The 144,179-nt window shown below is 45.1% G+C and overlaps 2 protein-coding genes across 7 annotated transcripts in view; both read left to right on the forward strand.

The window, feature by feature from the left end:
- The first annotated feature begins 3,559 nt into the window (after positions 1-3,559).
- Positions 3,560-70,425, forward strand: pcloa (piccolo presynaptic cytomatrix protein a). Of its 3 annotated transcripts, none has more exons than XM_031831410.1 (25): positions 3,560-4,735; positions 6,900-7,928; positions 27,858-31,238; positions 31,496-35,651; positions 36,050-37,614; positions 40,479-42,603; positions 44,044-44,112; positions 44,685-44,773; positions 45,035-45,110; positions 45,717-45,842; positions 50,335-50,443; positions 51,448-51,515; positions 51,792-52,030; positions 52,290-52,340; positions 52,542-52,672; positions 54,330-54,356; positions 55,172-55,265; positions 55,473-55,544; positions 55,723-56,023; positions 56,678-56,890; positions 60,218-60,356; positions 60,455-60,516; positions 62,326-62,460; positions 62,677-62,822; positions 66,234-70,425. In XM_031831410.1, the coding sequence occupies exons 1-25, from the start codon at positions 3,896-3,898 to the stop codon at positions 66,375-66,377; spliced, it is 15,387 nt and encodes a 5,128-aa protein (XP_031687270.1). In that variant the 5' UTR covers positions 3,560-3,895; the 3' UTR covers positions 66,378-70,425. The 3 variants fall into 3 exon arrangements, with proteins under 3 accessions (XP_031687270.1, XP_031687271.1, XP_031687272.1); XM_031831412.1 differs by having other exon boundaries at positions 3,574-4,735; positions 27,858-28,103; XM_031831411.1 differs by lacking the exon at positions 56,678-56,890.
- Positions 70,426-105,075: 34,650 nt separating this feature from the next.
- LOC109879081 (voltage-dependent calcium channel subunit alpha-2/delta-1) overlaps positions 105,076-144,179 on the forward strand; it is a 177,486-nt gene continuing 138,382 nt past the window's right edge. For 3 of the 4 annotated variants that reach the window (XM_031831413.1, XM_031831415.1, XM_031831416.1), the window contains exons 1-3: positions 105,077-105,512; positions 139,944-140,025; positions 141,973-142,089. In XM_031831413.1, coding sequence (XP_031687273.1) covers positions 105,424-105,512; positions 139,944-140,025; positions 141,973-142,089 — 288 coding nt within the window. In that variant the 5' untranslated portion in view covers positions 105,077-105,423. Of the gene's footprint in view, positions 105,513-139,943; positions 140,026-141,972; positions 142,090-144,179 lie in introns of all 4 variants that reach the window. The other variant, XM_031831414.1, reaches the window with a different exon arrangement.

Here is a 144,179-nt window from a genome sequence, read left to right on the forward strand (position 1 = left end):
CAATTATTTGCATGCGAATTACTGCGTAAATCGTTTAATTGTGCCATTATCAAAGGATAGCCGCTGTAAAATCGGTGGTAAGACACCAGGGTTTGTAAAGAATCGAAATGCCTCCTGGGTAAAAATGACTCTGTCAAGCCACTGTATTTTTCCCCACGAAGGACGCTATCATCCCAAACAAATAGCCTCTCCACTCACGGTGCCAACATTGTATATCACCATTCCAATGTTGTCAATTATATATCATAACCTACTCGTATTTGCATAGCTTCTATTGCAAATATATGTCAAGAGTCGATATTCAGGCCGACGCTGGCTGTGTGTCCCCTATTGACCAACAATTCCCACCAGTATATCATTAACATATACATTGGCACACGATACACGTTATCACAAATTCCTTATCACTAATTCGCTCTGTTGGTGAGAACAGTTATTATTACCCAAGCCAGAATAGGGGGAGGGGATACATACATATTAATGTGGCTATATATAGAACAGCGATCGCAAATGTCATCACAGTCATTGATTTCCCCTTATTGTATCTTGAAAGTGGGTTTTGAATTTCATTTTGGAAATGTAAAGATATCGAACATCTTGTGAAAGGAAGCGCTTTAGCCAAGTGGATGAGCGGTCTGTCTGTGAGCTAGTTGCTTTCCATGGTGCTGAAACCAACAGTTGCCAATAGCAGAACTGGCGGGCTGTTTTTGACACATAAAGGAAAACTCCACCCAAAAACGATCTTTTGTTATTTGTTTCATTAGTCCATTGTTGACATATTGCCAACATTTTTTGCTTGTCAGCAATCAAGTTTTTTCAAGATATGTAACTTTCAAAGTACAGAAATCATCCACATATGATGTATTTTGCATCATATGATGCTGCGTTTTGCATAATTTCTGTATTTTGAAAGTTACATAACTTGAAAACTCTGACAAGCAAAATATGTTGGGTCTATGTCAACAATGGACTAATGAAACAATACCAAAAGATAGTTTTTGGGTGGAGTTTTCCTTTTAAACACCAATTAGCTTATGGTCTGTTGGCCTCAAATAGCGAGCTATTTTTCTCTGCAATTCATGCTTTACCTTCAGATTCACAATGACGCTTCACTGTTCCAAACCTGAACCGCTTGATCTTATTTCATGCTTGGCATTGATCTATCTATCATCTACGTGATAGGTTCAATCTCAGTTGATGAGTAGCAGGGTTGCACCTGACAGCAGTGTAGGCTAGGCTGTCTATCCTGCCTCTCAGCTCGATCTAATAAGGCCATCTCATCTTACCCCATTGAGCTGTCTCTCACTCTCTCTCCTATATCTCCATGATCTCTCAACTGTAGATGTCATTCAGAGCTATTCACTTTCCCATCAGCACTAGCCTAGGGCTGGTAGTATGCTTGCTTTGTGCTCGCTGTGCCGATGATAGGCCTATGTCCAATGGCTTTGGGGTGAAAGGTTAGCTTGTTGTGTCGGGCAGAGGCTTAAGTGCATTTCATCATTAAGCATTTAGCCTACAGTATTGCTCAATACCCCAAAGAGCCACATCTCATGTAGGCCTTGTAGTTAAGTAGGATGTTATTACAACACATCATACCAGATTGTTGAGATGTCTGTAGAATTTGAGTGATGAGTTGTCAAATAACAATTATCATTCTTAATGATTTGGTTGTTTGGAAGATCTGTTTATCTGGGATACATATGTGTCTGTATGTGTGTTGAATGATGTATTTAGGAGCTCTTCTGCGGCGATGGTGATCATGATGGTGATCATGAGTGTTTAATTAGTCTCATCTCTAAGTTTGGCAACCGGCAAATACAGTGCCTTGCGAAAGTATTCGGCCCCCTTGAACTTTGCGACCTTTTGCCACATTTCAGGCTTCAAACATAAAGATATAAAACTGTATTTTTTGGTGAAGAATCAACAACAAGTGGGACACAATCATGAAGTGGAACGACATTTATTGGATATTTCAAACTTTTTTAACAAATCAAAAACTGAAAAATTGGGCGTGCAAAATTATTCAGCCCCTTTACTTTCAGTGCAGCAAACTCTCACCTGAAGTTCAGTGAGGATCTCTGAATGATCCAATGTTGACCTAAATGACTAATGATGATAAATACAATCCACCTGTGTGTAATCAAGTCTCCGTATAAATGCACCTGCACTGTGATAGTCTCAGAGGTCCGTTAAAAGCGCAGAGAGCATCGTGAAGAACAAGGAACACACCAGGCAGGTCCGAGATACTGTTGTGAAGAAGTTTAAAGCCGGATTTGGATACAAAAAGATTTCCCAAGCTTTAAACATCCCAAGGAGCACTGTGCAAGCGATAATATTGAAATGGAAGGAGTATCAGACCACTGCAAATCTACCAAGACCTGGCCGTCCCTCTAAACTTTCAGCTCATACAAGGAGAAGATTGATCAGAGATGCAGCCAAGAGGCCCATGATCACTCTGGATGAACTGCAGAGATCTACAGCTGAGGTGGGAGACTCTGTCCATAGGACAACAATCAGTCGTATATTGCACAAATCTGGCCTTTATGGAAGAGTGGCAAGAAGAAAGCCATTTCTTAAAGATATCCATAAAAAGTGTTGTTTAAAGTTTGCCACAATCCACCTGGGAGACACACCAAACATGTGGAAGAATGTGCTCTGGTCAGATGAAACCAAAATGGAACTTTTTGGCAACAATGCAAAACGTTATGTTTGGCGTAAAAGCAACACAGCTCATCACCCTGAACACAGCATCCCCACTGTCAAACATGGTGGTGGCAGCATCATGGTTTGGGCCTGCTTTTCTTCAGTAGGGACAGGGAAGATGGTTAAAATTGATGGGAAGATGGATGGAGCCAAATACAGGACCATTCTGGAAGAAAACCTGATGGAGTCTGCAAAAGACCTGAGACTGGGACGGAGATGTGTCTTCCAACAAGACAATGATCCAAAACATAAAGCAAAATCTACAATGGAATGGTTCAAAAATAAACATATCCAGGTGTTAGAATGGCCAAGTCAAAGTCCAGACCTGAATCCAATCGAGAATCTGTGGAAAGAACTGAAAATTGCTGTTCACAAATGCTCTCCATCCAACCTCACTGAGCTCGAGCTGTTTTGCTCGATGTTTTGCTCGATGTGCAAAACTGATAGAGACATACCCCAAGCGACTTACAGCTGTAATCGCAGCAAAAGGTGGCGCTACAAAGTATTAACTTAAGGGGGCTGAATAATTTTGCACGCCCAATTTTTCAGTTTTTGATTTGTAAAAAAAGTTTGAAATATCCAATAAATGTCGTTCCACTTCATGATTGTGTTCCACTTGATGTTGATTCTTCACAAAAGAATACAGTTTTATATCTTTATGTTTGAAGCCTGAAATGTGGCAAAAGGTCGCAAAGTTCAAGGGGGCCGAATACTTTCGCAAGGCACTGTATCAGCCATTTGATAGTGTAAAGTAGCTTCCCCTCCTTGTCTCCTCTCCTTCCTCTTCGCTGATCTGAAAATGCAACAACATGGTGGAAGCCTATGGCAATTTGCTTTAACCTATCCAGCTCTGTCACATCAGTACAGATTAAGGAAAGGAGGGAATGAAAGGAAGTCAGAGTATTGAAATGTATACACAACATCTATTTCCATTTGTACTGCCAAATGACTCTTCTTTGTTTGTTTGTTTCTTTCTCACACTCTCTCTCTCAGGCCCTCGGAGGCAGATGTTCAGCAGCGGCCCCAGCAGCCAGGAGTTGGACCCTCTGTTCGGCTTAGCAAGAGTCGCACCGTAGACGCGTTTGGAGAGGGCCCCACTGGCAGGCCGGCCCCTGGCCGCAGTCCCTCGTCCCTCAGCCTCTTAGAGTCCCGATTCAGGCAGGAGCCTAAGGACCCAGAGAAGAAAACAGGCATGTTTGGCTCCAGCTTCCTGAGTGGGGCCAACCCGCTTAACGCTGTCTCATCCATGACCTCCCAGGTGTCCTCTGGAATGTCCTCAATGTCCTCCGAGGTCACCTCCATGGGCTCCGGGGTCAACATGCCCTCATTTGGCCTGTTTGACAAGGAAGAAAAGCCTGGAGAGAAGCCCCTAGGTGGGCCCCCAGGACCAGGCAGCAAGGGCCCCCAGCAGGGGGGGCCAAGACCCCCTGGCCTCGGACAAGGGCCCAGACCCCCTGGGCAGCAAGGGCCCAGACCCACTGGTCAAGGACCCCTTGGGCAGCAAGGGCCCAGAACCCCTGGCCCCGGACAAGGGTCCAGACCCCCTGGGCAGCAAGGGCCCAGACCCGCTGGTCAAGGACCCCCTGGGCAGCAAGGGCCCAGAACCCCTGGCCCCGGACAAGGGCCCAGACCCCCCGGGCAGGAAGGGCCCAGACCACCTGGTCAAGGACCCCCTGGCCAGCAAGGACCCAGACCTCCTGTCTCCGGACAAGGGCCCCCTGGGCAGCAAGGGCCCAGACCACCTGGTCAAGTCCCCCCTGGGCAGCAAGGACCAAGACCCCCTGGTCCCGGTCAAGGGCCCCCTGGGCAGCAAGGACCCCCTGGCCCCGGTGCACAGCCAGGCGGGCCAGCTAAAGCTGGGGGTCCCCCTGGTCCACAAGGCCCTGGTAAACCACCTGGAGGTGGGCTGTGTCCGCTGTGCAAGAGTACCCAGCTCAACGTGGGCTCCAAGGAGCCGCCCAACTTCAGCAACTGTACCATGTGTAAGAACCAGGTGTGCAGCCTATGTGGATTCAGCCCCCCAGACTCGGAGGTAAGAGAATGCCCTCTCTCTCTAGCTTGCTTTCTTCCTCTCTCTCTTTCTCCTGTTCTCTGGTATATATTTATACTACCCTTTCTCTCTCTCTCCACCGTATTTCCATTTTTCCATACTTCCTTTGTCGCTGTTCCTCTCTCTCTCTCGCTCTCTCGCTTACCCTTAAAATGTATTGGTACTGTAGTTTGTGCTGACTGAGGGTCTATTATATGGTGTTTTTTCACATCACATTCTGTCTCAGATGTATCAGACACTTCATTCAATTAAATGTCTACTGCCAGTGTCGTTGCATAGATACAACAACCAACGTATGCCTTGAATTAGTTTCAGTTTTCGGTTTCTGTTTCTGTTTATTAGTACAAAATTCACCCAGCATGTCTAAATGTCTAAATGACATTTCAACTTCACAAGAGAAGCACAGTACACCATTACAGTACAAAATATACATTAAAAAGGTGAATCAATCAAAACCAACAGTTAATTCTCATATCTAAAGAAGCCGAGCGATAGTTTTTAAGCATTGACATTTTTAGCATTAGCATTTTTAGCATGAGCCTTTTTAGCATGAGCCTTTTCAGCATTAGCCTTTTTAGCATTAGCCTTTAAGCATTTAGCGTTCCAGAGATGCCCATGCAGTCAGGCCTAGCTCTGGAAATGCCCCTCATATTAACGCCACACAGCTTGAGGAACAGAGGGGCCATATGGACAGTGGGGAAGCTATCAAGGTGACTCATGTCATGGGCACAGGAAGCCTCCAACCGCCGGCCAATGTCAGGTTTCAGTAACCAACCACACGAGCCATGCACCCCCGAGGCATGATGCCTGTTGAAACTGAGGGGGGCAGGTGATCTGATACTTATCCATATAAGGTATTTATTATAGATATACAGAAAATACAATACAAATAATGAATTCAAAGATTTGGTCATCAGTGCCCCTCTCAAAAAATAATATCTTTGCACATGCTATCAGATAAAACAGCAGAATCACAAAGTGGTCATATTTTGCATCTCTTTTTCTGGGGGTAGAATTATTGAGCATGGTAATCACAAAGAGGGAATGGAAATGTGAGTGTTGTTCTATGCAAGAAGACACTGATAATAACCATGTCGATATTGTCCTCTTTTGTAGGGTTTCTTGTTGTAGACAATGGTAACCAAGGCCATGTCCTGTGTAGTGAACAAAAACATTACACTGTAGCTAAGCTAGTTGTCAGGATATGTGACGAAACTCCATCTTTAGAACAAACATACAGTATATATCATGTAGGAAATCAGTATGAATATCTAATGATATATTTATAAAGTGTTACAGATGTATCAATACAGTTGTTTCCCATTTCTAACTAACCATGAAATGCATCTACTTTCATCAGAGTACTTTTCTTATATTTCAAGAATGAATCAACCAATAAACATCTCAAATTAAACAAATAAAATGGATTGTAATGATGATTTTTTGCCTCAAATTAGAGAAATATTCCATTTGTAATGCAGCCTTGTCAAATAGTACATTTAATGGTGGTTCTGCAAATTGCCACGATCTGCAAATACAGCTCCCATTACTGCAACACATAATTAGTATAAATCATTCAATTTGCTTTTAAATCCCTCAAGAACTGAGCGAAAAACAATTTACAGTGTGAAAAGAGAATCATGTTATTGAAATGTACTAATTCAGTTGTTTTCTTTCTTTGAATTACTGTGATGTTTCACTTAAAGGAAAGGATTGTGTGTGTGTGTGTGTGTGTGTGTGTGTGTGTGTGTGTGTGTGTGTGTGTGTGTGTGTGTGTGTGTGTGTGTGTGTGCGTGCGCGGCGTGTGGGCGTGCTCATGCGCGTGTGTGCATGTGCGTGTCATTGTGTGTGTGCGTGTGTGTGTGTGTGTGTGTGTGTGTACCTGTTTTCATGGCAAATATAAAAATATGTAAAATATTGTGTGCTATAACTTGGAAATTAAATAAATGTCACTCTGGGTGACAACAATGGTATTGGTTTCCAACATTTGGGCTGTTTTCCTAAAGAAGTTAAATCCGCTTTGTGTTTTGTTTCCTTGCCACGTTACTAATGAGTATCGTGATACTGGTACTGTCCCGGCCGTACAGTACATGTGTGTATATGTGTGTGTCGTATGTGTGTCTGACCATGTTTTGTATCTTTTCAGGGTAAAGAGTGGCTGTGTCTCAACTGCCAGATGCAGAGGGCTATGGGGGGTATGGATGACCCTCCTATGATGGGCAAGGGCTCTGCCCCTCCTTCACCCTCAAGGAAAGACCCTGGAAAAGATGGTAAGAAGCCCAATCTACTGATTAAGCAGCAGAGCATCTCCGACAGAGGCTTAACCCCTCCAACCACGCCCAAACAGAAATCCCCCGGCCCATCTTCCCCGAAAGGCAGCCCCCAGCCCTCACCGGCCAAAGGTAAACAGGAGTCCAGCTTCTTCGGGGGCCTGGGGGGCATCAGCCTAGGGGGGCTCACCGATGTGGCCAAGCCTCCAGCCGCTGCCTCCCAGGCGGCCGAGTCCATCACGGGAACAATGTTCAGTGGCTTTGGTGGGTTCACTGGATCAGCCAAACCTGATCGGGCCAAAGCCGCTGCTGGTACCCAAAAAACAGCAGAGTCGGTGACGGGAAAGATGTTCAGTGGGTTCGGTGGTTTTACTGAGACAGCCAAGCCCCCGGCGGCTGCCTCCCAGATGTTTGGCTTTGGCTCGTCTATCTTGAGCTCGGCCACCAACCTCATGACCACCGACTCCGTGGACTCTGTGGATGAGAAAGCTGGTTCTCCTGCCGATTCTCCTGCCGGTTCTCCTGCCGGCTCTCCCCCAGACTCCCCCTTCTCTGCCCCCGGTTCTCCCCTTGGTTCTCCCCCGGACTCTCCCTTCTCCGCTCCCGGGTCCCCCCCTGACTCAGACAGCCCTGACACCCCACCTGCCTCCAAGAAGGCCCCCAAACGTGCCGTCTCCCTGCTGAAGGACCAAAAGTCCATAGAAGCAGATCCCTCCGTGGAGCCTCTGAAAGCGGGGGAGCCGCTTACTACGGCCACAGGATCGGGGGCCCAGGAAAACTGTCCTCTGTGTAAGGTGGAGCTGAACGTTGGATCAACAGACCCCCCTAACTACAGCACCTGCACTGAGTGCAAGAAGAGTGTGTGCAACCTGTGTGGCTTCAACCCCACACCTCATCTTGGTGAGGTAAGACCAGTACAGCTTTCACTACTGCTAAAATATAAACAGTTCTGCTGAAAGGTACACAAACCATACAAGGATTTCAGACGTTTCCATTGTTACAGTAGGTGGGTTAGGGCTACAGTCTTCTGTACACTCCATGTTGTTCAGTCACTCACTGGCTATATAAAAACCACGTCTGCAGTCAATTTGGTTTCTATATCTTCCAATTGTAATCAGGACACAAATATTGACACCCTGTTTAAAGGTACCCCTCTTACCATAAGTGAACCTGAACGTTGGTCACGGTCTTGGTGGTCATGACTGCTGCACGTGTTTGACCTTTGAGGGAGTGGTTTGTGGTTGATGCGTTTAGCTTTCCCTAGCCTCCTAGCTGCCCTGTAGTCTAACTCTAAGCCATTGTGGGGCTAGGTTAATAAGGCTAAATGAATGCCATTTAAATGGCCATCTCATTATTGAGCGACATTTACACTTCAAAAGGCTGGCACTTGACTCTGTAATCTAAGAGAGGGGCGTGTGTGTGTGTGTGTGTGCGTCCGTGCGTGTGTGTGTGTGTGTGTGGTCATAGGGACCAAATACTCTTTAATTTCTCATCTTCCTAGGAGGTTATAGAGTGTTATTACTGGCGTGTCCCATTGACGCTGTATTAACATACATCACTTACATTCAGTTCCCAAGAACAGATGGTTTATGGGGTCATCAAATTATATTAATGGAAGAACTGCACAGAATTTCATTCAGTTCAGCGAATCAAAGCTCACTGTCAAACAGTATTCTGATGGGAAAATACAGCAGTAGCCGACTTAATGCTTGTCTACTGTGTAACTGCTGTATATTTTGGTTGACAGGTCAATAGGGTGTAATACGGGTAGCGATGGTTTCTCAATTATAATAGCAAGTTTGGTTGAACTGTGACTAGATTGTCTTTGTTATCGACCATGTCTGGCTCGGCTTAGGAGCTACTCACAGTGTAAGTTGTTCAACCTTGAGTGAAAGCAGTGAACTTGTTGAAAGCAGGTATAGTTGAGCTCACGCGATGGCAGGTTTGGCGTAGCTTCACATGCTAGCTTTCCTATGCTAGTAGGTAGTTTAGTGTTTAGCGGTGTAGCGCGTGGCCAGTTCCCTTAGTAATCACGCTACTGGTCTATTTAAGGTGTTCCGGGGAGATTAGGCAGTCTAACTCCTTGTCACACGGTGAGAACCATGACTCCACCACCACGCCCAACAAGATGTGACAAGGCGTGGTGGTAGAGTCATGGTTCTCACCGTGTGACAAGGAGTTAGACTGCCTAATCTCCCCGGAACACCTTAAATAGACCAGTAGCGTGATTACTAAGGGAACTGGCCACGCGCTACACCGCCACTCCATTATGAAACAACGTCACTGAAAAGGCTCTCCATTTTCCCGTGGAGTTCATCATTTACGTTTAGGTTTATTTAACATTATTGTATGTAGAAACACATACACTGTGATGTCATACAGTACTTCAAAGGACAGTTAAAATAGAGGTAGATCCTCATGTATCTTTGTGTTGGCTTAGACAGCTAGTTACAACATACTACTATGTACCCTAAGGTTGTCACTAGTGTAACTACCTCATTACTACACAGGTGGCACTTACTTTACCTACTAATTTGAGCTCCTAGGGGAGCAAAGGCCCTCAGGTTACGGCCTCTGGACTACACAGGTCAACTCAATATAAAATGCTACCAATATCATAGACTGGTATGTATCGCTGTGTTGTCGTACTGGCCCATCTTTGGCAGTAATGAGGAGCAGCGTATTCCTCAAATAAAGTCCAAGCTACGGGGAAATGTGTAATTACGTTGGAGAGATCAGCATCCTAGGTGATTATGTTCTTAGAGGACCTAATGAGCCAAAGATTAGGTGTCTCTGGACCAGTGTGTCTTAACACTGCAACCAATATACTTGTTTTGCTCAAAATCACACTTGTGCTCATTAGGCACCAAACTGAAGAAAACTGACTGAAATAGTGAGGGACTAGCTGGACTTGTCCAATAAGAAATGCTGATTTTCATTTCCAATGCAAAACGCTTTGTGACAGTGTGCAATTATGAACACAACCCAGGTGCGGAGTATAACCGACAGAGATGAAATACCATCATGTTTCAGGGACTATGTAAATTCATCTTTACTCAGTCGAGAATGAATAGGACATTCTGATCATGGATTGAAAAGGTTCACTGAAAAACATACTAATTGAAAAGTCCTAATTTCCTGATTTATACATGTTGAATTTCGATCCCAAACCTGATTTTAACTGAGCTGAAATTCAATTCAACCCAACCAGACATGCATCTAATCTGATCCAATCCATTCAAGGATGCTTCATGAAACTGAACTTGTTGATTGATGGAGAGCTACATAGAGCCCTGAGTCCTTTGTGATGAAGAGGAATAGATAGATGATGTGAGTCATTGGTCTAGGACAGAGCATGGTGCTGGATGGCCATGTGAACGAGGCTGCTCCTGCCCCAGTCTACCTACCTCAGTACACTGACTCATCCACCCCTTTCTCTGCTTCGTCAGCAGACATGCCTTGCCTCTGTCACTCTCCCAACACTTGCTCCGAGCTGAGAATTTGTTTGTGTGTATTTGTTTGTGTGTATTTGTGTGTGTTTGTGTGTGTGTGTGTGTGTTTAGGGGGTTGTGTGTATGTGTGGGGGTTGGTGCATGCATTGCATTGAGTCTGAAGGAGCATTTATCTGTGTGTTGGTGTTTGTTTGGTGTGTGTTGTGTGTTGCTTGCTGTGTAGGCGAGCTGTAGAAAAAGTAATCTCTGCTTCCTAAAACGATTTAAAGGGCATCAGGAAGCCTGTCCCAGTCAGAAGAGGTGTCCCTTAACCTTCCTCAGTATGAGCCTCTCTCTCTCTCTCTCTCTCTTCTGTTATTATCTCTGTTCTTTTCTCTGTTTCCATGTTTATTTGAGTAAAGAACTGTACATATCAGATAATAAACTGAAAACAGGCCTGATGGAACCATTGACAGGAACCTTTCCTAAATGTTGATCAAACAAATGACATTAGACCAGTGGATTATAATTCCTTTTTGTCCGAATATTATAATATTTTCTTGGAAATCTTTTGACAAATGGATGGGAACCTAGCTTCTGTCTCTCTGTCCCTCTCTCTCTCTTACTGTCTCTCTGTCCCTCTCTCTCTCTTACTGTCTCTCTGTCCCTCTCTCTCTCTTACTGTCTCTTTCATTTTGTTTTCTGTCCCTCTCTCTCTCTTACTGTCTCTTTCATTTAGTTTTCTGTCCCTCTCTCTCCCCCTCTTTTTATTTCTCTTCTACCCATCAGCTGATCAAATCAAATCAAAGTTGTTATTTAGTAGTTTAGATGTTGTTCTCAAGGATCTCTGGCTGTTCTGGCTCTACTGTTCTGCATCTACTGTTCTGGCTCTTCTGTTCTGTCTCTACTGTTCTAGCTCTACTGTTCTGCCTCTACTGTTCTCTCTCTACTGTTCTGCCTCTCCTGTTCTGTCTCTACTGTTCTGCCTCTCCTGTTCTGCCTCTACTGTTCTAGCTCTACTGTTCTGCCTCTACTGTTCTGCCTCTCCTGTTCTGCCTCTACTGTTCTGCCTCTACTGTTCTAGCTCTACTGTTCTGTCTCTACTGTTCTGCCTCTCCTGTTCTGCCTCTACTGTTCTGCCTCTACTGTTCTGCCTCTCCTGTTCTGCCTCTACTGTTCTGCCTCTACTGTTCTGTCTCTACTGTTCTAGCTCTACTGTTCTGCCTCTACTGTTCTCTCTCTACTGTTCTGCCTCTCCTGTTCTGTCTCTACTGTTCTGCCTCTCCTGTTCTGCCTCTACTGTTCTAGCTCTACTGTTCTGCCTCTACTGTTCTGCCTCTCCTGTTCTGCCTCTACTGTTCTGCCTCTACTGTTCTAGCTCTACTGTTCTGTCTCTACTGTTCTGCCTCTCCTGTTCTGCCTCTACTGTTCTGCCTCTACTGTTCTGCCTCTCCTGTTCTGCCTCTACTGTTCTGCCTCTACTGTTCTGCCTCTACTGTTCTGCCTCTACTGTTCTGCCTCTACTGTTCTAGCTCTACTGTTCTGCCTCTCCTGTTCTGCCTCTACTGTTCTAGCTCTACTGTTCTGCCTCTACTGTTCTGTCTCTACTGTTCTGCCTCTCCTGTTCTGCCTCTACTGTTCTAGCTCTACTGTTCTGCCTCTACTGTTCTGTCTCTACTGTTCTGCCTCTCCTGTTCCACCTCTACTGTTCTAGCTCTACTGTTCTGCCTCTACTGTTCTGTCTCTACTGTTCTGCCTCTCCTGTTCTGCCTCTACTGTTCTGCATCTACTGTTCTGTCTCTACTGTTCTGCCTCTACTGTTCAGCCTCTACTGTTCTGTCTCTACTGTTCTGCCTCTCCTGTTCTGCCTCTACTGTTCTGCCTCTACTGTTCTGTCTCTACTGTTCTGCCTCTACTGTTCTGCCTCTACTGTTCTAGCTCTACTGTTCTAGCTCTACTGTTCTGCCTCTACTGTTCTGCCTCTACTGTTCTGCCTCTACTGTTCTGTCTCTACTGTTCTGCCTCTCCTGTTCTAGCTCTACTGTTCTAGCTCTACTGTTCTGCCTCTACTGTTCTGTCTCTACTGTTCTGCCTCTACTGTTCTGTCTCTACTGTTCTGCCTCTACTGTTCTGTCTCTACTGTTCTGTCTCTACTGTTCTGCCTCTACTGTTCTGTCTCTACTGTTCTGCCTCTACTGTTCTGTCTCTACTGTTCTGTCTCTACTGTTCTGCCTCTCCTGTTCTGCCTCTACTGTTCTGGCTCTACTGTTCTGTCTCTACTGTTCTGCCTCTACTGTTCTAGCTCTACTGTTCTGCCTCTACTGTTCTGTCTCTACTGTTCTGCCTCTACTGTTCTAGCTCTACTGTTCTGCCTCTACTGTTCTGTCTCTACTGTTCTGCCTCTCCTGTTCTAGCTCTACTGTTCTAGCTCTACTGTTCTGCCTCTACTGTTCTGTCTCTACTGTTCTGCCTCTACTGTTCTGTCTCTACTGTTCTGCCTCTACTGTTCTGTCTCTACTGTTCTGCCTCTACTGTTCTGTCTCTACTGTTCTGTCTCTACTGTTCTGCCTCTACTGTTCTGTCTCTACTGTTCTGCCTCTACTGTTCTGTCTCTACTGTTCTGCCTCTACTGTTCTGCCTCTACTGTTCTGCCTCTACTGTTCTGGCTCTACTGTTCTGTCTCTACTGTTCTGCCTCTACTGTTCTAGCTCTACTGTTCTGCCTCTACTGTTCTAGCTCTACTGTTCTGCCTCTACTGTTCTGTCTCTACTGTTCTGCCTCTCCTGTTCTAGCTCTACTGTTCTAGCTCTACTGTTCTGCCTCTACTGTTCTGTCTCTACTGTTCTGCCTCTACTGTTCTGTCTCTACTGTTCTGCCTCTACTGTTCTGTCTCTACTGTTCTGCCTCTACTGTTCTGTCTCTACTGTTCTGCCTCTCCTGTTCTGCCTCTACTGTTCTAGCTCTACTGTTCTGCCTCTACTGTTCTGTCTCTACTGTTCTGCCTCTACTGTTCTAGCTCTACTGTTCTAGCTCTACTGTTCTGCCTCTACTGTTCTAGCTCTACTGTTCTGCCTCTACTGTTCTGCCTCTCCTGTTCTAGCTCTACTGTTCTAGCTCTACTGTTCTGCCTCTACTGTTCTGTCTCTACTGTTCTGCCTCTACTGTTCTGTCTCTACTGTTCTGCCTCTACTGTTCTGTCTCTACTGTTCTGCCTCTACTGTTCTGTCTCTACTGTTCTGCCTCTCCTGTTCTGCCTCTACTGTTCTAGCTCTACTGTTCTGCCTCTACTGTTCTGTCTCTACTGTTCTGCCTCTACTGTTCTAGCTCTACTGTTCTAGCTCTACTGTTCTGCCTCTACTGTTCTGTCTCTACTGTTCTGCCTCTCCTGTTCTGCCTCTACTGTTCTAGCTCTACTGTTCTGCCTCTACTGTTCTGTCTCTACTGTTCTGCCTCTCCTGTTCTGCCTCTACTGTTCTAGCTCTACTGTTCTGCCTCTACTGTTCTGTCTCTACTGTTCTGCCTCTACTGTTCTGTCTCTACTGTTCTGCCTCTCCTGTTCTGCTTCTACTGTTTGACAATATTTACTCTTGCTCTCCCCAAGCATAAAATACATTGATTCTGTCTCTGAAATGGCTTCTGCCCAGCACAACACTTTAAAACCTCTTCCCTGTCATTTTTGTTCCAGCCCAGCATTAACACACCTCAATGGCTTGGTGATTAGTGGACTAGTTGAATCAGGTGTGTTAGAATAACAATATGCAGTTTATTCATTTCAAATAATTTTTGTTATATTATATTTATAGTCCACTCAGTAACGTATGAGACTGCTGCGATGCAGACACTACTGTAGGAGGCTGCCTTGTTGCTCACATCAGACAGCATCCAAGGCCCTTGTCAGAATTATATTATATAACCTAGGGAGAGGAACCATGACACCTGAGCTACAACATTCACTGGACTAAGCCATTTCCAAAGGCTGCTCTGTGGACAACCTCACAGATATGTCTTTGTGTCAACATACAGAGACAATGAACATGCTATAGTCATATAATATAATTTATTATACTTTATAGTAGAGACCATCACCATCATGGGGAAGCTGAATCCAACATTTAGGTTCATGATCCAACATTTGACTTTTCTATCTGGCCATCATATCAAAGATAAATATGTATTTATCTGAGGCAGATTGTGTTTGTTTACAAATAGGTCTACAGGACCAATACGATGTGACATTAATCATCCTGGATAAATGAATGGCTGTACACCTGTGGTCAGCTGGGTACACCTGTGGTCAGCTGGGTACACCTGTGGTTAGCTGGGTACACCTGTGGTCAGCTGGGTACACCTGTGGTGGGTAAACAAGGGTGTTATTTTGGTTGTCCATCTGCTCCAGGTTAGGTTGAGTCAGAGCCAACTCATATACTAGTAGGGTTGTGATGATATTGTTTCCATGGCAAAAATGGAAACACAAAGCAGAACATACTCGTTGGTCCTTTAAAAACCTGCTGTATGGAAAATATTGTGTTCTATACCTTGGAAAACAAATAAAATGGGACTATGGATGACAACAGAAAGGTGCTTGTTAACATAAAGAAGTTAAATCCGCTTTGTTTTGTTTCCTTGCCATGATAATAACAGGTATCGCAATACTGGTATCGTCCCGGGCCTATATACTCTCTCTGTCTCTCTCTCTCTCTCTCTCCCTGTCTCTGTCTCTGTCTCTGTCTCTGTCTCTGTCTCTGTCTCTGTCTCTGTCTCTCTCTCTCTCTCTCTCTCTCTCTCTCTCTCTGTCTCTCTCTCTCTCTCTCTCTCTCTCTCTCTCTCTCTCTCTCTCTCTCTCTCTCTCTCTCTCTCTCTCTCTCTCTCACTCACTCACTCACTCACTCACACACACACACACACACACACACAGCCCCACCTGTTTCCTCTGCCCTGAATGATCTGCTCACTGTCTGTGTTATTTTGGCTGGACAAACACACACACACACCTCTATTTCTTGGCTTTGTGTGGTGTTTCCTGTAGTCTCCTTATTAATTTCAGGTTGGTGCCCACACTTCCTCCCACACTGTGAGCCTGCTTCAGCCCACACTGCCTCCCACACCTGCTTCAGCCCACACTGCCTCCCACACTGTGAGCCTGCTTCAGCCCACACTTCCTCCCACACTGTGAGCCTGCTTCAGCCCACACTGCCTCCCACACTGTGAGCCTGCTTCAGCCCACACTGCCTCCCACACTGTGAGCCTGCTTCAGCCCACACTGCCTCCCACACTATGAGCCTGCTTCAGCCCACACTGCCTCCTACACTGTGAGCCTGCTTCAGCCCACACTGCCTCCCACACTGTGAGCCTGCTTCAGCCCACACTGCCTCCCACACTGTGAGCCTGCTTCAGCCCACACTGCCTCCCACACTATGAGCCTGCTTCAGCCCACACTGCCTCCCACACTGTGAGCCTGCTTCAGCCCACACTGCTAGCATATGAACAGGAATGTCTTCTATTGGCTCACACAAATACACATACATACATACATACATACATACATACATACATACATACATACATTAAGTTGACTGTGCCTTTAAACAGCTTGGAAAATTCTGATCGGCTAATTGACATCATTTGAGTCAATTGGAGGTGTACCTGTGGATGTATTTCAAGGCCTACCTTCAAAGTCAGTGCCTCTTTGTTTGACATCATGGGAAAATCAAAAGAAATCAGCCAAGACCTCAGAAAAAAAATTGTAGACCTCCACAAGTCTGGTTCATCCTTGGGAGCAATTTCTAAACACCTGAAGGTACCACGTTCATCTGTACAAACAATAGTACGCAAGTATAACCGCCATGGGACCACGCAGCCATCATACCGCTCAGGAAGGAGACGTGTTCTGTCTCCTAGAGATGAACGTACTTTGGTGCGAAAAGTGCCAATCAATCCCACAACAACAGCAAAGGACCTTGTGAGGATGCTGGAGGAAACAGGTACAAAAGTATCTATATCCACAGTAAAACGAGTCCTATATCGATACAACCTGAAAGGCCGCTCAGCAGGGAAGAAGCCACTGCTCCAAAACTGCCTTTAAAAAGCCAGACTACGGTTTGCAACTGCACATGGGGACGAAGATCATACTTTTTTTCCGTACTTTTTGTTCAAATGTCTTCTGGTTTGATGAAATAAAAATAGAACTGTTTAGCCATAATGACCATCGTTATATTTGGAGGGAAAAGGGGGAGACTTGCAAGCCGAAGAACACCATCCCAAACGTGATGCACGGGGGTGGCAGCATTATTTTGTGGGGGTGCTTTGCTGCTGGAGGGACTGGTGCACTTCACAAAATAGATGGCCTCATGAGGAAGGAAAATTATGTGGATATATTGAAGCATCATCTCAAGACATCAGTCAGGAAGCTAAAGCTTGGTCGCAAATGGGTCTTTCAAATGGACAATGACCCCAAGCATACTTCCAAACTTGTGGCAAAATGGCTTAAGGACAACAAAGTCACGGAATTTGAGTGGCCATCACAAACCCGCAAACCCTAAAATTATGACCCAAGTTAAACAATTTAAAGGCAATGCTACCAAATACTAATTGAGTGTATGTAAATTTCTGACCCACTGGGAATGTGATGAAAGAAATAAAAGATGAAATAAATAATTCTCTCAACTATTATTCTGACATTTCACATTCTAAAAGTAAGGTGGTGATCCTAACTGATCAAAGACAGGGACTTTTTGATAGGATTAAATGTCAGGAATTGTGAAAAATGTAGTTTAAATGTAGTTGGCTAAAGTGTATGTAAACTTCCAACTGCAACTGTACATACATACAGAGATGCACACAGATTGACGCACACAGAGACAAAGAAATGCACACATTCAGAGATACACACACAGAAACACACACAGACAAATGGAACGCATCAATACTGTACACAGACACACACATAGAGATACACACACACACAGCCTTGTGCAGTGTTAACAGAAGCATCTCTCTCTCTCTCTCTCTCTCTCTCTCTCTCTCTCTCTCTCTCTCTCTCTCTCTCTCAGCCTCATTAATCCACCATTCCAGCCAAGTCTGCTGTATACAGTAGAACTGAGTTCCATGTATGTGTGTGTGTGTCTTTGAGCGTCCCTTTGTGTGTCTTTGAGCATCCCTCTGTGTGTGTGTGTCTTTGAGCGTCCCTCTGTGTGTGTGTGTGTGTGTGTCTTTGCGCGTCCCTCTGTGTGTGTGTCTCTGTCTGTCTCTGTATACACTACCGTCACTCTCACTCCCATCACTTGCCCCGAGGACAGAAATGGGCAAAAATAGCCTGAGCTACAAAAGAGCTACTGAGGATACAAGCAACTACAGGGCGCCATGGGAAATCATCTCTCTCTCTCTCTCTCTCTCTCTCTCTCTCTCTCTCTCTTGACCATGGAGGTGTGTGAGTCTTAGGAAGAGAGAAACGTTTAGCATATACACCCAATAAAGTATGTGTGACTATGGGAGGCCTGGTGAATGTAGTTGTGTTTGTGTACATTTATGTGTTTAATATTGCCTTTCCCACAGACCAATACTATGTAGTGTAAAATGTCCAGCTTCAAATGGAAGCTGCCTGAACATCACAGGTAGTAAAGTGTTTGTGCTATCTGTTTGGTGTTTTACTCTGTGTGACATATGGGGTTAGCAAACCTCCAGGGCCCTAGTCGGTACAGCTCCCCCTGTTATACAGACCTATTACTGGGTCATGATTCTTCATTATCTACAGCACATTTACGAGGGATTGGAGGTTTAGGAGACATATTTTAGCCAAGCCAAGTGAGCGACTGCGGCCAAAAGATACTGGCGCCAGGAAATCGATGAGGTGCCAGTGTTAAGTCCTATAGAGAGGGGGAGATGCACAGAGACACACACTGAGACCCTGGTTCCGATAGTGCAAGCTGTTGTATTTGCGTCAGGTCAGCTTTGGCTTATGTCAGATGCATCGATACACAGACACACTGCCAGATATATGTCATACACACGCACGTAGGCACATATGCACGTAGAATTTTTACTTCAATGCCAGGTTTAGTATCACAATACTCAATACCATCATGATACTTCATACCAAAGTGAGACCAAAACGATACCAATGCAAAAAACAAAACAAAAAACGTATTAGCTAAATGAATGGCCCTTGATCCAGACAGATCTTGTGTGTTCAATATCATTTGAAATGTTTGATTTTCAAATGTATGCATTAATGACTCACCACGTTTTTTTTAACCAATCTACATAACAGCATAATGGTAATAATTTATTTAAATGGTAAATCTCTATTGATCATCTGGGTAAATCAAGATGTAGCCTAGGCCTGTTCACAATACAGGTGAATGTATATTCAATAGAAGTGTGTTCATGCATTGAGTTATTGAGCTTGTTTTAGTTGATTTCATGGGGCTATAAATGAAAAACAATATGTTTACCTTCCAATTGTGACTTATTTTACTGTACTGATCAACAACATTTGCATAGAAGAAGCAATATCTTATTTTATAAAAGTGCGCGCTGTCTCTTTAAGACCCATGATGTCATTCACACACAGTCAGTTTTCTTGCCTGAAGCAAAGATGATCTTGACTGGGGCAGATGTTAGCCGGGGTAAACGAGTGAATGAATTACGTTTTTGGTGACAATTAGCTTTGTAATCAGCAATATTTTGAAATACTAGGGCTGTGATTGGTGTTGGCTTCAGCTGTAAGTTAGCAAGGAAAGTTAGCCTACAACGCTGGAAACGACCGGTATCTTCTTGCACTGTAGTGTTCTAGCCTGTAATGGACATTGTTTTGGGAACAGTAATTAGAAGTTTCAACATTTCTACTGTGTTGCATTATTAAAGTGTGTTAACTTTTATACAGCATAAGCATATGCAGCCCAGTTAGTTCAGCGGTTACTTAGAACAGGCTAGAGCTAGCAATGAGGAAGTGGAGCGGGCACCGTGCTCTAGAGCTAGCAATGAGGAAGTGGAGCGGGCACCGTGCTCTAGAGCTAGCAATGAGGAAGTGGAGCGGGCACCGTGCTCTAGAGCTAGCAATGAGGAAGTGGAGCGGGCACCGTGCTCTAGAGCTATAAGGAGACATCTGCTGATAGACAGACTTGACAGGCACGGTGCTCTAGAACTATAAGGAGGCATCAGCTGATAGACAGACTTGACAGGCACCGTGCTCTAGAGCTAGCAATGAGGAAGTGGAGCGGGCACCGTGCTCTAGAGCTAGCAATGAGGAAGTGGAGCAGGCACCGTGCTCTAGAGCTAGCAATGAGGAAGTGGAGCAGGCACCGTGCTCTAGAGCTAGCAAGGAGGAAGTGGAGTGGGCACCGTGCTCTAGAGCTAGCAATGAGGAAGTGGAGCGGGTACCGTGCTCTAGAGCTAGCAATGAGGAAGTGGAGCGGGCACCGTGCTCTAGAGCTAGCAATGAGGAAGTGGAGCGGGCACCGTGCTCTAGAGCTAGCAATGAGGAAGTGGAGCGGGCACCGTGCTCTAGAGCTATAAGGAGACATCTGCTGATAGACAGACTTGACAGGCACGGTGCTCTAGAACTATAAGGAGGCATCAGCTGATAGACAGACTTGACAGGCACCGTGCTCTAGAGCTATAAGGAGACATCTGCTGATAGACAGACTTGACAGGCACGATGCTCTAGAACTATAAGGAGGCATCAGCTGATAGACAGACTTGACAGGCACCGTGCTCTAGAGCTATAAGGAGGCATCAGCTGGGCTGATAGACAGACTTGACAAAAGTAACAAAAGTTCTATTACAGAATCGTTTTTCATGTTCTACTATCGGTATACCGTGCAACACTAAGGGACACACACACACACACACACACACACACACACACACACACACACACACACACACACACACACACACACACACACACACACACACACACACGCTTGTGAAAGACGCAGACCTTTATTTCCCATGCTCAGGTTAAACCTCCTGGACTCAAAAACACTTCCAAAGGAGAGTCACTTTTGAAAATGCTTTTAAGTCTAGGAGTAGGTTTAACCTGGACCTGTGACGCATTTGGGTATCAGCGATTCTACATCTTCTGACTGGTCTAGTCTTTCACAGGTGTTTAGGAACTTGACATGCTGATCAATATCTTGAATTGTAGCATTAGTTGTAGCCTTTAGTTGAAAGGGAATGGGAGAAAGGGTAGAGGAGGCAGGGGGAGGGGAAAGAAGAAAATGATTGTGATGGAAACTGAGGGAGATGTTTAAGAGAAGAAAGACGTGATTAGCAGAGGTAGAGAAGGGTGAGTGTGATGGAAACTGAGGGAGATGTTTAAGAGAAGAGAGACGTGATTAGCGGAGGTAGAGAAGGGTGAGTGTGATGGAAACTGAGGGAGATGTTTAAGAGAAGAGAGACGTGATTAGCGGAGGTAGAGAAGGATGAGTGTGAAAAAAGGAGAGGAGGTGGTTGGGAGAGGAGGAACAGGATGACTGAGGAAAGCAGTAGGAGGGGTTGGATGTCATGTCACAGAGGATGTACGTGTGCCAGCTACATGCTGCTTTAATATAATGCTAACAAGCTATTGAGTATAAAACTACTTTTGTTAGCATCAGGGTTAGGGGAGAGGAGACTAGTATTGTTAACATTAGCGCTAGTGGAGAGGGGGCTAGTTTTGTCAGCATTGACTCCTGGGACTTTTCTATTGGTTCCAGACCAACAGGCAAAATCAATCAAGCCCAGCTAAACTACGTTGAACACAAATATGAACACAACATGCAACAATTTCAAAGATCTAACTGAGTTACAGTTCATATAAGGAAATCAGTCAATTGAAATAAATTCATTAGGCCCTAATCTATGGATTCCACATGACTGGGAATACATTCATTAGGCCCTAATCTATGGATTTCACATGACTGGGAATACAGATATGCATCTGTTGGTCACAGATACCTTAAAAGAAAGTAGGGGTGTCTGGTCTGACCACAATTAGCCTTATGCAGAAAGAGACATCTCTTTCACATAGAGTTGATCAGGTTGTTGATTGTGGCCTATGGAATGTTTTCCCACTCTTCAAGTTGCTGTGTGAAGTTGCTGGATATTGGCGGGAACTGGAACACACTGTCGGACACGTCGATCCAGAGCATCCTAAACATGCTCAATGGGAGACATGTATGGTGAGTTTGAAGGCCATGGAAGAACTGTACAGATCCTTGCGATATGGGGCTGTGCATCATCATGCTGAAACATGAGGTGATGGCGGCGGATGAATGGCACGACAATGGGCCTCAGGATCTCATCACGGTATATCTGTACATTCAAATTGCCATCGATAAAATGCAATTGGTCGTTGTCCATAGCTTTTGCCTGCCTATACCATAACACCACCACCACTATGGGGCACTCTGTTCACAACGTTGACATCAGCAAACCGCTCACCCACACAATGCCATATACGCTGTCTGCCATCTGCCCAATATAGTTAAAACCGGGATTCATCTGTGAAGAGCACACTTCTGCAGCGTGACAGTGTCCATCGAAGGTGAGCATTTCCCCACTGAAGTCGGTTACGACGCTGAACTGCAGTCAGGTCAAGACCCTGGTTATGACGAAGAGGACGCAGAGGAACTTCCCTGACACGGTTTCTGACTGTTTGTGCAGAGATTGTTTTGCTGTACAAACCCACAGTTTCATCAGCTGTACAGGTGCCTGGTCTCTTTGATCCCAGGTCTGTCAGTTACAAAGTGATACAGTCTCTTTCTCTCTCACCCCAAACAGAGAAGCAAAAACAGCAGCTGAACTCCTAATGCCGCTCATTACCGCAGGCTGTTGTGGGTCTTAATTATCCCTCCTTTAAAACTGAAAGGGGGAGAGTAGATCCCCCATCTCCATCCCTCTCTCATTGCCTCCAGTATCACAGGCAAGCTGGCATCTCACACCTGTCCATCTGTATAGACATACCCACTAGGGGAAACCCGATAGCACACAGACACACACACACACACCAGCTGATAAGCCCATTTTAACTGCAGCTGGTGAACCAACCTAATGTACTACGTAAGATAAGATGAAGCAAAAAGCCGATACACACAAAATAACACTGGGTTCAAAGTTCAGTAGACAGATGGCAAAACGGAAGAACACTTCAGACAGACAGACGGACACACCCACCTACCTAGTTTTGCTGGGTCTTCCTTTCTCCTCCTTTACTAAGTTCTCTCTCACCTAGCTCAGAGTAAATATAGTGCTGTCTCTCACCTCCCCTGTCAGTATCCCTTAACAGACACCCCAACCTCCTGGGAAACAAACCCAAACCACCCTGGACACCACAGCACCTCTTTACTGCTGTCAAACACGAGGAAAAGACAATACTGAGGTACACATTTGTTGGTGTCAGAGAGTATTTGTTGTGTAATTGTATTTGGGAAGTGTCTGTATGGTTAGTAGAAAGGTTTGGAATGTAATGCTGGATAGTTGAATCCATGTTGTGAATATTTCATTGGACATTGTGTGTTGGATGACATGAAAATGTTGCCTGCTGTCAATAGCAGATAAGAGAACATTCTAATGAACAGCTCAACTCCTTACTTGACCTTCACACTAACTAAGACTTTCTAGCCCACACAGCTTTGACACCTGCTACAGAACTGTAGCGATGCGGGTCTACTGTACAGTACACCAAGCAACGTATTCTCAACACTGGGGAGGTTGCTAAGGATTCAACCTTCTATGAAAACAACCTAACCAGAGAAATGGCAAAGTATTGTTTCTATGACAACATGGTGCACAGTTGAACCAAATGATTTTGATGGCCTAGTTGGTTAAAGTGTGATACTCCCATCACCAGAGACCAGATTTGGCCCATTTAAAAGCAGGTTAAATCACTACATTTATATCCATATTTCTGGGGGAAATGATTTCATATCAGAAGCCTACCCTATTAAAATGATAGAAGAAACACTAATACTGACGAGCTTATTTCCTGTCTGCACCAGGTGAAGTCACCTCAAATATCCCCTCCCTTCTCCACCCATTGTAATTCTCATGTCAGACTTGACCATTTAGGAGGTAAAACCCTGGCAGGATTCTCCTCTGTAATAAAAGGATATCACTCCGACCTTCACGTTGCTTCCCTCCCCTGAGAGGAGGAACCAATGACCCAACATGGAGGATAGACTCATGTATTATTATGTGTGTGTGTGTGTGTGTGTGTGTGTGTGTGTGTGTGTGTGTGTGTGTGTGTGTGTGTGTGTGTGTGTGTGTGTGTGTGTGTGTGTATATGTAATAATGTGTGTGTGTGTATGTATATGTATATGTGTGCTTAGCAAACAGCAGCATGGCTGATTCACAACCCACAGGGATGAGAGGGTGGATCCCACATAATGCCATAAAGTCATAAAGCCATACAGCAATACAGCCATATAGTTACACAGTCACACAGCCACACAGCCACATAGCCACATAGCCACACAGCCACGTAGCCATATAACCACATAGCCACACAGCCACATAGCCATATAACCACATAGCCACACAGCCACGTAGCCATATAACCACATAGCCACACAGCCACATAGCCATATAACCACATAGCCACACAGCCACGTAGCCATATAACCACATAGCCACACAGCCACATAGCCATATAACCACATAGCCACATAGCCACATAGCCATATAACCACATAGCCACATAGCCACACAGCCATATAGCCACACAGCCATATAGCCATACAGCCACATGGCCATACAGCCACATAGCCATACAGCCACTAAGCCACACGGCTATACAGCCATATGGCCATGCAGCCATACAGCCACACAGCCATACAGCCACACAGCCATACAGCCACACGGCCATACAAATGTGAGGATGCTGATGATTATACATCCCCCATTACTACTATGATGACCAACTGATGGCACACACACACACACTCTGTGAAATGACTCATCATTTCTCTTATCTTAATGAGGCGCTGGACAAGACTGGACAAGACTGGGCACTTAATGACACTTCAAGGAATTGAAGCTGCTGAGCTCTTTTACCAGGAATGCTTTGTAATTGGCTAGTTAGGAAAACACAAACATCCATTAGCATCCTATCTTTAATCAAGAGGTCAATGTAATGGCTTAAAGGGGTTAAATAATTTCAATATGACAAGGTTGTAGTGTTACACTCATGTGCGTATACATGTTTGTGTGTGGCTAACTGTCTGTGTGTGGAAGTCTGTGATTGTGTGTGGATCACTGTGTCTGTATCACTGTGTTTGTGTGTGTGTGTGTGTGTGTGTGTGTGTGTGTGTGTGTGTGAGAGAGAGAGAGAGACAGAGAGACAGAGAGTGTGTGCACGTGTGTATTTGACAAATACAGAGATGGAGAGACAGGATGCTTTTTATGGTGGTGATCTGGTGGAAGGGTGATGTCCAGGGACCGTAGGCTGCAGATCTCTGATAGCGTCAGTGATGACAAGGATAAAAGTGGTTTGAAGCCGAAGCGACAGATCTTGTGGCTGACTGGCTGGCTCTGTCCGGGCTCTCATTACTCCCTATCAGTAGCAATCTGGAACCATCTCTCTGCCTCTCGAGCTGCTCTCTGGGGTGTAAATGGATGGACCAGTCAAGCTGCAAAAGCCAATGACCTGTGGTGGTGGCACGGCATCCTGGACTGTAGGGAGAGGGACCTCTACATGGGGCTGGATTATGATATTATTCATGAAATCATATATAATAAAGGTGAAATCCTACGGCTCTCTGTTTCTTTCCTCTCTTGCTCCACTCTATTTCCTTCCTTCCTTCCTTCCTTCCTTCCTTCCTTCCTTCCTTCCTTCCTTCCTTCCTTCCTTCCTTCCTTCCTTCCTTCCTTCCTTCCTTCCTTCCTTCCTTCCTTCCTTCCAGCCTTCCAGCCTTCCTTCCTTCTCTCTCTCTCTCTCTCTCTCTCTCTCTCTCTCTCTCTCTCTCTCTCTCTCTCTCTCTCTCTCTCTCCTCTTCTCCCTTGCTCCTTTTTACACACACTCTCCATTTCAATCGTATGATAACAAAATGTCATTCTAAACTTCATGCCAACCATTTAACATGGAGAACGTGATGAGGTAATCATTAAGGTATCTTTACTTTTACTCAAGTATGACAATTGGGTACTTTTTCCACCACTGCTTAGCAGGCCTCACACCATCTGGTATGGATTTAGCATAAGTCCTGCATTTAAGCCAGGCACAGGAGGGCACACACCCACGTTACTGGCCTGTGGAGGCACACAAAACGGGTGTGCAGGAAAAAGGGTGTTTACTTGAAATGGAGACTGGAGGCGTGGCCAGACCCATGCTGACTACACCCCGAGAGAGAAAGAGAGAATATGTATGTGTATGTGTGAATGTGTGTGTTATTTTACCAATACTCTTACAGTACATCTACACATACAGTACAACATCTCTCCATCATTAGTCCTACTTACATTAGCTCTGGTGTGCTACAGTGTAAGACCCAAAGTCCCTAGGAATCAAATGTTTACCATCGTTTCTTTCTCTCCTTTCTTGTCGAGATATTGAATATTAAACCGTCTTAACGGGTACAACACTTAAACCACAGTTCTCAGTGGAGCTCTTCTGTAATGACTTCTTCTTTAGTGCTGTGATTGTCAACTTGAGTCAGATAACCATGACAGGACAGAATTAGAGGCCCTCCGAGACGAAGGATTTGAACAGCTGTGTTCGTGGCGGTTTGTTGTCTTTCTTGCTGATGCACTATGGTTATTTTCAGAGATAGAGAGCCGGTTCGGTCCCAAGCGGGGGATGGGAAGAAAAAAACAATGCCGAAGTCATCGCACAACACAGGATAAACCGTTTACTGAATGCACACTTTTAATTGCCTGCCTTTGAGCTGGGTTTACTGAAAGATTGAATTGGTCTGAATTAAGACGTTTCAGTTCATCCCACTGTAGGGTCCTTGTCCGAAGCATTAGTGTTCCACTGACCTGTGGTGTGAGCTATAGCCTCGCATGTGGTTGGAATGTAAAACATAGATCAGGGATGGGCAACTTTGATGGGCTGGGGGCTACAAAAAAATCTGAACGCAGCAGAGAGACATTTTTTACATTTTAGAGTAAATGTGCAATTCTACACATTTTGCCATGGGGTGTAGAGAAAATGTTGCAGTTTTAAAGCAAGTTTGCTGCAATTCTACACATTTTGCCATGTGGCGGGGAGAACATTTAGCAATTTTATAACTAATTTCCTGCAATTATACAAATTTTGCAATGGGGCAGAAAGGAAAATGTGCTGTTTTAATATGATATCTGAGTGAGACTGACAAACAAAATCAATGGGGGCCCCCCAGCCGATCATTCGACCACAATAACAAGTTTAAATAGCTGGCTGCTAAAATAACTTAGCAATCTTCAAATGTTTTGATTACGTGGGCTAATGAATTAACTATCAGTGACTGACACAACAGAAAAACTGCTGATGCACAACCACATTTCGAAACGGCATATTGTGTATTCTACTATTAGTTCCAAAAGTTTGTTGTACTATGGGGCGGCAGGTAGCCTAGTGATTAAAGCGTTGGGAAGTAACCAAAAGGTTGCTGGATCGAATCCCGAGGAGACAAGGTAAAAATCTGTCGTTCTGCCCCTGAACAAGGCAGTTAAAACCACTGTTCCCCGGTAGGCCGTCATTGTAAATAAGAATTTGTTCTTAACTAACTTGCCTAGTTAAATTAAAGTAAAATGTAAAAAATAATACTAATATTTTTGTGGAAAATGATGTGAGGGCCTTCAAAAGTGGGGTCGCGGGCCAACAGTTGCTCATCCTTAATATACTGTACATCATGCTGAATTTAGGACATGGGACTAAGGGGCGCAGTGGTCTGGGGTTATGGTCTTGTGTCATTAAGTCATAGGGCCTAATATGTGTTCATCCTGATGGATGCACTGTATAAAATTGTTTTGTGTAGATGGGTCAGCTAGACACACACAAACACACACAGCCTCCACCCTGGCTCTGCTGTGGAATGTCTGCACCCGCTGCCCCAGTCATTCTGACATGCCTTGGTAAACCTCTGTGCCATTACCATGTCATTCTGACATGCCTTGGTAAACCTCTGTGCCATTACCATGTCATTCTGACATGCCTTGGTAAACCTCTGTGCCATTACCATGCATTATGAAACAACTATCTGTTAAGTTATATAAAAGTAAAAAGCTTGCCTGAAATAGAATAGGCTACAATGGCCCTGTGTCTGCGCATAGCCCAAGTTTTACGAAACCGTGGGTCCGGTTTTCTAATAATGATCATAAAACATCATTACTGATTAAAGTCAACATTTTATTCATCCACTACAACAACTATGTATTAGAGTGAGTGAGCATTTTTACAAGGTCCACACTAACTATCATTTTCTTTGTTTTTCTGTCTTACAGAAAGAATGGTTATGTCTCAACTGCCAGACCCAAAGAGCTCTCTCTGGCCAGCTGGGCGATATGCCCCCTCCACCATCTCCTGTGAAGAAGCAACTACCCACACCTACCCCTACCCCTCCTGCCTCCCCTGCCAAATTCCCTGACTCCCCAGTTGCTGCTGCCTCTCCATTAACGGGAAGCCCCTCAGTCTCTCAGGTAGAGGCAGCAGCAGCAAAGGAAGACACCCAGCCGCTTCCCATGTCCAAGGTAGTAGCAGAACGCACCCCGCCCCAAACACCAGACGCTGCGTCTGCAAACACAGACACCACACCCATCCCACCTGAGCATGCCACCCCCCCTTCTGATAGTGTCCTAGAGGAGAAAGAACCAGAGCAGGCTGACACGATGGAAGCTATATCTGAGACTATACTGGATGAGCCTGTGACAGAGAGTGTAGTGGAGAGTGCTGTCGAAGCCTCAGCGGTGGAGAAAGACCCAGAGCAGGCTGAAGCAATAGAAGCTATATCTGAGACTATGTTGGATGAGCCTGTGCCAGAGAGTGTAGCGGAGAGTGCTGTTGAGGCCCCGGCAGTGGATCATCCAGAGAGTATGCCAGAGAAAGTTACAGAAGAACAGTCACCACCCGACACTACTCAGGCAGAATCAGATTTCCAGCCTGCAGTTGTAGAGGAGCCTGTCATTGCTCCCCCTGTAGAGAATGAGTCAGAAAAGCCTGTTGAGGCAGCACCCGAGCCAACTCCAAGCCCAGATAATGTGCAGAGTGAATCTACACCAGAGGAGATCTCACCGGCTCCCTCTGCAGGTAGTGAGAAAGAGGAGGCCATCCTAGAGAAGGTTATTGAAGAGGAAGCTAAGCCGGTAGAGCCAGAGGTGATTCCAACACCTGCAACGGTCACACAGGAAACTACTGTCCAACCTGACCAATCACCAGAGCCTGTACCGCCAGCTCCTGTAGTCACTGAGGAAGAAGGGACAGCAGTGGTGATTGAGGAAAAACCTAGCCAACCACCTAAAGCTGAGGATACAGCTCCTACACCTCCTGCAGTCACCGAGCAGGAGGAGAAACCTAAAGAGCCAGAGCCTCAAGCAACTACTGTTGAACAGCCTCCAACTGAGGTGTCTTCAGTACATGCAGGTCCAATAGCAGAGACTTCAGATGTGGAGACTAAGATGCCAGAGGTGGCTCCGGCTCCACCAGTTAAGGTTGTAGAGAATTCGGCCTCAGCTCCCGAAGCCCCTAATGAGCCGGTAGAGGATTGTGCATCTCCCAAACCAGCAGAGCTAGAGGCTGTGCCTTCACAAAAAGAGGAGGTACCCCCTGCAGTAGAAGAAACTCCCCCTGTAGTTGCTGAGAATGAACAACCTAAAGAGGTAGAGACCATTCCACAAACTGAGGCAGTTGAGTCTGTAGCCCCATCTCCTCCTCTAGTTACTGCTAAAGTTGAGAAGAAGCCTGTAGAGAAGGAGGAAGAGCCAATACCGCCAGCCCACGTAGAGGATAAACCTGTAGAGAAGGAGGAAGAGTCAATTCAGCCAGCCCAAGTTGAGGAGAAGCCTGTAGAGAAGCAGGCAGAGCCAATACCGCCAGCCCAAGTTGAGGAGAAGCCTGTAGAAGAGGCAGAGCCAATTCCACCAGCCCAAGTTGAGGAGAAGCCTGTAGAGGAGGAGGCAGAGCCAATACCCCCAGCCCAAGTTGAGGAGAAGCCTGTAGAGAAGGAGGCAGAGCCAATTCAGCCAGCCCAAGTTGAGGAGAAGCCTGTAGAGAAGGAGGCAGAGCCAATTCAGCCAGCCCAAGTTGAGGAGAAGCCTGTAGAGACGGAGGCAGAGCCAATTCAGCCAGCCCAAGTTGAGGAGAAGCCTGTAGAGAAGGAGGCAGAGCCAATTCAGCCAGTCCAAGTTGAGGAGAAGCCTGTAGAGAAGGAGGCAGAGCCAATTCCTCCAGCCCAAGTTGAGGAGAAGCCTGTAGAGAAGGAGGCAGAGCCAATTCAGCCAGTCCAAGTTGAGGAGAAGCCTGTAGAGAAGGAGGCAGAGCCAATTCCGCCAGCCCAAGTTGAGGAGAAGCCTGTAGAGAAGGAGGCAGAGCCAATTCAGCCAGTCCAAGTTGAGGAGAAGCCTGTAGAGAAGGAGGCAGAGCCAATTCCGCCAGCCCAAGTTGTGGAGAAGCCTGTAGAGAAGGAGGCAGAGCCAATTCAGCCAGTCCAAGTTGAGGAGAAGCCTGTAGAGAAGGAGGCAGAGCCAATTCCGCCAGGCCAAGTTGAGGAGAAGCCTGTAGAGAAGGAGGCAGAGCCAATTCCGCCAGCCCAAGTTGAGGAGAAGCCTGTAGAGAAGGAGGCAGAGCCAATTCCGCCAGCCCAAGTTGAGGAGAAGCCTGTAGAGAAGGAGGCAGTAGTAAAGAAAGTACCAGAGGCTTCTCCTGCACCTCCTGCTGCTGAACCAGAAAACGTTAGCCCTGAGAGTGATTACGAAAGGACAGAGTCAGAAACAGTGGTTGAACCCAGCCCAGAAGTCAAAGCCGAGGAGTCAGTTTCACCCACCGCTTTTGAGAAAAAAGTCCCTGAACAGCTCCCAGAACCTGAACCACAATCAGCTAAAGTTGATCAGATCCCACCTCAGGGGGCTGTAGAAGCTCCAGCACCAGTAGTAGAAAAAAACACAAATGAAACTGAAACGGAGGCTGGAGCAGAACGTGTAGGTCATAAAGACGAAAATCTGACATCTGTGTATACAAAGGTTGAACCAGAGCCAACAGCAGATAATAAGGCTGAAAAAACCCAGGATGAGTCTATTCCTCCAGCTTCTGAAGCTAAAGAGGAAGAAAAGGTCAGAGCAGAGCACTTAGAACAAGCTACAGAGGCAGCGTCACTATCATCTGCTGCTAGTGAGCCACAAGCCCCTGAGAACGTTTCTGAGGAGAAACCCACACAGGAAGGAAAAGAAGCTGCAAGCATAGCTGAAAATAAACAAGATGTGTCTATAGCTGAGAGTAGGGTGCCAACTCCTACTGTGTGTCATGAGAAAGCAGTGCAAGAGAAAGAATTATCCAAAGATGAATCCAAGCAAACTCCAAAGACAGACTCTGTGTCTGAGAGCATTCAGCCAGAGAAAGAGAAAGTGGTTGTGTCACCACCTGTAGTTAGTGAAAAGCAAGACATTTTTTCAGTATCAGAGGTGAAAGCTGTGAGTGACAGACAGGGCAGGGTAGAAGACAAAACAATACCAGAGCAGACTAAAATATCTGAAACTGTGTCTGAAAATGAGTCTATTGCCCCAGCCCCTGTAGTAGAACCTGACACCCTAGTCTCTGTAGTTGGTGAACAGGACGAAGACAAACCCCTGAATGAAGAGAAGATAATAGAGGCTGAACTGGATGCAGTTGGAGAGGTGACTGTAGTATGTAGCAACAGTAGTGGCTGAGAATTAGATGATTCAAGTCAGAAGGGATATTTTCACAAATGTTTGTACGGACCTTTTAGTTATGCAAAATAATCTACAGACAAAAAAAGCTCTCTTCCCTTTATACATCTTCATATATCAATTTTAAATGTTCCAAATAATATGTTATGTTTATGATCAATTATGGATGATTATCATCTACATATTTATTATACATTAATTGTGTTTTATTATTTAATTTACAGGCAACGCTGAAAGACCCTGGAGAAAAAAACACCATCGCCAAGGATAGCAGTCCCACCAGCCCCTCAGACCTTGCCAAGCTGGAGAGCACTGTCCTTCCCATACTAGAGGCCCAGGCTACACAACCAAAGGATAATTCAGACAAACTGACCGACTCACTCAAGACCAGACGCAAACTTGAGGTGCTACCCCTCTCACCTGAATCTCCCAGCACAGAGGATGACCCAGAACTCTCAGAGAAGAAGGACGCCTCAGCAAAGAAAAAGCTGCTGGTGCCGACAGACATCAGGGGTGACTCGTTGGAGGACAGCAGTGAGAGCTTAGGGAAAGATAGTCCCGTGTCAGGGGATGACGAAGACTTCATTCGTAAACAGATCATGGAGATGAGTGAGAACGAGGATGCTTCGCCGTCAGACGAAGAAAACCTAATCCGGCGAAAGATCCGAGATCATGAGAGGAAACGAATGGAGCAGGAGAAAGGGGAGGGGAAGGAGAGAAGCGCAATGGCAAAAGGCAGGCGGCTCCTCAAGAAGAACACCATCAGCCCTGAGGACGAAGATGAGCGGCAAATCTCACTGGATAAACCTGGCAAGGCATGGAAAGAGGGATCGGAACCCAAAGTCTCAGACTCTCAGGAAGGGGAACAGCCTTCGGCCGATAGAGTTGTGACAGTACGCCAATTCAGAACCATCGAGCTCAACACGACTACCACCCCTGTGTGCATACCGGGTACGTCAGATGATGGAGAGCTTGAGATGGAAAGCCTCACCAACTCCCCTGATGATCGCTCCAGGGGCGATGGGTCCTCCAGCCTGCACGCATCCAGCTTCACCCCTGGGACATCGCCTACATCCCTATCCTCTTTGGATGAGGACAGTGACAGCAGTAGTCCCAGCCGCATGCACAGTGGCGAGGGGAAACAGCACAGGAAAGCGAAGCATAGACAACAAGGCCAAGGTCTACCCACCATCGAAGACTCTTCTGAGGAAGAGGAGTTACGAGAGGAGGAGGAGCTGTTAAGAGAACAGGAGAAGCAGAAAGGCTCTGGGAAGAAGTCAAAGAAGGACAAAGAGGAGATCCGAGCTCAGAGGAGGCGGGAGCGTCCCAAAACGCCGCCCAGCAACCTCTCTCCCATTGAAGATGCCTCCCCAACAGAAGAGCTGAGGCAAGAGGCAGAGATGGAGGAGTTCAGGCGATCATCCTTATCCGATTTCTCTCCCAGCATCGAGTCAGAACCAGAGGGAGTTGGGATCAATGCTGCAAAGATTGCAGCAGTACAGAAAGTATATCAACTTCCTACATCTGTTTCTCTCTACTCTCCAACAGCTGATCAAGGTGCTAATAAAAGCCCTGAAAAACGAGCCCTGAAAACTGCAGACGAAGCCTACGAAGATATCATGCTAAAGGCTAAAACACCCACAAAGGAAAAGGTGGACATCCCTCCGGGGAAAGAGTCCCTCTATGGTGGGATGCTGATAGAAGATTATGCCTATGAGTCTCTTGTTGATGGAAATGGAAAGAAAGTCCAGCAGCAGGAGCCTGAGAAAATCTCAGTGCCAGCTCAGCCCAAAATACTGAGATCTCCAGATGAGGTTTACGAAGACATGATGGAGAAGAAGAAAGAATTCATGCAGCTGGAGCAGGAACTGAAAAAAGCACAGTCCGTGTCAGATAGACCCACACCAGAGATTGTATTGCAACCCACTGAGCCAACCAGATCCACAAGTGTTACAGTTACTATAGGCAAGGATGGGAAACCACTGCTCGATGCTGAGGCTACGTATGAGGAACTCATGAAGAAAGTTCTGACTCCTGGGACTAGCCCGACACAGCAGGGTCCTGATATATCTGGGGCGGCCCCTGGTGGTGAGATCGAAGGTACTGAATCCAGAAGGGCTCTGCGTCCCATACCAGACCTGAGGGTTACACAGTGCTCCTCAGGGGAGGAGGACGCTGATGAAGAGGCCACTGAGACCAAAAGTCAAGATAAGCCAAAGACTTCATCAGACATTCCTAAAGCTGATCAGGCACCCTTAACAGCTGCTGCAGAAACTGAGTCCAAATCAGTTGCTTGCAAGGTCCCCCCATCAACAACTTCAGACCAACCACAGACCCAATTTGAATCTTCCCAGGCTGACAAGCCTCTGGACATAACCCAACAGGATGTCATGGACTTGTCTAGTATAAAGTCCTCAGCCCCTGCTGTTGCCAGTGTATCGCCCTTACCCACCGTCCCTCAGTACACCCCCACTGTCCCCAGTGTAGTGTCGACCACCCCACCAGTGCCCCCCAAACCAGCCATCCTGCACAGGGCTCTGTCTCAGGAAAAAGCAGACATTCCTGAACCCCCTCCACTGCCCCCTCCCACGATGCCAAAGCCATCGGTTTACCCCAGGAAACCCCCTGTTCCGCTTCCATCTCAGGCTATAATCAGGTCAGAACATGTTGCCATGACAACAGCCCAAGGGTCTCCGGTAAGACAGCCTCATATCCCCCCACCGGTTCCTCCAAAGCCAGCAATCCCTGCTGGAATGGGGTACAGCCACAGGCCAGGGGAAAACGTCAAACCACCCCTTGCTCCAAAACCTGTCTCTCAGCCTGGCTCTCCTGCCCACATCCAATATCCAAGACCCACTGCCCTCCACACAGGCCATGCTGATATAGCCCTGAATCTGAGCCCCTCAGCTGAAAGCAGGCCAGGTCACTTCTCAGGTCATTCCTCGGGTCACTCCTCGGGTCACCCATCCCCCACTTCTCCGCGATACGGCAATCGACACGAAACTTATGTGGTTATAACTCTGCCATCCCAGCCCAACTCTCCAGTGGAAGGGATCACCACCCAGGCCCCATCCAGTCCTGGTCCAGCATCTCCTTCAAGACATGCCCAACCTCCACCTCAACCTCAACCCCAGAAACAACCACAGCCACTTCCACCACACACAAATAGGATGCCCCTGGCATTCACTCGCATCACTGAGTCCATGGAAAGTCAAGAGATATGTGGGCCAGAGAAAGTTGTGTCAAGCTCCTGTCATGTCATTGAGGCTATTTCAGCATCCGCTCCACCCCCAGAGGTCAGGTTAGGGCAGGTCACTCAGTTTGTGACGACAGAAGTTCAAAGAACCATGGTGTCTGTCCGACACGAAAGGTCACCGCCCCCACCTCCGGCCCCAAGAGCGAACGGTGTTCCAATCTCACTGGAGAAACCTAAACCACAACAGACACAGAGTGCACAGGGCTACCAGCCAGGGGAGGTAGTAGACCTTCGTACCATGAAGGTGAATTCAGAATCGGCCATGAAAGTGGTGGATCTGTCTTCTTCAGATGTTAGACGCCAGTCCCTGGCCACAGACATCAGCGGTCGTCAGACAAGCGCAGTGCAGTCCCCAGTGGTAAATCTCAGCACTGAGTCGACCAGTGTTTCCATAGTGACTGACAGCATCACCATAGTTACATGTGCTGCCACCATACAAAGTTACGAAAATACCAACATATCCCAAGTCCCTTCTCTGCCCCTTCAGCTTACAACCACAAACAAAGCCTTCGAGCCTGTTTGTCAGATTATCTATCGGCCCATAGATGCACAGCCCACAACCAGCAACAATGCTGAGATCCCGATTAACCTTTCTCTAGGACCTGGCACAGGCTTAGGGTCATTCCAGCCACCTGTCACTATCGCCCCTACCCCTGCCCAAGGGTGTGTGGCTAATGGTCTGAGCAGCGGGATGCCGACAGTAGCAGGTGCAGTGGACCTTAGCACAGCCAAACCCTTCAACACCGTGGTTTCGGTCGACGCTTCCTCCGCGGAAGTGGTCACGGCTGTGATCACAGAGGAGGATGGGAAACCCGTGGACCTGACGGCTGGGAGAAGAGCTGTCTGCTGTGATGTTGTCTACAAGCTGCCATTTACAGGTAGCTGCACCACCCAGCAGCCCACTACTCCATTGCCCGAAGACCGCTTCGGTTACCGAGACGACCACTACCAATATGACCGCTCACCGTACAACATGAGGGGCTTCGGTGGCATCAAACCCTCCATGTCCGACACCAATCTGGCTGAGGCCGGGCTTTTCCTCTATAAGAGCAAGAACAGTTACAATTTCCATGGCACCACAGATGGTGCAGTAGACCTGACATCCTCCAAGACATCTGATGCAGGTTTGTGCAGTGACATCGCCGACCTCTCGCTGAAATGTCACTTTGAGATGCCTCTGCTTATTCATGGCTGATCCTGTGGCATTTTAGTGCATTTTGTTGTTTCGTTCACTTCTTGTTTGCATGGACTTTTTGTTTTACCTTATTTTTTCGTTCTACCTTTATGATCTTTTTTTTTGGGTACACCGATGCATGTGCTTGCTGTTTGATTTGGCTCCACATCATCCATGATCTAGCAAGACTGGAGGTTTTTCCATTTTTGTTGTTGCTTTTTTATTTATTTGGATGGAGCATGGCTTTCGATGGAGCATTGCTTTCGATGGAGCATGGCTTTCTGTCTGATGTTTCACCACTAAGGCTACCTGTTTTTGTGGACTCAATAGATTTATTTTCCCCAACAGGTGTAGCTTTGGACTTCTCCACCAAAGGCTCAGGGTTATATTCAGGAATGATAATCCCCCCATATTCCCAAGCTAGAGTCAAAGGAGCTGTTGGGACACACTTTGGCACGAGCAGTGTCCTGAGATCCTCCAATGGGGTGGTGTACTCTTCAGTCTCAGTACCAATCCCATCCACCTACGCCATCACCACACAACCTGGGTCCATATTCAGCACCACTTACAACTCCCTGTCGGCGGGCATGCACACCAGCGACACCATGCCATCCCTGTCCACTCTCCAGAACCAGCCCATGACTCGGTCCCACAGCTTCATCTCCACCACCTCTGCAGACGATCAAGGGGATGTCCCCCTCAACCTGGAGCTTGCTAAAGATGGCATATCCACCTCCGTGGCCCTCAGCACCAAAACAGTCACCCTGGCCCTGGAAAGGCTGGACTCGTACACGGACGCGTCCCTAGATGCTATTGCCGCCTCGCTGGAGGCGCTGTCCTCGCCCTGTGTGCCAGGGGAGGGCCAGTACCAGATGCAGCGTGAGATTCTGGAGATGGAGAAGTTCAAACAGCAGCGGTTGGCTGAAGAACTGGAGTGGGAGCGTCAGGAGATCCAGCGCTTCCGTGAGCAGGAACAGATGCTGGTGCAGAAGGAGCTGGAGGAGCTGCAGTCCATGAAGCAGGCCATCCTGTGCCAGCAGGAGGATGAGCGCCAGGCCCACCTCATGATGCAAAAGGAAACCTATGCCCAGCAGCAGCAGCAGCTAGAGCAGATCCAGAGGCTCCAGGAGCAGCTCCGAGCACAGCTGGAGGAGCAGAAGTTCCGGAAGATGTACCCGGGGGAGGTGTTGCTGGGGCATGGCCAGCAGGAGGCAGTCGTCCTGGGGCCGGACGGCACCGAGCTGGCCCGGAAAATCATGGATAGTGGGTGTCAGACGGACGACGAGGACAGTGTTGTCGATAAAGCCTACACGGCAGGGAGGAAGAAGAGAAGCACGGCCAAGAAGAGCGTAGACAGCTGCGTGCAGACGGACGATGAGGACCAGGAGGAGTGGGAGCCTGCTCGGGCCAGACGTAGCAGGCCCCGCACGTCAAGGGGGGACAGAGGCGGACAGACTTCCGATATATCCATTCAGGCTCACTCTGAGATCTCCATACAGACGGACTCTACAGGGAATGTAAGAATGGACACCAGGATAGAGCTCTCCAACTCGGAAAGTCCACATTGGGAAGACAAGAGACGGCCCACGCCCTTGGAGATAGAACAGTCTGGCCACCTCAGAGCTGACCCCTCCTCACTTCAGGCCCCGCCCAAATCCCCCAATGTTCTCTACTCCCCCATATCACCCTGCATATCCCCGAGCAAATCCCTTGAGTTTGTGTCCTATGAGAAATCACTGGGTGATACAAGCCCACAGAGAATAAGAGGGAGTACTGATCCGACCAAAGTCTCTCCAACCGGCAGCCCCAAGGGACCTAAGGCCATGCAGAGATCCATGTCCGACCCCAAGCCCATGAGTCCAACTGGAGAGGAGGGGGCATCATCCAGTTTCCAGTATGGCGACGGTTCCTCCGTGAGTTCTGATTTAATCATTGTTTGCAATTGTGATGTGTTCTATTCAAATGGGCATAGAGTCTCTCCCTTAGGCACACAGGCTTTGTATAAAGGTCAGTTTTCTCACCCCAGGGAGAAACGGTACAAAAGGGCGCTAACTCTTGCATATTATTATTTATAGATAATTGGGTTTATTTTGTAATTTTATATTAAGACAACTAGAGTTAGAGTTTTTCGAAGTATGATATACTGTGACATTGGACAAACAAAGTAGAGCATAATCCAGGATAATATTCTGTTTTGAAACCAGATTTGGATGTATTTCCAGGTTGCACTTCTTGTCATAACACCACTCCACTATTGCCCTGAAAATGATGTCTTATTGCAGGTCCGTTTCTCTCATACACATCTAATGTAGCCCCCAGCTTGCTATTCATTTGGCGAGTTTGCTGTCTAAATTCATATGAGCCTCTCATAGAATGCCCTTTCAAAGGCATTGCTGCACTCAAGCTGATATATTTATAGTGGCATTTTAGTTTGAAGGCAAAGCCCGCAAGACTGGAGGCAATTTTCTACAAGAGTTTCCATTTTTCGTATTTCATACATTGAGTCATTGCACAGTGCCTCTTCAATGTGATTTGGGACTGGTAGCATCCTTGGTAGATAACCCACATTCTTTCTTTCCAACCAGACTAACTAGATCAGGATATATCTGAGGTACTGCAAATGACTTGGTCCAAAGGTTACAGCTATTCGTTTAGTATCTACTAGTTGTATTACAACAGAACATTTGAATTTCATAAACACCATGAAGTGTGTTCATATCATTTTTCAACTTGTTTCCATGGGACCGGTTGCAGACATAGTCAAAATGTACTGAAAGATGATTAAGTTAAGATATATACGTACAGTAGGTTATAAATACTAGAGTTGGGTGGTATCCAGAGACAGTGCCTTTGGAAAGTATTCAGACCCCGTGACTTTTTCCAAATGTTGTTACGTAACAGCCTTATTCTAAAATGGATAAAAAAATATATATCCCCCATCAATCCACACACAATAACCCATAACGACAAAGCAACAACAGTTTTTTATAATAAAAATGTATTATAATAAAAAACGGAAATATCACATTTACGTAAGTATTCAGACCATTTACTCAGTACTTTGTTGAAGCCCCTTTGGCATCTATTACAGCCTCAAGTCCTCTTGGGTATGACGCTACAAGCTTGACACACCTGTATTTGGGTAGTTAATCCCATTCTTCTCTGCAGATCCTCTCAAACTCTGTCAGGTTGGATGGGGAGCGTCGCTGCACAGCTATTTTCAGGTCTCTCCAGAGATGTTCAATCGGGTTCAGGTCTGGGCTCTGGCTGGGCCACTCAAGGGCATTCAGAGACTTGTCCCAAAGCCACTCCTGCGTTGTATTGGCTGTGTGCTTAGGGGCGATGTCCTGTTGGAAGGTGAACCTATGCCCCAGTCTGAGGTCCTGAGTGCTCTGGAGCAGGCTTTCATCAAGGATCTCTCTGTACTTTTCTCTGTTCATCTTCGCCTCGATCTTGACTAGTCTCCCAGTCCCTGCCGCTGAAAAACATCCCCACAACATGATGCTACCACCACCATGTTTCACCGAAGGGATGGTGCCAGGATTCCTCTAGACGTGACCCTTGGCATTCAATCTTGGTTTTATCAGACCAGAAAATATTTTTTCTCACGATCTGAGAGTCTTTAGGTGTCTTTTGGCAAACTGCCATGTGCCTTTTACTGAGGGGTTGCTTCCGTCTGACCACTCTACCATAAAGGCCTGATTGGTGGAGTGCTGCAGAGATGGTTGACCTTCTGGAAGGTTCTCCAATCTCCACTGAGGGACTCTAGAGCTCTGTCAGAGTGACCATCGGGTTCTTGGTCACCTCCCTTCTCCCCTGATTACTCAGTTTGGCCGGATTTGTTTAGATTTGTTTAGAATTTAAATTTGTTTAACACTTTTTGGTTTACTACATGAGTCCATATGTGTTATTTCATAGTTTTGATGTCTCCACTATTATTCTACAATGTAAAAAATAGTATAAATAAAGAAAAACCCTTGAATGAGTAGGTGTGTCCAAACGTTTGCCTGGTACTGTATATATGTTTTATATCTATATTGTGTAGATTGCTGAGGATTTGTATTTATTTAATCCAGTTCAGAATAAGGCTGTAACATAACAAAATGTGGAAAAAGTTAAAAGGTCTGAATACTTTCTGAAGGCACTGTATGGTATACCAGCCAAACATTATACATACTTAATCAAGCCTCTCATTTTACCTCTGGCCCTCTCCCGGGGTATATAAATCAGCTTTCTGCCTGAGTGATACACCACTGAGCTCCTCATACTGTACATACAAGGGGATGGACAAACAGCTGAGCTTGTAGGAAAGTAATGATATGCCACAGATCCATAGGCGTGTAATGTGAATAAATTACATATTTTGAGGTTGCTCTTAAGGTAGTGAGTAACATTTATGGCCAGGAGCACATACAGTATCTTCCTGTGAAACTCACCAGCAGTCAATATGCTGTGTTTCTCAATAAGCTTTCCCTCACTCTGAGCACACCAGATTCTTGTCCGTGTCTGATTGTAATCAGGACACAGAGACACCGGGATAGAGATACTCTTCTATTTTAGTCATCCATTAATTTAATCAGATAATTAAAATCATGAAAGATTTAACACTTCTTTCCGGTTAATTTAGTCCATGTAGTAAAGGTTTGGAGAAAGTCATCATTCAGATGCTGTACCCATTCAGTGTGAAATCACAATGTGACATTTGAGTATAAATAATTAAAGAAGCAATTTATTCAACATTTTTTAACTATTTGTTTGTTTTGGTTTTCTCCGCCAGGGCAAAAGCTCGTCGGGCAGCACCCCAACTGGCACCGGCAAGAAGGTGAAGAGGACCCTGCCCAACCCGCCCTCGGAGGAGGAGGCAACAGCCACCGGCCAGACGGCCTACAGCACTGGCTCGGCCCGCCGTCGCATGTGCCGCAACACCAACATGGCGAGAGCCAAGATCCTGCAGGATATCGACCGAGAGCTGGACATGGTGGAGCGTGAGTCGTCCAAGCTCCGCCACAAGCAGGCGGAGCTGGACGAAGAAGAGAAGGAGATCGACGCCAAGCTACGCTACCTGGAGATGGGCATCAACCGCAGGAAAGACGCCCTCCTCAAGGAGAGGGAGAAGAGGGAGCGGGCCTACCTGCAGAGCGTGGCCGAGGATCGTGACTACATGTCAGACAGCGAGGTCAGCAACATCCGGGAGACACGGAGCGGCCGTGGCAGTGGAGAAGATGATGAGATGGGAAGTCACGGGCTGGAGCGCCCCAGGACGGCACCCCAGTCAGAGCTGGATGATTTTGTGCCACCACAGACCACACACGAGGCCCAGTACGGCACGTACTCCCAGTACCAGTACCCACTGAGCCAGACGCTGTACCAGCAGCAGTCACTCTACCAGTCTCCCCAGTCCTACCAGTCTCAGTCCATCTATTCCTCAGTCCCATCCCTGTCTAGCTCCCAGCAGCAGAGCTACCACCAGATGCTCCTTCTCCAGCAGAAGGCAGCCAGGCAGGCGGCCCTGATCCAAGAGTTGGACGCGTCGTCAAAGTACGAAATCATCAGCCGACAGCCCGACCCCGTGTCCTCTGCCTACATGGGAGGGGTCAGGTACGACAAGTACGGTAACCACTTGGACCTCCGGGCCCTGGAGGTGGGGGGCAGTATGGCTGGCAGCCCCATGTCCAACGTGTCGGCCGACTCCTTCTATGGAGACGTGGAGCACCACCACCACACTCCACGAAGCTACGTCCTCCTAGAAGATGCGGCAGAGCTGGCCAAGAGCTCCACGAGTCTGGCTTCATCCAGCTACGCTCAGGCCGAGAAGGAGCTGGCTAAGGCAGAAAGGCTGTTGCGAAGAAGTGCAGCCGACTTGACATCCACCGACTACCTGGGCTCCAGCTCCAGGCTCCACTCCGGGTATGGAAAGACCCCAGACGATGAGGACTCCATGGACGACCCCTACGAGCTGAAGCTCCTCAAGCAGCAGCTGAAGCAGGAGTTCCGGAGGAGCACAGGGGGAACAGAGAGCCTGGACCCGCTGACGGGTCTCTCCCACAACTACTACGGCACCCCCAGCTCGGGTGTCTCCTCCTCCCAGAGTTACTCCCAAAGACACTACCCCAAGACGGAGAAATACAGCATCAGCCGGCTGACCCTAGAGAAGCAGGCAGCCAAGCAGCTCCCGGCATCCATGCTGTACCAGAAGCACAAAGCCCCGCTGACCGACCCCAAAGTCTCCAAGTACTCCTCGATGCAAGACGGCAGGAGTCTGGAGACAGACTATACCAGCTATTTAGGGTCCAGTAATGTTAGCGCCTCTCCCAGATCCAGCCGGCTCCTTCAGGACGAGATCACCTTTGGACTACGCAAGAACATTGCAGAGCAGCAGAAGTACCTGGGCTCCACGTTGGGTGCCAACCTGGCTGGCTCGCTCAACTTCGGCCAGAGCCTGGCCTTGGACTCGGCTTCCTACCCCAGTGGCAGCCGGTCACGGCCCTCTTCTAGGCCCAACTCCGTCTATGGCCTGGATCTCTCACTCAAACGGGACCCATCCAGTTCCTCCTTGAGGCTCAAGGGGGACGGCGAGGCGGCCTCAGACAGCTACCAGATGCCATCAGGGCGTGCCAAGCCCACCAGCCTGCCCATCGTGCAGGGCGGCCGGGGGCGCATCCCCATCTTGGCGCAGAACTCTGAGGAGGAGAGCCCGTTGAGTCCTGTGGGCCAGCCTATGGGCATGGCGCGGGCGTCGGCGGGGCCCCTGCCGCCCATCTCGGCCGACTCACGGGACCAGTTTGGTTCGTGCCTCTCCCTGCAGGACTCTCAGCAGCAGCAGCACCTGAGGGAAGAGCCAACGAGGGGTCGGGGCTATGTCTTGATGGACGACCTCCAGGGCACCATGTCGGACGGCGAAGGTAAACACCAATGGCATCAATTCAGAACTGTTTCCTTTCAATTTCAAACTGACTCTGCTTGTATGCACCCAATATACTATCCAATATGCCACCCAATGAACCACCCACCTGCACCACCCATGACCTTTGACTTTCTTTATGTCTTATCTGTGTCTTTACTGGTTTCTTCATCTATTGTCTTTTCTGAATGTATTCATTCCCTCTTCCTTTGATTTGTGATTGTGTCTTCGTTGGAATCATTATATATATGTTCCTATTTAATCTCTATGAATGTTACTCTAAAATATTCTATCACTTATAGACATGCAGAAGGTATCCTTCCTCCAATAGCATTCTGTCTCTGAAACTGATCAGCAGTTTTGTTTGCTAAATGTTGTCATTTCTGCTCTATAACTGACATACTTGAAAATATGGTTTTGTACTTTAAGTCCTAGAGGACTTCCGTAGTATTTCACAACTTGCTTGTTTAACTAATGCCCAGGTGTTGGGAGTAGAATAATCCCTCTACTTGAAAGCTCAGGTCAGATGGTGCAGGGAAATGGGAAAAGAGCCTCGCTTTCTCTGAAGTGATCAATTGAAAAAGTGCCTCTGGCTAGAAAATGTTATGGAATGTGTTTATTGCTTTGTCCTTCAGATATTTGATGTTTATTTCAAATTCAGTAGTTCAGGTGAGGACATTCATAGGAATGTGTATCTGTGTGAACACTACACGTTATGTTACATGATACATGATCTATTTAGACTATGACAGGCCTATTACAGATCTATTGGAAGGTTTAAATGTATTTTGTTGTGGTAGTTAGGTACATACAGTATTATCATTGCATCAGTGCAGTATTTCTTAGTTGGATGAAATACACTTGACAATTTCTAGATGATATGGGAAGGATCCTTTCTCTCTTTTCTAGAATTCTTTCTCACATGTCCATCTCTAAGGGTTTTCCAATGCATGTTATGTTAATGCATGTTCTGTTAATCTATAATAAATACATTTCATTTACATGTGTTTGTCTGAATATGTGCATGGGTGTCATACCTTTGTTGTACATGTTTGCATGGGGAATATAATGTTTATTGTAGCATGAACAAAGCTCTTCCTGATTTTGTGATGTCACTCTTTATTCGGGTCTTTTACGCATGCTCTAACAAAATGTAGGCATTACAGTTTTCTCTTTTCTCTCTCTGTTATGTCTCCATCTCTTCTGCTGACAACCATGTCTACTTTAAAACAATTCCCTTCATAACACTGTTTAATTGATTTCATATGCATATGAACAAAAAAATCTACCGCTGTGCCAATAGGTCTTGTCATGACAGGAAATAAACCCCCTAGATCCAATAACCCTATCCCATAATAAGTGTGTAGAACTTGACCCTTTGACCTACATGATGTCATATAGGGCAGAAAACTCCATGTTTATCAATTTCCCTTGGTTACAGCCCTAAGTGACTCCATGCTGGCACTGAACAGAGATGATCCCCGACAATCACATGAGAATATCCCAAACGGTATAGTATTAGTTCTAGGGTGTTCCATTATCCTGCCCCGCCCTGCCCCCTACCTGTCAATCATCCATAAGCCAACATCTATTTTCACAGGACCGTACATTTATTTTCACATTTACCAGCACTCTAAAAGTGAGCTACACCAGTCTAAACGTCAGACTGTTACCATGGTTACCTACTGTACAGTAACTGGTGCCAGTTGTTATAAACTATGGAAAGAAAACGGACTAACCCTATACTGTGCCATATTAACTAAAAAGAGCATTGGTCAGGTTGGCATGATAGTGTGAAAAACATGCCAAACATTAATGCCAATAAATGACATCTACCATAAGATAAGTTAAAGTTACCCCTGGCGTTAAATATTTCATCAGAAAAGTATTCTCATTTAGTTGCTTGTCATTTATATCTTGAAATTCCCTAAATCTTTACCTTTCTTGGAGGCCTCTTTCTCTTCCTTCCTGTTTCAACTGCCCGTCCCCTCTCTTCCAACCAATCAGAAAGCTTGTCCCCACTGATAGGTTAGAAGGGACTGATTGACAGGGTTAATGATCATGGCCTATTTGTCTCTGAAGCCTACCACCTACGGCGAGAGGAAACGGACTGGTTTGACAAACCCCGCGAGGGACGACCAGAGAACGGACAAGGGCCGGACAGGAGACAGGTGACACCCACGCACCAACCCACACACGGCACAAGTCATAAAGTTGAGAAATGCCCATATGCACACAGACTTTTAAAACAATGCTTTACTGTTTATTCTTTCTTGCAGAAATAACCCAAACTAATTACATATATATTCATGACTACATACTGTAATTGTGGAGCCATTTTCAAGCATGCATTTGTATCAGTAATTGCAGCTGTCTGTTGAGGTGTAATAGCCTATAAAACACTTATGTAGTTTCCTGTATGTGTCTCTCAGGGGAAGGGTGTTTACTACCCCTTTCCTCACACCAGAGTCAAACTGCAGAGGGATCCCAAGGACCGCAGCGTGTCAGGTAAGGGAAACACAGTTTACCTTGCACATGGACACAATCTGTCATAAACACAGCTGTCTTCACGCAGTGACCGGTCTTAATGTTGGTCTTGACCCAAAATGGGGTAGACATTTCATGGCTCCTCTGTTGATTTGGCACATCTCCATTCTCATCAGTCATCCATCCTGGCTCAAAATGGCGTATCATTGACACACCGGATTAGCTTTTTGCAATTAGTCAGCAGGCCACAAAGAAGTTGCTTGTTTATGTGGAGAAGTGCTAAAAATGAACCATTTGTCTGTGGGATTTGGGTGACTGTGTCAGTGTGATAAGCGTGTATTTACTCTTTAGTTTAAATGACTGATCTCTAAACGACTGTGTGTCTGCGTGTGTGTGTGTGTGTGTGTGTGTGTGTGTGTGTGTGTGTGTGTGTGTGTGTGTGTGTGTGTGTGTGTGTGTGTGTGTGTGTGTGTGTGTGTACATAAATGTGTGTGTCTACATTCTACACTGGATACATATTCCTGTGCATGCATACTCTTAATGGGTGTCTGACCACTGTACGTGCATGTGTGTTGTGTGTGTTCATGCTTCTCACTCATTTGGGGGTTTCTACCTCTTAATTTCCAGGGAATGGATTGGGTATCAGAGTGGTGGGAGGTAAAGAGGTTCCAGGGACCAACGGACACATCGGAGCCTACGTCGCTAAAGTCTTACCTGGAGGAGTTGCCCAACAGACTGGGAAGATACTAGAGGGTAAGTTAACTTCACAAATCTTGGGATATATACTGCACTCCTGGGTCGTATTCATTAGGCACCAAACTGACTGAACCAGGAAGGGACTACCTGAACTCGTCCATTAAGAAATGCTTGTTTTCATTTTCTGCGTGGCCATAATGAATATGAAATGGTGCAAAATGGGTATATCAGTCAAGCACTTATGTTGCTCAAAAAAACATTTGAGAGAGACATGTCTACATGTGAAATGTACTTCTCCCTTTATGAATCAATCAGTTCAAGAATCAAGTCCAAGCCTGGACATGAGTGATTCTTATCAGAAGAAGGACTCATAACTCTATCTGTCTTTCTCCATCTGTCTGTTTCCTTAAATCCGTTTGTTTATCCAGCCATATCTCTCTCTGTTTACCTTTCTCTCCTGTCATTTTCTATCCTTAGTGTGTGTGTATGAATGCAGCAGTGGCTCACTGACTGACAGATGGTTTGAGAGGAATCTGACTTGAGTGAGATGTGAGGACTGAGAGGGAACGACACGGAGACGACAAAAATAGAAGTTAATTTGCATTTTGTTTTGTCACCTCCAGGCAATAGTCCATGAGGGGGAGCTTTAGAGAACGAAAGGTTTGAGATATTTCACCCAAGCGCTTTCAGAATTCTGAATGTAATGATATCACAGGTTTTCTTCAATCAATCGCTCAAAATGCATTTTAAGTTTCGGAATGGCTTTGTAAGTTAGCAACTATTACTCCAGCTTAGCAATACTCACATTAGAGTTTCTGTTACTTTACTCCTGTCATCTTGACCTTCGTTCAGGGTTTACCCATATTATTTCATTACTACATCTCTGGGAATGTGCTAAAACTCAGTGGTAGGGCTATGGCCCAGAGTTGTATAGATCTGAATCCAAACTAAGGGGCCTTAGGCACAACAAGCAGTAAGCATTGTCCATTTATCCCTCGACAGTCTCACTCCTGGCCAGTTGTCAATACAACACTACCTGAAGATGGATGGCTATGTCCTATTAACAGAAATGACTTTCATGAGACTTATTGATTTGACTGGAGGGAGAATGTGTATCTTTCTCTATCTCGCTCTCTCTTTCTGTCTCTCTGGTCTCTCTCTGGTCTCTCTCTCTCTGGTCTCTCTGGTCTCTCTCTGGTCTCTCTCTGGTCTCTCTGGTCTCTCTCTGGTCTCTCTCTGGTCTCTCCCTGGTCTCTCTGGTCTCTCTGGTCTCTCTCTGGTCTCTCTCTCTGGTCTCTCTCTTTCGGTCCCTCTGGTCTCTCTCTGGTCTCTCTCTCTGGTCTCTTTCTGGTCTCTCTGGTCTCTCTGGTCTCTCTGGTCTCTCTCTTTCTGTCCCTCTGGTCTCTCTCTTTCTGTCCCTCTGGTCTCTCTCTGCTCTCTCTCTCTGGTCTCTTTCTCTCTCTTGTCTCTTTGGTCTCTCTCTCTCTGGTCTCTCTCTGGTCTCTCTCTTTCTGTCCCTCTGGTCTCTCTCTGGTCTCTCTCTGGTCTCTCTCTCTGGTCTCTCTCTGGTCTCTCTCTGGTCTCTCTCTCTGGTCTCTCTCTTTCTGTCCCTCTTGTCTCTCTGGTCTCTCTCTGGTCACTCTCTTTCTGTCCCTCTGGTCTCTCTCTGGTCGCTCTCTTTCTCTCTCTTGTCTCTCTGGTCTCTCTCTGGTCTCTCTCTTTCTGTCTTTCTGGTCTCTCTCTGGTCTCTCTCTTTCTGTCCCTCTGGTCTCTCTCTGGTCTCTCTCTCTGGTCTCTCTCTTGTCTTTCTGGTCTCTCTCTGGTCTCTCTCTCTGGTCTCTCTCTGGTCTCTCTCTCTGGTCACTCTCTTTCTGTCCCTCTGGTCTCTCTCTGGTCGATCTCTTTCTCTCTCTTGTCTTTCTGGTCTCTCTCTGGTCTCTCTCTTTCTGTCCCTCTGGTCTCTCTCTCTGGTCTCTCTCTTGTCTCTCTGGTCTCTCTCTGGTCTCTCTCTCTGGTCTCTCTGGTCTCTCTCTGGTCTCTCTCTGATCTCTCTCTGGTCTCTCTCTTTCTGTCCCTCTCGTCTCTCTCTTTCTGTATCTCTGGTCTCTCTTTCTCTGGTCTCTCTCTTTCTGTCCCTCTGGTCTCTCTCTGGTCTCTCTGGTATCTCTCTTTCTGTCCCTCTGGTCTCTCTCTGGTCTCTCTCTCTGGTCTCTCTCTTTCTGTCCCTCAGGTCTCTCTCTGGTCTCTCTCTCTCTCTGGTCTCTCTCTTTCTCTCTCTTGTGTCTCTGGTCTCTCTCTGGTCTCTCTCTTTCTGGTCTCTCTCTTTCTGTCCCTCTGGTCTCTCTCTGGTCTCTCTCTGGTCTCTCTCTTTCTGTCCCTCTGGTCTCTCTCTGGTCTCTCTCTCTCTGGTCTCTCTCTCTCTGGTCTCTCGCTCTTTCTGTCCCTCTGGTCTCTCTCTGATCTCTCTCTCTCTGGTCTCTCTCTTTCTCGCTCTCTTTCGCTCTCTGGTCTCTCTGGTCTCTCTCTCGCTCTCTCTCTGGTCTCTCTCTCATTCTCTCTGTCTCAGTCTGGGGGTTGTACAGGGTCCATGCTGGACAGTTGTGAATTAGCACGGCTGTGGCCGCTGCCTTTGTAGGGGCTGTCTGGGGCCTGATGTATGAGAGGTGGGTCGGAGGACTGTAAAGAGAAGAGGGAAGAGATACAGCTCAGAGCCACCTGGTGGGAGCCAGGGCCATCCATCTGTCACACTGTGTGTGTGTGTCTGTGCTATTGTGTGTGCATGCATGCATTCTGTGTGTGTGTGCCCTCTCTCCCCATTTTCTTCATCTTTCCCTCCTTCACTCTCCCTCCCTCCCTCTTGCTTTCTCTCTGTCCCTTCTTCCCTGCACCTGACCAATCTCTCTTCCATCAATTTATCTTTGTCCTCCCTCCCTCCCTTCCTCCCTCTCTCTCTGATTTATCATGGGCTTGAACTGTAAATAAGAATTTGTTCTTAACTGACTTGCCTAGTTAAATAAAGGTTAAATAACATTTTGAATAACAGCTGTTCCTCTGTGTCAGCTGTATCAGAATGATCTTTAACTACAGGTTGGTCTGGACCGGTGTGTATTTATCAATGCTGTGACAGGTTGGATCTCACCTCTGCACTCGTCTAGTAGGTCAGCTATGGAGGCACCATCGTCAACCTCTTCTGCATACAGTCAACACCTGGGTTGTGTTCATTCGGGCACACCATAGCAAAACGTTTTGCAACTGAAAATGAACACCTGTGTTCTTCTTATTGTACAAATTCAGATCCAGTACCTCTCTGTTTCAAAATGTTTTCCCTACTGAACATGGCCCAGATAAGTGTCCATCTCCAAACAGTGCAGATCATCAATCCTCATTCAGACCAAATGCTTGTTCTTCTTTACTCGACATACCTGCATGCACTCATTAACACACACATTTAGGATGATCCCAGGAAGTTGCATTCACCAGTAGTATTTATTATCCGATGACTAAAACATCCAGGCCTGAAGGAGATGGGTAGTAGCCTAGTGACACTGTTACCTTTCACTCTAGCAGAGCTCATTGTTTTGCCAGTGAAAACGTTACCATGGAGAGCTGCAGCTATGACTGTGTCCGTTCCAAACAAAGTGTCTCTGTGTAAGGTGACACTTCCGCTGAAACTTTGGAACATGGTTTCTCACAGTGAGCGGTGTGAATACAGAATTGTGTCAATTCTAGCAGGTGCGAAGGCTCAGACCGAGTGTGTGTGATGAGTCATACTGCCATACTGTGTCACTGAGTAACTAGTGTGAAACTCCATGTAGGTAACACAGCTCAGGAGCTCGGCGCAGTCAGAGTCTAGTTGCCTACGTCAAGACTTGCTTTCACCTGTGTGAGTGCTGCTGGACAGCACGGAGTGTGTGTGCTTTTGCAGTGCTGTAGGACTGGTCTGTTTGTGTGCCATGTGTGTGTGCCATGTGTGTGTGCCGTGTGTGTGTGTGCCTGTGTGTGTGTGTGTGCCGTGTGTCTGGGTGCCGTGTGTGTGCCGTGTGTGTGTGTGTGTGCCTGTGTGTGCGTGTGTGAGTTTGTGGTGCTTTGTCCTGATCTGACCTCTACTGACCAGGGTCAATTGCATTTCAATTCAGGAAGTGAATCAAAACTTCAGTACAAGACTTGACAAAGCAACACTTTTCAATTGAAGAATTTGAATGTGATCTCATGTACTGACTGAATTGAAATGGAATTGATCCAAACCCTGCTACTGACCCTGTGGTCATGTGGTTTAACTTTCTTCGAAGCATGGGGTTGTTGGAGAAAGAGTTAGAGTTTATAGGAGGCTGCACAGCAGTGTGTTGTGGTGTTGAAACAGGACTCATTGGTACTGTGTGTTGTTGATGATGGTGTGGTGTGTTTCTGTATGTGTGTGAGGTGATACACTTTACACTTAGCTAATTGGTTTCAGTTTTCGAATGTGAGAATTAGGTGTGATACATTTTATATGGTAAACTAACTATGTTTGTGTACGTGTGTGCGTGCATGCGTGTGTGTGTGAATATAGGAATGCAGGTGCTGGAGTGGAACGAGCTTCCTCTGACGGGGAAGACCTACGAGGAAGTGCAGGGGCTTGTGGTACAGCAGTGTGGCGAGGCAGAACTCTGCGTGAGACTGTGAGCATACTTTCTTCTCTCTGTGACTGTCTCTCCCTCTCCGTCCCACTTTCTTCTCTCTGTGACTGTCTCTCTCTCTCTCCGTCCCACTTTCTTCTCTCTGTGACTGTCTCTCCCTCTCCGTCCCACTTTCTTCTCTCTGTGACTGTCTCTCCCTCTCCGTCCCACTTTCTTCTCTCTGTGACTGTCTCTCCGTCTCCGTCGCACTTTCTTCTCTCTGTGACTGTCTCTCCCTCTCCGTCCCACTTTCTTCTCTCTGTGACTGTCTCTCCCTCTCCGTCCCACTTTCTTCTCTCTGTGACTGTCTCTCCCTCTCCATCCCACTTTCTTCTCTCTGTGACTGTCTCTCCCTCTCCATCCCACTTTCTTCTCTCTGTGACTGTCTCTCCCTCTCCGTCCCACTTTCTTCTCTCTGTGACTGTCTCTCCCTCTCCATCCCACTTTCTCTCTGTGACTGTCTCTCCCTTTCTTATTGGTCTTAGGCTTCCTCTCTCTCTCTGTTCCTGTCACTCTTTCTCTCTCTATATATCTCCCTCTCCTTCTCAGTTTCTCTCTGTCCAGCTACCTTCCTCTCTCTCTCTTCTCCCTTTATCGTTTGTTATGATTTGATAGAGGAGGAGGAATTTAAGCCTTAAGATATATATTTGAGCACTGCCACCTACACTCACTGATAACAGCCTTGCGGGGGTTCCACCTCAAATATTTGGAAGTGAGCAGTCTTCATTAGCTTCAGTAGTTCTCTAGAGTGGGTTGTTTCTGATTCACATAGAATACATTTCTTTTATAAAATCTCAGTCTTCTCTAAATTAATCTCATTGCCTCGCACTCCCTCACTGGTGACTTCTCTCTCCCACTCATCTCTGTCCTCTCTTTTTGACACAATTGTTTTCTCTTTTCTCTCTTCCCAACCTGTCTCTCTCTCTCTCTCTCTTACCCGCTCAATCTGGCTCTCTCACTTTCTCTCACTTTCTCTCTCTCTCACTTTCTCGCTCTCTCTCCCTCAGAGATCTGAACATGCTGGCTGACTCAGAGGGCTCTCAGCACCTTGATCTCCCAGACCATAGCAAACCAGGTAGAGTAAGAGCTTAGCCTCTTCACCCCAGGGTGTCCTCCCCCCTCTCTCTCTGCTATCTTCCCCTTCTCTCTCATTTTTCTTTACCTTCTCTCTCAACTTCCCCTCTCTCTCGACTCTCCTCACTGAAGGTACAAAATCCCTTAAGGTTCTGCAACTAGAATATTTCAATCACTATGGCCTCTACCACAGTGAATGATTCCATAACTTCAAATGTGTGTGTGTGTGTGTTTCTCTTTGTGAATTTGTGTCCATACGTGTGTGTCTGTGCTCTAGGTGACAGACCCCCCAGGTCTCCGGGGGTGGATCCGAAACAACTGGCTGCAGAGCTACAGAAGGTGTCCCTGCAGCAGGCTCCTCCACCTACCACCGCCACGTCCTCCTCCTCCACCGTGGGGGGAGAGAAAGGACCCCACACAGCCATCTCAGGCGCCGCCTCGGCCACTTCTAGCGCCATCCAGAGTCCGGGACAGCCGGGGTCGCCCTCCGTCAGCAAGAAACGCCACAGCAGCAAGGTGAACGGTTGGAGGATGATGTGGAGCTAAATTGAACACAGGCGTCATCTTCTGGTTGCATGACTAGAACATATTTTATGTTCAAAAGAACTGTCTAATTTTCAATAGAGGCAATTCTATATTGGCACATACTGTATGTTGTATGCATTTTAGTTTGAAAGCGTTTTTAACTAATCTTATGCATAATTCTGTACTCATCGACAGTTCTTTACATGCACACACACTTACTGTTTCTAAATGTGTTTCTGTCATCTTCCAGTCTGCGGAACCAGTGAAGACACAATCCCACCCTGTTACTGGAGAGATACAGGTCAGCTGACCAAGCCTTGTTTTGAGATTCCTTGACTCACCACTGCTTGTATATCCATGCACTTCATAAGGTGTTTTACTAAGGCCAGTCGTCTCGTTGAGATTCCTTGACTCACCACTGCTTGTATATCCATGCACTTCATAAGGTGTTTTACTAAGGCCAGTCGTCTCGTTGAGATTCCACCGTCTCTTGATTTTGCAGCTTCAAATCAACTATGACAAGCAGCTGGGGAACCTGATTGTTCACGTGCTCCAAGCCAGGAACCTGGCCCCCCGAGACAACAACGGCTACTCCGACCCCTTCGTCAAAGTCTACCTCCTCCCGGGGAGGGGGTGAGTCTGTTGGATACGCTACCAGTAGGGTTTACAAAATTCTGATAACTTTCACAAAATTCCCAGGTTTCTAAATAAAAATCCTGGCAGATTCTTGGAGTCAGGAGAGAATAAGCGGCTTATCCGGAATCCCCCAATCCAGATTTCTGGGAAACTTGGGAATTTTGGGAAACTTAACAGAATTCTACAACCCTACCAAAGAAAGAAAGCTGGTCTGGAATCCAAACTGAACATCACTCTTTTTTTTAAATTTGAAATGAAAGTATATTCAGTTTAGTTTGCAGGCAAGCAGTGAGGAGTGGTATTCCGTTTGGATTCTAGGCTATAGCAGAGAGGTAGGGACAGAAACACTGGAACTAGTCAAGTCAAGGAGAGAACAATCTCTTTGGTGAGAGAAGTTAAGTACACTTCACAGATCACCTATAGTAGCCTACACACTACAGCCATTATGTAACTCTTTCACTTCTCATCCTTGCTCTGTTGCTGTGCTCTGTCCATGTATCTATGCTCTGTAATGTTACCAGAGCATTTCCTTGTCGGATGTGCATCACTGTGAGTTAATAATGAACTGTGTCATATCGTAGTGGAAGCATTATCGATAGCAGTGTTGAATGGTTGTGTGGTAAAGTGTTACTGTAATTGTGTTTAAGTGTATATAAAACACTGGAAAGGTGATTAGTTTAGTTTCAGGGTGTTTCACGTGTGTAAAAGGCCTTGTGAATTTCAGGTCATGTGGACAAACGCATTCATATGGAAGAAATGCATAGAACCAAGATTACCATTAAAACCATGGCTAGACCACTTCAAAAGGAAGCCATTTTGGAAAGCTTAAAACGAACTCCCATTCATCTTAAAATCGATTTACGATTGATTTTAGCTGGCCATGGCATGTTGTGTTCTATGCACCCACACCAGATGTCAGATCAATTCCATCATGCCACTGTGATAAGCCTGTTACAAGCCTGTCACATGATATGAAATGTAATTACCATTCTAGGAACTGTTTCTATGTAGACATTTGATACCTAGTTTTTATGAAGGGAGTCATTAACACCTAATCAGCGTCAAACGACACACATGTAATACCCTAAACATGATGTAAATTATGTTATATTTTGCCATGTAGTTCTGCTGAGTTTTCCCCTTTGCCCTTGTTGCTAGGCGGAATAGAGCAGGGAAATCGACAAGACTCATAATAGCTTGTAATACGATCCACACTGTAGCCGTCTGGATCTCAGTGCTCAATGTGATTATGTCATGTTGTAATCAGCTCTCCCACTTACCCTACCCTTATCTATGGAGTCCTTAGGGACCACTGGACTAGTGTTACACACATGCATATACAAGCACACACACGCTGGGGGAAAATGCACACTCACAATACACACAGACACATTCCTCTCTCACTGCCCCAACACATATCCTGTGCCCCATGCCCACTTCCCTGTTACTGACCTTCCCAAGTACACACACACACTGCCCCCCCCCCACCACCACACACCTGAACCCTCACTGCTCACTTAACCCCCCCCCCCCCCCCCCCCCCTTCCACCAAAACTACATCCACACACACCCCACACACACTCCTAACCCCCCTGACACTGACTCTTGTTTTTGTATGCTGTTCTTATATTTAATGCATGCTGGACCCATTCAGTCAGGTCATGGTTGTCCAGAATGCCAGGTATGTGATTTGCCCACTCTGACTTTTGAATTTGATGGTTGCTGTTAGGTTGTAGTAAGGTTGGACCTGGATTGTGATGACGATTGAGTTGAAGGCTCAGGGCCCAATGCATGTGGTGCTGGTGACGAGCGTATAACCCCAGCTAGTCACTATATACTCACTCTAACACCTTTCCACTCCCATGCATTGTACACTTCTGCCCTATGCCCTCATATTGTTCCCTACCTCCTTAGATTGTGTTCTAATATGCATACTACAGTAGACTCTACCTCGATATGACCTAACATATGATTCCCCACTTTCCCTTAACTCATTTCCCTACATGTTTGTCAGACATATAAAGTACCCTAAATTGCTGTTCTAATATTGTGTTTTACTTTGTACCTCACCCTGACGTTGTTCTTGATATTGTGTTTTACTTTGTACCTCACCCTGACGTTGTTCTTGATATTGTGATATCCGTTGTATCCAGTGTTGTTCCCTTTGGTCTTCCATTTTAATTGTGCCCTAAATTGTTCCGTACACCCTTACATTGTGCCCTACATTGTTCCGTACACCCTTACATTGTGCCCTACATCTTAACATAGCTCGTTACTTCCTTTCATTGTGCCCTGCACCCTAACATTGTGCTATTATGTTCTGAATTTCTATGTTTTGTGTGTGTGTATGTGTGCGTGTGTGTGTGTGTGTGTGTGTGTGTGTGTGTGTGTGTGTGTGTGTGTGTGTGTGTGTGTGTGTGTGTGTGTGTGTGTGTGTGTGTGTGTGTGTGTGTGCATACCTTGCTAATGGCCTGCTCTGTCTGTGTGTGATTCCAGTGCTGAGAATAAGAGGAGATCAAAACAAGCTGGCCAGAGTCTGAACCCAGAGTGGAACCAGACTGTTATCTATAAGAACATCCACCTGGAACAGGTACTGCTACAGTATCTCTAACTGCTTTTGGGATAACCACAATGTCCTGTGTGTTTGATGTGTTTGGTTACTGTGAATACTGCTTTTGTGAGTTTAGAGGAATAATTGTGTGTGTGTGTGTGTGTGTGTGTGTGTGTGTGTGTGTGTGTGTGTGTGTGTGTGTGTGGTGTGTGTCTGGGGGTGTGGTGTGTGTGCGCTGTGTTTCAGCTGAGGAAGAAGCTGCTGGAGGTGAGCGTGTGGGACTACGACAAGTGCTCCTCCAACGACTTTCTGGGAGAGGTGAGAGAGAAAGACATGCATTTTGTCCATAGCACTTCTGTGAGGGTGACATACATTACTGTGATGCTGCTGTAAGTTTCCTATAAGAAGCAGCCATCCACTATGTGAGGTTGATGTTAAAGGGGATGTGTGTGGGTGTTCTTGATGTTAAAGGACATGTATGTGGGTGTTCCTCTAGGTGTTGATGGACCTGTCCAACACAGCTAACATGGATAACATCCCACGCTGGCTCCCTCTGAAGGAACAGAGTGAGGGAGAGCACCACCGGCGCTCCCTTTCAGCACAGGGGCGCCAGCACTCCCCCAAGCCCCCCTCACAGCACGCCTCCCCCAAAACCCCTGCCCACGGTAACCAGGACTCCCCCAAGCCCCCCTCGCAGCACGCCTCCCCCAAAACACCCGCCCACGGGAACCAGGACCCGCCCAAGTCGTCGGTCATCAAGAGCCGGAGCCATGGGATCTTCCCTGATCCAGCCAAGGGTAGGAGAGGTTCTGTCTTTCCCTTCCCTCTGGCCTCTTAGTCATCATGAACAACCTACCCTACTCCTTTCTCTCTATCTGTACCTGTTCTGGTTCTCTCTCCCTTTCTCCTTTTCTCCCTTGTTCTCTTTATCTCTCTCTCTCTCATTTTCTCTAGCTGTCTTTGTCTCTCTCTCTCTGTCTGCCTAGCTATCTCTGCCTGTCTCTCTCTTTCTCTCTGTCTCTCTTTCTATCCCCCCTCTGTCACTTCTCCCTCACTATTCAGACTCACCCATTATAGCTTTGGATTCATGCTCTTTGCTTTGCCATGTTTTTATTTTGTGCTGTTGCCATGACTCCACTCAGCTCAGACTTTTCCTACCCTCAGCTTCCTCCATTCCCGTACAGGGCCATGGAAGGCTTTGAAAACAACCCCCACCTCCTCAGTCTTAACCCTAAACTTAATTGGAAAATCCCAAATTTAAGTGGAAAACTTATGTGGCCCAAACAATTGGAAAATACCCACTTCCAAAGGGTCATTCAAACAGGGCGCTACAGAATGTGGCATGTAGCTTAGTAGCTATCTAGCCCTGATTTAAAAACAGAAGAGCACAACAACAGATGGTAGCTTTAATGGTAATGATAGGTGGTAATTGGTGAATTTGGTTGTTCTAGACACGCAGGTGCCCACTATTGAGAAATCTCACAGTAGCCCCGGCACATCGAAGCCTTCCCCGTCCGAGGGCCACAGCCAACATACGCCACGCGCGGCTCCACGTGCGGCGCCTCGCAAAAGTGCAAGGCAACACCAGCAGGATGGCGCCGGCGGTGTCGCTGTAGCAACGGGTGAAGCTCCGGCTCCGCAGCAACAGCACCGCCTCCAACCAAGTAAAAGACGCAAATAAAGCCTCCGCAGCATGGCCGCCTCGCGCTCATCTGTTCCCCCTTCTGTCCAGTTTGAGCTGTTTTCTTTGTTTTCTCTTTTTTCCCCTTTTCCTTCTATTTTTTCCCCCTCCTTTTTTTTATTTGTCCTACTTCTGGTGCCTTCCGTACTCCCCCCCTCACTGCTTCTCTTCTGTATGTTCCCACGGTGTGTAGATCCAGCATCACACTTACCGTATTCTAGCACTTCTTGTTTACCCTGTTTCAATGAACCTCCAGAGCCACAAAGATTGCTGTTAAAACCATTTTATACTTCATTGGTTAAAAGGTTGATAAAAAGGAAATATACAATTACTACAACTAAACTAACGTTTCTAAAAACAGAAACTAAACCCTCTGTGAAATTAGATCATAAATTGGAACTAAACGTTTAAATAACGACTCATAAGGTTGCAGGCATAATCATCCTCCCTTAAACCAAGTTTGTTTCAAACATTCTTTTAAATGTTCTTGTATTATTTAATGTTGTAAGACAGTTAACAGAATGTCACAGAATGACAATGATGATCTTAAACAAGACTGACTCCCGACAAACAAGTAGGGCTTTTGAAAAATCTATTTGGGACCAGTTGTCAATCAGTGTCCGAACACAGTAGCACTGCCAGTGCTCTCACATGATTGGTCAAGCCATTGACTACCATGGTACACACAGTAGAATCAGTAGATTAGTAGACACAGTATATTTGATTCAGTTTGGACTAGTCATGGTGTCATGGTCCAAGAGAGGGAAGGCTAGGAATTACACTTAGATATCACTTGAATCGTTTGAACTACCTGATCCAAGCATTTACAACGATGAACTCAGAAGAAAGTCTCCCAACCTAACCCTCTCCCTCCGTTTAAATTTCATTATACCTTTTTTCCCCTGTGTTTTGGACTTGGTTTCTGTTTTATACCAAAATGGCCGGCTTTCTGAAGCTACTCCACTCGGATATGGCTGTGCATGCAGTCCGCTGCCCCTCTCCCACCCACCCTTCTTTTTCTTTATTTTGGAGCACAATGCACATCAGTAGACGCCCCACCCCTATGTGATGTGGAGGGCCGGGGCGACTGTGCACAGCACACTGTGGCTGCATGTGACTGACAGTAAAGCTGGTTTCAATGGTGATGATATTCCTGCTTTCTGAGTCTCCATCTTGCCCGCCCCCTGCCCCCGGCCTTGACCTCTGCCCTCTACCCACTTGGCGTGACCCTGTCCCGCGCCTGCACCCCTTACGCCCTCCAGTCTCCTACCCCCCAGCCCAAAGAGGCCGCCTCTCCCTGAGGCACCACAGACACACCATAGTGGGCGTGCTCACCATTCAGAAAGCCCAATCCGATTCGCTCCCCGCCCCGCCGGGCCCGGCAGCATCGGCCACTGGGAACCAAGCAGACGGCAGACACCTGACCTTCAGGAAAGCCATGTCTGAAGAGAGGCCACAGAGAGAAGGAGGTGAGAGTCGCACGTTTCTGTCGTGTGACTGACTGCAAAGATTGTTGCAGCCGGAGAGAGACAGGCTGGGATACTACTAACGCACACCTGCAGAAAGAGAGAGATCTGACACAATACAACAGACAAAAAGAGATCTGACAAGGTACAACAGACAGAAAGGGATATTAGGAGAGATTGTGACCAGAGAGAGAAAGAGCTAACACACAGCCACACAGCCAGCCACACAGCCAGAGATTCATGTAGCGAGACACAATTTCTTAATGACCGTGGACACAGTTTGCTAATACCAGGAAATAGACTATCAATCCAGGGCTGCGGCATTGTTCCCTAACAATAAATCAGGCTTTGACAGCAATTACCATAAAACCATTAAGCAATAAGGCCCGGGGGGATGTGGTATATGGCCAATATACCACGGCTGAAGGCTGTTCATAAGCACGACGCAATGCGGAGTGCTAGGACACAGCCCTTAGCCGCGGTATATTGGCCGTATATCACAAACCCCCGAGGTGCCTTATTGCTATTATAAACTGGTTACCAACATCATTAGAGCAGTACAAATAAATGTTTTGTCATACCCATGGTATACGGTCTGATATAACACGGCTGTCAGCCAATCAGCATTCAGGGCAGTTTATAAAACTTTATAAAGTACCTGTACACGTTTTTACTCCGTTTTCCTCCCTTGGGTCATTAAATGGTATTAGCAAACGTTTCTTTTTTCTTATCGTGTCGAGAGGCCTGAGAGAAGAGCGTCGGCATAGATCCAGTTTCATGTCACGTGACTCACACATCCCACACCATGCCATTCACAACCAACCAGTCATACTCTATATCTATCTCACCACTGCACTTATGTGACAGAGGTGGTTTTGTGTATAACCTTGCCAGACCTAAAAAAGTGATTTGAACTTGTTTTGGCATTTAGATCTCAGAGCTAATGCCTAGGCTTTAGCTCAGCTGGCTAACACAGTCTTGTGGAACAAAGAAGACCCAGGTCAAACCCAGTCAGTAACACACTTACTTACTGTAGAAGTTGCTGTGAATATAAACAGTGCATTTATTATACGTAACTTTTGCAAAGCAAACACATAAATAGGCATTTAAACCATTCAAGTTTTGAAACTACGATCAGTTACTAAGATGTAATTGTGATGATTGAATAACAAATGTAAAATTGCTTAAGTAACTTTACATCAATGTGTTTTAGAGTAAAATGATTAGTTATCCCCACAAAGCAGAGACACACACTTAGTCCGACATTTAGATGACTAATGCGTAATAGGGTCTGTGGGCCTTTTGTTTGGTCTGTTGTGAACATATTTATGTTGCTTAATGTTTGATACTGTTTCTCTGGATCGTTATGTGTCTATGTCCTTGTGTTCTCTCTGTGTGTCCAATGATGAAGCGGTTTGAAAATGTTGTCCTGTTTATGTGTGAGGGATGATACTGTACGTATGCCACTACATCTGCCTATATGTGTATGCTTCATGCCTGTCTTCTATAGTATTGTGGTGCTTTTCATAATAACAATTTGATGTGTATTGGAGGAGAGGTGTTGGCTGCCCTTATTCTGTAGATCACACACACACACACACAATGTTATGTCACATAAAGTGGAAGAGCTATACATCACACTCAAAGTGCTAAATAATATTTAATATAGTAACAGTAGGCATGGGTGTTGTAATACTATATCAACAATGGAACCAAAGGAGACAGTTACCCAGGCCTTTATTGAGACTTATAGTGCACCCACATAAGGCAGTATATTCTCAACCAGGCCTATATAGGGCTCCCTCTCTTTCTCTCATGACTTGTGTCGTCCAATCTCCGTACAGCACGGCCCGGCAGGTCCGGCGACGCCCCGGTAACAGCCGCCTCATTGGACAGCGGTCTGAGTGGCAGTGCTCACAGCCTATTGGAGGATGAGGGTGGGACTAATGCCGTGGACAGTGCCATCTTCCAGGTCCCTCGGTTGTGAGTTTGGTTATTGTATATACTGTATTTTACATCCTAATGTTTTGTGCACTCAGTGTGTATATTTCTGTATTTTGATATGATCTTGTTCCGGACAGTGGGAAGATTCCAAATGGCACTGACGTGATGATGTCACCAATGGGCCATATGGACTCTGAGGGTAAGTCACAGTGGTGTGTGTGTATACCACCTGGAGGTGGAAGCGTAATTCTATGGTGTGCATGCATGTGTGTATATAGGTGTGAGTATGTCCCTGTGAGCTTCAGTGTGTACAGTATGTGTCAACACATCCCTCAGATGTAACTATGGTTAGCTGGTCTGCTCTCTAGGGCAGGTTTAGTTGAATCCCAGTGTGAGTGTTGTGACTGGTGTGAAGTCATAAGTCATCAGGAAGTGACAGCACCAGTCACATTAATCTGACCTTGTGAGCATACTTCATACAGTACTGACACGTGTCATGGAAGGAACACTCTAGTGATCAGTGGAGGCTCCTCAGAGGAGGAAGGGGAGGACCATCATCGTTATTGAATTTCATTGAAATAGTGAAACATAAAAAAAGTTATACTTTTTAGATAAAACTATACTAAATATATTCACGTCACCAAATCATTTATTAAAACACTGTTTTGCAATGAAGGTCTACAGTACACTCAACAGCACTCTGTCGGCAAGCAATATTGTGTAGCCGGAGCACAGCTAATTTCCTTCCCCTTCTGGGTACATTGACTTCTATACGAAATCTAGGAGGCTATTGGTTCTCACCACGTTCCATAGACTTACACAGTAATTATGACATCTTCCAGAGGACGTCCTCCAACCTATCAGAGCTCTTGTAGTATGAACTGACATGTTGTCCACCCAATCAAAGGATCAGAGAATGAATCTAGTACTGAAAGCATAAACTACAGCTAGCTAGCACTGCAGTGCACAAAATGTGGTAAGTAGTTGACTCAAAGAGAAAGACAATAGTTGAACAGTTATATAGCGATGTATTTAGTTGTATTTTTTTCACTTTCACTTAGCTAGCGAATGCAGCTAGCTAGTTTAGTCAAACAAACCGGCTCAAACAGAGAGGGATGTTAATTTAGCTAGCTGGATATGGCTATCCAACACTGGAACTTTTCCAAGTCAAGGTAAGCTTTTGATTTTATTAATTTATTGCCACAGGGGCCCGCCATTGTAACTGCTAAACTGCTTGCTGTTGACTGTACACTGTACTGCATGATTATAGCGGGTTTACTAATGCATTAGTTCTAGTAGCTATATTGACTATGATGTTAATATGGTGACAACGATGTAGGCTGTGTGTAGCAGTTAGCGGTTATGATATGAAGGTTTGGCTTGGATTTGTTTTTAGCCTGGTCACAAGCAGCTAATGTGTTGTGCACTGAAGTCCACAAGGGAAGGGAAAGGTGAGAGGAGGAGAGCACGTAGATGTGGTAAGGGATTACACAACGACCAAAGGGATCAAAGGGAACTGTGTTTGTATGTGATCACAGGTGTATTCATTCCGCCAACATACCTGAATTTGTCCAATGAAAACTGTCATATTCAACTGTTGGACTAATGATTACACCCTAGCTCAGCTAGAGGCAGGCAAGAGTGAATGTGTCAATGTCCGTCACTTTGATTGCTCAAATTTCTCTCAACCTGTGCACCTACATTGTAAACTTGCATTCACAGACTGGGTACAGGCAAAATTGTAGTATTATGTAGTAGCTAAACCTATTGCTGTTACATTGAGCTGGGTGAATGGAATATGAATGACAGTCATCCAATATGCTGTAATAGAAATAAGGCCATGCTCGTAAAAAAAATAATCGTCCTCCCTAATTTTTAAACGGCACCGACCTCCACCGGTGTGTGTGTGTATGTGAATTAACGTGTGCGTGCGTGTGTGCGTGTGTGTGTGTGTGTGTGTGTATATGTGAATTAACGTGTGTGTGTGTGTGTGTGTGTGTGTGTGTAGGTAAGACCCAGGTAATGGGAGAGATCAAGATAGCTCTGAGGAAGGAGCTGAAGACAGAGGGAGACCAGCTGGTGTTGGAGATTCTCCAGTGCAGAAACATCACCTACAAGTTCAAGTCTCCAGACCACCTGCCAGGTACTGCTACATGCACATGTACATTACACACAAACATGTACACACACACACGTTTACACACTCATGCAGATGCACATTCGCTCGCTCGCACACAAACACTCAAATGGTACAGATACATGTGAATTCAGGCACACACACACACACACACACACAGACTGTTTCATAAAATAGAAGATAACCAACGTAGTGTGTGCTCATATGTGTGTGTGTCTACAGACCTCTATGTGAAGCTGTATGTGGTGAACATTGCAACCCAGAAGAGGATCATCAAGAAGAAGACCCGGGTATGTCGTCACGACCGCGAGCCCTCCTTCAACGAGACCTTCAGATTCTGCATGAACCCCACCGGCCACTCTCTGCAGGTCTGTCTGTCTGCCTGCCTGAATGTCTATTTACCTCGTGCATCTCTTTTCTTGTCTTAGATACTGTTATATGTCATTTAAAGTATAATACGTAGGATGCTCGTATGTGTGCTGTTCTGCTGCCCTCTATATCACATGCTCTGTGTGTCACGCTGGATATGAACTCTTGTGACAGAAAGTTACATAAATCGAGTAGCCGGCCAGCTCGCACGCACGCAATGTTGGGTCCTGGTTACCAAGAATACTCTGGATAAAAGTGTCTGCTAGATGTCTGTTCTAAACATGACTCTTCTCTCTCAAATCAAACTGTATTTATCACATGCGCAGAATACAACAGTGAAATGCTTACTTACAAGCCGTTAACCAACAGTGAAATACTTACTTACAAGCCCTTAACCAACAGTGAAATGCTTACTTACAAGCCCTTAACCAACAGTGAAATACTTACTTACAAGCCCTTAACCAACAGTGAAATGCTTACTTACAAGCCCTTAACCAACAGTGAAATGCTTACTTACAAGCCCTTAACCAACAGTGAAATGCTTACTTACAAGCCCTTAACCAACAGTGAAATGCTTACTTACAAGCCCTTAACCAACAGTGAAATGCTTACTTACAAGCCCTTAACCAACAGTGAAATGCTTACTTACAAGCCCTTAACCAACAGTGAAATACTTACTTACAAGCCCTTAACCAACAGTGAAATGCTTACTTACAAGCCCTTAACCAACAGTGCAGTTTTAAGAAAATACAACAATTAAAAAGTCAGAGATAAGAATAATAAGTCATTAAAGAGCCGCAGTAAATAACAGTAGCGAGGCTATATACAGGGGGTACCGGTACAGAGTCAATGGGCACCGGTGTCGAGGTAATATGTACATGTACAGTACTGTAGGTAGAGTTATTAAAGTGACTATGCATAGATAATAACAGAGAGTAGCAGAGAGTAGCAGCAGCGTAGGGGGACTGCAAACAGTCGGGGAAGCCATTTGATTAGCTGTACAGGAGTCTTATGGCTTGGGGATATAAGCTATTTAGAAGCTTCTTGGACCTAGACTTGGCGGTCCAGTACTCTGTCCAGCTCGTCTTGGTGTCTAACGCTTCTCTGTCCAGCTCTTCTTGGTGTCTAACTCTTCTCTGTCCAGCTCTTCTTGGTGTCTAACTCTCCTCTGTCCAGCCCTTCCTGGTGTCTAACTCTCCTCTGTCCAGCCCTTCCTTGTGTCTAACTCTTCTCTGTCCAGCCCTTCCTGGTGTCTAACTCTTCTCTCTCCTCTGTCCAGCTCTTCCTGGTGTCTAACTCTTCTCTGTCCAGCCCTTCCTGGTGTCTAACTGTCTAACTCTTCTCTCTCCTCTGTCCAGCTCTTCCTGGTGTCTAACTCTTCTCTGTCCAGCTCTTCCTGGCATGTAACTCTTCTCTGTCCAGCTCTTCCTAGTGTCTAACTCTTCTCTCTCCTCTGTCCAGCTCTTCCTGGTGTCTAACTGTTCTCTGCCCAGCTCTTCATGGTGTCTAACTCTTCTTTGTCCATCTCTTCCTGGTGTCTAACTCTTCTCTCTCCTCTGTCCAGGTATTCCTGGTGTCTAACTTTTCTCTGTCCAGCTCTTCCTGGTGTCAAACTCTTCTCTTTCCCCTGTCCAGCTCTTCCTGGTGTCTAAATCTCCTCTGTCCAGCTTTTCCCTGTGTCTAACTTCTCTCTCCTCTGTCCAGCTCTTCCTGTTGTCTAACTCTTCTCTCTCCTCTGTCCAGCTCTTCCTGTTGTCTAACCCTTAGATGCCAGGAAGAGCTGGACAGAGAAGAGTTAGACACCAGGAAGAGCTGGACAGAGGAGAGAGAAGAGTTAGACACCAGGAAGGGCTGGACAGAGAAGAGTTAGTCTTATGGCTTGGGGATATAAGCTATTTAGAAGCTTCTTGGACCTAGACTTGGCGGTCCAGTACTCTGTCCAGCTCGTCTTGGTGATTAACGCTTCTCTGTCCAGCTCTTCTTGGTGTCTAACTATTCTCTGTCCAGCTCTTCTTGGTGTCTAACTCTCCTCTGTCCAGCCCTTCCTGGTGTCTAACTCTCCTCTGTCCAGCCCTTCCTTGTGTCTAACTCTTCTCTGTCCAGCCCTTCCTGGTGTCTAACTCTTCTCTCTCCTCTGTCCAGCTCTTCCTGGTGTCTAACTCTTCTCTGTCCAGCCCTTCCTGGTGTCTAACACTTCTCTCTCCTCTGTCCAGCTCTTCCTGGTGTCTAACTCTTCTCTGTCCAGCTCTTCCTGTTGTCTAACCCTTCTCTCTCCTCTGTCCAGCTCTTCCTGTTGTCTAACCCTTCTCTCTCCTCTGTCCAGCTCTTCCTGTTGTCTATCTCTTCTCTCTCCTCTGTCCAGCTCTTCCTGTTGTCTAACTCTTCTCTCTCCTCTGTCCAGCTCTTCCTGTTGTCTAATTCTTCTCTCTCCTCAGTCCAGCTCTTCCTGTTGTCTAACTCTTCTCTCTCCTCTGTCCAGCTCTTCCTGTTGTCTAACCCTTAGATGCCAGGAAGAGCTGGACAGAGAAGAGTTAGACACCAGGAAGAGCTGGACAGAGGAGAGAGAAGAGTTAGACACCAGGAAGGGCTGGACAGAGAAGAGTTAGTCTTATGGCTTGGGGATATAAGCTATTTAGAAGCTTCTTGGACCTAGACTTGGCGGTCCAGTACTCTGTCCAGCTCGTCTTGGTGTCTAACGCTTCTCTGTCCAGCTCTTCTTGGTGTCTAACTATTCTCTGTCCAGCTCTTCTTGGTGTCTAACTCTCCTCTGTCCAGCCCTTCCTGGTGTCTAACTCTCCTCTGTCCAGCCCTTCCTTGTGTCTAACTCTTCTCTGTCCAGCCCTTCCTGGTGTCTAACTCTTCTCTCTCCTCTGTCCAGCTCTTCCTGGTGTCTAACTCTTCTCTGTCCAGCCCTTCCTGGTGTCTAACTCTTCTCTCTCCTCTGTCCAGCTCTTCCTGGTGTCTAACTCTTCTCTGTCCAGCTCTTCCTGTTGTCTAACCCTTCTCTCTCCTCTGTCCAGCTCTTCCTGTTGTCTAACTCTTCTCTCTCCTCTGTCCAGCTCTTCCTGTTGTCTAACCCTTCTCTCTCCTCTGTCCAGCTCTTCCTGTTGTCTAACTCTTCTCTCTCCTCTGTCCAGCTCTTACTGTTGTCTAATTCTTCTCTCTCCTCTGTCCAGCTCTTCCTGTTGTCTAACTCTTCTCTCTCCTCTGTCCAGCTCTTCCTGTTGTCTAACCCTTCTCTCTCCTCTGTCCAGCTCTTCCTGTTGTCTAACCCTTCTCTCTCCTCTGTCCAGCTCTTCCTGTTGTCTAACTCTTCTCTCTCCTCTGTCCAGCTCTTCCTGTTGTCTAACTCTTCTCTCTCCTCTGTCCAGCTCTTCCTGTTGTCTAACTCTTCTCTCTCCTCTGTCCAGCTCTTCCTGGTGTCCAATGGGGGGAAGTTCATTAAGAAGACCCTGATCGGAGAGGCCTACATCTGGCTGGATAAGGTGGACGTGCGGAAGCGAGTGGTCAGCTGGCACAAACTGCTGGCTAGCTCTGCTCAGATCCACTCCTAAAGAACCTACTGTTAACCTTGTCTATTCTATAGGCTCTTAACTCGCAGAGAGAAAGACGAGGATGGCTAGGGCGCTCGAGTTTACTGTCTCCATCACTGATCCACTCTTTATGGACCTACTGGACATACTCACAGGTCCACCATTGGGGTCGGGCGAGGACCGTTAGGGTGCGGGAGTTAGACATCTCTTACGTATCCTGTGGATCTTGAGTTTTGGTGTCAAGGGTCAGGGGTCAGCATTTGAATTGCTTGAGCTGTGACTGGGGATTGGCTAGTGGGGAGGAAGTAGGTATGTGTTTACAGGAAATTAACTTGTGTTTACAGGAAGTAGTGTAGCCAGGGCAGGGAGGAGGACATTGAGGCAACAAAGCAAGAACAGAATCAACCAGGTATTACACACACACTCACACACACAGTCAACAACACATTCAAACACACCACAAAGAAAGATGATCGTAAGAGACTGACACATAAATACAGGGGATGGACATGTTTAGAGTCTCTCATTGCTTTATTTGACTGGAGATGTTTTTATTTATGAATGAAATTATAACGACCTGTGGATTCCCCTCATGGCTTTGTATATTGTTAGAAGAATTTCAGTAATTTATGAAGCATTTTGGGAATTAAATGTTGAAGATTTATTATATGGAGATTGCACCTCTTATTTTTGTATTATAATTATGATTATTAGAGTTTTATTGATTATTCTCCTCAATTGTTTAAGTACTGAATGATGAATGAAGAATCTTTTATACAGGGACACACAGTATATTTTGTGACATACTCTCACTTTAATTCTAATTCTCGATTTGAAATGACTCCCTCATCTGGCACAAGGTACAAAGACCTTGGCAAGCATGTTTTTACATTTTGGGACAACAATATTTCCCCTTCTGTTCTTTCTCTAGATGTAAATTTAGATGCTGATATATCAGATATATTATATAAACATTGTTCTAAGCATAATTGGTGTGGTTTTAACAGACTGGGTAGTCTTGTGCACAGGGTCATGTTTATTAGGCACCAAATGGAAGAAAACAGACTGAAACAAGGAGGGACTACCTGGTGTTGTCCAGGAAGAAATGCTCATTTTAGTTTTCAGTTGCAAAATGTTTTCTGTTGGTTGACCTAATGAACGTGACAGGGAAAAGTTGCATTGTTGCCTTTGAGGTTGACTTTGTATATAGTTGAGTACACTGTCGTTGTGAGAGATAAATAGATATATTCTTATCACAGACAATCCGTTGTGGATGATTGTGGCTTAACGTATTATTTTTGGAATGTGAAATAACAGGTTTTAGCTGTGATTCAAGCCTGGTTTTCCTCCTAGTAAGATACACAGTGAACTGATATGTGTTAGACTAGCATAGTTCTGACTTCTCTTTACATTCACACATTTGAAATATCTCTTCACATGCACACTTTCATGTTTTACTTAGCACTTTGTCAAGTTATCGAATGTATAGATGAATATACAGTATGTCCCCACTCGTAGAGAAATATAATATATATAAGTATGTCAAATGAATATATTAAATAAATAATGATAATGATAGTAATATAATATAGTTGACCATACTTGATTACCCTCTTGGCCTGTGTATAGTAAAGTGTGTCCCATGGTTCATATATCAGGGTCCCCTCCAAACAGTTGTCTATCTATACATTGGATGGGTGGGTGGGGTGGGGGAGTAGGTGGATGCGGCATGCTTTGGACGGTTTCTGTTGGTGTGTCTATCTCCATCACATGTCTAGGTACAAACTATCCTATTGGGCTCTCTGTTTCTCTATGGGGAGAGGTTGGTAGCTGGGGCTATTGTTTGAACATGAGTTCAATCGAAGTTGCTTTGATTAAGAAATGCTACAATGCTCCTGGGTGGCGCAGTGGTCTAAGGCACTGCATCGCAGTCCTAGCTGTGCCACCAGAGACTCTGGGTTCGAGCCCAGGCTCTGTCGCAGCCGGCTGCGACCGGGAGGCCCATGGGGCGGCGCACAATTGGCCTAGTGTCGTCTGGGTTAGGGAGGGTTTGGCCGGCAGGGATATCCTTGTCTCATCGTGCACTAGCGACTCCTGTGGCGGGCCGGGTGTAGTGCAGTGTAGTCGCTAAGTGTATGGTGTTTCCTCCGACACATTGGTGTGGCTGGCTTCCCGGGTTGAATGAGCACTGTGTTAAGAATCAGTGCGGCTTGGTTGGGTTGTGTTTCAGAGGACGCATGGCTCTCGACCTTCGCCTCTCCCGAGTCCGTACGGGAGTTGCAGCGATGAGACAAGACAGTAACTACTAACAACTGGATACCACGAAAATTGGGGACCAAAAGGGGGTAAAAAAAGAAGAAATGATTACGTTTTGGTATGTTTGTCATAGTCCTGGTGACACATTTATTTTTGCTGGTGTGCATCTGCTATTTGCTATGGGTTGGTGTGCATCTCTAAGCTACAGAACTGTGAGATTTGAAGGTGTGTAACGTGGCTTTCAGTTGAAAGGACACACTCAGAGTGATGTCCTGCCTAGGGTCAAGGTGTGTGAGGGCTGGTTGGTTTAATGGTGACCTTTTGACCTTTGATCTTTGCCAAACATTGACCAAACACCACAGGTTCTCTCCAGCTGATTCTATGCAACATAGACTTCGTGTTGTGACTGTGTCTGAATTATCAATCTAGATTCTACAGTCTGAATTAGCGATGCATTTTAGGGGACAATGGGTTATTCTGTTTGTGTATTGTTCACATGTATAGTTTTTTTACTGCCTTCAAGTTTGGGAATGAATAAGAACATATAGCTCTTTGATTTTTATAAGTATGCTTTCACATACCGTTAAATGCAACTTTATTTATTGCACATAAGCTGTTGTTTTCATGTTTTTTACATCATCAAATGTTAGATGTAAGTTACATAGCTAAATGGAAAGTTTTTTTTTTTTTCTTCAGCAAAATGATCCAGGGCTTATATTTCAACCCAGAAACTCAGTCTTCAGCCCAATGTCCCAGCACACACACACACACACACACACACACACACACACACACACACACACACACACACACACACACACACACACACACACAGTAGTGACTCTTCACATAGACTAGAATCTAAGGAGACACTTTCTTAACACCAGAGCCACGTTCCCAACAGATTCTAGCTTTCCACTGAGTTTTTATGCACCCCCACTTTTGAATAGTTTTATTTTTCCAGTATATATGTAATTTGAAAAATGACCAAAAAATGTTTAACAATGTAATGACTTGATGTTCTATCTAAATGGTTACCCACCTGAAATTGATATTTTTTGATACCAGCGTGCGTGAGTAGTTTCTTCATAACACACCCATGCATGGCCAAGTCCTCCTGAAAGTGACCTCCCTTTCCTATGTGTGTTATCTAGCTAAGATCTACACACACACACACACACACACGGAAATGCCATCTCTTTATATCCTACCTTGTAAATACATATCTTTTTTTTCTACAAGAGGAAACGGAAAGATTTCCTTGATATCTGACATTAACGCATATGATCACGGGATGAGAACACAAGCAGTATGTTACTCTCTTCACATGGCAGAATACCTACAGGAGTTAGATGGAGTAAAGACCTTATAAACCTTGCCCTTACACCGGACACAACAGAGTTTTACCAGAGTATACAAACACAGACAAACCTTATTTTATCAACTCGAGTAGTTGCAGGAGAATTTAAATGTGCTCACAACAATGGATGTTGCATGTTTAGTTGGTGGTTCGTTCATACTATTTTTGTGTCCAGAAATTCTATTTAAAAAGAAAGATAGATAGAGAGATCAAACGTTACGAGGGGAACGAAATTCTGAAGAATAATTCTCAGATTATTTAAAGATGTATGCTGACTGTACAAAGATTATGCTTGTAAAATCCGTCTGGTTTTCCACTTCTATGTAAACAGAAAAATCTAATGTCATGGTTTTGTGATTGTACACAGGAGGTATTGATAAATTATGCAAATTGTGCTGTAAAAACAACGGCTGTTGCCCCAAGTCTAAATATTAAATATCTGTACAAAGAAAACAAGGTGGGTGTTTCTTTGTATATTGATTTCCTGACAATGTTTTTGTATGTGATATGTGATGATAGCTATGCATACATCTATGCATACATCTACCAAAGCATTCCAACATAATATCATCTCAAGTGTATTATTGTTCTTGAAATCCTGCTGATTATCATACATGCAACAAATACTGAAGTAGTGAAAATGAATATGGGAAAGTTGATCACCTTGTTAACCCTTTAGAGCCCAATGTTACATATCTGTAACAGTGTCTTTAAACACCTGGTAAAGTGTCTGAACCCGATCAATACATAAAAGGAAGCCACGATCGTCAAGAAGAGATCCTAGTACACACTTGACACCATCTGATGCACGATCGTCAAGAAGAGATCCTAGTACACACTTGACACCATCTGATGCACGATCGTCAAGAAGAGATCCTAGTACACACTTGACACCATCTGATGCACGATCGTCAAGAAGAGATCCTAGTACACACTTGACACCATCTGATGCACGATCGTCAAGAAGAGATCCTAGTACACACTTGACACCATCTGATGCACGATCGTCAAGAAGAGATCCTAGTACACACTTGACACCATCTGATGCACGATCTTTGTAATTACACTATTAGAGATTGGCGCTGAAAATGGTGGACTTCAACAATGATAAAAAAAAGTGAATTATGTCACTCCGAATGGTCTCGTAAATTGTCAAAAATGTGAGTTTCTGAAATTAAATACATTTCTAAGAAAAATATTCATATATTTTTTTTTATATATCAAACTTTTTAGTCACTTAAAAGTTTGTTCCATATATGTAACATTGGGCATTAAGTCAAATCAAATCGAATCAAATTTATTTATATAGCCCTTCGTACATCAGCTTATATCTCAAAGGGCTGTACAGAAACCCAGCATAAAACCCCAAACAGCAAGCAATGCAGGTGTAGAAGCACAGTGGCTAGGAAAAAATCCCTAGAAAGGCCAAAACCTAGGAAGAAACCTAGAGAGGAACCAGGCTATGAGGGGTGGCCAGTCCTCTTCTGGCTGTGCCGGGTGGAGATTATAACAGAACATGGCCAAGATGTTCAAATGTTCATAAATGACCAGCATGGTGAAATAATAATAATCACAGTAGTTGTCGAGGGGGCAGCAAGTCAGCACCTCAGGAGTAAATGTCAGTTGGCTTTTCATAGCCAATCATTAAGAGTATCTCTACCACTCCTGCTGTCTCTAGAGAGTTGGAAATAGCAGGTCTGGGACAGGTAGCACGTCCGGTGAACAGGTCAGGATTCCATAGCCGCAGGCAGAACAGTTGAAACTGGAGCAGCAGCACGGCCAGGTGACTGGGGACAGCAAGGAGTCATCATGCCAGGTAGTCCTGAGGCATGGTCCTGGGGCTCAGAAAGAAAGAGAGAATTAGAGAGAGCATACTTAAATTCACACAGGACACCGGATAAGACAGGAGAAGTACTCCAGATATAACAAACTGACCCTAGCTCCCCGACACAAACTACTGCAGCATAAATACTGGAGGCTGAGACAGGAGGGGTCAGGAGACACTGTGGCCCCATCCGATGATACCCCCGGACAGGGCCAAACAGGAAGGATATAACCCCACCCACTTTGACAAAGCACAGCCCCCACACCACTAGAGGGATTTCTTCAACCACCAACTTACCATCCTGAGACAAGGCCGAGTATAGCCCACAAAGATCTCCGCCACGGCACAACCCAGGGGGGGCGCCAACCCAGACAGGAAGATCACATAAGTGACTCAACACACTCAAGTGACGCACCCATCCTAGGGACGGCATGAAAGAGCACCAGTAAGCTGGTGACACAGCCCCTGTAATAGGGTTAGAGGCAGAGAATCCCAGTGGAGCGAGGGGAACCGGCCAGGCAGTTAACTATTGTTCAGTTTCTGTATAGGGTACATGTCACGCCTTGGTCTTAGTATTTTGTGTTTTCCTTAATTATTTGTTCAGGCCAGGGTGTGACATGGGTTATTGTGTTGTCGTATTGTTTTTTTTTGTAGGCATTGGGATTGTGGTTGATTAGGGGTGTGTCGAGTGTAGGCTTGGCTGCCTGAGGCGGCTCTCAATCAGCAGTCAGGTGCTTGTCGTTGCCTCTGATTGGGAACCGTATTTAGGTAGCCTGAGTTCGCTTTGTATTTCGTGGGTGATTGTTCCTGTCTCTGTGTAGTGTTCACCAGATAGGCTGTAATAAGTTTCACGTTCCGTTTGTTGTTGTTGTATTTATTTAGTTATTTCATGTATCGTCACTTTTTTCATTAAGGACATGAGTAACCACCACGCTGCATTTCGGTCCGACTCTCTCTCAACAAACGAAGAACGCCGTTACAGTACAGTTAGTTTATTGAGCCAGTTAACTAGTGTTCCGTTTCTGTATAGGGTACAGACAGTTTATTGAGCCAATTAACTATTGTTCCGTTTCTGTATAGGGTACAGACAGTTTATTGAGCCAGTTAACTATTGTTCCGTTTCTGTATAGGGTACAGTTAGTTTATTTAGCCAGTTAACTAGTGTTCTGTTTCTGTATAGGGTACAGACAGTTTATTGAGCCAGTTAACTAGTGTTCCGTTTCTGTATAGGGTACAGACAGTTTATTGAGCCAGTTAACTAGGGTTCCGTTTCTGTATAGGGTACAGACAGTTTATTGAGCCAGTTAACTAGTGTTCCGTTTCTGTATAGGGTACAGACAGTTTATTGAGCCAGTTAACTAGTGTTCCGTTTCTGTATAGGGTACAGACAGTTTATTGAGCCAGTTAACTAGTGTTCCGTTTCTGTATAGGGTACAGACAGTTTATTGAGCCAGTTAACTATTGTTCCGTTTCTGTATAGGGTACAGTTAGTTTATTTAGCCAGTTAACTAGTGTTCTGTTTCTGTATAGGGTACAGACAGTTTATTGAGCCAGTTAACTAGGGTTCCGTTTCTGTATAGGGTACAGTTAGTTTATTGAGCCAGTTAACTAGTGTTCCGTTTCTGTATAGGGTACAGACAGTTTATTGAGCCAGTTAACTATTGTTCCGTTTCTGTATAGGGTACATACAGTTTATTGAGCCAGTTAACTAGTGTTCCGTTTCTGTATAGGGTACAGGTAGTTTATTGAGCCAGTTAACTATTGTTCCGTTTCTGTATAGGGAACAGACAGTTTATTGAGCCAGTTAACTAGTGTTCCGTTTCTGTATAGGGTACATACAGTTTATTGAGCCAGTTAACTAGTGTTCCGTTTCTGTATAGGGTACAGGTAGTTTATTGAGCCAGTTAACTATTGTTCCGTTTCTGTATAGGGAACAGACAGTTTATTGAGCCAGTTAACTAGTGTTCCGTTTCTGTATAGGGTACAGACAGTTTATTGAGCCAGTTAACTAGTGTTCCGTTTCTGTATAGGGTACAGACAGTTTATTGAGCCAGTTAACTAGTGTTCCGTTTCTGTATAGGGTACAGGTAGTTTATTGAGCCAGTTAACTAGTGTTCTGTTTCTGTATAGGGTACAGACAGTTTATTGAGCCAGTTAACTATTGTTCCGTTTCTGTATAGGGTACAGACAGTTTATTGAGCCAGTTAACTAGTGTTCCGTTTCTGTATAGGGAACAGACAGTTTATTGAGCCAGTTAACTAGTGTTCCGTTTCTGTATAGGGTACAGACAGTTTATTGAGCAGGTTAACTAGTGTTCCGTTTCTGTATAGGGTACAGACAGTTTATTGAGCAGGTTAACTAGTGTTCCGTTTCTGTATAGGGTACAGACAGTTTATTGAGCCAGTTAACTAGTGTTCCGTTTCTGTATAGGGTACAGACAGTTTATTGAGCCAGTTAACTAGTGTTCCGTTTCTCTATAGGGTACAGGTAGTTTATTGAGCCAGTTAACTAGTGTTCCGTTTCTGTATAGGGAACAGACAGTTTATTGAGCCAGTTAACTAGTGTTCCGTTTCTGTATAGGGTACAGACAGTTTATTGAGCCAGTTAACTAGTGTTCCGTTTCTGTATAGGGTACAGACAGTTTATTGAGCCAGTTAACTAGTGTTCTGTTTCTGTATAGGGTACATACAGTTTATTAGGCCAGTTAACTAGTGTTCCGTTACTCTATAGGGTACAGACAGTTTATTGAGCCAGTTAACTAGTGTTCCGTTACTCTATAGGGTACAGACAGTTTATTGAGCCAGTTAACTAGTGTTCCGTTACTCTATAGGGTACAGGTAGTTTATTTGTATCTCATTAACACAATCAAAATAAAGCATTATGATAGAATGGAGTCTTGCTGTTACTAATTTCTCCCTCTACTATCCCTGCATACATGACCTACTATCTCACCCCTGTCCTTGTTACTCACCCACTGACAACCATGAATATATCCTCTATATCCTCTATCTATATCTACTCTAATGCACAGAGAGGGGAACCGGCCAGGCAGAGACAGCAAGGGCGGTTCGTTGCTCCAGAGCCTTTCCGTTCACCTTCACACTCCTGGGCCAGACTACACTCAATCATATGACCCACTGAAGAGATGAGTCTTCAGTAAAGACTTAAAGGTTGAGACCGAGTTTGTGTCTCTCACATGGGTAGGCAGTCCATTCCATAAAAATGGAGCTCTATAGGAGAAAGCCCTGCCTCCAGCTGTTTGCTTACAAATTCTAGGGACAATTAGGAGGCCTGTGTCTTATGACCGTAGCGTACGTGTAGGCAGGACCAAATCAGAGAGATAGGTAGGAGCAAGCCCATGTAATGCTTTGTAGGTTAGCAGTAAAACCTTGAAATCAGCCCTTGCCCAGGAAGCCAGTGTAGGGGGCTAGCACTGGAGTAATATGATCAGATTTTTTGGTTCTAGTCAGGATTCTAGCAGGTGTATATTAAGCACTAACTGAAGTTTATTTAGTGCATTATCCGGGTAGCCGGAAAGTATCTGCATCATTTTTGGACAGAAAGCTTCTGATTTTTGCAATGTTACGTAGATGGAAAAAAAACTGTCCTTGAAACAGTCTTGATATGTTCGTCAAAACAGAGATCAGGTTCCAGAGTAACACCGAGGTCCTTCACAGTTTTATTTGATACGACTGTACAACCATTAAGATTAATTGTCAGATTCAACAGAAGATCTCTTTGTTTCTTGGGACCTAGAACAAGCATCTCTGTTTTGTCTGAATTTAAAAGTAGAACGTTTGCAGCCATCCACTTCCTTATGTCTGAAACACAGGCTTCTAGTGAGGGCAAATTTGGGGCTTCACCATGTTTCATTGAAATGTACAGCTGTGTGTCATCTGCATAGCAGTGAAAGTTAACATTATGTTTTTGAATGACATCCCCAAGAGGTAAAATATATAGTGAAAACAATAGTGGTCCTAAAACGGAACCTTGAGGAACACTGAAATTTACAGTTGATTTCTCAGAGGACAAACCATTCACAGAGACAATGTCACGTTCTGACCTTAGTTCTGTTATTATATCTCAACCAGCGATTGAGTTGTGAGACTCTGCTGTAGAGCTCATCACTCCCCCTAACTGGGAGGGGGCCAGAGACAATTACTCGATGCTGACACATCTTTCTAGCTGATTTACACGCTGAAGCTATGTTATGCTTGGTGACCTCTGACTGTTTCATCCTAACATTGTTGGTGATGCAAGCCACACAATTGTATCAATTGTTTTGTATTTCAAAATGTTTAGTAAAAACAGTTTTTCAAGAAATATGTTGTCTGTTAATTTGTATGGCAGCCATTTGAACTAGTTGGATGTCCTATCAGGCAAGAATAGAACGCGAGGAGTATGCAATTGAGATTCTCCCAATTTGTTTTCTCAACTCCTCCGTCCTCTGTGCTCTCCTCACTTCCTTCACTAGTGGGTAATCATGCAAATTACAAGGACAGGGGTGGAATCCCAAATTAAATGTGTATAGTAGTGGTAAAAAAGGCATTTAGCTAGTTGTGCTAGACAGTTCATAGATTAAAGCATAATTAGCATATGTTTTTTATATGTGCCAACATTTCTCCTCTGAGTAAACAACAGCTGTTTCAAAGGGGGTGTGGGGGATCTGAAAACTCTTCCGCAAAGTACTCAGGTGGGACACTCTTGTGCTTCCTCTGCGAGACGAGGCTATCGAGGAGGCGTGGACACTCCTCCGTTCACCTACTAACCAATTGAAATGTATATAGTTCTGTCCTTGAGCTGTTCTTGTCTATTAATGCTCTGTATTATGCCATGTTTCATGTTTTGTGTGGACCCCCGGAAGCAACAGCTAATAAAATACCAAAAAACGAATAATTGACACTCTCCTCGACCACTCATCGGTTTCCCGGGTCATGGAGGAGAGAGGACAGAGGAGTCGAAGAGGGGACGATCTTTTTCGCTAATGAGAATATCCCCAAAAAACTATTCAATTCTCAGTTGCACAAAATATGGCTTTTCACTCCAACCAACTCTAAATGCACTTTCAGAAGTTGTTCACTTGAGTTGGACCAAGGAGTGTCAAGGCTTTCACAAGCAACCCTCCTCTCTGTTTGGTAAGTCCTCAAGATCAATCATTTTCCTTGTCAATAGCCTACTCAAATTAAACAATGGTCGCTTTCTCATGCTCAGACATTGCATCAACCAATGGTTGTGTGCCACGTAATCGACTGTGCTGTCGGGCACCAGATTGTTATAACATATGATGTGGTTAGCTGATACGTAAAATACCTATTCAGGCGTTGTAAGATCTGGCAGGCATCAGCAACGCCTGGGCAAAGGAACACGCCCAATGACTTCATAGAAAACCTCACATTAAAACTATGTATGACTATATTGTTTAGAATAGTCATAGGAAAAGTTACACTGGGTGTCTACATGTGTCTACATGTGACCTAATATGTGCTAGTGAAGAGAGGCATGGTCATGAAGTACCACAAGATAGCCACAAGATGACACTACAGGTCTATCCTGGTCATGACCAAACTACTTATGGGCCCGGGAACCTTCCATTTATGTTGAACAATTGAACACCAATACACATTGCATACTGTACTATTTAATATGTGTTGAGTCATGCACAATGAGCATAGGGAGTATAGGGGACATAGGGGGGATTTTCTCTAAACAGCTGATCAGTGATACCTCCATTGCAACTACCTCTCCTTCAGCACAATATTGCTTAGAATCAAGGGCAATGGTGACATCATTAAGGACCTTTAAGGTCGCAGTGACACATCCATAACCTGAGCAGAAACCAGATTGCATACCAGAGAGAATACCATAGACATCAAGAAAGAAAGATTTTTGACACGTTTTCCCAACACTTTTATAAACAGGGCAAAATAGAAATAGGCCTATCACTGTTAGGATCAGCTTGACCTCCCCTTTAAATAAAGGACGAACCGTGGCTGCCTTCCAAGCAGTGGAACCTCCCCAGAAAGGAGAGACAGGTTAAAAAGGTCAGCGATAGGCTTGGCGATGATGGGGGCAGCAACCTTAAAGAAGAAAGGGTCGAACGGTCTTTTTGGTCAAGATTCAGGAGCTCCTTTAGCACCTTGGACTCAGGGAGAAACTTTGTAGTGGGGCAGGGGAATAAGAGGGAGAAGCATCAGGGATAGTCGCTTTACAAGGGGTAGGAGATGAGGACATTTTGGACAGGCAAGGAGGCATGGCTGAGTCAAATAGGAATCCTGACTTAATGTCAGTAGGTGAGCCTATATGGGTGTGAGGTGAGCCTATATGGGTGTGAGGTGAGCCTATATGGGTGTGAGGTGAGCCTATATGGGTGTGAGGTGAGCCTATATGGGTGTGAGGTGAGCCTATATGGGTGTGAGTTGAGCCTATGCACCCTGGAGGCGCTTAAAGTTCAGTGGGTCCCCCCGCACCTGTTACTCCTCTGTGTGTGTGTGTGTGTGTGTGTGTGTGTGTGTGTGTGTGTGTGTGTGTGTGTGTGTGTGTGTGTGTGTGTGTGTGTGTGTGTGTGTGTGTGTGTGTGTGTGTGTGTGTGTGTGTGTGTGTGTGCGTGAGCATGTGTGTGTGTGCTCGGATACAGTAGTAAATCTGTTCCCCATTCGTTGCTCATGTTCATTGATACTGCTCATGCTCATTAATACTGTGATGGGAAAAGGCTAGTCTGGTTAGGAGACATTATACTAGCTCAGGGGCAGTGTTGACATTGTGAAGGAAAGGAAATGTTAACACAAGCACACTCACACACACACACACAAATTTGTGTGTGTGTGTGTGTGTTCTCCAACAGGCTCCAACACAGTCTCTTTTAGAGTCCCTCACACAAACACTCATTATATAAACTCACGGGCATGCTTGTGCATATACTGTGTTCATGCCAGTACACACACCCACACAGCATTCTACTGTTGACATTCACATACTCAGAGGACTTATAGAAATCATGTGACTGCCTATACAGAACACACACACTACTGCCACTGAATCCTTTGATGAATCAGCTTATCGAGTGGGGGTGCCCATGAATTACACCTCCAGAGCAATATTATATTAGACGATTTAACAGATGAGCATGTATACTCGCTTTCACTCAAACAGAAACAAATCATTCATACGTTGGACCCAGTTTATGCTGCCCATTAGGGTAAATTGGCTTTTCTGATTAGTGGAGCTTGCATAGAAGCCATGGGTGCATCTCAATAGTATAGGTTAGCTTCCTCTCCCTGTCTCATCTCTTTAATCATCACTGATCTGAAATATCTGAAAAAGTGATGGGAAATGCCCAGTAGGCAACCGCAATGTTTTCATCTATACTGTGGTAGAATCTCAATTGCATACTCCCCACATCCTCTCTCCTCGCCTCCTTCTCAAAACCCATTGGATATGAAAGCCAGAGGTCCCTCCCCTCTGACCTTCTCCTCTAATGGGTTTTGAGGAGGACGTGAGAAGTATGCAATTGAGATTCTCCCAATGATCTCAGATCCATGCAGATTGAGAAAAGGCAAGGAGAGGAAGCCCTGCTAGACTATTGAGATGCAACCCTTTCTCAGAAGTACTGGTAGTAGTAATGATAGTAGCGTATCACTAGAGGGCGATATTCTTCCATCTCCATGTGCAAGGCCCACAATATACTATATACAGGAAAGTATTATCTCTCCACATAGCACTAACCCTAACCTCTTATGTACTGAGAACAAGGCCCTTTCAATCAACCAATCGTGCAAAATTGTAGATGGCTAATGCTTTTGACATATTTGCCAAAGAGGTATTAACAAAGCTCAGACCTTCACCTCCAAACCTAGACAGTGGCAAGGAAAACTCTGGGTGTCCATGCATTAGTGTGCACGCATGTGTGTGTGTGTGTGTGTGTGTGTGTGTATGTGTGTACCTGACTGCACATGTGTAGGTGTGTTTCGATGTCTGTATGTATCGCACTGTAGGGAACCAGGCCAACGTTGGGCAGATGATGCATGGTGTGTCTCTCTGCACCTGCAGAGCTGCAGTCAGCCCACCTGTTAATTCCGTCTCTGCAGCTGGAGCCTCCAGGCATCTGCCTCTGCTCCCTCAGTGGATCAGGACAGGAGTCAATTCTGGGAGGACAGATTTCCACACAGAAACGGGCTATACAGTATAGAAATGGAGTAGAACTTGAAGTGAAGTGTACCGGCCCATGTGGGAATGGAACCATCAACCTTTATTCTGCCATCCTCCATCCAACTGATCCATCTGGTCCAGAAACCAGTCCTGTCCAGAAACAACCCCGATCCCCGATCCACATAGCCTATATGTCTATATGTAACCTAAACCTAGGATTTATTTCAGATCTTCACAACTAGCTAGGCTAGAGTATTACGGTCGGTCACGGAGGGTGCACAGCAGTGATGCAGTTGGACTTTTAATGATTCATATTTGAAAGCAAATTTCCTTTTCATTTCATAAATCCCATGAGGAAGACAGAATTGAAGAATCTTGACTATAAACAGAAAGGGTTTTAGTTTTCCTGAGTGATGTTTTCCTGAGGTGAGACAGAGAACATGCCAGAAAGGGAAAGCCAGCTATGTCCGATCTCTCCCTTGTAACACCATGTCTGGCCAGAGGGCAACTCTACGTAGGCCGTTACATAAGTGAAAAGGGTGAATCAGATGCTAGCTAGCCTCTGCCTTACACAAACTAATTCATGTTTGTTGACACAGAACATTTGTTTTACAGCCAATGCCCTCTGGGAATCTTGTCTAGAAGATATCCTTCACATTGCTGAGATAGGCTGCTAGGGTCATTTAAGTTAATCACTGCAAGGTCTTAAACTACAAATCTGAACTTGAGAAGTAGCTAGTTAGCTTGTTAGCTACCTAGTTAGTTAGTTAGTTAGTTAGTTTAAATACTGGTTATTTGATACTGTTTCATGTTTGCCGAACATACATATAGCCATGGTAGGGGCTGGAAGCTGGCAATTGACTTTGAAGGGCGATCGTTGAAGGACATTGGTTTGCCGACTTAGTACATGTTTCCATTTGATCACGCCGCAGCTTTGATTAGCACACAGCTGTCTTTCTTTCGCTGATTGAGCTCTCTCTTTCATCAACATTCTCTCTCTCTCTCTCTCTCTCTCTCTCTCTCTCTCTCTCTCTCTCTCTCTCTCTCTCTCTCTCTCTCTCTCTCTCTCTCTCTCTTTTCTCTCTGTCCGGGTCTCTCAGATCCTGCACTTCTAAAGATCTGTTTGTGCCTCCGTGCCTTCAAAGACGAGTCACATCAACAAAGCCTGGTTATTCAACTGTCATTGTGTGCCTCACATTTTCACTTTGTTGAGCATGATCAAACTGACTGTCATCTGGAGAGGCCTTCTAGATGAGGTTCATCCTCTTGTAAAGTTCAGGCAAGGGACATCGACCGAACATGGTTGAAGCCAGGGTAAACAGTGAAGGACTTTCTGGTCCTAAACTGAGTTGAAGGGTTTGATCTACCTACTGTAGCTATGTGTCAATTATCTAATGTCGTGCCATCTTCTGTTTGCCTTGTGTGCTTCATCTGCACTGATCTGGAAAAGGATTGCGACCTTTGGTTATTCTATTCAACAGCAAATTCTGTATGTGCCAAATGGCAATGTGTTACAATGGACTGTAGGGTGTCATAACTAGAAACGTCCTCAATAAAAAGGCATTATACTCAGTGTATGAGCGGAATGGTACTATGGCTTCACGATTGCATGGACGTGACTGTGAACTAACCTATTACAATTGTCATTCTATTCAATAGAAAGTGCCAAATGCCATGTTGTGCCATGGGTTACAGTGGGCAGTAGTGTGTCATAACTTGGCTTTCACCTATCATCCTCTGTTCTCGCCACCATGTTAGGACATACATATATTACCACAGCTGCCAGATTGAGGCCCCTGACCTGTTAATGGGTGCAGAGAGGGTTCTGTGGTGTATCAAAATGTCCCCCGTCTTGTTATGTAACCTCCTGGATCATCTCTCCCTCACTCTCTCCCTCACTCTCTCCCTCTCTCCTCATGCCATCTCCTGTCTCTTCCATTCCTTCTATCTCCATCTCTCCCTCCCCCCCCATCTCTCCATCACTCTCTCCCTCACTCTCTCCCTCTCTCCTCATGGCGTCTCCTGTCTCTTCCATTCCTTCTATCTCCATCTCTTCCTCCCCCTCCATCTCTCCTTCACTCTCTCCCTCACTCTCTTCCTCACTCTCTCCCTCTCTCTTCATGGTGTCTCCTGTCTCTTCCATTCCTTCTATCTCCATCTCTCCCTCCATCTCTCCCTCACTCTCTCCCTCACTCTCTCCCTCACTCTCTCCCTCTCTCCTCATGGCGTCTCCTGTCTCTTCCATTCCTTCTATCTCCATCTCTCCCTCCCCCTCCATCTCTCCATCACTCTCTCCCTCACTCTCTCCCTCACTCTCTCCCTCTCTCCTCATGGCGTCTCCTGTCTCTTCCATTCCTTCTATCTCCATCTCTCCCTCCCCCTCCATCTCTCCATCACTCTCTCCCTCACTCTCTCCCTCTCTCTTCATGGCGTCTCCTGTCTCTTCCATTCCTTCTATCTCCATCTCTCCCTCCCCCTCCATCTCTCCATCTCTCCCTCCCCCTCCATCTCTCCATCACTCTCCCCCTCACTCTCTCCCTCTCTCCTCATGCCATCTCCTGTCTCTTCCATTCCTTCTATCTCCATCTCTCCCTCCCTCTCCATCTCTCCCTCACTCTCTCCCTCACTCTCTCCCTCTCTCTTCATGGCGTCTCCTGTCTCTTCCATTCCTTCTATCTCCATCTCTCCCTCCCCCTCCATCTCTCCATCTCTCCCTCCCCCTCCATCTCTCCATCACTCTCCCCCTCACTCTCTCCCTCTCTCCTCATGCCATCTCCTGTCTCTTCCATTCCTTCTATCTCCATCTCTCCCTCCCTCTCCATCGCTCCCTCACTCTCTCCCTCACTCTCTCCCTCACTCTCTCCCTCACTCTCTCCCTCTCTCCTCATGCCATCTCCTGTCTCTTCCATTCCTTCTATCTCCATCTCTCCCACCCCCTCCATCTCTCCATCACTCTCTCCCTCACTCTCTCCCTCACTCTCTCCCTCTCTCCTCATGCCATCTCCTGTCTCTTCCATTCCTTCTATCTCCATCTCTCCCTCCCTCTCCATCTCTCCTTCACTCTCTCCCTCACTCTCTCCCTCACTCTCTCCCTCTCTCCTCATGGCGTCTCCTGTCTCTTCCATTCCTTCTATCTCCATCTCTCCATCACTCTCTCCCTCACTCTCTCTCTCCCTCTCTCCTCATGGCGTCTCCTGTCTCTTCCATTCCTTCTATCTCCATCTCTCCCTCCCTCTCCATCTCTCCTTCACTCTCTCCCTCACTCTCTCCCTCACTCTCTCTCTCTCTCTCCTCATGCCTTCTCCTGTCTCTTCCATTCCTTCTATCTCCATCTCTCCCTCCCTCTCCATCTCTCCTTCACTCTCTCCCTCACTCTCTCCCTCACTCTCTCCCTCTCTCCTCATGCCATCTCCTGTCTCTTCCATTCCTTCTATCTCCATCTCTCCTTCACTCTCTCCCTCACTCTCTCCCTCACTCTCTCCCTCACTCTCTCCCTCTCTCCTCATGCCATCTCCTGTCTCTTCCATTCCTTCTATCTCCATCTCTCCTTCACTCTCTCCCTCACTCTCTCCCTCACTCTCTCCCTCACTCTCTCTCTCCCTCTCTCCTCATGGCGTCTCCTGTCTCTTCCATTCCTTCTATCTCCATCTCTCCATCACTCTCTCCCTCACTCTCTCTCTCCCTCTCTCCTCATGGCGTCTCCTGTCTCTTCCATTCCTTCTATCTCCATCTCTCCCTCCCTCTCCATCTCTCCTTCACTCTCTCCATCACTCTCTCCCTCACTCTCTCCCTCACTCTCTCTCCCTCTCTCCTCATGCCATCTCCTGTCTCTTCCATTCCTTCTATCTCCATCTCTCCCTCACTCTCTCCCTCACTCTCTCCCTCTCTCCTCATGCCATCTCCTGTCTCTTCCATTCCTTCTATCTCCATCTCTCCCTCCCTCTCCATCTCCCCTTCACTCCATCCCTCCCTCCAGACTGGAGATAAGCGGCATGATAGAAGCCATTAGACAGGGTAATATAATTACACAGGGGACCTGTCGGGTTGCTGGATAAAGAGGTGGGGTCCATCTGGACTGTAATTGAATGACTGGCCCTTTTTCCTGTGCCACTATATTTATACTGAACCACCTGATCAGGTCCGGCTGCCAGACAGCCAGGGAGGAGCTGTCACTTATACCTGAGACTAGTGTCCCAGACATAAAATAGCCAACGTGAGATTAATTACATGATGTGATGATCTCAGATTGACTGGATTTAAATTCATGTATGTATACAAATAAGGATATTAACATGAATGAATGTTTAAATAAGCAATGAAGTTGTGCATCAGGGCTGTACTCATCTACGATTAGCTTTGCCTTTTAAGACAGGGGGGACCTGGTCCTAGATCAGCACTATTCTGAGATGCTTAATACATACGGGTCCTGGTTTACCCCCATTTCTCTTTTTCTACTTTAATGTCCTTCTGACATTCTGGATGACAGCGGACTATGGGAAATTACATTCATGCAACAAATAATGCATTCTTTCATTCTCTTATGGGCCTGCCAAGTGGAATTTGTTTTATAATTCTTCCAGAGCCAGGCAATGTTTCCATGGCAACGGTCAATGTTAAAGTTTAATCAGCATCCCGGGCAGTTATGACTTGTATAATAATTCTTAATGGCCTGACACAAGAAACAGAAGCACCAACTTGATCTGGTTTACTGCTGAATCACCCATGATCTGCCCGTTTGGCTCATTGGTGGTGATTCAATTGGGATCTTTAATTGATTAAATAGATTAAAATGATCAAATTTGTCCCTTCCTCCCTTTCTTCCATGAGGGAATTACTTATTGGTGAACACTGCCTTCTCTTAGCCGATTACATGTAGATCTAGTCACGAGATTGGAAAAGATAGGACAGGTGTCAACAACAGGGGAGTAGCGCTACCTTGCTCCATGATAGACTAGAATGAATGTTCACCATATTGTTTAAACCTATCCAAACCTTTCAGTGTCTAGGGCAGGGCTCTCCAACCCTGTTCCTGAAGAGCTATTGTCCGGTAGGTTTTCACTCAAACCCAAATCTAGCGAACCTGATTCTAATAATTTCCTGGTTGCTAAGAGGAGTCAGGTTAGTTACAACTGGGGTTGGAGGGAAAACCTACAGGAAGACAGCTCTCTAGGAACAGGGTTGGAGAGACCTGGTCTAAGGGTTAGGAGCTAGGGATTGATTTGAGAATGAGCATCTTTGTTTTTCCCATCATCTGTCTCTGTGGAACCTCTTCCCTTAACCTACCGTCTCCCCCGGATACCCAAAAGGCTTATCTGTCCTTCCTCGAGTTCCCCTCCTATAGCAAAGCCTTCCAAAATGATAATGCCAACAGTCACTTGACATGGGGAATGACATTCACCACTGTCGTATTCCCCAAACATCATATCCCAGACAGTCACCATCCGTTCCCCTCAGAGAGTCAGCAAAGCATATCCGACCCCGGTTGTCACTTGGGACGGTTAGTTGCGGAGATAGATTTGGTTGGCGCAGTGACCTCCATGCGACTACGGCTCCCTGGATATGATATTTTAATGGCAGCTATGGGAATTGTACGATGCTGGAATATGTGGACCATCATAACATGAATTGGCACGACCCGAAGTTTCACGATCTGATTCAATATCCAAAACATATCCTCTATACTATTCACTTTTCTGCATTCTATATAGATACATTTAGCATTTTTTTTCAACTTTAGTTAACCAGGTAGGCAAGTTGAGGCTAATTTTAATTTACAACTGTGACCTGGCCAAGATAAAGCAAAGCAGTGCGACACAAACAATAACACAGAGTTACACATGGAATAAACAAGTGTACACTCAATAACACAATAGAAAAAAAAGAAAGTCTATATACAGCGTGTGAAAATCACGTGAAGAGGTAAAGAAATACATAGGCCATAGTAGCAAGTAATTATAATTTAGCAGATTAACACTGGAGTGATAGATGTGCAAGTAGAAATACTGGCGTGCAAAAGAGCAGAAAAGTAAATAAAAACAAAATGGGGATGAGGTAGGTAGACTGGATGGGCTACTTACAGATGGGCTATGTACAGCTGCAGTGATTGGTTAGCTGCTCGGATAGCTGATGTTTAAAGTCAGTGAGGAAATATAAGTCTACAGCTTCAGAGATTTTTGCAATTCGTTCCAGTCATTGGCAACAGAGAACGGGAAGGAAAGGCGGCCAAAGGGTGTGTTGGCTTTAGGGGTGACCAGTGAGATATACCTGCTGGAGAGCGTGCTACGGGTGGGTGTTGTTATCGTGACCAGTGAGCTGAGATAAGGCGGAGCTTTACCTAGCAAAGACTTATAGATGACCTGGAGCCAGTGGGTCAGGCGACGAATATGTAGCGAGGACCAGCCAATTAGAGCATACAGGTCGCAATGATGGGTGGTATATGGGGCTATTTTGTAAATGACATCGCCGAAGTCGAGGATTGGTAGGATAGTCAGTTTTACTAGTGAATGTTTGGCAACGTGAGTGGAGGAGGCTTTGTTGCGGAATAGGAAGCCGATTCTAGATTTAATTTTGTATTGGATATGTTTAATGTGAGTCTGGAAGGAGAGTTTACAGTCTAGCCAGACACCTAGGTGTTTGTAGTTGTCCGAACCGTCCAGAGTAATGATGCAAGTCGGGCAAGTGTGGGCAGCGAACAGTTGAAAAGCATGCATTTAGTTTTACTAGAGGTTAAGAACAGTTGGAGGCCACAGAAGGAGTGTTGTATGGCATTGAAGCTCGTTTGGAGGTTTGTTAACACAGTGTCCAAAGAAGGGCCAGATCAGGGAGTCACCTGCAGCAAGAGCGACATCGTTGATATATACAGAGAAAAGAGTCGGCCCAAAAATTTAACCCTGTTGTACCCCCAGAGGTCTGGGGAGGTCTGGACAACAGGCCCTCCGATTTGACACACTGAACTCTGTCTGAGTAGTAGTTGGTGAACCAGGCAAGGCAGTCATTTGAGAAACCAAGGCTTTTGAGTCTGCCAATAAGAATACTGTGATTGACAGAGTCGAAAGCCTTGGCCAGGTTGATGAAGACGGCTGCACAGTACAATATTTTATTGATGGCGGTTATGATATTGATTAGTACCTTGAGCGTGGCTGAGGTGCACCCATGACCAGCTCGTAAACCGGATTGCACAGCGGAGAAGGTACGGTGGGATTCGAAATGGTCAGTGATCTGTTTATTAACTTGGCTTTCGAAGACTTTAGAAAGGCAGGGCAGGATGGATATAGGTCTATAACAGTTTGGGTCTAGAGTGTCACCCCCTTTGAAGAGGGGGATGACCGTGGCAGCTTTCCAATCTTTAAGGATCTCGGACGATACAAAAGAGAGGTTGAACAGACTGGTAACAGGGGTTGCAATAATGGGGGTGGATAAATTTTGAAAGAGAGGGTCCAGATTGTCTAGCCCAGCTCATTTGAACGGGTCCAGGTTTTGCAGCTCTTTCAGAACATCAGCTATCTGGATTTGGGTGAAGGAGAAGCTGGGGAGGCATGGGCAGGTAGCTGCGGGGGGGGGGGGGGGGGGGGGGGGGGGGGCGGAGCTGTTGGCCGGGTTTGGGATAGCCAGGAGGAAAGCATGGCCAGTCGTAGAGAAATGCTTCTTGAAATTCTCTATTATCGTGGATTTATCGGTGGTGACCGTGTTACCTAGCCTCAGTGCAGTGAGTAGCTGGGAGGAGGTGCTCTTGTTCTCCATGGACTTTACAGCGTTCCAAAACTTTATGGAGTTAGAGCTACAGGATGCAAATTTGATAAAGCTTTCCTTTGCTTTCCTGACTGACTGCTTGTAATGGTTCCTTACTTCCCTGAACAGTTGCATATCGAGGAGACTATTCGATGCTATTGCAGTCCGCCACAGGATGTTTTTGTGCTGGTCGAGGGCAATCAGGTCTGGAGTGAAGCAAGGGCTATATCTGTTCTTAGTTCTACATTTTTTGAAAGGGGCATGCTTATTTAAGATGTTGAGGAAATTACTTTTAAAGAATGACCAGGCATCCTCGACTGACGGGATGAGATCAATATCCTTCCAGGATACCCGGGTCAGGTCAGTGGTGAGGGGTAGTCGTTTGACACCAGACCCATAGCAGGATGCAGGCAATGAGGCAGTGATCGCTGAGATCCTGATTGAAAACAGCAGAAGTGTATTTGGAGGGCAAGTTGTTCAGGATAATATCTATGAGGGTGCCCATGTTTACGGATTTTGGGTTGTACCTGGTGGATTCCTTGATGATTTGTGTGAGGTTGAGGGCATCTAGCTTAGATTGTAGGACTGCCGGGGTGTTAAGCATATCCCAGTTTCGGTCACCTAACTGAATGAACTCTGAAGTTAGATGAGGGACAATCAATTCACATATGGTGTCCAGGGCACAGCTGGGAGCTGAGGGGGCTCTATAACAGGCGGCAACAGTGAGAGACTTATTTCTGGAGAGATTCATTTTTAAAATTAGAAGCTCGAACTGTTTGGGAATAGACCTGGAAAGTATGACAGAGCATTGCAAGCTATCTCTGCAGTAGATTGCAACTCCTCCCCCTTTGTCAGTTCTATCTTGATGGAAAATGTTGTTGTTGGGGATGGAAATCTCAGAATTTTTGGTGGCCTTCCTAAGCCAGGATTCAGACATGGCAAGGACATCAGGGTTGTCGGAGTGTGCTAAAGCAGTGAGTAAAACAAACTTAGGGAGGAGGCTTATGATGTTAACATGCATGAAACCAAGGCTTTTTCGGTTACAGAAGTCAACAAATGAGAGGGCCTGGGTTAACCGCCCCATCACCCGAGGAACAGAGGAGGAGTAGGATGAGGTTACGGCACTAGGTGTCAGCTAGCTAGCTGTGATGATCAGGAGTAATGGTCCAGGGCTTACGGCAGGAATCCAGCGTTGTAGTGGAGAAAACAGTCCGATACTGGCAGGCTGGCAAGTGTTATCCAGGCTAAAAGCGGCTGGAGTCTGTGCCAAAGGTAAAGGCCGCTAGCAGTGGCTGACAATGACTAAATAGCTAGTAGCTAATTAGCTGGTTAGCTTCTGATGGCTAGCTTCTGATGGAGGTTCTGGCTAAAAGGTCAAAAAATTGTGGATCTGTATCAAATTGGGTGAGGCGGGTTACCGGAAGGTATATTTCATTTTAAAAATGTAAAAGAGAATGAAAATCTATTGAAATCTATACAAAAAAGACAAAAAAGACCAAATGTACAGGGGAGAACGACAAACCATGTCTGCACTGCTACGCCATCTTGACTCCAAATACACCTACTTTAATTTCTAAAATGTACCCCTCTTGTTGACCTCTTACCAAGTAAAGTTGAATTATTTTCTAGAAGGAAGCTAATCCCCTGGAATTATGAATTTCAGTGTTTTAAATTGTTCATTTTGTATGTAAATATAGTGACCACATCATTGTGCTGTTATTCATAACTCAGGGGAATATGTTTGCTGTTATCTATGAGCTTCAATCATTAGGAATCTACACTGAGTGTACAAAACATTAGGAACACCTTCTTAGTACTGAGTTGCCTCCCCTTTTGACTTCAGACTAGCCTCAATTCGTTGGGGCATGGACTCTACAAGGTCTTGAAAGCGTTCCACATGGATGCTGGTCCATGTTGACTCAATGCTTCCAACAGTTGTGTCATGTTGGCTGGATGTCCTTTGGGTGGTGCACCATTCTTGATACGCACAGGAAACTGTTGAACGTGAAAAACTCAGCAGCGTTGCAATTCTCGACACAAACCGGTGATCCTGGCACCTACTACCATACCCTGTTCAAAGAAACTTCAATATTTTGTCTTGCCCATTCACCCTCTGAATTGCACACGTACACAACCCATGTCTCAATTGTCTCAAGCCTTAAAAGTCCTTCTTTAACCTATCTCCTCCCCTTCATCTACACTGACTGAAGTGGATTTATCAAGTGGCATCAATAATGAATCATAGCTTTCACCTAGATTCACCTGGTCACTCTATGTCAAGGAAAGAGCAAGTGTTCTTAATGTTTTGTACACTCAGTGTCTATAAAGGAGGTGAAAGATTGCATGGTCTGACACTCATCGGGTTTGACCCACCGGATGTAACACAAGACAAAATGCTAGGATGACACATGATAGTACATAGTATGACTACTGTATATCACAGTGATACACCATAGGGTACGCCCTTATGATAATCGTAGATGGCCCTATGCTCTCCCTCTGTCTCCTTCTGTCTCTATGTGCATCTCAATGGAATTGTCAGATCACACACCCTATAATGTATCAGTGTCATCCCACGTGAGGGTATACTGTCAATATCCCAAGACGGGAGGAGAGGGGGTGGAGGAGATACCAATTTAACATTGACCATTGCCATGAAATATCGCCTCACTCGGGACTAATTCATAAATAAATTCCACTTGGCAGGCCCACAAGAGAATGAAAAACATTGTTTGTTGCATAAGTGTCGTTTCCAGAGTCCCGCTGTCATCCAGAATAACATTAAGTAATAAAAAAAGGGAAATAGGGGTAAACCACGACCCGTATTCATAAAGCGTCTCAGAATAATAGGGCTGATCTAGGACTAGGTCCCTCCTGTCCACGTAATTGTAGTCATAACCCATAAGAGTCTAAGCCCTGTCTAAGCCAGGGGGGGCTACTGTCACGAATCACGTTTCCTGAGTCTGTTTTTTGCCAGTGTTCTGTCCTGGAGTGTTTTTTCCGGCGTCCTGGAACGCACCCTGTCTGGTTGCCGGGCAATGTAGCCAGTTGGGAGTTCTGATTACCCGCACCTGTATCCCATCAGCTATCTGCACACCTGGTCCTGATCATCATCTCTCCTCTTCATAAGCCCGGACCTGACAACCATTCCCTGCCGGATCGTTAGCCATGAACATTACTCACCTGGATCATTTACCCCATTCCCGCCTGGTCGTCGGAGGATTCCGCTTCCCCATTGGATCCACCTATTTACTCCCATCAACTCACCACCGCTGCCCGCTACGCCACCTGGATATATCTACCCATACACATTCACTTGTAAATAAATACTCACCTTCTTCCTACTCTCCTTGTCCTGGTCTGCTTCTGGGTTCGATTTTGAAGAAACGTGACAGAACGATCCGGCCAAGAATGAACCCAGCGGACCTGGATTCCGTTTGCCATGCCATTACCCAGCAGGGGAAGATATTGGGACAACACAAGACGGCGCTACAGGAGATAGCGGGTGCAATCCAGAATTTATCTGCTAGCTTGACACAAATCCAGGATCAGCTCAGTTTGCTGGCGATTCATTCACCACCTGTTTCACCCATCTCACCTGCCGTGTCTGATGCGGTTTCCTTCCGTGAACCCAAGGTACCGACGCCTGATAAATATGAAGGGGATTGGGAAGATGCCGTTCGTTTCTTATGCAGTGTGGGTTAGTGCTTGATCTGCAGCCCCATTCTTACGCCACTGACAAGGCTAGGATAGCCTTTGTTATTGAACTGCTGCGTGGAAGACCTCTGGAATGGGCTTCAGCCGTTTGGGAACGACAGGAGACCTGCATGGCTTCATACCAGGAATTCACGGGAGAGATGAGAAGGCTTTTTGACCATCCAGTCCGAGGTAAGGACGCAGCTAAACGTTTGTTCACTCTTCGCCAAGGAGCTTGCAGTGTGGCAGACTTTATGATCGAGTTCAGGACATTGTCTGTGGAGAGTGGTTGGAATGAGGAGTCACTACAAGCGGCTTTTTACCAGGGGTTGTCGGAGCAACTCAAGGACGAGCTGATATCTTATCCAGAGCCTAGTGACCTAGACAGCTTGGTCACTTTATCTATTCGGGTAGATAATAGAGTCCGAGAGAGAAGGAGGCAGAAGCAGTGGGGTCCATCCAATCAATCAGCAACTCGGTTACCATTCGGTTCAGGAAGTGAACCAGAACATATTGATCGTTATTCCCCACACGGGATTAGTGGAGGGGTCTTGCCACCAGATCCTGAACCAATGCAAGTGGGGAGACACGGGCTAACGAAGGAGGAGCGCCAACGTAGACGTGAGACCAACAGCTGTCTCTACTGTGGTAGCTCAGGACATTACATCTCCGCTTGTCCACAGCGCTCGTTAAACTGCCCGGCTCGCTAGTTTTGGGAGGAATTTTAGCGAGCCAGTTTCAACCTCTCAAGAATCCTGTCAGACCCCGTTTTCCTGCGACCCTTATGAATAAGGATCAGAGCTTAGAGATGAACGCTTTTATCGATTCAGGTGCCGATGGCAGCTTTATTGATGCCGACTTGGTGGAACAGCTGGGGCTTTCCAAGGAGCAATTGCCGGAAGCCATTGAAGCAACCACTCTGAACGGCAGTAGTCTGGCACGGATCACTATGAGGACTGAACCATTTAAGATGTTGTTGTCGGGGAATCATTCAGAATTTATCTCCTTCTTCATTCTGTCCTCGCCCCATGTTCCTCTGGTTCTTGGTTACCCCTGGCTGAAGGAACACAATCCCTCGTTTGATTGGGTGACGGGTAAGATAACTAGTTGGAGCATTGATTGTCATGCTAACTGTCTTAGGACTGCCTGTTCTCCTGCCGTTTCCAGTCAGGTCAGTGCCTCTGCTCCTCCTGATTTGTCCCTGGTTCCAGAAACATATCACGAGTTGGGTGAAGTATTCAGTAAACAGAAGGCTCAGTCCCTTCCTCCCCACCGACCTTATGACTGTGCGATTAATCTGTTTCCTGGAGCCGCCTTTCCCAAGGGACGGTTATACAGTATCTCTCGACCTGACATCAAGGAGTCTCTAGCTGCAAGTCTCATTCGGCCCTCGTCATCACCTCTGGGAGCAGGATTTTTTTTTGTGAGCAAGAAGGATGGCTCTCTTCGACCGTGTATTGATTATCGGGGTTTGAATGATATTACGGTCAAGAACAAGTATCCCCTGCCCTTGATGAGCTCGGCTTTCGATTCTTTACAGGGTGCTACGGTTTTTACGAAGCTTGATTTACGTAATGCTTATCATTTGGTTCGGATCAAGGAGGGGGACGAGTGGTTGACTGGGTTCAATACTCCGATGGGACATTTCGAGTACCAGGTGATGCCGTTTGGACTGACCAACGCTCCTGCTGTGTTCCAAAGTATGGTGAATGACGTTCTGAGAGATATGATTGGTATTTTTGTGTTCGTTTACCTGGATGATATCCTCATCTTCTCGAAGGAGCTTTCTAGCCACGTTCAGCATGTCAAGCAGGTCCTGCAGCGGTTATTGGAGAACCGTCTGTTCGTGAAGGCTGAGAAGTGCGATTTTCACGCCCACACGACGTCCTTCCTCGGATACATCATCTCCAGGGGAGAGATCAAGATGGACCAAGAGAAGGTTCGGGCGGTTCGGGATTGGGTCCAGCCCGGTACGAGATTGCAGCTCCAGAGATTCCTGGGGTTTCCAAATTTTTATCGGAGGTTTATCCGTGATTACAGCCGGGTGGCCGCCCCTTTAACTGTACTGACGTCTTGCACCAGAAAGTTCTGTTGTTCTCCTGAGGCAGACCAAGCATTTCTAGATTTGAAGTGCCGATTCACCAACGCCCCGATTCTCTCTCAACCTGACACTTCCCGTCAGTTCGTTGTGGAGGTGGATGCGTCTGATGTGGGGGTGGGCGCCATCCTGTCCCAGCGTAGCTCCACTGACGGTAAACTCCATCCCTGCGCCTTCTACTCTTGTCGTCTTTCTCCAGCTGAAAGAAACTACGATGTGGGTAACCGGGAGCTTCTCGCTGTGAAGCTCGCCTTGGAGGAGTGGCGTCACTGGTTGGAGGGAGCGGAGCAACCGTTTGTGGTCTGGACTGACCACAAGAATCTGGCTTACGTGCAATCGGCTAAACGTCTCAACTCCCGTCAGGCCCGGTGGGCTTTGTTTTTTGGACGCTTCAATTTTTTCCTGACGTTCCGACCTGGGTCGAAGAACGGGAAGGCGGACGCCCTGTCCCGGATGTTCTCCAAGACGGAGGAGAGTGGGGCCAAGACTGAGACGATTCTTCCCCAGAACGTTGTCGTGGGAGCCGTTACATGGAGGATTGAGGAGGAGGTGATGGCGGCTCTTCGGACACAGCCCGGGCCCGATAACGGTCCACCCGGTCGGTTGTTCGTGCCTGAGTCGGTTCGTTCTTCTGTCCTTCAGAGGTCCCACGCCAGCAAGATAGCTTGTCACCCTGGTGTTGCTCGGACTATGGCGTTACTGCGCAGACGATTTTGGTGGCCTGCCATGGGAGAAGATACCCGGAGGTTTGTTGCCGCTTGTCCTGTTTGTGCGCAGAATAAGAGTACCAATCGGGCCAGCTCTGGGCTTCTTCACCCCCTACCTATTCCCCGGCGACCTTGGTCGCATCTGGCCCTGGATTTTGTCACGGGGTTGCCCTCTTCTGTTGGTAACACGGTTATTCTGACCATTGTGGATAGATTCAGCAAGTTTGCCCACTTTGTTCCCCTCTCCAAGCTGCCTTCTGCCACTGAGACGTCCGAGATCCTGGTTAGGGAAGTGTTCAGGGTCCACGGGTTGCCCTGTGACATTGTTTCTGACCGTGGTCCTCAGTTTACCTCTGCTGTTTGGAAGTCCTTCTGTTTGGCCATTGGAGCTACAGTCAGTCTCACATCTGGATTTCACCCCCAATCTAATGGTCAGGCGGAGAGAGCCAACCAGAAGATGGAGTCCACGCTGCGCTGTCTTGTTTCCTCTGATCCCACCTCTTGGTCCTCTCAATTACCCTGGGTCGAGTATGCTCATAATACTCTCCCTTCATCTGCCACTGGGATGTCTCCCTTCCAGTGCCTGTACGGTTACCAACCTCCCTTGTTTCCTTCTCAGGAGCGGGATCTCTCGGTTCCTTCTGTCCAGACCCACATTCGTCGTTGCCACCGCACCTGGCATCGGGCCAGGAAGGCCCTCCTTAAGGTTTCTGACCGGTATCAGATCCAGGCGAATCGTCGCCATATTCCTGCCACCGCTTATACCGTTGGAGATAAGGTTTGGTTGGCTACACGGGATCTTCCTCTACGGACTGAGTCGAGGAAACTGTCACCGAAGTTCATTGGTCCGTTTGTAGTGGAGAAGATCATTAATCCTGTTGTGGTCCGACTCAAGTTGCCTGCTACACTAAGAGTACATCCCACCTTTCATGTCTCCTGCCTCAAGCCGGTTCTCCTCAGTCCTCTGTTGCCCCCTCCTCCTCGTCCTCCTCCTCCTCGGATGATCGGAGGTGGTCCTGTCTACACGGTGCGCCGCATCATGGACTCCAGACGGCGGGGTCGAGGGTTCCAGTATTTAGTGGATTGGGAAGGATATGGTCCTGAGGAGAGGAGTTGGATTCCTCGGCGTCAGATCCTTGACGATGACCTGCTTCGTGACTTTTACCGCCTCCACCCTGGCGCTCCGGGTAGTCCGCCCGGTGGCGTTCGTCGGAGGGGGGGTACTGTCACGAATCACGTTTCCTGAGTCTGTTTTTTGCCAGTGTTCTGTCCTGGAGTGTTTTTTCCGGCGTCCTGGAACGCACCCTGTCTGGTTGCCGGGCAATGTAGCCAGTTGGGAGTTCTGATTACCCGCACCTGTATCCCATCAGCTATCTGCACACCTGGTCCTGATCATCATCTCTCCTCTTCATAAGCCCGGACCTGACAACCATTCCCTGCCGGATCGTTAGCCATGAACATTACTCACCTGGATCATTTACCCCATTCCCGCCTGGTCGTCGGAGGATTCCGCTTCCCCATTGGATCCACCTATTTACTCCCATCAACTCACCACCGCTGCCCGCTACGCCACCTGGATATATCTACCCATACACATTCACTTGTAAATAAATACTCACCTTCTTCCTACTCTCCTTGTCCTGGTCTGCTTCTGGGTTCGATTTTGAAGAAACGTGACAGCTACAAAACTATATGGAATTGTTTTAAGGTCATACCAAAGATAATTTTGCTATTTGATTTAGCATTTTAAGAACCCTTGTAGTATCATTTGTTTTATAAATATTTGATGAAAAATATTGTTTGGCCTTACTGCTATTAGCCCATAGAAACACAGTGAATAACAGATTCACTACACAGAACAACAGATAGTCCCAAAAAATAAATCTAAAGGAAGTTTGTTCTGAAGTATCTATCCGAAACATTTGTTTTTACATATATTTAAACCCTCATTTTTGTCACATAACAGTCTCTATGTATACACTTGTATTCATTTTTTAAACTGGTACCAGGAGACCTTCAGACCAGTCTTGTGAGGCCAAAACAACCGATATGTGTATCTGTATGTGTTCGTAAGTCTCACCTTTACACAGAGGATGTGCCAAAGGGTGTAGCCCAAACTGATAGTGTGTAGCTTAAACTGATAGTGTGTAGCCCAAACTGATAGTGTTTAGCGCAAACTGATAGTGTGTAGCCCAAACTGATAGTGTGTAGCGCAAACTGATAGTGTTTAGCCCAAACTGATAGTGTGTAGCGCAAACTGATAGTGTGTAGCGCAAACTGATAGTGTGTAGCGCAAACTGATAGTGTGTAGCGCAAACTGATAGTGTGTAGCGCAAACTGATAGTGTGTAGTCCAAACTGATAGTGTGTAGCCCAAACTGATAGTGTGTAGCCCAAACTGATAGTGTGTAGCGCAAACTGATAGTGTGTAGCGCAAACTGATAGTGTGTAGTCCAAACTGATAGTGTGTAGCCCAAACTGATAGTGTGTAGCCCAAACTGATAGTGTGTAGCGCAAACTGATAGTGTTTAGCCCAAACTGATAGTGTGTAGCACGAACTGATAGTGTGTAGCCCAAACTGATAGTGTGTAGCCCAAACTGATAGTGTGTAGCCCAAACTGAAAGTGTGTAGCGCAAACTGATAGTGTGTAGCCCAAACTGATAGTGTGTAGCGCAAACTGATAGTGAGTAGCCCAAACTGATAGTGTGTAGCCCAAACTGATAGTGTGTAGCGCAAACTGATAGTGTGTAGCCCAAACTGATAGTGTGTAGCCCAAACTGATAGTGTGTAGCCCAAACTGATAGTGTGTAGCGCAAACTGATAGTGTGTAGCCCAAACTGATAGTGTGTAGCCCAAACTGATAGTGTGTAGCCCAAACTGATAGTGTTTAGCGCAAACTGATAGTGTGTAGCCCAAACTGATAGTGTGTAGCCCAAACTGATAGTGTGTAGCGCAAACTGATAGTGTGTAGCCCAAACTGATAGTGTGTAGCCCAAACTGATAGTGTTTAGCGCAAACTGATAGTGTGTAGCCCAAACTGATAGTGTTTAGCGCAAACTGATAGTGTGTAGCCCAAACTGATAGTGTGTAGCCCAAACTGATAGTGTGTAGCCCAAACTGAAAGTGTGTAGCGCAAACTGATAGTGTGTAGCCCAAACTGATAGTGTGTAGCGCAAACTGATAGTGTGTTGCCCAAACTGATAGTGTTTAGCCCAAACTGATAGTGTTTAGCGCAAACTGTTGGGATGCTACAGACCATTTTGCCAGAAGACTGATTTTCAGGATGTCTCATGCTCTGACAAACACCGCTCTAGCTGTGTCACGTTTCACTGCAGATGTGGAAGTGTTACACAGGCAGATGCTATGGATTGAGACACCCAAAGACAAAAAACAGATACACTATCTCTAGCTTAAACTGACAGATTTGAATGGGGATTTTTGATTATGCTAATTAGATTTCCACGGGTTGCGGACATCGACCATAAGGGGTTTTAAAAGGCAAAACTGATCCTAGATCAGCACTCCTTTCTCTGAGTCTCTGTATGAGACTGTATGAGGCTCCCGAGTGGCCCGGCGGTCTAAGGCACTGCCTCTCAGTGGTAGAGGGGTCACTACAGACCCTGGTTCGATTCTGGGCAGTATCACAACAGGCCGTGATCGGGAGTCCCATAGGGCGTCGCACCCAGCGTCGTGCGGGTTAGGGGAGGGTTTGGCCGGGGTAGGCCATCATTGTAAAATAAGGTTAAATAAAGGTTCAATTTAAAAAATCATAAATGAATACAGCCCTGATGCACAATTTCATTGCTAACTTAAACATGAATTAATATAGCTATTGAAACATGAGTTACTATTCTGAACAGATTCTTTGATGACATTTGTGTTTTGCACTATTTAGCAGAGGTTTCCAAATGCTGGGCCTAGTTGCATTATGAGCCTAGTTGCATTAAAGGCCCAGTTCTGTGTTTTATAGATGTGTCCACACTATGAGATTGGAATAATACTGTGAAATTGTGAATATTATGATAGTGCCCTTTTAGTGTAAGAAGTGTTTGAAGACCGCCTGAATTTCAGCCTGTTTTGGTGGAATGGAGTTTTGGCCTGCCTGGTGACATCATAAATGAGTTAATAGACCAATAAGAAAGAGTTCCAAATCTCTCTGCCAATAATATCGGACCACTCCCCCGAGACAGTCCCAGCAAAATTGTTGCTTGAGAAATTGCTCTTTGCGAATGAACTATTTTTGTTTCTTTTTTACAATTTTAATTGAAAACCATCACAGTAAGGGACTTAATTCTGACCCAGTATTGATTAGATATTGAGGTTTTAAAAAAAGAAATGCTGCATTGAACCTTCAAATCACATGTTGTTTTCATTTGGGATACAGTACTGTATATGCACGAATCTGCCCAACTGTCGTCAATGTCAACATCCCTAAAATAGCCTTAACTAATGAAAGCCACAAAGCCAGTGATGAGTGAAGAGACTGTGTGTGTGCTTTGTTACACTACACGTTTAATGTGATCTGAAAAAAGCCAGCGGATGATTTTGACCCAAAGGGATTCAAAAGTCATTTAAATAAAATGCAAAGACTCTTTGCCCTGCAAATATATTTTAATGAGCTGCCACATGTTTGGGAAATTAAACAGTATTAAGCATGACTTTTTTTGTCATTTGTTTATTCTTGAACTGAAGATGAGGGCTGCTGAGCTTTCACTAACCTTAAATAACCTGTAATGGAGTCGTAAGTGCTGTGAGTGCCACTCGAAACCCTGGCACACACCTCCCTCCCACACTCAGCCGCAACACTCAGCCGCAACACCCCCATCCTCACCATGCGCTCGTTTGGAAGAAGCCGCTCGTTGTGAGGAGATGGTGTGGCGTTGCTAGGCAATGGCTGCTAGGGTGGAATCCCAGGGCGACAGGGGGCTGGTCGTGAGAGAGTGGCCCCACCTGCACCCAGCAGTCGCTAATTCAGTTCGGAACAGTCCTCCCTCTTACTCTTCCACTCTCTCTCTCCTCTCTCTCACTCTTCCCATCTCCTCTCTCTTCACTATCCTCCCTCTATCTCTCTCTCTCTCGCCCACCAGGGACCAGTTAGACATGTGGTTGAGTTCAGCTGGCTTTCTGTTATATTAGCGACAAGGCCACAGGCCAACTGTGCATATCCACCAATATAGACATGCATTCTCAGTAGCAGGTCCTATCCAGTGCTCTATATATACATTGCTCTGCTCCTAGATATTTGATAGGAATACTGTAAGACTGGTGGGATGTACATTTCACAGAGACAGTGTTTACTATCAGATCTGACTCTTTATCAATAGCCAGATGATAGACAAGCCGTTTTCTTCCAAGCTGACAGAGACAGACATGTTCAGAGACGTGTTCAGAGCTGGTAGCCTGTGTACTGGTTTATGAGTACTAGAGGTTTATTCCCTGAAGTATTTTTTGGCCGTAGTAAATGGTAGGTCTTCGTGGTTCTCTAGGTTTCATGCTATCAGCTGACACTGATAGCAGGAATTCTTATATCAAACAATTATTATATCATCAGTCAAATATCATCATTCAAATATATTGAAGACATGCATATCCATCAGCTGTACCTTTGCCAAATGTGATGTCTTTGGTAATTCATCTGGCTGCTGTTGTGTTTAGGCTTTAATAATAACACATAATCCTGATTTAATCCAGTGTAATCCTGTTAAAGGGGGCCTTCTGTTTGCCTTCCTGTTTAAGACAGACTAAACACATGAAGAATGAGCTGTGTGTGTGTGTGCTTGTGTGTGTGTGTGTGTGTGACACTCATTTCCAGTAATTCCTTCTTGACAACTGTACATTTTGTGATACTGTGAAATGCTCTGATGTAATTGGTTAATTACTATAATGAGGATTTATTTGGGCAGGCATGCATGCCCTCATGTGTCTACCCTTAAACTACACTGCCTTCAGAAAGTCTTCAGACCCCTTGACCTTTTCCACATTTTGTTACGTTACAGCCTTATTCTAAAATTGATTAAATTGTTTTCATCAATTTACACACAATACCCCATAATGACAAAGCAACAATTTTGACATTAAATTAAGTATTCAGACCCTAAACACAGTACTTGTTGAAGCACCTAAGGCAACGATTACAGCATCAAGTCTTCTTGGGTATGATGCTACAAGCTTGGAACACCTGTATTTGGGGAGTTTATCCCATTCTTCTCTGCAGATCCTCTCAAGCTCTGTCAGGTTGGATGGAGAGTGTTGTAGCACAGCTATTTTCAGGTCTCTCCAGAGATGTTTGATCGGGTTCAATTCCAGGCTCTGGCTGGGCCACTCAAGGACATTCAGAGACTTGTCCTGAAACCACTCCTGCATTGTCTTGGCTTTGTGCTTAGGGTTTTGTCCTGTTGGAAGGTGAACCTTTGCCCCAGTCTGAGGTCCTGAGTGCTCTGGAGCAGGTTTTCATCAAGGATCTCTCTGTACTTTGCTCCGTTCATCTTTGCCTTGATACTGACTAGTCTCCCAGTCCCTGCTGCTGAAAAACATCCCCACAGCATGATGTTGCCACCACCATGCCTCACCATAGGGAGGCATGACACTTGGCATTCAGGCCAGAGTTCAATCTTGGTTTCATCAGACCAGATAATCTTGTTTCTCATGGTCTGAGAGTCTTTAGGTGCCTTTTGATAAACTCCAAGCAGGCTATCATGTGCCTTTTACTGACTAGTGGCTTCCGTCTGACCACTCTACCATAAAGGCCTAATTGGTGGAGTTCTGTAGAAATGGTTGTCCTTCTGGAAGGTTCTCTGACCTCCACAAAGGAACTCTAGAGCTCTGTCTGAGTGACCATCAGGTTCTTGGTCACCTACCTGACTAAGGCCCCCCCATTTGCTCAGTATGGCCAGATAGCCAGCTCTAGGATGACTCTTGCTGGTTCCAAACTTCTTCCATTTAAGAATGATGGAGGCACTGTGTTCTTGGGGACCTTCAAAGCTGCAGACATTTTTTTTAGTACCCAGATCTGTGCATCGACACAATCCTGTCTCGGAGCTCTATGGACAATTCCTTCTACCTCATGGCTTGGTTGCACTGTCAACTGTGGGACCTTATATAGACAGGTGGGTGCCTTTCCAAATCATGTCCAATCAATTGAATTTACCACAGGTGGACTCCAATCAATTTGTTGAAACATCTCAAGGATGATCAATGGAAACAGGATGCACCTGAGCTCAATTTTGATAGAAAAGGGTCTGAATACTTATGTAAATAAGGTATTTCTGTTTTCAATACATTTGCAAACATTTCAAATCAAATAAAACAGTTTTCTCTTTGTCATTATTGGGTATTGTGTGTAGATTCCTGAGGATTTTTTTTGATTGAATCAATTTTAGAATAAGGCTGTAACGTAACAAAATGTGGAAAAAGTTAAGGGGTCTGAATACCTTCCAAAGGCACTGTATGTCCAGTACAGTCTGGAGGTGGTGCATGGTAAATACTCTCATGTAACCAGGACCCTGGGAAGAGGTCCCTTTACACAACTATTTAATATGGCTGCTGGTGGAACCTGATATTTGCAGAGCTGCGGAGCGCGCCACTTATTTGCACAGTAAATATATCTCTGATTGGTATAATAGGGGCAGGGGAACGCCCGGATCGCTCCACTCTCCCCGCCACAGCTCTGTATGGCAAACACTGCACATCTAGGCCTACAGATGGCACAGGAATGATAGCTATGACGGGTAATAATCATGATGTGCCTTGAATTATGAGCTATTCATAGATTAACCAGCCATCTGGGTTTATATCACTCACACAGGCTCTTAAACTCTAGTCATAAACCTTCCTAATATTAAGTTGCAACCCTTTTGCCCTCAGAACAGCCTTAATTTATCAGGGCATGGATGCTACAAGGTGTTCAAAAGCGTTCCACAGGGATGCTGGCCCATGTTGACTCCAAATGAGAAAATAGCTCACGCTAACCATTTTACTCAACCTAGCAGAGCTGGTTATGCTGTTTTTATGTTAGCATTGGTGACTGCAACTGTGCTGCTAGCAACAATTGAGTTACGTTCTTTTGCCAATGTTTACTGACACTGGAAATATTCAACGGGTGTTGAGCGTTTGTACATTTGTCAGGTATTTGTGAGTTACTCAGACGAAAGCGCTCTGAAATCGGAGTAGATAGCCAGAGTGAATTTACCTCCTATGTCTACCGACAGTTGTTGCAGTGACATCATGAACATTCTATTGAAATGGTTACTTGCAAAAGACAGTGGAGTCTTTTGATTAGACATGTAGCTAGCAGGCTAGCTAAACAATGAACCAAAATCCCAACTCATAACGTTACTACCCTGCATGAATCTGCAGGTAGCTAACCAACCAGGTTCAATATTAGCAAGCTAACATTAGGATATAACTAACAATGCAAATGGCTCTGAGATACAAATAATATTACTACACAGATCATACATGTAACGTTAGCTAGCGAGCCAGCCAACTAACATTAGCTAGCTAGCTAACAGTACACTTTAACTTGAAATGAAAATTACTTTCTGACAAAATTACAAATGTGTAACATCTGAAAATGTAGATAGCTAGACTATCTTACCCGTATACATGGGTAACAGTTCTCCCGCTCTGTCATGGATGCCATGGTTGCCCTTAGTTTGAAGATGTAATCCGGAGACAGGTGTTTTACACAACAGCCTTCTGTTGTGTTCCCTTTCGACTCTCTCTGCATATTTACAATCAAACACCAGAATATTCTCCATCTCATTAGCTATCATACTCTAATTCCAGTGATTTCAAACCTTAGTCCTCCACAAAGTGGACAGCAACATATATGCAGTTCACTACATGATATCTTTCAAAATAGCTGTGGTAGAAAGGATTACCTACACATACTGACCAGCTCATGCTATAGACAGAAGCATGCTACATGGCAGACCAATCCGAACACATCTCTCGGCATGTCCATCCCACTCATTATCTCATCCAATCATGGTTAGCGGGAAGGTTGCTGACTTTTTCCGTGGCTAAACCAACTAGGCTCATAATTTAACAATTGTATTTACAGATGGCATACAAGTTTTTTTATTGAGGCACATGAAAGTTCACATGTTCCAGAGGGCATTTCTGCAAAAGAACAAATTTTGATAAAAAAAATTGTTTGTGTTCAAATTGCTCTCCTGTGAAGTAGTGACTCGTAAAATACCCCTGGTTTCCTGAAACGAGTCACAAATAACGATTGACATATTTTCATTAAAAACATTATTTTGATTCATTTGTTCATACTATTGCATCTTTCCACAAGATATAGTCCCAACACAAATCTAGGGTTGCTACCCAAGCCGGCTGGTCATTCGTTCTATCGGTTCGGTTGCAAGAGACGTGACCCAGTCATTCAGTCTTCTTGTTCTGTATCTATAGACACGACCCAGTCGTTCGTTCTAAATGTTCCATTGACATACTGGCTGTCAACGTTCTTATCGTTTGCTTGCCAGCTAGACAACTACGGCTAACTTACAGTAACATCAAAAAAGTGCAGCCAGAATACCAGCAAAGTAGCTGCATTAGCATTTGTTTGAGCAGTTTCTAGAGACTTTTATTTTGATACATCCATAACAATGAGCTAATGAGGTGCGAGTTCACCTGGCAAAGAAAATGTGCTCACTTGTCAGGATATTGTTGTTCAGAAGAGCTAGCCAACAACACAGCTAACACAATCACTTCAAACTGAAGCTGGAAAGATTGCATTTATTTGTATATATCCCAAATAATTATGCCAGCTGATTCATGATTTCAACTGGCTGAGAAACGCCTGTCTGTCTCGTCCCAACTCCCGACATGTTCATTACATGTTCATGACCAGTTTTAGATTGAATTTGAATATTGAAACAATGTTGCAAATGTCGGAGAGACAGACAGCTGTTGAAAACGAAATGCTAGTCAAAAACAAATGTGAGATAATGTCTAGATGCTTTTTATAGTGGAGATCAAGTTGATAAATTGCTTGGCTGGGCTGATGAGACAGTGGATTGCGCAGTCAGATGGAACATAGTAAATAGTCATTTTAAAGTCATAGATTTAGCAGATGGTAACTTGTGGAATAGACACCAGCTGGAATGCGGTTTTAACCAATCAGCATTAGACCCACCCATTGTATAAAATGTATTAATGCCAGATAGATAGATAGATAGATAGATAGATAGATAGATAGATAGATAGATAGATAGATAGATAGATAGATAGATAGATAGATAGATAGATAGATAGATAGATAGATAGATAGATAGATAGATAGATAGATAGATAGATAGATAGATAGATAGATAGATAGATAGATAGATAGATAGATAGATAGATAGATAGATAGATAGATAGATAGATAGATAGATAGATAGATAGATAGATAGATAGATAGATAGATAGATAGATAGATAGATAGATAGATAGATAGATATGCATGCAAATATAAGAGTGGTTATATATCCCCAGCCCAATTCTTCAGTTTAGCAAGAAAAGGGGCAGGTGTCAGACTGTTAAAATGATCTGGTACCTTTAAAAAATAACTGCTATTTTATATATGCCATGCAGTCACAATTTTAGAACACAGTTTCCTTACAATTTTAGAACACACTTTCCTTTGTCCCGATAGCAATATCATCAATATCATACATATGTGATATAATGTATATTTAAAAAAAAAAGGGATGCAGTTTTTGTCTGCCAGTGAGTTTGAGTCTGACTGGCTGGTGTTGTGTGCTCGCTAGGCGGTGGCCATTCGTTGCCCAGCCCCAGTGAGGAGTGAGTGCCTTGTATGGAGAGCAACGCGTGATGATGATCGTTCTCAGGCAAGGGGTGGGGGTAAAGTGGAGTGGGGGGGCTCGGAAACCGATCCGCTCCGGAGGGCTCTCTCACACACATTTCCTACACACACTGTTCCGTGCTGACGAGCGGGGGAGATATGAGAACGGGGCGTCCTCCCTCTCCACTCTTCTAAAAACACACTGGGCGCTTCTTGTAAGATTACCGCCGGAGATCTGACACACACTCTTTCAAAAAGACAGACAAACACAAACTCATCAGGGGGAGACGAACCAGCTGAGATTTGTTTTCAAACTGTCCCCCGATGGCTGCGTGACAGGTCCACTGAACGCGCAAGAAGACGCACACGGTTCCAGGATTTGGACTGCCTCACCACGCATCTCTTTCCCTGTCTTGAGTCGTTTTTTATTATCGTGTGTTGGGAACTCCGTTCAATCATGGATACCTACAGCTCCTTCACCGCTCTACTTTTACTTCTGGCTTCGTTAAATAGTGTGTCAACCGTGCAGTTCCCGTCGCCACTTCTGTAAGTAGCCTTACCAGACAGCCTGTCCTGCGATGACAGCCTGTCCTCCGATGACAGCCTGTTTGCTTTCCCAATACTAAACCTAAAGCAAAATACAATAAATTCATAAAATACATTTATGGCTATTGTGATGTAGGATAGTTTTTATTTATATGGTTATAATATAATACCTATATCATTATAATAAGCCTATTTGACCATGTTGTTATGTTTACAAATAGCCCAATAATAGCCTACAACATTTTTGGAAAAACTTGCATTGCAAACGGTTACCCATCGGTTTATGAAAACAAACAGTCAATGGAAATGCATAACGTCTTCGAAAACTGTGACAATGTTTGAATTGTGCTTCTGGATCTTGCTGAATTTAGCCTGTAGTTAATAGCCGACTTCGTTTGATTAAACACACTTTACACTGATTTAGTGGCGGATCAATCAGTCATAATAAATAGGCTATTGTCATTACATAGGCTACCCCGGGTGATTCTATGGGGGGAGGGGGGGGGGGTTGGCAGGAACCAGTCCTGGGTGGTCATGGGAAATCAGCAAATCACATCACAAATAGCTTTGAAAATGTCTTTAAACTATGATGCATTGTATTGAATCACTGTTTCAACTGTTAATTTGTATCTGCCCTAATTTATTAAATAAATACATTTGAAGTGATCCATATTCAAGTTAGATACTCATAGATGTTCAGTAGTAACTCCCCCTCCAATACATATTTTTCCCATTCAAGGAATTTTTTGAAAGTGGAAGCTGATTTACTGGATTTACACAATTTAAAAGCTCTCAAATTATATTTGGAGAACAACAAAAACAGGCAAAAATGACTTCAGCCATTATCAACTTGGCTTCATTCACCTCAGGTGATATGGGAAGTGCATAACATTCTAGAACAAATACATGCCATAGCCTACAGAAATTTGCTACTACACGCTAGCAACTACACACTAGCTCAGCACCTGTCAAGTCAAACAGGAGTTACCTAGCCACCTAGCCATCCAGCCTGGTCTAGACGTAACATAGAAAATGTAAATCCGCAACATTCAAATTAGTATGATATGTTACATTTGGTATGGTTACATAAGACAGAAGGTTAATTGTCGCAAAAATATAATGCTAACGCCTAGCAATCCAAAGGTTGTTTTCGAATCTCATCATAGACCATTTTAGCAAATTTGCAACTGCTAACTACTTTTAGCTACTTTGCAACTACTTAGCATGTTAGCTAACTCTTCCCCTAACTCTTTAACCTAACTCCTAACCTTAACCCTAACAACTAACCCATAGCCTGCTAGCTAACGTTAGCCTTAGCCACCAGCCATGTTAGCAACAATGCATTTGAATTAATAAAATATCATACTTTTTGCAAATGTGTTGCGTATTGTACGAATTGCAATATTAAATGCTCTGAGATCATGTTGAGCCATCTTCCATTGTGCTAAAGTCTGTCAACCAATCAACCAGCCTTCCCGCCAACTCTGAGCCGCCCGCATGGTCCTCAAGCCAGCTCTGTAATACCGCTAAACAGGCAAAACAAATGCACCATCTTTTCTCTCCTATCGGAGCCAGATTGACAGATGGGGGGGGGCACTAAGTGTGGACAATCATATTTCAGCACCCTTCTGGCAACGCCCCTGACGTATCTTCAGGTAAATCATGTCCAACTCAATGAATTGGACGACTTGAATCTTTCATCTCAGTGCAGTGACAAGGCAAAGCAATGAATGACCAAATATTCTCAGCCCACCGTAGAATGCATGTATGGCTCTACACACGCAATTCCATTTACACTGAAAAAGCAGTACGCCAACCCTTTCTAAGGCCCCATTGTCGGCATCATATAGTCAACGGCGACATGCCATGTGGTGGCATTGTGATTACTTTAGGAAGGATAGGCTTCTTTATTTCTATCCAATATGAGTTAGGCAGTACATCCCTACCTACCTTTTCCTTGAATACCTTGCATGTAATGGTGGAACAGTGACTACTAAAAAAGTCAAAAGGTAGTTCTATATGGAATTTTCATAAATATAATTAGATCCCTGGTAAATGAACTGATCAAATGTCTAGCTGCCATGCTCAGAACAGAAGACATGCCCATTCACTTTTACATGTCTAGCAGGTGCAGTGGTTCAGTAAACCAACCTGTCTATGTGTTTATTACTGCCCACACTGCTATTCTCACTAGCTGTACTTCAAATGCAGCTAGTAATCAAATGACACCCCACTCAGCTCCGGGGCGATCTGGTTCTGCCTAACTTCAGGGGTCTGTTTAGGAGGGTGCAACGTTACAGAACGTTCAGATAGGAATGAATTGTGTAGATTAGATTACCTATGTTTGTCTATCAGGTAGGTATAGGTTTGGAATCCTGTTGGTTCTATGTGTTACATTTCTATCTGCAACGTTATGAAAGTTTCACCTCATCACCTCACCCCAGGTCTCATGGATGGAGGGCACAGGTGGCCAGTGGTACATTTATTGGGGAGGATGGCTCATAGCAATGGTATTCAGTTAATAGCATTAATAGCGTTCCATTCACTCCATTCCATCCATCATAATGAGCCATCCTCCCCTCAGCAGCATCCTGTGAGGGAGGGTGACATCACTGCCTGAACTATGTTCTGTTCTCTTGGTCTGTTCCCCTGGAGATCAAGTGATCCATTTGGCTCTAATACTAATGGCACCGACCAAAGGATGATGTCATACTGGCAGAGTAGTCCAGCCATAGGCATTGAGGATTTATAGACACTGAGTGTTATAGAGAGAGATTTTATAGACACTGAGTGGTTGATGGTAGTCGTGGAGTTTTAAAGACTAAAAATGTTGATTGACTGACACATTATTTCCTATGAAAAAGGACTTTTAATCTGGCAATGATTGAGAAATCCAAAATTATTTCGAATGCCTTTTGGGCTGGCCAAATGACATGTTTCTGACGCGCACTGGCATCTAGTATTCAATTGGTTCCTTAGACGTTGAGGAAGTAGTGTGAATGATGGGATTTAAACCTGGTCTTCTACCCACCACAGGACTGTATTAACCTTGGCATGAACAGACTGGCAACCCAGTTAGCTATAATACTTGACTACAGTGGTGGTCAGTGCCGTTTAACGTGAGGGAGGACAATACATTTTTTCATAAGCATGACCTTATTTCTATTACAACATGTTGGATGACTGTCATTCATATTCCATTCACCCAGTTCAATGTAACATTGGTAGGTTTAGGTTACTACATGATACTCAAATCTTCCCTGTACCCATCATGAGGCTGCTGCAACCTAGCCTATGAATGAAAGTTTACAATGTAGGTGCACACAGGTCGAGAGAAAATGTTGAGATGACAGTGACACATTCAATACCGCCTTGTACACTCTTGCCTGCATCTAGGTGATCTAGGGTGTAATCATTAGTCCAACAGTTCCAAATAAGAGTTTCTATTGGGCAAATTCAGGTATGTTATCCCGGTTTCATTTGCTTCCATTTAAGAAATATTTTTCAGCAGAATGGGTGGAATGAATACACCCCTGATCACTCATAAACAGCCACGTTGTATTCATTCTAGCCTCTATGCACTCTCCTCCTCTCACCTTCTCCCTTCGTTTGTGGACTTCAATGAACAACACATCAGCCGTATGTGACCGGGGGAAAAACCTTTCCAAGCCATGTCATAACCGCTACACACAGCCTACATAGTTGTCCCCATATTAGTTCAAGTGAAGTCCTAGTCAATATAACTAATGTGTTAGTAAACCCGCTACAATCATGCAGTAACGTTAGTGTATTGTCAGTAAGCAGTTCCACCAGCGGGCCCCGGTGGCAATACATTTGTCACGCCCTGGTCTTAGTATTTTGTGTTTTCTTTATTTATTTGGTCAGGCCAGGGTGTGAGTGACATGGGTTTATTTTGTGGTGTGTTTGTGTATTGGGGTTTTTCGTAGGTTTTGGGATTGTGGCTTAGTGGGGTGTTCTAGCAAAGTCTATGGTTGCCTGAGGCGGTTCTCAATCAGAGGCAGGTGATTCTCGTTGTCTCTGATTGGGAACCATATTTAGGCAGCCATATTCTTTGAGTGTTTCGTGGGTGATTGTTCCTGTCTCTGTGTTATTGTTCACCAGACAGGCTGTATAGGTTTTCACGGTCCGTTTCTTGTTTTTGTATTGTTCGTGTTTTTTTGTGTATTAAAGATGGATCGTATTAACCACGCTGCATTTTGGTCCGACTCTCTTTCGACGGAAGAAAACCGTAACAACATTAATAAAAACCAAAAGCTTACCTTGACTTGGAAGAGTTCCAGTGTTGTGTTGGCTAGTCATAGCCAGCTAGCTAATATAGCATCCCTCTGTTTGAGCGGGTGTTTGAGTAACTAAACTAACCGGCTGCAATTGCTAGCTAAGTAAGTGAAACTGAAAGTGAACAAAATGACAATCTCTCTCTCTCTATCTCTCTCTCTCTCTCTCTCTGTTTCTTCTCCTTCATTTTTGAAGAAATTAATTTTGTTGAAAACTCTTCAACTAATGTCTTTCGCTCTCTTTGAGTCAGCTACTCATCACATTGTATGCACTGCAGTGCTAGCTAGCTGTAGCTTATGCTTTCAGTACTATTCATTATTTGATCCTTTGATTGGGTGGACAAGATGTCAGTTCATGCTGCATAAGTTCTGACAGGATGGAGGACGTCCTCCAGATGTTGTCTTAATTACTGTGCAAGTCTATTGAAGGGGGTGAGAACCATGAGCCTCTTAGGTTTTGTATTGAAGTCAGTGTGCCAAGAGGAGGATGGAAGCTAGCTGTCCTCCGGTTACACCATTGTGCTACCCTACAGAGGGATGTTGAGGCTACTGTAGGGATGTTGAGGCTACCTTCATTGCAAAACAGTGTGTTTTAATAAATTATTTGGTGACTTGTGAATATATTTAGTATAGTTTTATTAAAAAAATATACATTTTTCGATGTTTTACAATTGTTTTTTTAACGAAATTCACTGAGGAAGATGGCCCTCCCTTCCTCCTCTGAGGAGCCTCCACTGCTTGACTACCATATAAAGCTGACTGGGTTTCTCTTTTTCTCACTATTGCCGTGATCAGAGCTGCAGCAGTTGGCCGTCCTCGGGTTGGCAGTGTAACCATACTGCTCATTTTACTACTTTGACAGTGATTTTGAGTGACTATTACAGAGGAGGTGTTGAATAAAAGAATGAACACACACACACACACGCACGCGCACACACACACACACACGCACGAGCACACACACACACGCACACACACACACAGGCTGTTGAGAGGAGCTCTGGAAATTGTCTGAAGTTCTCCTATAGTTGTAAGTCAGGGGTAAGGCACAATTAACATCTTGGCTTTAGAGATTGTTCTTCTGTCTCATTCTTTATCTCTCTCTCTCTCTCTCTCTGCCTCTCCCTCTTTCTGCCTGCCTGTCTCTCTCTCTCTCCCCCTGCCTCTCTCTCTCTCTCTCTCTCTTTCTGCCTGTCTGCCTCTTTCTCTCTTTCTCCCTACCTCTCTCTCTCTTATTTCCCTGCATCTCTCTCTCTCTCTCTCTCTCTCTCACTCTTTCTCCCTGCCCCTCCCTGCCCCCCTCTCTCTCTCTCTCTCTCTCTCATTCTGCCTACCTCTATCTCTCTTTTTTCATGCCTCTCTCTTTCTGCCTGCCTGCCTCTCTCTCTTTCTGCCTCTCTCTCTCTCTCTTCCTGCCTCTCTCTTTCTACAGTCCCTGCCTCTCTCTATCTCTCTCTCCCTGTCTCTTTCTCCCTGCCGCTCTCTCTATCTCTCTTTCTCCTTGCCTCTATCTCTCTTCCTGCTGTTCTCTTTTTCTCCCTGCCTCTCTCCCTCTCTTTCTCCCTACGTCCCTCTCTCTTTTTCCCTTTCTCGCTCTCTCGCTCTTTCTCCCCGCCTCTCTTTCCCCTTGCCCTGTATCTTTATTCCTCTCTGCCTCTCGTTCTTCCTGCCTCTCTCTCTCCCTGCCTCTCTCTCTCTCTCCCTGTCTCTCTCTGCCGCTCTCTCTCTCTTTCTCCTTGCCTCTATCTCTCTTCCTGCTGTTCTCTTTTTCTCCCTGCCTCTCTCCCTCTCTCTTTCTCCCTACGTCTCTCTCTCTTTTTCCCTTTCTCGCTCTCTCGCTCTTTCCCCTTGCCTTCCTCTCTCTCTCGCTCACACACACACGCACACACACACACAGGCTGTTGAGAGGAGCTCTGGAAATTGTCTGAAGTTCTCCTATAGTTGTAAGTCAGGGGTAAGGCACAATTAACATCTTGGCTTTAGAGATTGTTCTTCTGTCTCATTCTTTATCTCTCTCTCTCTCTCTCTCTCTGCCTCTCCCTCTTTCTGCCTGCCTGTCTCTCTCTCTCTCCCCCTGCCTCTCTCTCTCTCTCTCTCTCTTTCTGCCTGTCTGCCTCTTTCTCCCCCTGCCTCTCTCTCTCTCTCTCTCTCTTTCTGCCTGTCTGCCTCTTTCTCTCTTTCTCCCTACCTCTCTCTCTCTTATTTCCCTGCATCTCTCTCTCTCTCTCTCTCTCTCTCACTCTTTCTCCCTGCCCCTCCCTGCCCCCCTCTCTCTCTCTCTCTCTCTCTCATTCTGCCTACCTCTATCTCTCTTTTTTCATGCCTCTCTCTTTCTGCCTGCCTGCCTCTCTCTCTTTCTGCCTCTCTCTCTCTCTCTTCCTGCCTCTCTCTTTCTACAGTCCCTGCCTCTCTCTATCTCTCTCTCCCTGTCTCTTTCTCCCTGCCGCTCTCTCTATCTCTCTTTCTCCTTGCCTCTATCTCTCTTCCTGCTGTTCTCTTTTTCTCCCTGCCTCTCTCCCTCTCTTTCTCCCTACGTCCCTCTCTCTTTTTCCCTTTCTCGCTCTCTCGCTCTTTCTCCCCGCCTCTCTTTCCCCTTGCCCTGTATCTTTATTCCTCTCTGCCTCTCGTTCTTCCTGCCTCTCTCTCTCCCTGCCTCTCTCTCTCTCTCCCTGTCTCTCTCTGCCGCTCTCTCTCTCTTTCTCCTTGCCTCTATCTCTCTTCCTGCTGTTCTCTTTTTCTCCCTGCCTCTCTCCCTCTCTCTTTCTCCCTACGTCTCTCTCTCTTTTTCCCTTTCTCGCTCTCTCGCTCTTTCCCCTTGCCTTCCTCTCTCTCTCGCTCGCTCTCTCGCTCTTTCTCCCCGCCTCTCTTTCCCCTTGCCTTCCTCTCTCTCTTGCTTTCTCCCTGACTCTCGCTCTCTTTCTCTTGCTTTCTCTTATTGTTTCTCTTACTTTTCCTCTCGATCTCTTTTCATATTGCTCCCATCTCTCACCCCCCCTCTCCATCTTTCTATCCCTCTCTCTGTCACAGTGCGTGACTGCATCTCTGTGCTCCAGCGCTAACCTCACATGCCAGTGTCTGTCTGCCTCAGATTTTCTGCAGCCACTCTTCTCCCTTTCTCTCTCTCTCTCTCTCTCTCTCTCTCTCTCTCTCTCCTTGAGATGGAACATGTCTCCTAGGCTGCTCCGTGGCTTCGAGGCAGATGATTAACATCATCGAATCTGAAATGCAAAGTCTGATGTCACAGATTGTGCCCCCAGAGAGGCCCGGTGCCAGCCAGTCAATCAGTCAGCCAGTCAGACACCCAGTCAGTTATTCAGTCAGCCAGTCAGCCAGTCGGCCAGTCAGCTAGTCAGTCAGTCATCCAGTCAGCTAGTCAGTCAGCCAGCTAGTCAGCCAGTCGGTCAGTCAGTCAGTCAGTCAGTCATCCAGTAAGTCATCTAGTCAGTCATCCAGTCAGTCAGTCAGCTAGTCATTCAGTCAGTCATCCAGTCAGTCAGCTAGCTAGTCAGTCAGTCATCCAGTCAGTCAGTCAGTCATCCAGTCAGTCAGTTAGTCATCCTGTCAGTCAGCTAGTCAGTCAGTCGATCAGTCAGCCATCTAGTCAGTCAGTCATCCAATCAGTCAGTCAGCTAGTCAGTCAGTCATTCAGGCAACTAGTTAGCTAGTCAGTCATCCAGTCAGTTATTTAACCAGTCAGTCAGCTAGTCAGTCAGTCATCCAGTCAGTCATCCAGTCAGTCAGCAGGTCAGTCCGTTAGCTAGTCAGTCAGCTAGTCTGTCAGTCAGCTAGTCAGTCAGTCAGTCATCCTGTCAGTCAGTTAGTCAGTCAGTCATCCTGTCAGTCATCTAGTCAGTCAGCTAGTCAGTCATCCAGTCAGTCATCCAGTCAGTCAGTCAGTCATCCTGTCAGTCAGTTAGTCAGTCAGCTAGTCAGTCAGCTAGTCAGTCAGTCAGTCATCCAGTCAGTCATCTAGTCAGTCAGCTAGTCAGTCAGTCAGTCAGTCATCTAGTCAGTCAGTCATTCATCTAGTCATTCATCTAGTCAGTCATCTAGTCAGTCAGTCAGTCATCCAGTCAGTTAGTAATCCTGTCAGTCAGCTAGTTAGTCAGTCGATCAGTCAGTCAGTCATCCAGTCAGTCAGTCATCTAGTCAGCAAGTCAGTAATCCAGTCAGTCAGTCATCTAGTCCGTCATTCAGTCAGTCAGTCAGCTAATCAGTTAGTCAGCTAATCAGTTAGTCAGTCATCCAGTCAGTCAGTTAATCAGTCAGTCATCCAGTCAGTCAGTTAGTCAGGCAGCCAGTCAGTCAGCTAGTCAGTTAGTCAGTCAGACAGTTAATCAGTCAGTCATCCAGTTAGTCAGGCAGCCAGTCAGTCAGCTAGTCAGTTAGTCAGTCATCCAGTCAGCCAGTTAATCAGTCAGTCAGTTAGTCAGGCAGCCAGTCAGTCAGCTAGTCAGTCAGTTAGCTAGTCAGTCAGCTAGTCTGTCAGTCAGCTAGTCTGTCAGTCAGCTAGTCAGTCAGTCAGATAGCTAGTCAGTCAGTCATCCTGTCAGTCATCCAGTCAGTCAGTCATCCAGTCAGTCAGTCATCCTGTCAGTCAGCTAGTCAGTTAGTCAGTCAGTCAGATAGCTAGTCAGTTAGTCAGTCATCCAGTCAGCCAGTTAGTCAGTCAGTCACCCTGTCAATCATCCAGTCAGTCAGTCATCCTGTCAGTCAGCTAGTCAGTCAGCTAGTCAGTCAGTCATCCTGTCAGTCAGCTAGTCAGTCAGTCAGCAAGTCACTCAGTCACCCAGTCAGTCAGCTAGTCAGTCAGTCAGTCATCTAGTCAGTCACCATGTCAGTCAGTTAGTCAGTCATCCAATCAGTCATCCAGTCAGTCAGTCATCCTGTCAGTCAACCAGTCAGTCAGTCATCCAGTCAGTCAGTTAGTCATCCTGTCAGTCAGCTAGTCAGTAAGTTAGTCATCCTGTCAGTCAGCTAGTCAGTCAGTCGATCAGTCAGTCAGCTAGTCAGTCAGTCGATCAGTCAGTCATCCAGTCAGTTAGTTAGTCAGTCAACCAGTCAGTCAGTCATCCAGTCAGTCAGTTAGTCATCCTGTCAGTCAGCTAGTCAGTAAGTTAGTCATCCTGTCAGTCAGCTAGTCAGTCAGTCGATCAGTCAGTCAGCTAGTCAGTCAGTCGATCAGTCAGTCATCCAGTCAGTTAGTTAGTCAGTCATCCAGTCTGTCAGTCATCCAGTCAGTCAGTTAGTCATCCTGTCAGTCAGCTAGTCAGTAAGTTAGTCATCCTGTCAGTCAGCTAGTCAGTCAGTCGATCAGTCAGTCAGTCGATCAGTCAGTCATCTAGTCAGTCAGTCAGTTAGTCAGTCATCCAGTCAGTCAGGTAATCAGTCAGTCAGCTAGTCAGTCAGGTAGCCAGGCAGTCAGTTAGTCAGTCATCCAGTCAACTAGTTAGTCATTCAGTCAATCAGTCAGTCATCCCATCAGTTATTCAGTTAGTCAGTTAGTCATCCAGTTAGTTAGTCAGTCAGTCAGACAGTTAGTCATCCAGTCAGTCAGTCATTCAGTTAGTCATTCAGTTAGTCATCCAGTCAGTTAGTTAGTCATCCAGTTAGTCATCCAGTCATCCAGTTAGTCATCCAGTCAGTTAGTTAGTCATCCAGTTAGTCATCCAGTCATCGAGTTAGTCATCTAGTCAGTCATCCAGTTAGTCATCCGGTCAGTCAGCTAGTCAGTCAGTCGATCAGTCAGTCAGTCATCCAGTCAGTCATCTAGTCAGTCAGTCAGTAATCCAGTCAGTCAGCAAGTCAGTAATTCAGCTAGTCATCCAGTTAGTTAGTTAGTTAGTCAGTCAGTCAGACAGTTAGTCATCCAGTCAGTTAGTTAGTCAGTCAGTCAGTTATTCATTCAGTTAGTCAGTCAGCTAGTCATCCAGTCAGTTAGTTAGTTGTCCAGTTAGTCATCCAGTCAGTTAGTTAGTCATCTAGTCAGTCAGTCAGTCATCCAGTTAGTCATCCAGTCAGTCAGTTAGTCATCCTGTCAGTCATCCAGTCAGTCAGTTAGTCATCCTGTCAGTCAGCTAGTCAGTCAGTCGATCAGTCAGTCAGTCAGTAATCCAGTCAGTCAGCAAGTCAGTAATTCAGCTAGTCATCCAGTTAGTTAGTCAGTCAGTCAGTCAGTCAGTCAGTCAGTCAGTCAGTTAGTCATCCAGTCAGTTAGTCAGTCAGTCATTCAGTTAGTCATCTAGTTAATCAGTCAGCTAGTCATCCAGTCAGTTAGTCATCCAGTTAGTCATCCAGTCAGTTAGTCAGTCATTGAGGTCAGTCAGTTAGTCATCCAGTCAGTTTGTCATCCAGTCAGTCAGTCAGTCAGTTTGTCATCCAGTCAGTTAGTCAGTCAGTCATTCAGTTAGTCGTCCAGTCAGTCAGTTAGTCATCCAGTCAGTTTGTCATCCAGTCAGTCAGTCAGTCAGTTTGTCATCCAGTCAGTTAGTCAGTCAGTCAGTCAGCTAGTCATCCAGTCAGTTAGTTAGTTGTCCAGTCAGTCATCCAGTCAGTTAGTCAGTCATTCAGTTAGCCATCCAGTTAGTCATCCAATCAGTCAGCTAGTCAGTCAGTCATTCAGTTAATCATCTAGTTAGTCAGTCATTCAGTTAGTTAGTCATCCAGTTAGTCATTCAGTTAGTCATCCAGTCAGTTAGTCAGTCAGTCAGTCATTCAGCTAGTCATCCAGTCAGTTAGTCAGTCAGTCAGTCAGTCAGTTAGTCAATCAGTTAGTAAACATCATAATGTAGTTATTAATCAATACATATGTTTAAATGCATGTATAAGGCCTTTGAGTGACTTGATTACATGATTACGAAATGTATTTTCTACAAAATACATGATTAGAAAATATATTTGCTACAAAATACACAAATGAATGATGAATTAATGATTTACAAACCGGTTGTTCATGGGTAATGAGCTATTAAATAATGCTTTATAAGCATTTTATTGACCCCCGTTTAAATAAAGCTTCACCCTATCTATATTTAAATGGTATTTTGGCCTGATGGGTGCATGTCATGTTATCTGGTTACAGTCAAGCCTGTGATCGCATTCATCTTGCTTTTGACTCAGGCTCTGCCCCCTCTCTCTCCCTTCCCTCTCCCACTCTCCCTTCATCTCTCTCCCTCCATCTCTCTCCCGCTCCTCCCTTCTCTCCTCTCCTCCGTGTCCCACTCTCTCTCCCTTTCTTTCTCCTCCCCTCTCCTCCATTTCCATGGTTCCCATCACCCTCCTCGCCGGGTTTCTCTCTCTCAGTTTTAAAGCATAATTAGATTTCATGCTCAACCAGCTAAAAAGATATGCCTTTTCGTGTTCCCAACCCTGTCTCCACTGATCTGCTGGCATAATGTGAATGCCGCTCCACCCACACTCTCTGCACTCACGAGGCAATGGTTAATAAAGAGTTAAAGAAGCTGTCTGTGTCCGTGCACAGGGACTAGAACACAATGGTGTTTGTCGACCGTGTATTCAGAGGCTGAGTTGTTGACTACGAGGTTCCACTGACTCAGTGGGTTGGAGTGTGGCGCATCCAACACCATGGTTGTGGGTTAATATCCCGCATGGGTTTCTTATTCTGCATAAATATTTTAACTTTCAACTGTCAGAGGTAAAAAGAGTCTACTTTTGACCATATTAACGGTATTATATTTTAGAAAGGTGTTTGAAGCCAACCCGGGTTGTATGTCTGTGTATGACTCCGCTCCCCATGAGAGAGCTGGTGTTAGCAGGTATATTTCAGGAGGAATGCCCACGGCCCATCTGCGTAAGCTGCCAAAGGCTATATCTGTTACCCAGCTACACAGACACCAGGGCACACGGTCTGGGCCCACAGCAAACTCTGCTGCACTCTCTCTCTTTGATCTCTCTCTCTCTCTCAATTCAAGGGCTTTATTGGCATGGGAAACATGTGTTAACATTGCCAAAGCAAGTGAGGTAGATAATATACAAAGTGAATACTCTCTCTCTCTGATCTCTCCATATCTGCTCTCTCTCTCTTGTTCTCTCTTTCTCTCTCTCTGCTCTCACTCCCCCCCCTCTCTCTCTCTCCCTCTCTCTCTGTCTCTCTGCTCTCTCTCTGTCTCTCTGCTCTCTCTCTGTCTCTCGCTCTGCTCTCACTCTCCTCTCTCTCCCTCTCTCTCTCTCTCTCTCTCTCTCTCTCTCTCTCTCCCTCTCTCTGTCTCTCTGCTCTCTCTCTGTCTCTCGCTCTGCTCTCACTCTCCTCTCTCTCCCTCTCCCTCTCTCTCTCTCTCTCTCTCTCTCTCTCGCTCTCTCTCTCTCTCTCTCTCTCTCTCTCGCTCTCTCTCTCTCTCTCTCTCTCTCTCACAGGCTATATTTGATCTCTCTAGCCTCTAGGGTAGGGGGTGAATGTCCTGACTCTGACTCAGACCTGGGGGTTGTACTGGTCTGGGATATCTTTGTACCGCGCTAACTCGTTCCCCCCATACCCCATAATTCTCCCCCACGTTCCACCACTGAAGGCTTGGGGGATCCACACTTTATGTGCAGCCTCCTGTTGTTTTAGTGTCCGGTGTCTCCTCCACCCCCTCCTCCGGTTCAGGCCTCTGGGAAGAATGAAAGACTACTTTGCCTGGCCTGATGTGTGTACACTAGGAAGACGGGAAGTAGAAGTAATCACCCAGCGCTATGCTAACGCTAAACTAACCTAGGCTACGTCGTCCCCTGCCACCTGTGGCACATGGTACTTCCCAGAATGTTCCATTGCGTTCCGAGACGTTGCCCAGCAGACGTTGGGAATGGAATGGTTAACAGCTGTTTGGACCGATGCCCTGTCCACCACAGGAACCCCGGCTGAACGTAACGCTGTACAGTATTCTTGAATCCCGGAGCAGGGAATGAGATCTGGGATTAGACTACAACACCATGTCTATCTGTTGAGACAGAGAAGGCCATTTAAGACATCCTTGTCTAAAGGATCACTAAACTATCCTCAGCAACTTGCCTTGAATTTAAACCCAGCTGAAGAAACTTAGATACACTATTTCAATATATTGAGCTAAAAACCTTCTTAGTCAGACTTGAATGCCAACTAGACCAAAACCACCAGCTCTAGGAACTTTTGACCAATCTGCTCTAAACTAACAGAATTTTGACAAAATCATAAAGGGAAAATTCCCAATTTATTGATAATTTCTATACCTTGGAAATAGTCTGACTGCAATGTACGATGAGTCTTTGATTCATTGGCTATATTCACCACTTGCTAACACATCCTATAATACCCCAAAACAACAGAGGCTCAGTCATCAGTGCTTCATGTCCGTTAGTCTAACAGTTCATTAATCCCAGACTTTATAAAGTCAATAATAAATAAATAACAGAGGCATTTGGACACGATGGGCCTTGTGGTCAGTAATGGAGTCGTGTGGACACAGGTGGTGTTTCCAACACTGGTTGGGTCAGAGTGGACTCATCAGAGAGACACCTTAACGCTGAACAACCCCAGCAAAGAGGCACTTAGCCTTATTATGTTGGTGGTAGACTGATGTTAATTGGACATTTTGACTGGAGGGTTAATCTTCTATTTTTAACATGTCACATAAAAGTGGGTATAGTGTATTTTGTGAGGCAGAGGGGATGGATGGGTTGGGTTGGATTGGGTAAGGCTGGTGATTGGGTAAGGCTGGTGATTGGGTAAGGCTGGTGATTGGGTAAGGCTGGTGATTGGGTAAGGCTGGTGATTGGGTAAGGCTGGTGATTGGGTAAGGCTGGTGATTGGGTAAGGATGGTGTGGTTTGCTACAGTGCTGGGTTGATCCAGTGGAGTGGGAACTCCGGTGCGGGCATTTCGGACTGTCAGATGATTGTCAGATGTCCGGAACCAAAAGGTCCTCCGAAGTGAAATGAGGTCATAGACCAGCACCCACTCCAAGCTGCATTTCGATGGTAACCTGAAATTTCACAACACCCCCAGGTGTATTTTTACTGTGTCTGTTGGAACATACTACAGTACATACTACAGTACACACTACAGTACATACTAGATGCTCTTCTTGAATTGTTTATCATTTAATTAAATATACACTATTCTCATGTATGTGGGTGTGTGTGTGGGGGTGGAAGTGTTTAACCAGAAGTCCCCACAAGAATAGTAAACAAACAAAAAATGTACCAACTGGGTACATTTTGTTAGTCCCCACAAGGTCAAATAATATTTTTAGGGGGTTAAGGTTAGAATTAGTGTTAGGGTTAGAATTAGGGTTTGTTTTAGGGTTAGGTTTAGGTTTATTAAGGTTAGGTTTTGGGGTTAGGGTAAGGTTTAGGGGTTATGGAAAATAGGATTTTGAATGGGACTGAATTGTGTGTCCCCACAGGGTTAGTTATACAAGGTGTGTGTGTGTGTGTGTGTGTGTGTGTGTGTGTGTGTGTGTCAGGCATCCTTGTATTGCGGTATAGTGAGATATAGTAAAGGTATTTGTTAGTGTATGATCGTCATTTTGTGATGTCATGGAGATTCCACTGTAGGGGAAATGAACATGCATGGACAACAGTGGACAGTCTCTCCTCTCCTCATATACTCTCTGTTGTTATTTATACCATAAGTACCCATTGGAGTGCAACAAGCACGGTTGCCATGGGTTCCCACATAACCAGCCGCCTCAGATCAAAGCAGGGGTTCCGTGTTCCGGTACTCTGACTTCTTAACAGGAAAATGATGGTGGGAGAAGAGTGAAAGAGAGAAGAACATCAATAACCTCTCGCTGCCCAGGATAATGAGAACGGAAGACAGCTAGCTACAAAGCCTACAATTACTGTGTGATTGACCTCAATAAATAAAGAGGATATTATCCTTTAACTGTCTGTTTTGCCTCTCAGGGAGGGAGGGAGAGAGGGAGGGGAGGGGAGAGAGTGATAGAGAGCAAAGGAGATGGTTAAAGTGAAACCAAGTGAGACTGAAGGAGAGAGAGGAGGTTAGAGGTAAAATGAGAAAGGGAGGGAGAGGGAGGGAAAGCAAGGGGAGCAAAGGAGAGATAAAGAGTGATAGAAAAACAAGGAGAGATGAAGCAACAGAGAAAAGAGAGAGAGCAAGGTAAACAGTGAGAAAAAGAGATACCAAAGAGAGAGAGAGACTGTTTGTCTTCGCAATTGTTCTGTCAGGTTGGTTATTAAAGCCTGCTGCTCCACAGTACCAGCTTTTATTAGGTATCTGATGGCTAAATTATAGCCTCTCTCGCACTCTCTCGCCTCCTCACGCCTATATCACTGGTATATCCCTCTAAGAGTAGATCAGAAGGAAAAATCACCACTAATAAGGGGTTGAGGACAGAGACTAACTCAGTGTATGAGACCGATAAATAACTAATGTTATGTAAAAAAATAAAACCACCCCCGTTCCAGTCTGCATCTGTCTGTCAGGCAGTTGCTGCCTGCTGCCGTGCTTCTTCTCCCTGACAGTTTGACAGTATTTAGAGATCAAGTGTGGCTCCGCTGACAAAGTGTGAAACAGCCCTGTGTTAACAGCAGAGAGAGGAATGAAGAGGAGAGAGTGGTGGAAAGGAGAGACTCAGAAAGTGGTGTATTTAGTCTAACTGGCTGCTGTGCAGGTGCGTCGCTACAATTAGCATAAACTTGGGTAATGTTGAACTTTTGTTGCTAGTTCTCCTTGGGACCGTTAAGTCGCTGTGTATGTCCTCGTGTCTCATCTCCTCCTTTCATTGAAAATTACTGGTCACCGGTAGTTAGGTCACTGATTATCTCAGTTACATGTGAGAAGTAACTGCTAATCCTAGGTGTCCTGTCCAGAAACACATCCTACCCCCTAGATCTGATTATGTGAAAAGATTGGATAGGTGTGAGCTATTATGGCAAAATCTACACCCAGCCTATCAGGGATAAGATGAAACTACTACCATACCTATCCAAAGCTTTCAGATCTACATTAAGTACTGCGGGGATGGGGCTAAGGGTTGTTTCAGAATGGGGCCTTGACCTCTTTGTCGATCTGTTTCTACTCTATGATAGTGCTCAGGAATGATGGGGCTTTGACTTTGCAATCGATGGAGCTCTCTACTGGCTAGTGGTGTTTACATGGTGTCAGGTTCTGCCCTGATACAAACAGAAGAAACAAAAGTAAACAAATGAAAAAACAGTACAGCTGTGGAGTCCAAACATTAAATCAAATCAAATCAAATTTATTTATATAGCCCTTCGTACATCAGCTGATATCTCAAAGTGCTGTACAGAAACCCAGCCTAAAACCCCAAACAGCATGCAATGCAGGTGTAGAAGCACGGTGGCTAGGAAAAACTCCCTAGAAAGGCCAATACCTAGGAAGAAACCTAGAGAGGAACCAGGCTATGTGGGGTGGCCAGTCCTCTTCTGGCTGTGCCGGGTGGAGATTATAACAGAACATGGCCAAGATGTTCAAATGTTCATAAATGACCAGCATGGTTGTATAATAATAAGGCAGAACAGTTGAAACTGGAGCAGTAGCACGGTCAGATGGACTGGGGACAGCAAGGAGTCATCATGTCAGGTAGTCCTGGGGCATGGTCCTAGGGCTCAGGTGCTCCGAGAGAGAGAGAAAAAAGAGAGAATTAGAGAGAGCATATGTGGGGTGGCCAGTCCTCTTCTGGCTGTGCCGGGTGGAGATTATAACAGAACATTACATTGGACATGTTAGGCTTGACTGAATGCTGACTCTGTTGGAAGCCCACTTCAGTGTTTTTGTAAAAAATAAAATGGCTGACATTGTGGCTGTGTGGTTACTCTGGGTCATTGTAACTGTTATAGGCTACCTGTGTACTAATTGAGAGCTGTTGCCTTGGCAATGAGGAGAAGTGTGAGGATCACTAATGAAAGGTTGAAATGAGAGGTGAGATTCCGTGAGATGTCTTACAGTCTTTAGACCAAACCCTGAATTAAACGTCTAACTTGACATAGAAATGAAACAGTATCTGACGACAATGACACAACACTTCTGAAAGAAAGTCTCCTTGAAGAGTAGTCATCACTTTCTGCTGTTTAAATGGGTTCTTGTAGAAGCGAGACTTGGCTCTTTCACACTGGGAATCTGTTCTCTCCTTGTCTGCAATGATTGGAGAAGACTCCACAGGTGGAAACCATGTGGTGGAAGCTCATCATCAGGCTGGATTTCACCTGGTCAGTTCATTCAGATCAGAGCAATGAAACAGAGGAAAGAAGAGCAGATGGAAATGAAAACATGGAGAAAAAGTGGTCATGAATAAGGCCTATGTGGAGGGCATACGGTGGCTGTGGAGAATACGTTTTAGAAAAGAGAGAGAGGGTTGGAATACAATTCTTTATTGGTATAGGTGAAGGAAGACTTTCCAGAAAAAACTCTCAGGGATCTTTTTGTGAGGAAGATTGCCCCAGCGGTGGATAACTCCCATCTTTACTGCCTGCTTGCCAGCTCTAGCCGAACCCAGCGACGTGTGCCAGTTAGCATATTGTACAAGGCCTTTACAACTAAGAGAAATAAAACAAAACTTTTCTAATCAAAACATATTTACAGTAGCCTAGCATACTTAGCATGAAGCAAACGCACTCTATTAGGCACCCACAAAATGCCTCATAAGTTCATTTATAAGGCCTTATGATACATTAGTGCATTGTAACACTAATTGAAGTGTGTATCAGAATACAGGTGACATATTGGATGGTCTTCTTTCTTTCTTCAAGTATTTTTTATTTTTGTTGACGGGCCCTACAGTAAAGACATGTCATTTAACGGTAATAAATGTATCACCTTTTACCTTCGGTATGAACACGACCAGTCATGATGTCTTCATCTTATTGTCAAGCAAATCACTTGAAAACGTAGGCTACCTGCGCATGTTGGTCCACTCCACAATAAATCCTGCATCCAAACAGTGCACTGTGAAATGGCGCCATTAATCAATGGAAATACCTTTTTGTCAGCAAGGTAGGAAGAAAAGTTGAGACACCTGAAAAGTTGTTGAAATATGGGACTGTCAAGTGCAGCCAAATGGGGGGGAAATAGTTTAAACCATGACACAGAGTGAGTTTAAACCATGACACAGAGTGAGTTTAAACCATGACAGAGTGAGTTTAAACCATGACACAGAGTGAGTTTAAACCATGACACAGAGTGAGTTTAAACCATGACACAGAGTGAGTTTAAACCATGACACAGAGTGAGTTTAAACCATGACACAGAGTGAGTTTAAACCATGACACAGAGTGAGTTTAAACCATGACACAGAGTGAGTTTAAACCATGACACAGAGTGAGTTTAAACCATGACACAGAGTGAGTTTAAACCATGACACAGAGTGAGTTTAAACCATGACACAGAGTGAGTTTAAACCATGACACAGAGTGAGTTGGGGCTGTTGGTTTCTTGTGGAATATGTTTTTATTTTCTGATTTACCACTGTAGCAGTACAAATTGAATTTTAAACATCTACACTCTTAGAAAAAAAGGGTTCTTAAAGGGTTCTTTGACTGTCCCCACAGGAGAACCCTTTTGGGTTCCATGTAGAACCCTCTTTGACAGCCGAAGAACCCTTAAAGGTTCTAGATAGCACTTTTCTTTCTAAGAGTGTAGGAGAATGGTTCAATTACCTTCTGGTGTGTATTCTAAATGGTTATCTGGATATTGGAAAGTAACCATTGCTTCAGTTAGTAGCTACATAAAGCCGGGTGAAATGGCTGCATCATTTTGAAAAAGAAGCTGGGTGAAATGGAGAGGAGAGAACAGAAATGGCCTCAGTAGTCTAAAGTAACCCGAGGGCTTATCCAGCCAGAGGTCAGACAATGATGCTCTCAGTCTGAGTCAGACAAGCTATTCTGGGCTTCCCACTCTTCTGTAACGGGCTCTGGGATTGGACGCTCCACTCTGTGTTGTGCGTGGTTATTGGCTAAACACGTTATTCTTGGGCAACTTGTTCACTATGGCCCTTGAGCAAGGCACTTAACTTTAATTGGCTCCAGGGGCGCTGTACTACTATGGCTGACCCTGTAAAACAACACAGTTCACAGCTACTAAGTGATAATAATGATATATACAGCATGCAGTACATATATTTGTTTAATTGTTCGTTAGTGCTGTACTGTAACATATGGTGTTGTGTTTCCAAGTCTTTCAGAGAGGTGGCCTGGTTGGGGATAGTACTGTTAAATACTATGTTTCTAGGGCACTTGGGGTCAGATCCTACTCTAACACTCAGGGAACATTCAGGGAACAGTCAGGGAACGCTCGGGGAACTCTCGGGGAACACTCAGGGAAACATTTGTCCTATTTTATGCTTCATCACACCCCCAATATAGCACTTCAGTTGATGAGTTACTATACATAATACAGACCCTCCACACGCGTGCGCTCGCTCTCGTGCACATACACAGAGATTAGGCTAAGAGGGGCACCTTACCCCTTCACCTTTGAACCCCATTATGTCCTCTGAAGGCCCCAGTGCTCTGGTTTCAATGTTTTCCGATACACACAGGTGACAGCTGGTCTGGGGAGGCGTCTTCTGTTACAGAGAGACAGAGAGAGAAAAATATTTGTCTAATCACCAGCTACTGTACAAGGTTAATAGGTTAAATATGTGAGAGGCTAATTCTGTGAGGCTAAGATGCAATTGAAAGATTGAAACAAAAGATTAACCAAAAGATCCTCATTGCCAGTAGTGGGGAACTCTCCAATGAACTCTCTAAATATCTTTATCTAATCACCTGTATGTGGTGGGGTGTATTTGGATGGCTTACTGATTTTGTGAAAATGAATAAAAACACTCATATCATATGTCTTTGACAAAATAACTGAGTGCCTGACTGCACGAAGCAGGTCACGTCTTAACTGATTCAATAGTAATCATCTGTCCTGTCCGAATTTATTCCCATGTAGTCATATAAAAAAATCACCACCTCTCCATTTGGAATTCACAGACACGCATTTAAATTGAAATGTCTCGGCAAGAAACCTTGTGGGAGGTCCATGTCATTTCTTTTAAAGTGGAGGCTCTCCCTCTGCATATCAGATTATATATTAATCCAAAATAAAAACCAGTCTTCTCTCTCCTCGGGCGCACCTCCGGCAGTGTACCCATGTTGATCTGCTCTCTCCACGGAGCAAAACAAACCCAAACATTACATTGTGCAAGAGGAGGATGGCAGAAAGAGAAAATGAAAAACGGACGCCGTTTTCTAAATGTGCACAGTCTGTTGTGTAAGTGGGGGATGTTAAGAACACAAGCAGCAAGACAGCGAGAGAAAAGGCTCTAGGGGGTTATGGGTCTCTCTCTTTACACTTGGCTGAGTTTCACAAGGCTCCACTCAGTCCCAGCCCCGGAGTGTGCAACTGGCTGTATTGCTCGGCTCTCTCTCTCTGGCTCACCAGCCATTTTGGGTTTTCCCGCCTCAAAGCCCACCCCCCCTCTCTCTGTTTCCCCTTCGCTAGGGAGAGTGAGAGGGAGAAATGAGAGGGGGAGGGGGTAGGGCGATGTTATCTCGTTTTTCCATGACCTGCTCCAAGTTTCCATCCTCTCAGAGGGCTTTGTTGAGCTCTTTAAGTGTTGAAACCTCTTTTTTAGACATAACTTCATGGTTTGTCATCACACTTTTTACATTATGTGTTGAGGTAGAGCTTGTCTTTTTAAACAATACAAGAAACCTTATTTGTTTAGAGACATGACTATTAATGCTTTTCTTGTCCTTGACTTTAGATCAAACAAGCTTTTTCGCAATGCTTTTATCACAGTCGTTAGTTCACTGTGTACCAATAGTAATGTGGTGTCATTTTTTAACCAACACTCTGACCTCTGGGTCCTCCATAGCTGCCAGAGGCTACAGGACAGTTACATTATCTTTACTCAGAAACGGTGGCCCTCCATGGGACAAGGTTTATTGTTGCTCCCCTCTCCTCATTACCGGCTGCCTCTCCTGTTTCAAACAAGTTATGGGGCTGAACACACACACACCCACACACACACAGAACAAATTGGCTGTAGGCTGTACCGTCTGTCTGTAGTTATTATACAGTATTGGATACTGTAAGAACTAATCATTGTTTAATCGCGAAGCAGAGTTGGCTTTTGGCCAGATTTACTAAGCTCTTCCACCTGTTGTTGGTTACCTGAGGGAACATGGCATAAAAGCTAGAACATAAGGTCAGTATTCAGAGAAGGATTCAAAATAGCCAGCCCATATGTTCAGTCGTAGAGCCTCATCAAAGAGAATATTACGTCTATTCATTATTTTATAAATGCTGCGTTCTAAATGTGATCTGTTTCTCTCTGCATCTCCTGTCCAAATGCTATTCTAAGTGCAGCGGCAACACATTTACATTTTAACAGAGGACCTCATTGCCGAGGGCACCTGTTGCATCTGCCTAGCCTTTTTTTTTTTTTTTTTTTTTTTTTTTTCACCTTTATTTAACCAGGTAGGCTAGTTGAGAACAAGTTCTCATTTGCAACTGCGACCTGGCCAAGATAAAGCATAGCAGTGTGAGCATACAACAAAGAGTTACACATGGAGTAAACAATTAACAAGTCAATAACACAGTAGAAAACAAAGGGGGGGTCTATATACAATGTGTGCAAAAGGCATGAGGAGGTAGGCAAATAATTACAATTTTGCAGATTAACACTGGAGTGATAAAAGATCAGATGGTCATGTACAGGTAGAGATATTGGTGTGCAGAAGAGCAGAAAAGTAAATAAATAAAAACAGTACGGGGATGAGGTAGGTGAAAAGGGTGGGCTATTTACCAATAGACTATGTACAGCTGCAGCGATCGGTTAGCTGCTCAGATAGCTGATGTTTGAAGTTGGTGAGGGAGACAAAAGTCTCCAACTTCAGCGATTTTTGCAATTCGTTCCAGTCACAGGCAGCAGAGTACTGGAACGAAAGGCGGCCAAATGAGGTGTTGGCTTTAGGGATGATCAGTGAGATACACCTGCTGGAGCGCGTGCTACGGATGGGTGTTGCCATCGTGACCAGTGAGCTGAGATAAGGCGGAGCTTTACCTAGCATAGACTTGTAGATGACCTGGAGCCAGTGGGTCTGGCGACGAATATGTAGCGAGGGCCAGCCGACTAGAGCATACAAGTCGCAGTGGTGGGTAGTATAAGGTGCTTTAGTGACAAAACGGATGGCACTGTGATAGACTGCATCCAGTTTGCTGAGTAGAGTGTTGGAAGCCATTTTGTAGATGACATCGCCGAAGTCGAGGATCGGTAGGATAGTCAGTTTTACTAGGGTAAGCTTGGCGGCTTGAGTGAAGGAGGCTTTGTTGCGGAATAGAAAGCCGACTCTTGATTTGATTTTCGATTGGAGATGTTTGATATGAGTCTTGAAGGAGAGTTTGCAGTCTAGCCAGACACCTAGGTACTTATAGACGTCCACATATTCTAGGTCGGAACCATCCAGGGTGGTGATGCTAGTCGGGCATGCAGGTGCAGGCAGCGACCGGTTGAAAAGCATGCATTTGGTTTTACTAGCGTTTAAGAGCAGTTGGAGGCCACGGAAGGAGTGTTGTATGGCATTGAAGCTTGTTTGGAGGTTAGATAGCACAGTGTCCAAAGACGGGCCGAAAGTATATAGAATGGTGTCGTCTGCGTAGAGGTGGATCAGGGAATCGCCCGCAGCAAGAGCAACATCATTGATATACACAGAGAAAAGAGTCGGCCCGAGAATTGAACCCTGTGGCACCCCCATAGAGACTGCCAGAGGACCGGACAGCATGCCCTCCGATTTGACACACTGAACTCTGTCTGCAAAGTAATTGGTGAACCAGGCAAGGCAGTCATCCGAAAAACCGAGGCTACTGAGTCTGCCGATAAGAATATGGTGATTGACAGAGTCGAAAGCCTTGGCAAGGTCGATGAAGACGGCTGCACAGTACTGTCTTTTATCGATGGCGGTTATGATGTCGTTTAGTACCTTGAGTGTGGCTGAGGTGCACCCATGACCGGCTCGGAAACCAGATTGCACAGCGGAGAAGGTACGGTGGGATTCGAGATGGTCAGTGACCTGTTTGTTGACTTGGCTTTCGAAGACCTTAGATAGGCAGGGCAGGATGGATATAGGTCTGTAACAGTTTGGGTCCAGGGTGTCTCCCCCTTTGAAGAGGGGGATGACTGCGGCAGCTTTCCAATCCTTGGGGATCTCAGACGAGATGAAAGAGAGGTTGAACAGGCTGGTAATAGGGGTTGCGACAATGGTGGCAGATAGTTTCAGAAATAGAGGGTCCAGATTGTCAAGCCCAGCTGATTTGTACGGGTCCAGGTTTTGCAGCTCTTTCAGAACATCTGCTATCTGGATTTGGGTAAAGGAGAACCTGGAGAGGCTTGGGCGAGGAGCTGCGGGGGGGGCGGAGCTGTTGGCCGAGGTTGAAGTAGCCAGGCGGAAGGCATGGCCAGCCGTTGAGAAATGCTTATTGAAGTTTTCGATAATCATGGATTTATCAGTGGTGACCGTGTTACCTAGCCTCAGTGCAGTGGGCAGCTGGGAGGAGGTGCTCTTGTTCTCCATGGACTTCACAGTGTCCCAGAACTTTTTGGAGTTGGAGCTACAGGATGCAAACTTCTGCCTGAAGAAGCTGGCCTTAGCTTTCCTGACTGACTGCGTGTATTGGTTCCGGACTTCCCTGAACAGTTGCATATCACGGGGACTATTCGATGCTATTGCAGTCCGCCACAGGATGTTTTTGTGCTGGTCGAGGGCAGTCAGGTCTGGGGTGAACCAAGGGCTGTATCTGTTCTTAGTTCTGCATTTTTTGAACGGAGCATGCTTATCTAAAATGGTGAGGAAGTTACTTTTAAAGAATGACCAGGCATCCTCAACTGACGGGATGAGGTCAATGTCCTTCCAGGATACCCGGGCCAGGTCGATTAGAAAGGCCTGCTCACAGAAGTGTTTTAGGGAGCGTTTGACAGTGATGAGGGGTGGTCGTTTGACTGCGGCTCCGTAGCGGATACAGGCAATGAGGCAGTGATCGCTGAGATCCTGGTTGAAGACAGCGGAGGTGTATTTGGAGGGCCAGTTGGTCAGGATGACGTCTATGAGGGTGCCCTTGTTTACAGAGTTGGGGTTGTACCTGGTGGGTTCCTTGATGATTTGTGTGAGATTGAGGGCATCTAGCTTAGATTGTAGGACTGGCGGGGTGTTAAGCATATCATAGCCTGTTGGATAGGACCATGGGACACATTTCCAGGGCCCACCCTGTTGCACATAGCAGACAAAAGCTGACTCTGCAGGCTAGGACCTTACTGTGACCCCTAGAAGCTATTCCTGCTGTGAGCTAAGGGCTTTGAGCAGCGGTGTGTCAGTGGTGCTGGCTCAGTGGTGCTGACTCAGTGGTGCTGGCTCAGCGGTGCTGACTCAGTGGTGCTGGCTCAGTGGTGCTGGCTCAGCGGTGCTGGCTCAGCGGTGCTGGCTCAGCGGTGCTGACTCAGCGGTGCTGACTCAGCGGTGCTGACTCAGCGGTGCTGACTCAGCGGTGCTGGCTCAGCGGTGCTGGCTCAGCGGTGCTGACTCAGCGGTGCTGACTCAGTGGTGTTGGCTCAAGGGTATGTCATGCACTAATATCTTCATGGAGGGGTTAGGATGAAAGGTGTGTTAGCGTGTGTGTGTGAGCATGTGTGTGCGTGAATGTGTGTGTGTGTGTGTGTGTGTGTGTGTGTGTGAGATCAGAAATGTGCTGATAGTACTCCAGCCTTGCCCCCAAGCCCCCCCAGACAGCTGCTTCTCTGAGCTGTATATACAGCACCAGTCAAAAGTCTGGACACACCTACTCATTCCAGGGTTTTTCTTTATTTTTACTATTTTCTACATTGTAGAATAATAGTGAAGACATCAAAACTATTAAATAACACCTTGTCACAACACAACTGATTGGTTCAAACAAATAAAAAAATAAAATATATTCCACAAGTTTAACTTAAAGATGTTGGTTCCCAATTGGGGATCAGCCCTCCCACCGTCAGCTGGAATGTGGCGCATGGAACGCAAAAAATATTCTTAAAAATATTTAACCTCCACACATTAACAAGTCCAATAGCTCAAATGAAAGATAAACAACTTGTTTATCTAGCCAGCAAGTCAGATTTCTAAAATGTTTTACGGCGAAAACATAGCACATATTTATGTCAAACCACCACCGAAGACACACCGAAGACACAGCTAATTTCCATAGCCAAATTGAACAAAATATGCAATCACCAAACGCAGGATTAAAAGAAAAATAATTTCACTAACCTTTTGAAATCTTCATCAGATGACAGTAATATAACATGTTACACAGTACATTTATGTTTTTTTCAATAATATGCTATAAATATCCATAAATCTCTGCTTACAATGACGCCATGTTCAAAAAACGCTACTCAAAGGTCCGGCAGATGCCGTCAGCTAACATGGAATACACAACATAAACTTAGACTAAATATGCATGTTCTACATATATATAGAAAGATACACTTCTTCTAAATGCAATCGCTGTGTTACATTTATTTTTAACGTTACAGATTTCGTTCACTAGGCTATAATATGAGTCGGCGCTCAGGAATTTGCATTTTGGCTCCTCTATCTTGGAGTCCACAGAAACCCAAATTTAACACATAAATATTCCCTTACCTTTGCTGTTCATCCATCAGAAGACCTGGAAGGGTTTATACTTACCAAAAACAGCTTTAGTTTTGAAGTCTGTGTCTTTCGGTTATCAAACACGACATATTTCGGTTGAAATGCAGCCAAAAAGTAAAGTGGGTGCGCACCAAAACGCCGAAATTACATATTATATGTCGACTAAACTTGTCAAACTATGTTCAGAACACAGCGTTAGCATGTTATATAGCTTCACAGCAATTCTGAGGACGAACAGAAACACACGCATCGTTTAATCAATCTTGGAAGAAAGACATCACCGGAGCAGAACGCGCATGAGAGTAACCTGTTTCCTCGCGTGACCGAAAGGTTTCGGCCCGCCAAAACTCTGGTGAGCTGCGATTCTCACAATGAGAAGCCCCATTGAAAGCAGACATCGCGCTGAAGACATAGAAATTGTTCCCAGGACTGTAGGTGCTTGGGAAGGGTGGGGGCGATGACGTCAACGTTGGGCCAACTTTTATGATGACAAGAGAGAGTTTGGGAGAATGAGTACCCTGAGAGTTCTGCTTTACATACAGACATAATTTAAACGGTTTTAGAAGCTTTAGAGTGTTTTCTATTCAATAATAATTTTTATATGCATATATTAGTAATTTTTGACAGATTTGTTTTCTGTTTACTATGGGCACGCAATCACCCCAAAGGGGGCAGCAATCAGCCCTATCTTTAACAGGTTTTTAACAAGGCCTACCTGTTAATTGACATGCGTTCCAGGTGACTACCTCATGAAGCTGGTTGAGAGAATGCCAAGAGTGGTGTGAGTAGGTGTGTCCAAACATTTGACTGGTTCTGTACGTTTTACAGCACGAGCCCTAGTCACATTGCAGTGTGGGTTATTAGATAGGATAACATAACACGTATCCAAAGTCAAGGGGAAAATAGTTAATTTCCCTTATTATTTTTAATGGTTATTGACAAGGATTTTTAACACGTTTGTGTGTGTTGGGAGAGGGGGGGCAAGGTGCCTGCCTGCTTGCATGTTTTTCTTCATGTGCGTGTGTGTGTGTGTGTGTGTGTGTGTGTGTGTGTGTGTGTGTGTGTGTGTGTGTGTGTGTGTGTGTGTGTGTGTGTGTGTGTGTGTGTGTGTGTGTGTGTGCGCGCGTGCGTGTGTTAGAGGTCGACCGATTATGATTTTTCAAGCCGATACCGATTATTGGGGGACCAAAAAGCCGATACCGATTAATAAGCCGTTTTTTAAAACATTTATTTATTTATTTGTAATAATGACAATTACAACAATACTGAATGAACACTTTTATTTTAACTTAATATAATACGTCAATCAAATCAATTTAGTCTCAAATAAATAATGAAACACGTTCAATTTGGTTTAAATAATGCAAAAACAAAGTGTTGGAGAAGTAAAAGTGCAATATGTGCTATGTAAGAAAGCTAACATTTCAGTTCCTTGCTCAGAATATGAGAACATATGAAAGCTGGTGGTTCCTTTTAACATGAGTCTTCAATATTCCCAGGTAAGAAGTTTTAGGTTAAGGTTATTATAGGAATTATATAACTTTTTCTCTCTATACCATTTGTATTTCATATACCTTTGACTATTGGATGTTCTTATAGGCACTTTAGTGTGGCCCAAACTGCTGCATATACCCTGACTCTGTTGCACAGAACGCAAGAGAAGAGACACAATTTCCCTAGTTAAAAGAAATTCATGTTAGCAGGAAATATTCACTAAATATGCAGGTTTAAAAATGTATACTTGTGTTTTGATTTTAAGAAAGGCGTTGATGTTTATGGTTAGGTACACATTGGTGCAACGACAGTGTTTTTTTCGCAAATGCGCTTGTTAAATCACCCGTTTGGCGAAGTAGGCTGTGATTCAATGATAAATTAACAGGCACCGCAGCGACTAAATGCAACGCAGGACAAGCTGGATAAACTGGTAATATCATCAACCACGTGTAGTTAACTAGTGATTATGTTAAGATTGATTGTTTTTTATACATTCCGATTAATCGGTCGACCTCGTGTGTGTGTGTGTGTGTGTGTTTCTCCCTAGAAGATGAGCCTGTACCACGTCTCCCTTGTCAAGTAATAAGATTCATCTAGGTGTTTGACACTTGATGAGTTCATGGATATGGATTCAGACTTCCTCCCCTAACTATGTTGAGGGTTCATGTACTGCTATGGCGTCCTTCAAACCAGGGATGAGTCTCAAATGGCACCCTATTATCTATATATCGCACTAGGTTTGACCAGGGCCCATAAGGCTCCCATAGGGCTCTGGTCTAAAGTAGTGCACTATATAAGGAATAGGGTGTGATTTTGGACACAGCACATGTCTCCTCTGGGTCTGCATTTAGGTGTTTCATGTAGAGGTATTTACCTGCTGTTTGGAAATTTGCACACTCAATCACTGTGTTTACCTGTGGATGGACCATTCACCCACTTCTAGACTATTCCCTACTGCTAGTGTAATGAATGAGCCAATGCAGTCCACAATCCCCACGTCAACAATGCAGCAATTTCATCGCTATTGTATGTGACCAGATTCGTGTTCAATAGGGCACGCTGTAGCAAAACATTTTCAACAGAGGACAAAAATGTGTTCAAAAAGGCAGCTATGCTGGTTATTCAATGTGTCTCAATCCATTTATTTATAACACATTTGGTCTTATGGTTACATATGGACCTTTTCTCTTCAGAACAATGAAGGAACCACTCACTCTCACTGTGAACTTGACACATTTTCAGTGTTTACTTAATCCATACTGTATACACCGTTGAGCCTATTAACTATTGTTCAGTTTCTGGATAGGGTACAGACAGTTTATTTAGACAGTTAACTATTGTTCAGTTTCTGGATAGGGTACAGACAGTTTATTGAGGCAGATCAAATCAAATCAAATGTATTTATATAGCCCTTCTTACATCAGCTGATATATCAAAGTGCTGTACAGAAACCCAGCCTAAAACCCCAAACAGCAAGCAATGCATTTGTAGAAGCACAGTGGCTAGGAAAAATTCCCTAGAAAGGCCAAAACCTAGGAAGAAACCTAGAGAGGAACCAGGCCATGAGGGGTGGCCAGTCCTCTTCTGGCTGTGCCGGGTGGAGATTATAACAGAACATGGCCAAGATGTTCAAATGTTCATTAATGACAAACATGGTCAAATAATAGCAATCACAGTGAACAGGTCAGGGTTCCATAGCCGCAGGCAGATTAGCCAGGTGAAACAGCAGCACAGCCAGGTGGACTGGGGACAACAAGGAGTCATTATAGCAGGTAGTCCTGAGGCATGGTCCTAGGGTTCAGGTCCTCCGAGAGAGAGAAAGAGAGAAAGAGAGAATTAGAGAGAGCATACTTAAATTCACACAGGACACCGGATAAGACAGACTGACCCTAGCCCCCCGACACATAAACTACTGCAGCATAAATACTTGAGGCTGAGACAGGAGGGGTCAGGAGACACTGTGGCCCCGTCCGATGATACCCCCGGACAGCGCCAAACAGGCAGGCTATAACCACACCCACTTTGCTAAAGCACAGCCCCCACACCACTAGAGGGATATCTTCCACCAGCAATTTACCATCCTGAGACAAGGCCGAGTATAGCCCACAAAGATCTCCGCCACGGCACAACCCAAGGGGGGGCGCCAACCCAGACAGGAAGACCACGTCAGTGACTCAACCTACTCAAGTGACGCACCCCTCCTAGGGACGGCATGGAAGAGCACCAGTAAGCCAGTGATTCAGCCCCTGTAATAGGGTTAGAGGCAGAGAATCCCAGTGGAGAGAGGGGAACCAGCCAGGCAGTTAAATATTGTTCTGTTTCTGTATAGGGTACAGACAGTTTATTGAGCCAGTTAACTAGTGTTCCGTTTCTGTATAGGGTACAGGTAGTTTATTGAGCCAGTTAACTAGTGTTCCGTTTCTGTATAGGGTACAGACAGTTTATTGAGCCAGTTAACTAGTGTTCCGTTTCTGTATAGGGTACAGACAGTTTATTGAGCCAGTTAACTAGTGTTCTGTTTCTGTATAGGGTACAGACAGTTTATTGAGCCAGTTAACTAGTGTTCCGTTTCTGTATAGGGAACAGACAGTTTATTGAGCCAGTTAACTAGTGTTCAGTTTCTGTATAGGGTACAGGTAGTTTATTGAGCCAGTTAACTAGTGTTCTGTTTCTGTATAGGGTACAGACAGTTTATTGAGCCAGTTAACTAGTGTTCTGTTTCTGTATAGGGTACAGACAGTTTATTGAGCCAGTTAACTAGTGTTCCGTTTCTGTATAGGGAACAGACAGTTTATTGAGCCAGTTAACTAGTGTTCTGTTTCTGTATAGGGTACAGACAGTTTATTGAGCCAGTTAACTAGTGTTCCGTTTCTGTATATGGTACAGACAGTTTATTAGGCCAGTTAACTAGTGTTCCGTTTCTGTATAGGGTACAGACAGTTTATTGAGCCAGTTAACTAGTGTTCCGTTTCTGTATAGGGTACAGTTAGTTTATTGAGCCAGTTAACTAGTGTTCTGTTTCTGTATAGGGTACAGACAGTTTATTGAGCCAGTTAACTAGTGTTCTGTTTCTGTATGGGGTACAGACAGTTTATTGAGCCAGTTAACTAGTGTTCCGTTTCTGTATAGGGAACAGACAGTTTATTGAGCCAGTTAACTAGTGTTCCGTTTCTGTATAGGGAACAGACAGTTTATTGAGCCAGTTAACTAGTGTTCCATTTCTGTATAGGGAACAGACAGTTTATTGAGCCAGTTACCTAGTGTTCCGTTTCTGTATAGGGAACAGACAGTTTATTGAGCCAGTTAACTAGTGTTCCGTTTCTGTATAGGGAACAGGTAGTTTATTGAGCCAGTTAACTAGTGTTCCGTTTCTGTATAGGGTACAGACAGTTTATTGAGCCAGTTAACTAGTGTTCCGTTTCTGTATAGGGAACAGACAGTTTATTGAGTCAGTTAACTAGTGTTCCGTTTCTGTATAGGGTACAGGTAGTTTATTGAGCCAGTTAACTAGTGTTCCGTTTCTGTATAGGGTACAGACAGTTTATTGAGCCAGTTAACTAGTGTTCCGTTTCTGTATAGGGAACAGGTAGTTTATTGAGCCAGTTAACTAGTGTTCCGTTTCTGTATAGGGAACAGGTAGTTTATTGAGCCAGTTAACTAGTGTTCCGTTTCTGTATAGGGTACAGACAGTTTATTGAGCCAGTTAACTAGTGTTCCGTTTCTGTATAGGGAACAGGTAGTTTATTGATCCAGTTAACTAGTGTTCCGTTTCTGTATAGGGAACAGGTAGTTTATTGAGCCAGTTAACTAGTGCTCCGTTTCTGTATAGGGAACAGACAGTTTATTGAGCCAGTTAACTAGTGTTCCGTTTCTGTATAGGGAACAGACAGTTTATTGAGCCAGTTACCTAGTGTTCCGTTTCTGTATAGGGAACAGACAGTTTATTGAGCCAGTTAACTAGTGTTCCGTTTCTGTATAGGGTATAGACAGTTTATTGAGCCAGTTAACTAGTGTTCCGTTTCTGTATAGGGTACAGACAGTTTATTGAGCCAGTTAACTAGTGTTCCGTTTCTGTATAGGGAACAGGTAGTTTATTGAGCCAGTTAACTAGTGTTCCGTTTCTGTATAGGGTACAGACAGTTTATTGAGCCAGTTAACTAGTGTTCCGTTTCTGTATAGGGAACAGACAGTTTATTGAGTCAGTTAACTAGTGTTCCGTTTCTGTATAGGGTACAGGTAGTTTATTGAGCCAGTTAACTAGTGTTCCGTTTCTGTATAGGGTACAGACAGTTTATTGAGCCATTTAACTAGTGTTCCGTTTCTGTATAGGGAACAGGTAGTTTATTGAGCCAGTTAACTAGTGTTCCGTTTCTGTATAGGGAACAGGTAGTTTATTGAGCCAGTTAACTAGTGTTCCGTTTCTGTATAGGGTACAGACAGTTTATTGAGCCAGTTAACTAGTGTTCCGTTTCTGTATAGGGAACAGGTAGTTTATTGAGCCAGTTAACTAGTGTTCCGTTTCTGTATAGGGTACAGACAGTTTATTGAGCCAGTTAACTAGTGTTCCGTTTCTGTATAGGGTACAGGTAGTTTATTGAGCCAGTTAACTAGTGTTCTGTTTCTGTATAGGGAACAGGTAGTTTATTGAGCCAGTTAACTAGTGTTCCGTTTCTGTATAGGGTACAGACAGTTTATTGAGCCAGTTAACTAGTGTTCCGTTTCTGTATAGGGAACAGGTAGTTTATTGAGCCAGTTAACTAGTGTTCCGTTTCTGTATAAGGAACAGGTAGTTTATTGAGCCAGTTAACTAGTGTTCCGTTACTCTATAGGGTACAGACAGTTTATTGAGCCAGTTAACTAGTGTTCCGTTTCTGTATAGGGTACAGACAGTTTATTGAGCCAGTTAACTAGTGCTCCGTTTCTGTATAGGGTACAGACAGTTTATTGAGCCAGTTAACTAGTGTTCTGTTTCTGTATAGGGTACAGACAGTTTATTGAGCCAGTTAACTAGTGTTCTGTTTCTGTATAGGATACAGGTAGTTTATTGAGCCAGTTAACTAGTGTTCCGTTTCTGTATAGGGTACAGACAGTTTATTGAGCCAGTTAACTAGTGTTCCGTTTCTGTATAGGGCACAGTTAGTTTATTGAGCCAGTTAACTAGTGTTCCGTTTCTGTATAGGGTACAGGTAGTTTATTGAGCCAGTTAACTAGTGTTCCGTTTCTGTATAGGGTACAGTTAGTTTATTGAGCCAGTTAACTAGTGTTCCGTTTCTGTATAGGGTACAGGTAGTTTATTGAGCCAGTTAACTAGTGTTCCGTTTCTTTATAGGGTACAGACAGTTTATTGAGCCAGTTAACTAGTGTTCCGTTTCTGTATAGGGTACAGACAGTTTATTGAGCCAGTTAACTAGTGTTCTGTTTCTGTATAGGGTACAGACAGTTTATTGAGCCAGTTAACTAGTGTTCCGTTACTCTATAGGGTACAGACAGTTTATTGAGCCAGTTAACTAGTGTTCCGTTTCTGTATAGGGTACAGGTAGTTTATTGAGCCAGTTAACTAGTGTTCCATTTCTGTATAGGGTACAGACAGTTTATTGAGCCAGTTAACTAGTGTTCCGTTTCTGTATAGGGTACAGACAGTTTATTGAGCCAGTTAACTAGTGTTCCGTTTCTCTATAGGGTACAGACAGTTTATTGAGCCAGTTAACTAGTGTTCTGTTTCTGTATAGGGTACAGACAGTTTATTAGGCCAGTTAACTAGTGTTCCGTTACTCTATAGGGTACAGACAGTTTATTGAGCCAGTTAACTAGTGTTCCGTTACTCTATAGGGTACAGACAGTTTATTAGGCCAGTTAACTAGTGTTCCGTTACTCTATAGGGTACAGACAGTTTATTGAGCCAGTTAACTAGTGTTCCGTTACTCTATAGGGTACAGACAGTTTATTAGGCCAGTTAACTAGTGTTCCGTTACTCTATAGGGTACAGGTAGTTTATTGAGCCAGTTAACTAGTGTTCCGTTACTCTATAGGGTACAGACAGTTTATTGAGCCAGTTAACTAGTGTTCTGTTTCTGTATAGGGTACAGACAGTTTATTAGGCCAGTTAACTAGTGTTCCGTTACTCTATAGGGTACAGACAGTTTATTGAGCCAGTTAACTAGTGTACCGTTACTCTATAGGGTACAGGTAGTTTATTGAGCCAGTTAACTAGTGTTCCGTTACTCTATAGGGTACAGGTAGTTTATTTGTATCTCATTAACACAATCAAAATAAAGCATTATGATAGAATGGAGTCTTGCTGTTACTAATTTCTCCCTCTACTATCCCTGCATACATGACCTACTATCTCACCCCTGTCCTTGTTACTCACCCACTGACAACCATGAATATATCCTCTACTCTCTCTATATCTACTCTAATGCACAGTTAATGGGGAGTCAAAACACATATACTCAGGGTAAACATGACTATTTTATAGACCGCTGAATTTATTAGCCTGCATGGCGAGATATGTTTTGCATAAAGTGATAGTCAGCAGTACTGTTACTGCCTGACTCAACTGCTCTGTTAATGTGTCGTCATGTGGTATCTACTGCAAGGTGATTGGCGAATCGAAGTAAGTCAAGATTATTTATGCAGTGAGGCGGAACATTCACAGCTTTGCAGATAGAAATGTAACATAGAGCTAACTTGATTCCTTATTCTATTTGACAGACGTATTTATATTGGATCGTCCTGCACCTTCAGGGTCTTATTTATTAGTGCACACTGATGCAAACTGTTTTGCAACAGAAAAACCAAAACGTTTCTTAATGAACAGTTCAGTATTTCCCTCCCTGTTTCAGTCCATTGTCTTTTGTTTGGTGCCAATTTAATATGATCCTGAAAACATCAGTTCAGAGATATCAATGTGATTGGCTAAGTAAAACCATTTGAGCATCGGATTCGATGAGTTACAGGAAGTAAATTAATTTGAATGATTTTGATTGGTGCTTTCATTGTTTCCTCAGGATAAAGGAATGGGTGGAGCAGATGCAGCAGGAGCTGGTCACACTGACGGACACAGCCAGCGGAGTGCAGAACCTCATACAGGTGGGACACACAGAAACACCTTGTAAACATAGGAACACAGACGTGCACAAACGTGCATATTTTTATTTATTTTAAATGTATTTTACCTTTATTTTACTAGGCAAGTCAGTTAAGAACAAATTCTTATTTTCAATGACGGCCTAGGAACAGTGGGTAAACTGTGAGAGGATTGCACCACACTCCTCTCAAACGCACAGGAAGCTTGCAACCCCATAGTCACACATCCACAACTCTGGATTTCAACAATCAATATACACACGCGCACACACATATACGCGCACACACATGCGCACACATACTCCTGACCTCTCCTGTTTGATGTGTGTCACATCCAATACAATGATGGTTGTCACAACAGATCTGGACTTTACAAAGTGCCATCTCATTAGTGATATGTGGGACATCTGCTTACAGTATTCTGCTAGGGGAATGTCCACACTCAAGGACTATCAGTGTCAACTCCAAACACCACATCCCTATCCCCTTCCCTAACAAGCTTACATGATATGGACAGTTAGGAGGAGCTGTTACTCTGGCTGCATCCCAAATGGCACCCTATTCCCTATGTAGGGGGCTCTGGTTATAAGTAGTGCACTATATGGGGAATAGGGTGCCTTTTGGGACACATCCCTTGTGTTGATTGCTATAACCCTATGACACCTCTCCTCCTCTTGCCTAGCCAGGCCTGATATGGAGCCTCTGTAATTATGTCTAGTTTAAATGTCACATGCACAAGTACAGTGAAAATGTCTTTCTTGCAAACCTATAGCCCAACAATGCAATAATCAATAACAATGTATAACCAGAAAACAAAAAAAGAATAAATAATTAAGAAATATGAAATGCACAATAATCATCACAGTAATTGTCAATGTACTTCAGATTCCTTTTGGATGACATTTTTCAGACACACACACAATGCATGACGTCCCAGGGACAACACACAGGCATGATTTCCCTTGAGCAACACAGTATTCTCAGGAAAATACCCATAACAGACACCATATCAGGGCTGCCTCTTGCCCTGCTTGTCATCACAGACATTTAGAAGATAAAAAACGTGATGGTGTTATACCACGTTTGGAGCTAATTTCCTGTCGCAGGCATCATTTGATGCTCATGGGGTGAGGGAAAATAGCTAGACTTTATGACCTAATCTTGACCCAATAGCATATATATAGATAGAGAGTGGGATAATATTAATGGTCGACTGTACATTCCTTTGTCCTGTTGCAGTAGAATACATGTAGGTTTCCTTCATTGAGACCTCTGGCAGCATGGCTGCTTTGTTTACTACACAGGGGAGGGGATTGTATTTGCTTGTAAGCAGAAAGAGCATGTGGAGAATAACCATCAGTATCATTACTCATGGACAAGCAGAAACACATAGCACAGCCCCACAGAGGTTAGCTAAGTAAACACACACTTCCATACACAGACTTAGACACACACACACACACACGCGCGTGCCCGCACACACATTCACACACTACAGGCCTGTGGTTTTAATGTCGGACCTAGAAAGCCCCTCCGGCTGCTAAATAATTGGCTGTTTGGCATTTCTGGTTTTTTATTGTTTAATTCCTCTTGCTGAAACATATTCCATATTCAGTAAATGGTGTTTGCCGTTGTGCTCCAATGTGGCATAATGTTGCCTGATTTACACTGGCATTGTACACACAGTGGTGTCATCATGATTTGACACATTTGACACATCTGACACATTTACATACATTTGGATTATTGTGTTCATTGTCCCTGCAAATAAATGCAATCAAGTACATTTTTTGTGACTATCCTCATAGGTACAATTCTAAGATACACAATGTCAATATTTTATCCAAGTATCACTCTCTCCTGATTGGTCCAGTGTCACCTTTGACCCTTGTTTCTCTCTCTTGATTGCTTCACTGTCACCTTTGACCCTCTACCTCCTGATTGGTGCAGATCTTCCAGAGCCACAGGAAGTACTTCAGTGTGGGGTCCAACGATGCCAGCCAGCTGGTGGCTAATGCAGCGGGGAACATCGAGAATCTCCTGGCCAACCGTTCTCGTGCTCTCAAGGTGAGTACCAGTTCATAGCAGTCCACACACACACACACACACACACACACACACACACACACACACACACACACACACACACACACACACACACACACACACACATAGATGCAGACAAAGTCACACACACACGCACCTTAATACCAAGAAAGAAGGGTATGAAACCCATCTCCTGGAGGGCTGCAGTGTCTGCAGGTTGTTGTTTCTCACTCGCACTTGATTCATCGCATCATTGCACAGATTGGCTTCATTTCACAGATTGGATAAATTAGTCCCTTTCAAAATGAAAGACTGACCAACAGCAGTAGCCCATAATTGAGTACATTCTCAGTATGTTTCAACTGGATTAAATGTGTGTGGAAATCCTTATAGCGCTGAGACTTCAATAGACCGTGTTAGAAAAGGCAAATTGATGATATCGGAAATGATGACCAAGAATGCGAGCTATTTGTTGTTGAATTAGGTTAGTGATAGGCTTAGGGCGAAAGGGGGGCAAATCCCACTTGTGGTTAACAAATATCATACTGCCATATTTTCCTTTATGACTAGACAATGTCAGACTCAAAGTTCTCCTCGCTGTGTCCTGATGCCCTCTGTATAATACCTATCCCATCCACATAACTTTCTCCTACCACCACCTGAGTAAAGTCAATTAAAGTCCCCAGGCATTGTTTGTCTCGATCAATCAGGATCGATCTGGCTTGGGCCAGAATTCAATTAAGTCTGTGGGTTGCCGTGGTAGCAGGTGTTAATGACCCTGTCAGTCATCAGCCCCTTTGTTTTTCTCACGTCACAATAATTGCAGTCAGGTTTTAACGAGATAGTTGTTTTCTTTGTTTCGCATTGTGATAAAAATACAATGCTGACACACACTGTTAGACACACACACACACTGCTGATAGATTAGGTAATGGGGTAAATAGATGGAGATAGATAGAGATGTAATGCAACATTTGTTCTGAGCTCTGATAAACACCATCTGTCAGGTTTCACCTGCACGTTCAGTTCTGAATGTTTAACTCTTCACTGGACGTGTGGATTGAGGGAGGGAAGGAGAGAGAAGGGGGGGAGTGATATGTGGAAGAAGAAGAGAGGAATGGAGAAAGAGAGGGATGGAGGATGGGAGAGATGGTTGGAGAGGGGGATGGAGGGAGAGAAAGGAGGGAATAGAGAAAGAGAGGGATGGAGGATGGGAGAGATGGTTGGAGAGGGGATGGAGGGAGAGAAAGGGAGGAATAGAGAAAGAGAGGGATGGAGGATGGGAGAGATGGTTGGAGAGGGGGATGGAGGGAGAGAAAGAGAGGAATAGAGAAAGAGGGATGGAGGATGGGAGAGATGGTTGGAGAGGGGATGGAGGGAGAGAAAGGGGGATGGCTAAGGTATTTTGACTAGAAGACATTATTAATAAACACATGCAGCTGATTTTGAGTCGGTTGAGAACAAATTGTTATTTATAATGATGTTCCTGGCAAGTGGCGAGGGGCAGGTTGGGCGATGAACAATGGCCAGTGGAGTGTTTGCATGGAGGATTAATGAGCAGACTGACCTGCCAGTGGCCCTCAGGGTAATGAGGCGGAACTGAATCTGCTTATAGTGATTGACAGAGAAATAGACCTGACTGTAGATAGAGAGAGAGACCTGACTGTAGATAGATAGATAGAGAGATAGATCTGACTGTAGATATATATAGAGATCTGACTGTAGATAGATAGAGAGAACTGACTGTAGATAGATATAGAGATCTGACTGTAGATAGATAGAGAGACCTGACTGTAGATAGATAGAGAGACCTGACTGTAGATAGATAGATAGAGAGATAGATCTGAATGTAGATATATATAGAGATCTGAATGTAGATAGATAGAGAGACCTGACTGTAGATAGAGAGACCTGACTGTAGATAGATAGAGATACCTGACTGTAGATAGATAGAGATACCTGACTGTAGATAGATAGAGAGACCTGACTGTAGATAGATATAGAGACCTGACTGTAGATAGAGAGAGAGACCTGACTGTAGATAGATATAGAGACCTGACTGTAGATAGAGAGAGAGACCTGACTGTAGCTAGATAGAGAGACCTGACTGT

Source organism: Oncorhynchus kisutch, linkage group LG9 (assembly GCF_002021735.2).
Source record: "Oncorhynchus kisutch isolate 150728-3 linkage group LG9, Okis_V2, whole genome shotgun sequence".
NCBI lineage: Eukaryota > Metazoa > Chordata > Actinopteri > Salmoniformes > Salmonidae > Oncorhynchus > Oncorhynchus kisutch.

Excerpts from the sequence above, each read along its gene's own strand:
- pcloa (XM_031831410.1), top strand. The coding sequence starts at position 3,896 with ATGTTTGGCTCCAGCTTCCTGAGTGGGGCCAACCCGCTTAACGCTGTC. Across the intron at positions 4,736-6,899 it reads TCAGCCCCCCAGACTCGGAG|GGTAAAGAGTGGCTGTGTCT; the intron begins GTAAGAGAATGC and ends GTATCTTTTCAG. Across the intron at positions 45,111-45,716 it reads CAAGGACCGCAGCGTGTCAG|GGAATGGATTGGGTATCAGA; the intron begins GTAAGGGAAACA and ends CTTAATTTCCAG.